A 135,845-nucleotide genomic window follows, 5' to 3' on the forward strand; every position below is an offset into this window, starting at 1 on the left:
CCTTTTCTCTACTGTTACAGATGCTGTTCTTTGACACCTCTTTATACTACTGCACTACTGGTTTCAAACACAAACTTTGTAATTGTTTATCTTGAAGCCTGTAACAGCAATAAACTATAAGAACAGCCCAGATGCCTGTAAAAGCCATTTCATTATTGAGAATGACTTCCAATACAAGTCACAAGCACTGGTTAACAAGAGCATCAACTTTTAGTACTTTACCAGCCTCCATTTTTTTCTCCCCACTGTGGAGTCAGAAAGCTTAAATCCTTCCCAATTTGAACAGAGAGTTTTCACAAAACGGAGTTTTCAAGCAGAATCTGTGACTGGTCATGCTGTTCAAGTGTACACAGGCAAATCTCAAACATCAGCACCCGAGATTGCTTTGAATGTCCTTCCTCTGCAACCTTGAAAATTGCTGAATCATCTTAGGGTTATATGCTCTCACATCTAGACACAAAAATCAACACATAGGATGTACATGCTGCTTTTCAAGTACACAGTAACTGAGATCTGCTTGGAAAGAAAGAAATACATCACTACCTTAAAAAAAGGTTAACCAAGATCTTTGGTTTCACTCTGTTAAGTTCCAATTACCTGTTCTCAGCTTGCCTGGCTTTTGGATAAGACTGCACTTACATACAAATGGCAAAAACATTCTACACGTGGCCACCACAAAGTGTAGTGCCAAGAACTGTGTCGTTACTGAACTGTACCCATTTCTCCTTGACTCAAAAGCCTTTGAAAAGGTTCTACAAAGCAGGTTGGTTCTCAAGCACCAGCCAGCTCCTCACAGTACCCCAATTTCCCTATTTTTTCAACAGCCATCAAGCTCCCGGCCATTTTCCTACTGAAGAGTATGTCTCTTGTTAGAACAAGTCTTTCCTGTGTGATTCATCACACTAGATACTGGCACTGAGATTAAGAAAAGGAGCCAGTCTGAAGTCCAAGACAGAAAAGCAGCAGGTTAAAAAATGAAAAATTTCAAAGAATGCAACCTCATTTCCAAAAGAGGCACAAATTAAGCATACCACAGCTGTGATACATCAGCACTCACCATGCCATGCTTTTCATCTGCCACAAGACTGCTTATTATGCATCAATTTGGAGCAGTACAGGAGTGGCTGGGTGCTAGCATGACATCACTTCTTATTTATACATCTTAATATCCCAAAAGAAAAGATAAGAACACAGGAAATAGATGAGCTGTATGAGGATGCCAGAATTTGCATGGTGGTCCAACTAGAAGCAGTCATTTTCCTAGCCAGGGCAACTTAATAAAAGGATGTCAAAACGTGAGGAGCAGGAAGGAGAGGGACTGAGGACTTCAAGGCAGACAACAAAAATTACAGCCCTTGACAGTTTTATCTTCAGTGACAGAAGACCTGAGAGGGGAGTCTAGCAGAGATTTCTCATTTCTGGGATTCTGAAAATAGAGTAGAAATAATAGAAATATTGAGGCAAGACAGGTTTCAGGAAGTGAGTTGATACTGTGGCAATGTGTCCAATTCTGAACCTTCAATCTCACTCCTAAGAGTTCGTGAAAACAGCAGAGCTCATCACAAGGTTTCTCTGATACCATAAGTAAGCACGAGCCAATTACCAACTTCATCTACCAGCTTCAACTCAAACTTCTCTGTTAATGAGATGGGACACAGCTCTATCAGAGAGCAGACTTCCCTTTAACCAGAAGCTGACAGTAAGTTAGAGAAGACAGCAGTTTATAATCAAATTATTACTTTGGTAGCAATACTTCCACCCCACAACACACAGATCTAGACTTGCCATGTAGGAAATGTGCAGTGATTGAGAGACCCAGCACTGCCCAGACAGCAGCAGCAAGCAGCCTGTCAACAGCTGAATGCATCCAACAAGGCTCTCAACCCTGAACAGGCATTACACACCTTCAGTTCTTGCAACAGCTACACTGTTCCAGCCTGCAGTACTTGCACCTGCTCTATCTCATTAACAGATTTCCTTTAATGTGTCACTGAAATCTGAAAGAAGGCAAGTGCAGCTGGTGTTTGAGTCAGCTGCAGCAAGTTACATCACCAGTTTTGTGTCCATTCTGTACCAAACATGCTTCCTCAACACGAAACACTACAGCCAATCTAAGGAAGATTTCTCTGCCTCTGAAGAATGACCTGAGATTTTACTCCACTTTCTTCTCCTGATCTAGAACTGACCCACCCACTATTGCTAGTAAATAAAGTTTTCATTTAAACACTCAGATTTAAGTTTATTCATACACAGCAAACGTTCCACCTGCATATTAAAAACAAACAGATTAGAAGTAAATGTTTTATTCTTCCAACTAAATTCCAGTACTACAAGGGCAGTAAAACAATGATACACTGAAAAATTGCAGCAATAAACATTTGTTAAAGACTGATAGAATAAATAAAAACTACAAAAATGAGAAATCATATAAACCCATTCTTAACCCCCAAAAAAGTCATGGAATACAGAAATGCCCTCCTTCACTATTTCACAGGCAGTACTGTGGGCTATTTGCTTAAAATTGTCCTGGGATTACATTCTAACTTAACTGTGATTACAGCTCTGTTGTAGTGCACAGTTATGAAAACCACACTAACTTCAGTCAGAAGTGTCATTCTACATTTTTATTTACACAACCAGTGAAGGGCAACTTCTAGAACACCAGCTTTAATCCTTTACTTTTTCAAACTTATTAACATAAGAAGCCAAATCGTAATGATACAGCAAATGAGGCCACTGGTATTATTACAGGTAGCAAAGGTCCACATCCAGGTGGTACTGACATCAGGGAGCACTCCAAAACCAGTTGCTGCATAAGAGTGGTTGCCACTGACAAAAGCTTGAAATAACCTGTGTTCACAGGGGGGAAAAAATATGGCATTGTTGCAAGTCTTTACTGGGACAGCTTGCAACAATAAAACAGGGTGTATAGGGCAGCCCACATATGCAGAAAGTGTGATTCATGAAACATCTGGAAAGAGAGAAAAAAAAAAAGAGTTAAGGACAGCAGTAACAAGTGCAAACCTTCTATGTAGTTTCAAAACTAATCAAAACTAGTTTCAAAACTAAACTCCAGCATGCCATGGGAAACCAGGTCTAGATGTTTTAAACACAAACTGCATTTTCTCTCACACCTCCCTTTCAATCTCAATATTCCATATTCTCAATTTTGAGTATTTTACCTTGGGGCCTAGCAGCTTAACAGCAAGCAGTGGCCATTTAAATTATTGAACACTTGGTAATGCAATGCTGCCACAGGGACAGAAGAAAGAGATACTCACAACTGGCAGGCTGTTCTCCATATCGTCGCATGATCTGATCATGCGTGAACTTCACAAATGCGTCATATTGTTCTGCAAGGATGAAACATTGCAAGCATGAGTATTAAGTTCAAATCAAGCAGAAAAATACTCAGGGCTAATTTTTGCACACAGAAATCATACAAGTTAAATACACGCCAAACTAGCAGTAGTTTTAAATAACTTAATATAGATCATAGCTGCCATTTCTTTTTTTATTCTCCAGAACAATTCAGCCAATGTCCCCTTATTAAAAGACCCTCCCATACAAACTTCTGTAAATGAGAAAGATGGCAGTAAACTCAAAGAGAATTATGCTGCACATAACAAAGACCTCACTATACCTCAGACCTGCTAAGTATCACACCTGTATTTTGAAGAAATGAAGTGTGCCCATTTTACAGATCCATAATGGGGGCAGAGTAGGAAACATGGCATAAAGGTCAGTGCTAGGGTTGGAAACAATTTGTCTGCTCCTACCACTACCAGATGTAAGAAAATTAATTTAATGAAATGGAAACACAAAAGTACAGGAAAGGGATTTGCTACAGAGTTAGAAATTGTATTTGCTGACTGCCAGAAAATCAAAAGCAAACAAGAAAATAAAAGGATGAAATCTAAATTATTAACTTTTGAGCAATTCTAACCACAGAAGTAGCTACTATGGGAGACACATAGTTGACTGTGGACTGCATGAAAACAGTTACTGTGTCATCTGAAATGAAATTTTGATATGAAACATACTTGGCTTTGAACTAAGCACTGTTATCTCCCAGAAAGGTTATTCTTTCTATTCACACATACATACAAATACATTTGCAATATTTTATTCAGTTTTAATACTGCACTCATCAGCAGGATATCACCTTTCAGAATTAGGAAATTGAACAAGGAGAGTAATATCTACCAGATGCCGCTCCTCTCCATTCCCCTTCCTCCCTTGTGGAAAAATACATGTGCAGCAATGTGGGGTGTTCTTAGAAAAGGGCAAGGTCAAAGAAGGCAATCTTCAACCAAAAATGCAGTTAGATTTGTAGTAGTTCCTAGTCCCACAGGTTTGCCCCAATAAAGTTCCCATCCTCTTGCAGGGATGAGCTTCACCTTTGAAGTAAACAGGGTATCAGTAATCAGCAAGCAGTGCAGCAGCAGCCCAAAGTACGGAGCGGACCCGAAGATCTAAGGACATTCATCCCTGACCAAGGGGCCAGTGGTCACGGGGGCCAGCTGCCCTCTGCCCACAGGCAGGACCTGTTTCACTGCAGTTCTGACCAAGGCTTTTCAGCAGCCACGTGAGGACTTCAGCCAAACAACAAAATAACACAGACTGAAGGATCCAGTGCACTGAAACCATTTCAAAAAATAGCACCAACCAGATTTTTCCCTAAAATTATGTATTAAAGGCCAGAATCAAACTTGCAAATATTCTTCTATTAAGGCAGAAGCCAGCACACACAGCTGCTTTGTAACATCATCTTAGTTAGAACTATGGCTTGCAAATTTTTTAGAAATCCAATTACTAAAAATCCCCGATCTTATGACATTCAGATTCAGAAGTTAAGCAATCCAAAGGTAGGAGCAGCCTACAGTTAACTACTTGAGAATTTAAGTGAACACTGCACAAATACTTACATCACTGTTTCATATACATCCTAACTATTTTAAGTCAGGTGGCTAAATGACATGAGCACAAATACAATTGCAATATTACAAAAGGCTGTTTTTCAGAGATTCTTTAAAACCTTTCAAGCTAGTGTTTTGCTAAGGCTCTAGCAAAACCAAGTTTGGGCTAACACAGCGGTTTCAGGTAACAGAGGCAGGAAGAGAAATCAGGGCATTACAATGATCTGAGTTTTCCATTTACCAAACATTTCTTCTGCATGGAAAACAACTCTGCTTGCAAAGAACAAGGAAGAAAGACAGAATAGGCAGTATCTGGCTAACTACCTACATGACAACTCTGATTCAGAAAATACCCAAGATGCAAACATTCAGTTAAGTCACTTGAAAAGAAGCTGAGATTTATTATGGAATTTCCAGTTACATTTCCTTTGACTTCACTTTTGTAACAAAGAGTATCACCTTACTGCACGAAGCTTAGAAAAAGATATAACCATTCTGTCAGCAGACAACCATAGCTGGCCTTCCATGCAGGGAATTTCTAAATTCTTTTGCCAGTCTTTAAATTCTTGTATAATGCTGAAAATGTATTATTGGCTTAATATACGTGATGCAGTAACATGATCTTCCTAATTGCTCTTTTGGTGAGCACCATGGTAAGAACAAGCAAACAACCTAAATCATCTCACTAAACCACAACTTCCGAACAGAATTCAATCCCCTCCCTTTCCCAAAACCAAACCCAACAATGCTCCTTTTGGGACTGAGAGACAGAGCACACATAAGGAATGTGACAGAGGGGCTTCCTTTTTGTAAAGAACTACAAGCTTGTACTCCAAAAGTGTCTGGAACAAATGTAAATCTATCTGGTCTTCAAATGGTTATGAACCCTGCAGAATGAAATGAACTTAAGAAAATACAATAAATGACCCAATTCCTAACATACATAAATTAGAAGAAAAAGTTCAATAGAGTCCAATTCATCAGGCTGAAGCAGGTTAAAAAGATCAACACTGAAATGGAACACCAGGCTCAAAGCAGCAGAAGTATTCATGGCTTTAGTTATAGTTTTAAATAGATGTAGATTTAAGAGGGACATAGAACTATAGCAATTTCTTACACAGAAATGGCAGATCAGCAGGTGCAGAACATGAACAGGATCTCGGGTGCAGAGACAGTACTATCACAGGCAACCCACAAGCCTGGGGACTTTCTGCATATGCATGCCTGGAATGGGTTTTATTCCCACCTGAAGAGACCTGCCAACTTTAATCCTGGTGTGTTTTCAGGTGGGAAGCAGAACAGCTGTAGGTATTCAAAAGCACATCTGCAGAACAGTGTGCTCAGATTTTCAATATCATCACACTAAAAATTAGACTCCAAATCATACTGTGAAAGCACCTACCTCTGAATGCACAAGAATTTAGGTGCTCAAATACTAGCAAGAGGCTTAGAAGGACCTCAAAAACTGAAGAAAGGACATATTTACAATGCTGACATTAGCAAGATCTTTATGTAAAGGTAAGCTGGCATCAGGTGCCAAGAACTTCAGCTGAATTGTAAGATACAAGAATTCAACATGGAGCATCAGAAAAACAGCTGAACTGACTCTCAAGCAGATACCAAACACTGCTGGCAGCAATGTAATGCTAAGTACTGGGAAGAGAAAGGGAAATCTTAGGTACTGTCATCTTGCCAAATTCCAGAAAAAGGAAGTCAGTTCCCAAGCAGGAAAAAAACAAAACAAAAAAAAACAGTCCTTCAAAAAGAGCTCTAAAGGCAGTCTTTCTGAAGGGAAAAAAACCCAAAAAAACAACCTGTCAATTCAGAGAGAATAGCAAGAGAAAGTTCTAACTAAAATGAAATCACTGTCTTCACTGAGTAGTAATAACTAAGAGTTATACTTTCTATCCAAAGCAGCACAGAAGGAAAAAAACCTATCACAGGAAGTAAACATTATTTTTTTCTGTCCTGTATGCAACCATATTCCTTCATCAAATTAGGTCAGAAATAAACATACACTGTAACAAAAATAAGAGAAGTTTTAAGCTTTCGAAATCACTCTGATGTATATTATTGTGAAAAGTAAGATACCTGCAAGTTTTGTGGTCAAAATTTCTTCATACTCTTCACGGATTTTCTCTTCACGTTCTTTCAGCAAACGTTCACAGATCATTCCAACTTGTCTGAGAGTAAACAGGGGCTGTTCTTTTTTCAATGGTGATGATGCTGCAGATGAAGTACCTAAGAGTAAATATTTGGGCATACCAATTTACAGTTACAAGAAGATCAGAACCAGCTTTTCATAATCAGGTTTTTTCACACCTTTTACATTAAAGGAACTTTACAAAACATTTGAAGAAGATTTTCTCTGCTATTTGATCCTCCTAATTACTACTGAAGCAGAACTGGATGCTCAAAAAGGAAGACATCTGCAATGGACAACATGCACAGCCATCAAAACCCCAAGAACATCACACAAACACTGTGAACACCATTTACATGGCAGTTGTCATGTACAAATTTAAGCTTCTATTTTATATAAAAATTATAATATAGTATATTGGTGCTGAGACAGCTGCTTGGCAAAAGCCTGTAACACCATCAGGATGGCCTCCTGAAACAATGCCAGGGTTTTCTCCAACCAATTTTTAAAACACAAAGCTACCATCTTCCAGACCAACACCACTACTGCCAAAAAAAGCAGCAGTAACTAGTAGGAATGTGTCACAGCACAACAGATAACTGGGAGAACTATTTACTCAAATGGAATCTGCCAGAATAACAGAATATAGCAGAATTACACACAATTTATGGCCAAAAAACAACACTAACTGGTGAGAAGGTGCCATAAACCACCAAGTAACTAGAAAAAGTTGTTTACACAAGCAGAGTCTAAGAAAACACAGGAAAATTACACTGAATTATCTGAGTACCTGGCAAAGCTGGTCCAGTGAGGAGAAATGCATGTGGCTGTGCATCAGTAGAACAACAAGGATCTGTCTGCTGGAAGCTATTTTCTAAATGTCTTCTCTTCTGCATGCGTTTGTACTCCTGTTTTATGTTGTACAGAATTTGCTCTAAAAAGAGAAAAAAACCCAAGGGAAAAAAAAAACCTAAAATAATTATCTTTGCATTTCACCATTTCGCTTGACTTCCACTCAAACATCAAATGCTGTAGATAAATAGCAGATGATAAAGGATAGACAGACTCTTAAAACATGACCTGCAACAACGTCTTACCTAAGACATAAAACCATTAAACTAATTAAAAGAACAGTAACTCAGGCTGTTTTCACCAGGAGAACACTAGCATAAAATATTCTTATTTAAGATCAAGTATTGGCAACAGAGTACCACTAACAAAAAAACTAGTATCCTAAAATTTAGGAATGATACAATGTGCATGGATAAAAATTTGGCTATAAAACTTATACTGGTATTAATTATCTTATCTTCATATATTTAATCTTTCACTCCCACACAGCATTTATCACTCATAGAGTTAAGAGTAACAGGACACTCAAGAATAAAACATCCACATGAATTGCCATTCCTCCCTGTAGGCTGTCCTACAGGCAGCACAGTGAAGAGGAACACACAATTTAGACAACATGCATTAAACACCCATTGTTAAAATATCAAAGAGTTGGAAACTGACAGGAAAAATACAAAAGCCTTCCACAGCATTTTCGACAGTCTCAAATTTATCCAAATAAAATACAGTGGATGGATCAACAGTCTCTTTTAAAGGAGTATGGCAGTATGTAGAGCAGCTTTTGACTGCAATGAATGAAGTACAGCAAGTTACTTCAATAATCTCATCTCCCCTGTAGAATCATAAGGGAAAAACTAATCCTTGCAACAGGAACCACCAATCTTGTGTGCCTTCTCTCTGAAATTCCACATACCAAATGGCTCTCAGGTGCATCAGTGGCCTAACTGCAAATCCTCTGGTAATGTAAAATATTCAAGAAAAAAAAAAGGAATTTTCTATTTTTTAAATTCTTCCCATACAGAAATTTCCAAAGAGTCTCATCCTTTATGAGAACTCTTACTTTTAAATGCTCAAATTCTTGAAACATTTGAGCATTTAAAGAAAAAATTACCTGCACAAGTGGCTTCTAGACTTTTTAGCAAGGACAACATTTCAAAACTCAGGTACACATAAATTCATGTGATCATGTCAGAGTTACAAAGGACTCCACTCAGACCCTTCCTCTTTCTGTCACATTCTGCCAATACAATACCATGAAAACTTAAACTGAATTTCATGTTTGCAATCCATATGCTACTGAGGTTCCGTATCTGAACATTTCTAATAAGGAACCATGTGATGCAGGGAACTTCAGCTACCACCTTCTTCAGTCAGTGGCTGAAGCCTCTGCTAGACCAAGTGGAAGCAAACACAGTTCTCAGTTCAGATGTTTCAATACTGTCATAGCTCAATTCCATGAGTCAGTCTAGAGATTTCCAATTTATAAAGAGAGAAAACTGTTTTGAGTCAACAGGAGTGTCAGCAAAGGATTCTTGGATTTTGTCCATTGATTAAGGACTTTATACCTTTTCAGTCCCAAGCCTGCAGCTGCAAAATTTTCAACTCTCTAATGGGAGGTCAGTAACATGGTTCAAAGAAGCAGCAAACGCAGAAGAGAGTAATAAAACAGTAAAAAAAAAACACAGCAGGTAAATTAAGAGAAGAAACCACAAGGAAGTGGTGTGGGGGGATGGAGGATTCATACTTTCTGTAGGACAGGATACAAACATTCCTGTACAGTACCAAAGTACAAAAATCATGTTAAACCAAGATGCAGCCAGGCTTCCAGAATTAAAGAGAATCCCATGCAGAGCTGATCACACATCACTCAGAGAGTGGCCTAACAATATTTATACTCAATGGCATTATGGTGGCAGAACAATACTTCTCCTCAAAATCAAGTGCTGTTGTGGCTCCAGTGATACTGCATAATTCTGAATGGGAACCAAATCAGCTCACATGATCATCTGCCCTAAAGCATGTTTACACTATGAGAAACATGACTGCATGTATTCACACTGCATTTGTATTAACTGAAGAACATAACAGACCATGGCCATCCTTCACTATGACTACTTTGTCCTGGCCATACTTTCTGAACTCCATGTGAACTGCAAAAAAAAACAACAAAAATCAGCCAAATTTCAGGTGTAACAACTTAAATAAAAATATTTTCTACAGTTCTCCTTTCATCTTTTTGCAGAAACATTCTCAAACCACATTAACCACCAAAATCATTAAGGACAAAAAAAGTAAACAGACTGGCCAACTGATGAAACTGCAAGAGTTAAATCAATAATCACATGCCATGTCTCCTCCAGTCCTAACAAAACCTAGAAATTAAACAAGGAATAATTTAGAGAAAATGTGACAATACCAGTTACAATAGGAGGAGCAAAAGCAAGGAGGAGTGTGTGGGGGAACAGGGAGAGGAGGCAGAGAAATCACGTGTGGACTTCAGGAAAACAGTAACAACTAGGACAGAAAATCAAGATTTGTGCACCAAAGATACACGACTCTATTTTAAATTATACTGAATTGTGTACAAGAAGTCTCAATGATATTACAGCAATTTCATCTACTTCTAATTTGGCAACACTTTTAAAATTGCCACCTTCAAATCTTGCTGTGAAAATTAAAAATCTCAAGAAACACTACTGACAGATCTGGGAGATCCCCACCCTGACAAAATCACTTTAACAGTTAGCATTATATGACTGCAGCTGAAGGTACAAAACTAAGCCAAGTTTAAGAGAAAGGACTATTTAAACATGACACTGACTACACTGCAAACTGCAAGGAGGAGAAAACAACCTGAAGTGTTAGCACTGACTGAACACTTCCTAAGCATGCCCATAACCTGGTTTGGTAAATGGTATTCCTCCATTCAGACTAACTTAGAAGACTTAAGGCACAACTGCTCAGCACAGAGAACTGGACTGCACAACATACTTCCCAATTTCCACCACTTACAAAAGAGAGATTAACAGTCAAAAAATGCACGTTTAACATAGCAGCAAACTTTCACTGACATCTCACATGAATTATGAGACCAGGAATGTTTCAAATAAAGCAGCCACATTTTCATACCAGCAAAGACTAAGTACACATTCTTATTAATCTACAGCAGCATAAAATCTCAGACTTAAAACTACTTCACTGTGAACTGAAATGTAAGCCTGCAAACATTTATGACTCATTTTAAATTAAAATCTGAATGCTAAATTAAAATAATCTAATACAGTAAGAAGAACTGCTTAAGTGCACCAAGTTACTTCTCCCATTTACTGTTCTGTTTTGTAATTCCACACAAATGCATTAGCAACATTTTTACAGCATCTCAGCACTTACACGAAGCCATGAAATATTGAGGCAGTGCAAACCAGGCAACTTCTGAACACCTATACAGCAGACATCTAACTGTAAAGAATTTTAAAACTCTGACCCAGTTAAACAAAGCTTTGAATCAGTAGATCCAACCTACTTTTGCTTCCAAAACCTTCCTGCTCTTTCAAGTTCAGTTTTTTAACTTTTCTGGTTTCCAATTAGTTCTGACTGTTCTCTCTGCAGTGCACAACTGACTTAAAATGTGCACTGAACTGGTGTCAAACGCAGCACAGCTTTTTTATGTGCCTCAGTGCAGAGGCCCAAACTGTCCTTTAAAATAATTACATGCATTTCAATTAACAAATTGTTTTATACATAAAAACCTATAATCTGAAAGTACACTTATTAAAGAGAATCTACTATCACCTTCTCTAAGACTATAAAATTTAAGTGAGAACTTGCATCAAGTATATCACAACTTACTAGATTTTTTAAGTAAAAGCTTTCATCCACCTTGAACATACAACTGAAGTTTAAATCAGGTATTGTACATCAGACAATTATTTGATCTGACATCACAAAAGGAATATATTTAATGTGATGAAATACACATCACTGTGGCCTATCCTCAGTTTCTTCATAGTATCAGTCTGCCCCCTGTGCTCAGAGTTTTTTACTGGTTAGAGATGCCTCTGAAGGAGCACAGCTATTTAACAGGAAACACCAGGCAGAGGTGCTGAAAGTGAAAATCAGACTTGAGAATATGGCGTAGCAGCCAGAAAAAGCCACACTGCTAACACACCAAAATGAATTTACTTCTTAAATAGCATTTCAAATTCAACATGACTATGAATCTCTACCAGTTACACAAGAATGTGTTTTATGCCCCTCTTCTCCTTCAGGTTCAAGGCTAAGATCAAGAATGACAAATGAAAGCTGCTATCATCTCAACCACCGAAGGCATCAGGAATTCAGTCAAATATACCCAAATACAATGAAATATATAAACACTCTTTTTTTTTATCCAGAGCTGTGTACTGAGAACATAAAGTTGAGTACACAGGTTCTTTAAATTCTGCATTAAGATCTTTCAGATAGAGATGCCATTTGGAGAACAAAGATTTCCAAATGAAGAGAGGATGAAATATGAACATGGTAAATTAGACTTCAAGTTTGACATCTGAAATATAACTGTCACACTAATGGATTGCAAAGCCAAATATTCATTTCCAAGGAGTGATGTAGTCTTCCTACTTTCTTCAATTCATGATAAGAAGTCAATATTTTTCAAAATTCTGCCATTTAATTACTTCACCCTGACCTGTAATTACCTACAAGTTACATATAAAGGAAACAGCAGTTCAACTTAGAAAGTTTAGAAGGCAAACAATTATTTTCTTCGTTTTAATAACTGCTTATCAACTATGAAGGTGCTGATTGTTTCACCTGAAGGACTTCCTTCTTTGGGCTTTATTTTTAAACTATCTCTCATCACAATTCCTGACTTCTCTCATTTAGCTGAAGAAAAATTCAGCAAAACACACAGGAAGGTGACTCAATGAGCTGAAATCAAAGCAGCAGTCTTCCAGGCCTGAAATGGAACCTTTAGCTCAGGTTTCAGCTGGCAATGTCACCATTCAACGTATGCATTCAAACTTGAACCATGCCTGAGATTTCTTCTAAGTAATCAATCAAATGCTATTCTGATGTCAGTGGCATACATCTTTTGGGATTTCAGCTTCTGTTAAAGCAAAAGTGCTCCACTATCCTAGTTCAAATTAACATATAACATTTCCCAATAGGGCCTTTAACCCTATTCAACACCTAGCTGATGTTACCACATTCCTACTTTGGGTCTCCCCACCAGACTACTGACATACAAAGTTAATTTTAAGATGCCAGATTCCCCTGAAGGCAGCACTGCAGCAGAGCAATGGATAAAGGTATTCCTCAGGGTTTTTTTCTAATTGAACAGGGAACCCTGACAAAGACAAAAATTACAACCCCCCAAATATTCCTCTCTTGCTTTGGTCTCAGATGTCAACCACTCCACTTACGCTTCTCAATTAGGCATATGAAGAGGTTAGTAACAGAATGTATCCTTGTGGAAACCAGGCTCCCCCTCATAGGAGGATGCTCAAAGCCAGAGAGAAAACATTGATAATGGTTGTGTGCTGACACCTCATAGCCACTGGCTATAGCTACAGAAGGCACAGAAGCAGCTTGCCACAGACTGGGACACAGAGCAGGCCACCTCAGGAGATCCAGTTACTCCAGGTTTCAGGCTGACCAAAGTTCTGGTTCTCCCACAAGCTGGATGTTCACATATGCATTAGCTCATTCTGCAAATGTATTATTTCAGGAAGTCCCAGTTCTCCCGATCAAGGGATTGAGGAATGAAAAATACATCAAGCAATGCAAAATGTATTAGACACAGCAATTAGATCTTTCCCTTCACATAAAAAAATTGTCACACTGCATTTATCAGACTTGCCGTTGGGAAAAAAAAAAAAAAAAACAGCTTCAACATTTAATGACATCTACAACTAAGAGTATTTTAACATTTATAGTCACCACAGGCATCTATACAGAAATTTCTCATATAAATTAAATTATGAAGTCCATGCAACCATTATGTGACTTTTTTTAAGGGGTGGGAATGTTTTGCTTTTTAAAATCCTAATGATTTCTGCAATACTGGAGTGCAATGAGAAACTTGGCATTTCACCAAGACAATTTAGCAATAAATACACATGTGGATAAGTTAACAAAACAGAAATCAAGCAGAAAGAGATGCAGCACTACTAATACGTCACATTCCAAAGCCACTGGATCTGTTCATTTAAAAGCCAAACCTATGCTTGGCCATTGCCTGGCCAAGTTTCAGACAGAAGTAGTTCAGTGTGCTCAAGAGGGCAACTCAAAGGTCGTAGGAGGACAGCCCACAGGGAAGACTAGCAGTTCCTCCTATTCAGAAAGGTCAAAGACATTTTCTAGCATTAACTTTGAAAAACTGTGTCAATTACATCAATCTCTTTCCAGACTTTTCTGTGAAGGAAAAAGGACATTCTAAACGCAAACCTATCTACCTTCTGTTTGTCAGGAGTCCCTCATGAGAGGCCTGTTCTCAACAGATCCACCCACTCCAGTTTTTAGTTTGCAGCATTAGTTAGTTGCTGGGGAAGTGTTGAAGCAGATGAATGCTTCAGATGCAGGAAAAACTGCATGTGCTGAAGTCGGTGGACTTTTAAATTATTTCATCCTTTTTGACTGCACACAGGTCTTTCAAGTTAACCTCTGGTTTTGGATGAAGTGTGGAAAAAAAACTTGCGATCTCAGTCTGTCTTCAATGTTTCTATGTACCAGGAATTAGGAGATTTAAATCCCCAAGATCAACATTATTTCTCCCTTCTGTCCCCCCAATTTCTTTCAACTGTATTTCCCACTGTAGCTTCAGTCTCAGAAATGTCCAGACATGCAGGCTTTCAACAACTAACCTGCCTATGAATTAAAAAAATTTAAGTGTAGTTTTTTCTTTTTTTCTCCCCACTCCCAAAGGATCTTTCATCCGGGTAAAACTGCAAGCAATGGTTCCAAAACATCCAACAGAGAAATAATACTGACAATGTTTTCTCCTTTCACCCCTGAATTCATTTACAGCTTTGAAACAGAAAAGCATCCTCTGGACTTCAGAGGAAACCCAACAAGTGTATGCATCACACACAGGCAGCATCCAGACCCAGGTGGAGTTATTCTGATTACACAAAACAGTCTCATTTATAGCTAGAACTTACATGAAACCAAAATTCATCCGTAGTACTCAAGCAGTAGAAAACTATTTAAGAGGAGCCACCCTTTCAAAACTAAACCTAAAGTTTTACTCCAGGCAGGTATTTTCTCCACTGCTTATAGTGAACACAGTTTTAAAAATATCATTCTACATGGAAATGGCGCTATTCAAAAATTAGCAAACATACTCATGGAACATGGCTCAAGCCAGTAAGCACAATTCCACAGAAAGTACAGACTGTAAAGCCACAATTACAGTTTGGCTGCCAAATTCACCGAGAAACTGGAAGTGACCTAACAGCTGTTCAAATAACCACAAAATATTAAAACACTCTTGTGAGAGATAAATTTCATCTTGAATAAGGCTATCCTCTCTCAAACAGACATTGGTTATTTGTCTATGATCACTCTATACAGACAGCTGTTTTCTCATCTGACTACCACACTGTATTCTCAGTTCCCCACGCACCCCTCAATCTACATTCTACCCCCAGATAATTCATTTTTGAAATGAGGAACGATGTGGTAAGAAGTCCTGGTGCTGATATGGTCTCCACTGTGTGAAGGTGATTGATGTAAACTAAACACTACCAGGTCAGAGTATCAGACAGAAGAAAAATGTTTAAGCATGAACTCAAAGTCTAAGCATCAGGTCCTTTATACCCAGAGCAGTGATTTCATATGAACATTAATTTTCATTACACAAAATTCAGACAGACATTTTTTAAGTGCTGGAAATCCAAGGATTACAGTAACAGGCTGAGAAAAGCCCAAGTCAAGTCAAATGAATGCTGGCTGTTAATAAATTTCCCAACACAAAAACTGACACGAAATGGTGACTTGGTAACACTTTTTAAATCGGACTGGAATTCTTTTCACACATACAGTAAGATTTATCTGACCCTAACGCAGACATCTGCATCAGAAATGGTCATGTGAACTCATTTTAGAGTTAATGGAAAGCAATATATGTATCTGCAGCACACTAGGCCTCAACCTAAGTCAGAGCCCTAGAATAAACCATGTGATTCTTCCGAGTGACTACCAGGAAAAATGCAAACTATTAGTTCACAGGTATATTTACAAAATTAGATGAATCACACACAACCTTTCAACAGGCCTATTTAAAATTATGAGCTCTATTTTGCTTAGTGAGGGTCGAAATGAAATACATACAATGTGATAATACCACCAAATTCAACTGAAATTTAAAGCTAAGGAAGCTGACTAACAGATGCATTTATACCAGCACGGTATAAAGATTTTTTTTCTGCAACGGGAAACCACAGAGGGAGCTTTTAAGCAAAACCCATGTAAACGTGAACAACTTATAAATGTTTCACGTTTTGCTTAGGAGTATTCAAGTGCTGTAGGAGACATTTTGATTTACTGTCGTTCACTCTTCATTATACTAAAGGCATTTTTTATACATAAAATATATCCTTGTCTGTACATCAATCACCTTTTCACATGGATTACCACCTGCACCTCTGATTTTCTCAGGAGACAAAGAGGCCTGTATTTGCTCAATTTCAGTAACATTTCAGTTTTTAAGCCCTACAGAATGGTTAGAGTAGAAGCTTAGGTATTACCTCAAATACTGCTCTAGGTTGTCTCTTCTGAAAACTCTATTGATTTGTCTCCTTTCAGCAATACATATTCACTGGCCAGACAATATTTATGTTAAATATTCATAACCTAAGCTCTCCAAACCCCAAAGAAATCAAAAGAAATCACTGCAATACTTATCCTCTAAAAGAATTAAATTAGGTCTGATTTTAAATATCTATTTCAAAGTACACGCAATGCCTCGCTGTACCAGGGAGTGCCATCCATCACAACTCTCATCCCAGACCGCTGACTCATTCAAGATCCTTTCCTAGAGGTTCAAAAAAATATCAAGGCACTGATGCCAAGTTTTACTCTGTATGCCCTCTATATTTCCTCCTTAGCAATTTTTTATTATTCCGTTAAAAGCCCTAAAAAAATGTATTGTACTGTACCGTTTTCCGAACTAAGAATATTGAAACAAGGCACTGTCCTACGTGTAGATACCAATTTGAACATTCAAACTTAGTGCTTGGTAACCTGGAGCCAACTCGTGTTATAAAAGGGAGTACCAAACACAACAGCGGAATGAATTCTGCTGCAACAACTGCAGAGGGCTTTTTTTCCCCCCTGCACACAAAGGACACGGGTACATCCCCACCTCGGCGCTACAGCCGCTCATGGCCGCGAGCTGCGCCGTCCCTGAGCGCACCGCTGGACTGAGCATGGCACGGGCCAACCAATCCTTCGTGCCCAACCAAGATTCCTTCCTTTCTTCTCTCCCTACTCGCTGCTAACAAGAACTCGGTGATTTTTAATTGACAACCATTACACAAGCAGGCCTCGAGCTTTTAGGGCCGCCGGTTGACTCATCTCTCGCACCTTAAGAATGTAAAAGGGTTTCGTTCTTGCCCCGCGTCTCCCAGACGAGAGCAGGAGACCGCCCGATTCCATTTTATCTGCCCTAAAGGCAACTCTCACCCTTGCACACAACCGCTTTAAACGCTCGGGTTTCCTAGGGAACTTTTAAGGATACCACAGAATGGGTTATCCGGGACGACAGCCCGCATTAAGGAGCTGGGAAGCGGGATTACCCCTTTGTGTTATTCGCTTTTGCCTTTTCCCACTGGCGTTTAGCGGGTGATGGATGACAGGCCGGCCTCCCCGCCCTGCCCCCCTCGCCCTCCCCCGACGCCGGAGCAGCGGGAGGAGGTGCGGCCGCCTCGACCCACCGATAATGGCTGCGAGGAAGGGAGCGACTGCGGCCCCTCGCTCCCGACCCCGGCCCCAGCGCGGTCACACCCCTGTGCCCTGCCGCCCCCTGCGTTTCCGCAGCCCTCCCTGCCACATCCAAGCACCCGTGGTACAAGGAGGAAGGAAAAAAGAAAAAAAAAAAAAAAAAAAGGAAAAAAAAAAAAGAAGCCGGCCTTCTCCTTTCCTAGGATCGAGCTTCCCCCCAGGAGCACCTCCATCCCCCACGCCGCTCGGGTCCCTTTCTCCAGTCTCATCTCACCCCCCCGCCTTCACCGACCCCTTTCCTACGGCCACCCGCCCGCATCGGCTCAACCCGCCCCCCCTTCTTCCTCCCCGTGCCTCCTCCTCCTCCCCCTCCTCTCCTGCTGCAAACGGCCATTTCTATTGTGTCTCTCGGTGCCAAGCCGAGCAGGGATCGCCCCGGCCGCTGCCAGCCGCACAGCCCGGCAGAAAATGGCTGGAGGGGGACGCCAGACCCACCCAACCCCCCCTCCTTCCTCCTCCCCGCTTCCCGGCCGCCTTCCCGGCCCCCTCCCGGCCGAAATACCCCCGGGGGGCTGCCGGGCGCAAGGAGCGCCGCGTCCCTCACCTGTGGTGAGCCGGGAGGACACCTCTCCGAAGGGCGAGGGCTCCATGCGCAGGTATTTCTGCGGGGAGGAGGCAGCGGCGGCGAAGGAGGAGGAGGCGGCTGAGGCCGGGGCTGACAATGGCGCACATCGCCTTCGCTTCGGGGACGCCGGGCTCAGCAGCGGGTCGAAATCCAGAGTCCTTTTCAAAGTGGCGCCGCAAGCCATGGCGCGGAGCGGCCAAGGGGGCTCGGAGCGAGGGGCAGCGGTGGAGACAGCAGCAGCCGGCCCTGCCCAGAGGCGTCTTCCCCGCTGTCTGGAGTGGGCTGGGGGGGAGGGAAGGGAAAGGAGGGGGCGGCTGCGTCAGGGCCGCCTCCGCCGCCTCCCCGCCGGCCTCTCTCTAGGGAGCGGCCCCGGCAGCGGCAGCAGCAACCCCGGCTCAGTCCAGCTGGATCTCCGCTCTCCTCGCCCGCTCCGCCCTGCCCGGCCGGGACAAATTCCGCCCGCGGCCGGTGGCGGGACGCGAGCAGTGCCGAGAGACGCGGTGCCGGTCCCAGGTGCGCGGTGCGGGGCGGCCGATGCGGGGCGATGGCGATGGCAGGGCCCGGGCGGCGGCGATGGCGGCGGCGATGGCGCTCCCGGCCGTAACCCCCGCACCAGCAATATGGCGTCAACAACAACGCCGCCGGTTCAAACGCCAGCCCCCCCCCGCCGCAGAGGCTCACGGGACTCGTGGTTTCCCCGCCCATGCCCACGCCACTCAAAGGCAGGGTGGCCACTGGGGAGCTGGGACTACAGCTCCCGGCGTGCACCGCGCCCGCAGGGTAGGCTTCCGGGGTCTGGTTTAAATCCCCCCTGGGAGGGTGCGGGCCGGGTGTGGGTGAGGTGGGATCCTGGGGAAGGGCTGGCGGCTTCCCCTGGGACGCGGGGACACAAAAGGGGGAATGGTCCTGTCCTGCCTCCTGTTAGCGCAGGTGTGGAGCGGGCCGGGCGGCGGATGTGCGTCCGCGTGGCGCTTGTCGGCGTGTGAAATCGGGGGCAAAGTGCGTTTAGTGGCCTCCATGGCGAGGGCAGAGCAGGGAGCGGGCGGCAGGCCGAGGTGGCAGCTGAGGACACGCACGGAAAGGCCTCACGGTGTCGGGAGCCGTGTCACGGCGTCACCGAGTGGTTTCCTTGCAGTTGCATAAAGCACATTCTTGCTTAAGGAGGGTGGTGAGGGAAGAGGCTCAAAGAACTGTAAAGCTGCTGCTGGGAAGAGCTTAGCAGCTCTTTCCTGTGCAGCTTCCTGATTGAAGCAAACTGTGCTACAGGTCACCACAGCGGGAGAGCGAGCAGAGGTTTATAACCCACAAAATATATGTAACTTCTGTTTTCTGTATCTACTTTTGGTAATTTAACCATAAACACAAAGACATGTTGTCTTTGAAAGACAAAATTATGAATATGCTATCATAAAGTTTTAACACTTTGGTGGTTTTTATTGTGTTCTGACGTGTAAGCTAGGCTTCCTCTAATGGCACAAAAAAAACCCCAAAAACATTAGTATCCTTTGGAAGCAGGATTTGCTGTACATATTTGGTGTGTGGCATGTATTGTTAATTAAACCAGTCAGTCAAAACACCAGTCTGATTGTGCTGCTCTGGGGGTAGCTGAGCTTTCGGGGGTGGGGTGACCTAGCAGAGCCTTCCTTCACAACAAATTATTTGTTTTCTGAGACAGATAACTTGTGACAGTGTTGGTGCAATTAGTTGAAGTTTACCTTATGCTTGTCTGAGTTGCCTTGGCCTAAAATTAATCCTACAAAATTGCCAAATGAAACCTCTGCTGTGAGCTGTTCCTCAGAAGGGGAAGTACTTGGAGTGTTTCCTTGGAAATAAGGATGCTGACAAGCCTTGCTAAAACTAAGTTCTGCTTCTCGGCAGCAAGATTCAGGAAATGTACTGATGTTATTACAGTGTTACAATTGTCCTACTATTAGTGTACTGGTATAACTGCTTCTGTGGACACTCTTCTTTGGAATAATGCTGGCTGGTTTTCCATTCCTTTAATTCTTCATTTCCATTCCATTTCCCTAAGCATATAGCTTTCCCTCTGTTTGGGCTCTGGTGTTAAATATTCTTACCAAGCACTTAACCCAGCAAGACTAAGGCAAAATTGCTCTTGCAGGCTTTGAATTAAGGGAACCCCAAGTGTCGCTCAGTGTGTGTATGATGTACCTGTTTAGTTGGAGTGCTCTGTGCCCTGCTCCTGCCATCATTTGTATGCTGAGAAGTGCCTGTGTTTGGGTGTGGTGGTGGGAAAAAAAAGATAAGTTTCAGAGTAACCAGTACTTCCCCACTGAAATTATTATTTTAGATATATATTCTGCATTCAGCAGCAGAAGCAAGGATTTGGTGACATTAACCGTGTGGCACTAGATCCTAAGGACCATTCAGGCACAATTTAATTCAATTAAGACAGTCTGAGGAATCAGGTGAGACTTCATCAAGATAAGCTACTAGAAAGTCAGCTTTTGCCAGCATAGGCAGCACTATAATTGTAAGCAATTGATTAGAACAGTGATTGTCCTAATCAGCAGAGTTATTTGGCTTTTATCTGACCTTTAATTTGTTGAACTAAACTGAAGCAAGTCTGATTTAGGTCAAAATAAGAATTCACATAGCCCTCTGCAGCAAATTAAACCCAGACAAACCAACATTGCTTTGCATGTAGACAAGCCCTAAGGCAGCAAAATGTCCAACAGCAGTGACAAAGTGCTTGATGGTTGTCAGGGAACATGTGTTTTTACTTTCATTGTGGCAGGAAACACCATAGGGTCAAGGCTGCAAACCACTGTTTATATTGTTCTTTCTTCTACTTACTTATTATATAACCAATTTGCAGTGCCCCATTATGTGCTACATGGGGTGCCTTTAAAATTATATATTATAAGCATCTTTTAAAATAAATAGTACCCACAAATTTTATTAATACTGGGAGTGGGAGAGCTGATTCATAACTGGCATTGTGCTGGATTTTATTGAATAGGTACTTCGAGCATGGCACCTGTTAAAAAAGGCAAGTCCTGACTCAAGACTATAGTCTGACCTCTGTACAGCCCTGATTGAGGTGGGAAAGTAACCCCTTCAGTGTATTGCTTTGGGATGGTGATGGAAATATCAATATTAGGCTTTGTGCATTCTCTTTTCTTCCCCTTCCTTCCATTGCTCCATTTCTCCTCTTTTTTTTATGTCTTCCTCTCTTCTATACCTCTATTCTCTTTCTATACCATCTTGACTTTTCTTCCTATTCCTTTTTCTTGAGACATCCTATTATTTTGGTGAAGGATCCACATCACAGGTCCTGTCTTTTCTTCAACACCATCTAACCATATTCTCCCCACTTCACCTGTGGCTCGTTTCTCATTAACCAGTTGTGTTTGCCAACACAGGACCATGGACTGGCTGAATGAGTTTCTAGGGCTCATTCATTTCACCACGAGTGAGCAAAATTCACTTTAAGTGATGTCGTGCCACTTGAATTTGGACATGGGTACCAATGTATTACATACTTATGTATTAGGTACATGCTGTGGTTGCAGATTTTGTGGACAAAATGCAGTGGTGGTTATGTGCCATTATGTCACTGAAGTGTTTGTATGGTGCCAAGTGAGAAGGGATTACTTAAGTTGAAAAAAAAATGGAGGCTAGTACAGGAATTGTAAGGTGGAAAAAACAGCTGAAAGAAAACTGGAATAAATTTCTCAGCCTGCTTTGCTGTATCGGAGCGTAGATGGTGCTGGCCAAAGGGAAAGGATACACAGGAACAGGAATGACAGGCAGAGGTCAGTGAAGTTCAGCTCTGCTTCTTTAGATGCTGACTTATGCTGATAAACTGTACCAAAAATTATGACCTGAACCTCTAGTGTGCACTGACTTTCAATAGGACAAATCTGTTTCTTAGGCCTGAGCTACTAAAGTATTGCCAGCAGAAGTACAGAAGTATATTTTCCAATATAAAAGACATTCAGAACACCTATTTCCTCTAAAATACTGTATATACTTACAAATAATCAGAAAATATAAATTAAAACCAGAATCTGTATAGGAAAAGGTAAATGAGCTGATTATATAAAAGGGGAAAAATAGCCCCAGGAAATTAAAATGTTGTTATTTAAATGTTACTGCCCCTACTAATTGTTGAATTCTATGATTTTTTCCTAAAAGCACAAGGAAAAAGTAATTTCAGGAGATCTATTGTAATGCTGAAGACTATGTTGTGATACAGGAACTGTCAGTTATCTCACCCAAACTGGAAATAAGAGGAAGATTTATAGGGGTCAGAGGAATGAGTTTCCAGAACACTCTCCCAGTAGCACCAGTATGGGTGAAAATAAACCCCAATCTGTAGTTGTGGATTAGGTGGGCTTTAGGTAAGGCTTAGTATTTTCACAAAAAGGAATTCTGTGGTTTTGATGTTTTCAGTGACAGCAGACCAGTAAGAATAACCCAGGAGGTTTTGTAATACACAATGACAACAACAAGGTCAAAGTGGAATTAAACATTTTACAGGTGTGCTGGTTTTGGCTGGGATGGAGTTGATTTTCTTTTCAGTAGCTGATGTGGGATAAGTTTTGGATTTGTGACCAAAACAGTGTTGATAGTACAGGGATATTTTCATTTTTGCTGGGCAGTGCTCGCATAGCATCAAGGTCTTTTCTGCTTCTTATCCCACCAGTGAGAAGGCTGGGGGTGCTCAGGGAACTGGGAGAGGACACAGCCAGGACAGCTGACCCCAACTGCTGAAAGGGGCATTGCACATCAGATGGCATCATGCTCAGCATATAAAGCTGGGGAAGAAGTGGGGGGTGGAAATTCATGGTTGTGCTTTTTGCCTTCCCAAGTCACTGTTGGGTGTGATGGGGCTCTGCTTTCCCGGGGATGTCTGAACACCTGCCTGCCCACGGAAAGCAGTGAATGACTTCTTGCTTTGCATTGCTTGCGTGCACAGCTTTTGCTTTCCCTATTAAAGTGTCTTTATCTCAGAAAACTCTTTTGAGTTTCCTCACTTTTATCTTTTCAATTCTCTCCCCCATCCCACCAGGGGAGTGGCTGTGTGGTGCTTAGTTGCTGGCTGGAGTTAAAATGTGACAACTTGAAAGGGTATGAAGCAGGAATAACCCATTTGAGTCAGTTCACCTATATTCAGAATTATATATTGAAGCTATAAAAAGAAAATCACTAAACTCACTGGTGTATATGCAGGACTTGTGCTAACAGACCTGGATATAGAGTAATTAGGAAGAACTGAGTAAAATTTTACAGCTCTGACTACTGCAATTAGCTCAATGACTTCAGAAAAGCATCAACTAGCAAAGCATGGATCAGTACTCTTTTCTATCTGTTGTTAGTCACAACCTTGTGTAGGATCACCAAAAAAAATCATGGTGTATAAGGAGGGCAGTGTCATAAGGTACTGGAAATGTTACTGCATAACATAAAGAAAGATTGCCTTACATCACCATGTCCTGAATACCCTTACACCCCCAATGTCAAACATTTTTTGCACAAATGTTTTATATCAGTTTTCCTTCTCCCTTTTACTATTGTTAAGAATTCACATTTAAACTTCCTATATAATTTTCCCTGCCTGGATTTTGGACAAATACTGCACCATGTTAGACTCTGCTTTGCTATCGATCTTAAATAAAAATGGTACAGTGCTTTAGCAGAAAGGAAAACTGTACTTTTTATGAAATGAGGGTTTTTTTCCAAAATATTCTCTTACATCTTTGTAAAATAACTTTTCATAATTGATTCTAAGGATAAAGGATTGGTATGCATGGTATTGCATATTAATTGGAGTGTAGAATTGAGTCAACTAAAAATATATAAAGCTGGAATGGTAAAAAAAATTAGAGGCCAAGTATTAATAATGTGAGTAATACTGAACATGTAAATTAAGAGCCATTGAGGTCAAATATGCTGAGCTGTGAACATCTCTCCACTTTTTCAGTGGACTGCAGCCTGGATCCTCTGTGAGCTTACACAGCTGTGTCAGGCTGAGATATGGTAGAGGTCAGTTTTTCTTCTGTGCCAGTATGTTAGTGAACAAGCCAGCATAGGACAGAGTGACTACTAAGCTATCTGTAAACCATCTGCTATTGACTGCCTCAGAACTAGGAGGAGGTATGAGACACTGCTCATTTTGTTCACCTGCAACACATAAGAAATGGGCAGGGACTTTCCCCTGTTGCCTCCTTGGAAATTTTGTGTGGAAGCCAGCTGGAAACTTTACTTTTATTAAGCTCAATTTTCTGCATCAAACAATGAAGGACTGGGGACCTGAGTTAAAACTCCTGTTTTTCCAGATCATCTACTGAGTGTTCAACTCCTCTGTCACTATCTTGCCTGTCTTATCCATCCTTCTGTTCCTTTCAGATAGTACCTGGCTATGTTTTATTCTCAAAAACTTCTTCCTTCTTGCTGCAACTGACCTTCAGGATGCTCCTCAGTCTCCCAAGCAAGGTGCTATGTATGTGTGCTCTGCCATCTATACACACCTATGACTTAACCTACTTCTCCCCCTCTGATCAATCACCCCCCTGTTCCCCTTTGTCAATCCTGTGCAGTACTTCTCATTGAGCATACTTTTTCTATTCATAAAACAAAAGACAGTATCCATCTTCTGCTGGCAAACCCACTCGTTGTCCTTTCACCACCACCACAGCTAATTCTGTCATCCTTCAAGCTGATCTGCTCCTTTTTTCCTCTCGTATAAAAGCTAGTTTTAGGTCATGGTTGCTCTTCTGTGAAGTATTTCCAATGACCTGTTTCCCCACCTCAGACCTTATTTCCAAAATTCTTCCCCAGGCTTAGGTCACCTCTAGCCTGAAGATGCTCATAAATTACCGGCTTTCTAGAACTTTCTCCCAGGGAATCTTTAGTTTCTCCTTTCCACCCACAGTTCAGGGTCTCTCTGTTCACCATTTCAGGAGGTTTTCACTGCCCTCCTCACCCTTTTCCTCACTAACCAGGAGTATCTCATCACCTTTGCACCCCTTCTTGGACGTTCTCAGGTTATTCATCCCTTCGGTTTCAGGCTTCACCTTTGGGGCCTGGCATTCTTCTGCTGATGCATTAATTTGGGGTTTACGTCAATCCCACACGTTCTGGTCCAGTCCAGCTTTCCTCTAATAACTTCCTTCCCTTCTTCAATCCCTCCTCCAGCTTTCCTCAGAGGACTTTCATTCACGCTGCCCTTTTTTCTTTAAGCCTGGAACAACTGCACCCATCCAATTCCACACTGCCTTCATTCAAATCTCCCCATAAAATGTACTTTTGCCAAAACACCTATCCAGTTCAGATTCTTCTCCCAAAATATATCCTGTTCCTCTGTAATAAAAACAGTCCTGTTTCATAACAAAACAAAAAGAACCGAGCAAGAGACTGACTACACAACTAATTTTTGGCAGTTGCTTTCTGCCAAGAGCAACATGCTTGTTCTTATCCAACTCCTTTGGATTGTCCTCCCCGTGTGCCTCCTGTTTGTCCTTTTGTTTTCAGCTTTTGATTCTTTCTTGAGGGCTCCTGGCCTGATCCTGTGCTCACACTGGTGTGATGTGAGGAGCAGCTCCGCTGCAGCAAACAGAGCTTTGCCAAGGCAAAATTTCTGTGGAAGGCGATCATCCCTTTGTTTTAATATTAGCTAATAAAGTCTGTGCACAGCTCCAGCACAGCACTCTGGTTTTAATTAATAAGAATTAGCATATACAGCTACATACACTCTTCTCTTTCCCTCAGCTACTTTGAAGAAAACCTCTTTGTATGTCTTCCTGGTTGCTCTGTGTATTGACATTAAAAAAACCCCAAATGAATAAAACCCCAAACCCAAAGTAGCATCAAACTCCCACGCACACAAAAGGCTTGGCTGCTGCCAGTGGTGGGGAGCGCTGGGAGCAGTCCCCTTCCCTTCCCTTCCCTTCCCTTCCCTTCCCTTCCCTTCCCTTCCCTTCCCTTCCCTTCCCTTCCCTTCCCTTCCCTTCCCTTCCCTTCCCTTCCCTTCCCTTCCCTTCCCTTCCCTTCCCTTCCCTTCCCTTCCCTTCCCTTCCCTTCCCTTCCCTTCCCTTCCCTTCCCTTCCCTTCCCTTCCCTTCCCTTCCCACCGCTGGGGAGGCATCCAATTCCCAGCCCGCCGTCCCTTCCTCCCACTGCAGCGACTTCCCAGTCTTAATTGGAGCCTTTGGGCATTATTGTGTTATTATTATTTAATGAACAACCACATAAAACACTGACATTTAAATAAAAGTAAAGAAAGGAAAGCTCTGACTCCTAGTCTGTTTTGTTTTCCTGTTGGCTGGGGTGGAAGCAGGAGCAGGTTTTCTCTACAATACCATGCTCACAAAACACGTGCTCACATTTAATGTTATAGGAAAGAGAGCCCACTGTGGATGAGCAGGCCAGACCTACTGCAGCTGTCAGTCCCTGTCACAACATAAGGTGTAAATAGAGAGTAATAAACTGAACATTCCTGAATAAGACACTGCTTTTCTTTCCTGAGCTACACTTTGCAAGGGTTTAGCCCCATTTTCTGCATTGTGACCCCCGGCATGTCCTTTCGAGTGGCTATCTGAAACTCACAGCCATAGGGATGCTATTAAAAATAATAAAAGGAAAGGAGTTTTATTTTTGCATTTGATTGCTTGAAGCAGTCCAGTGTGAGAGTTATCATGATAAAAGAAAATGTGGTATCCTTGAAGTGAATGCAGAGGAGCACAACTTGTTCAATAAGGTTTTGAAAGAAAAACAAAGAGCTGAAAGCCAGATCTGACTCCTTTAGAAACAAGTCTAGAATGAGACAGGATTCAAAGTGCTTAAAATACTTTGGTGACAAGCAACAAAGAAGCGTCTGTTACTAGAATTGATTGAATTAAGGAAAGGGAGAGAAAATCTTGAGAACTTTTAAAAAGTGGTTTTAATGTGTGGGGAGTATAAGGACAAAAATTCTCCCGGGCCACAGCTAGAGCCCTGAATCAGCATAGCTCCTTTTCTTGAAGAAAGTGAAAACTAGACAAGGGCAAATACGCACACCCTTATTATCCTTTTTCATTGTGGATCAAAGAGGAGGAATTCAAAGGGCTGCCAGGTCTCCACTTTACTGCAGTGAGTCTAGAGTGTGGGCTCAGTTTATTTCCCTCGAGTTAGGCAATGCTTCTCTGTTACTCTAAATGATCCAGTTCTGAAATGGACTTCTTGCGAGATCTGAATTCTATTTACTGGTTCATGTTTTTAAAGTACCCAGTAGGAATGAAACATTCCAGCTGTTTATAAAAATTATGTACATATGTGCTTTAATTCTAGGGAGTTCACCCCTCATTCTTCCCACCATTTCATTACACATTTGCTTTCCTGTATTATATATTAAAAGCTTAATGCAGTGGCTCACTTGCATTTACATATATGGACTGTAATAATTCTGTGATGTTGCTTGGAACTTCTGTATGAACATGTTGTATAGAGTCAACGTGGGCATGACAAACATATTGCAGATTTTTTGTAGATAAATACAGTCAGTGAATGCAAATATGAGTGAATTTGTGTGCAAGTTTTAATATTTAAGCAGAGCTAATAAGTGCATGACACCTGTAACCACAACTGCCAGTGCAAACAGGGAAACTAGTTTTAAGGCATTTGCACTGTTTTAAAAGTGCTGGACTTTGAAATATTTCAGCTGTAATGGTTGAGAAGTGTTCATCCTCCAGCAGGTATTTAAGTGTATGGACTCTGTTATTAGGAGTACTGAGTTTATTAGCATCTGATATATGAAAGTCCGTGTGAAAACAAGTCCCAGAATGGTGAGGGCTGCCTTATGAAGCAATCTGTGCCTTTTAAAGTCATTATGGAAATCTTACTGAGAAATGCATTAAAAAGTGCTGCTTGATGATCTTAGGGAGATGGGTGTTAGGCATGGAGATTTTTTTGGAAAGCAAAATAGGAACTTATTGGAAGGGTGCTGTATTTCCATGAGTGACTGTATAGCCAGTAGTAGCTCTGATCTAGAAGCAAGGAGCTTGCTTAGGAGAGGCGCTGCAGGGACATAAAATATAAGGAGGAAATGTAATGTGCTTGAATATGGACTATAGTAGTTCTCTAGGGGGTGATGGAGTGACTGCTTTTTGTGAGAATACTGAGGCAAAATATATTAAATTGTTACCAAAGTTGTAGAGAAGTAAGTTCTGTAAAGCTTTCTAGTGCATTTTATCAAAACCATTTTATCAAGGCCAGGTTGGATGGGGTCTAGTGGAGTTGGAACTAAATGACCTTTAAGGTGACTTCTGACCCAAACCATTCTATGATTCTATGAAAGTGTTCACGTCACAAAAAGGAGATACATGTAAGTCTAAGACTTTAATCAACAAAAAGGCAAAATTAACCTCTTTCAGCTCTTTCTTTATTCATGAATACAAATCTTCGCTTGTTTCTGTATTTCATGGAGGTAAAGTTGTCCTTAATTGGCCTGCAAAATGTCTCCTAGAGATGTAGTTCATGTTTAACATGTGAAGGAAATTGTTTTGAATTCACTGGAAGTCCACCAGCTCTTTCTAAATAAAACCATATTAGTGTAGATGTTGAACTGCTACAACAAAAGTTATGTTTCTCAGAAAGAGGAAATTAAATTGTCTTTGTATTTGCATTTCTTTAGAGCTCAGTCACAGTGATTTATTGATGGAAAAACAGAAGGAGACAGTCTTCAAAATGGCCAGTCAGCTGAAGAAGCCAGACTGGGAATATCTGTATCTTCCCATTTGAAAACCTCACCTGTTGCTTGCTCCTACAGAGTATCTGGAAACACTGGTAAAAAACAAATTACACTAGTGCCATTGTATTTTAGCAACTCTTTTTTCTACATAGCATTAGAATGATGTCAGAGGTTGATGACATATTAGGTTGTTCCAGTGAGAACAATTAATTTGGGGGCAAAAACCAGTGAGGACCCTGTCAGACACTGAACAATGTTTTTGGTTTTCATGTACTGATTCATCAGTGTTTATAGGCCTCCAACATGTAAATCACCCTGAGGTAATCTGGAAGGGAAGGATATGAATAAGCCAATTAAATTGGCAAAGAGCCTAAGGAACACCCTGTTTAGGGATAAAATCAAGCCTATCCTAGTGCCAGTAGTTTTGGAGGAAGAAATAGACTTAAAATCCTTGCAGAGTTAAATCTCTTTATAGAGAGAACCAATTAAGAAGACTTTGGTCTTCTTCTTTTGTATGTGTGAGCTTTGGTAACTGAGATAAGGCAGTAAGTGATGTGTTTTCTGCGAGTAACTTTAATTTTGATGACACAGAAGGATGTCATCCAGGTTGCAGAGGGTGTAGGAACTAGTTGCCTCATTTATGGTAATTATTTCATATTCAGTTTTATGATATGAGTATTCAAAGGACTGAATTGCCCTTTATCTTTCCAAGTACCACCTCTTTTCTTTCTTTTTTTTTTTTTTTTTTCCCAAAGGGAGGTACAATTTTCCATCAGGAAGCTTCTCCACCCAACTTAGCAGTTACTAGCATACATTAAGGTGCTCTGTGTCTAAATAATAACAAAAGCAACTACTCTTTTTTTTTGCCATCTGCTAGGTCTGGGCCTTCAGAGGTGTGATGTTTACAGGAAAAAGAGGCAGAGGTGAAGAGGTTTTCACTGAAAGTTGTACTTAGGGAAAAGTATTTCCATTCTCCGTTTACTTCCTTACAGTATAAATGGATTCACTTTGAGTTTTCAAGAGGCTTGCTGTTTGCTGCAAGACTGGCTCTGTTTTGCTGTCATTCCACTCAGGTCTTTGAACTCACACTCAATTCCAGTTAGGAAAATAGATGTCTCTCTAGAAGAGACATATGTATGCCTTCACTGGAGGAAAGGCCCAGGCAGAGCTCAGATGTGACACCAGACACTTTACGTGGGAGTGGATCATTATGACCTCTTCAAGTGCCAGAGAAGCTGTAATTGGCATTTGTACATTATTAAGCACCAGAGAATTTAACTGTAAACAGGAATCCATAGGAAATCAGGAGTCACCAGTTACATTGCTGACAGAGCTACTCATTTAAAAGCAGCTTTTGGACATTTTTCAGATGCCATTAAGAGTGGGGGAGAGGTAACCTCCCTTTTTTCCCTTCCATCATCTTTGTAATTCTAGAATCATGTTCATGGTTGAAAGGAAGTAACTTCCTGAAAACAAAAACAGCCAGAAAGCAACAGAGACATGAGACCACTGGAGACACCACTATCAGTCCTCTGAATGCCTTGGAATTGACAGCATCAGGAGATCCCAGATATAAATGCCCTGATGGACAAAAGACCCAGATAAACATAGCTGTTAAGATGATTTCAGTGTCTCTCACCTAACCTCAGCCTGATAGCTCAGCATCTAGCTCATACCAGTCTTCACACCCTATGGAGACAGAGACACCTTCCAGGAACAACCTGTACCAGGCCAAAGTAGGAAAAAAAGGGATGTGATGTACTCTCTTTGTCTGTCTGTCTGCACTGTGTGCTGAGGAGGGCTAGATGACCATCTGAATGTTTTAGACCGCAGGTGATCAGTGACATGTTTCCCAAGTTAAGTGTTCAGCTCTTGCCATATGTTGCTGGCAGCAGATCAAACTCCTGTTACTAGATGAGGACAACAAATTTTGCACCAGAGGTTAGTTCAAGGATCCCTTTTGTTTTGAACTGGAACTAGAGATTCACTCATCTTCTTGGAGGTGTCCCTGGCTCTTATTCACTTTCAAGCATTCAGGAACTGCTCAGAGCAGTGGAAAGAAACAGAAATAGCTGCTTTCACTTCTCTTGTTGGTGTATGTGCCCTGAAGAAACAGGAAGCAAAGTAAGGTTAAGCTGGGTTTAAAGGAACAAGACAATGTTTGGTAGAGGAAGGGAAAAATGCATAAGCTGGCCATGTCTCTAACTTCAGTGTATATAAACTGTTGCCATGTCCTCAGGAAAACAAGGGATTAGGGAAATAGTCTAAATCTATGCTGCATGAAACACAGAGCACATGACACAAGCCTGAGTCCCTTTATCTCAATAGACAGTGCTCTAGAATTAGTGTGACCTTACTTCTGCCCTTGTTAGTCTGAAATATGTAGCACAGCTGTAGGACGTAGTTCATCATTTATCAAGGGAAAATACAGTTCTGGATGGGAACGTGGAGGTGAAAAGTGTTCTGCACACCATGTTCGCTTTCATGTTGTAACTTGCTGCTTGGAAAAAAACAGAACGCTTTGTCTTCTTGTAGCACTGGTGAACAACTCCTTATCATAACCTTGTAAGAGGTTTCAAGTACATTAATGAATAGGGAGACGATTAGGATGACACATCAAGGTTTTCTGAATACTTTTTTCTTTTCATATGCATCCTCATATTTTTCTTAGTTTTCTTTCCAGAACAAGGTGTTTCTAATTTCTGGTGTGATTGGTAGATAACATGCTTTCACTCTTGGTGGCCCAGCTTGCTGTGAAACTCAAGCTGAGCACTAGGAAAGTGAGTTTACATGAGGGGCTGTCAGACCTAAAGCAGCTCATTTAGCTGGAAGGCCCTGCAATGACCTTTGCAAAGGAGGCCACTATTGCTCTGAGCAGTTACTGTGACAAAACCCAAGGATAAAACCCCATTTAGCCTGACTAAAATGTTTACTGGGAAAGAACTTACATGGGGGATTTAAAGGATCTAATTTGTAGGGTAGAAAGAGGAAGATATCTATGTAGCTGGGGAACAATTGAAAGTCTTACTATAAATCATCATGCCAGGTAGGGTATTTTCTCTTCCTTCAAGTATTTCCCAGGCTGGGAGTCTGCTTTGGCCACAGCTGCTTCTCTTCAATAGTCCATTAGAGTCCTGAGACTGGGTTTGGAGCCAGCTGTGTAGGAAGACTGTAATACTTCTCTCAGCTTGCAGCTGAAGAGTCAAGTGTGTAGCCTGATGTGATTTTTTTTGAGGAGAGGACTCATATTAATTACCCTACATCTAAGGAAATCTAATTTCAGAGCACAAGGACACAGAGGAAAAAAGGATGCCTGATTTTTCCAGGGTTCAAATGATCATATTAGTGCAGAGATTTGTGTCACAGGGAGTGCCTCTGGGCCTTCTTGCCACGAGGGTTGTTAACAGAGGGCAGGAAATCATCTGAGACCAATGACTTCAGTGACAGATGCCAGGGGAGTAGAGGTAGTATCTTTGGCATTAGGCTGAGGAGGCTACAACTGGTGGTGCAATGGCTGAAAGGTTTACCTCTCTCTCATTGCTTCTAGGGGTGTAAATGAGTGGTGACCTTATGGACCAACAGCACAAGTTTCACCACTCTTGCAAAGTTAAAAAACTCTGGTGGTTCCCTCTTGTCTAAAGTGTTTTGCAAAGCCATGTTTGGGGTATGAATGGTATGGACATGTCCAGTTCAGTGAGGTAGGGTTAGTAGAGGGGGCGGGTTGAATTTATATTGTAGTCTTTTTTCTTGATTTGACAGAGCAAAGAGAGAAATCCCAGAAGCCATGTATTTTGAGATTTACTCCAAGTCAGCTACAGAGAGCGAATGCAAAAAGTGGATAAGCTTTTTGAGGTCACCACTCTGACATCATACACTCATAATGTATGGCCCCAGCTGTCTACTTTTCCAACTCAGCCCACTGTTCCTACCCCTGTAACTGGGCAGCCCCAGGGACCCAGTTAACACCTGCTCCTTGCTGTCTGGTGCCCTCTGGTGCTGCAAGCACCTGTCCAGGCTGCATCCCATTGCACCCTCATGCGCTGTGGGAGCCAGCCTGTACCCCAACAGGGACCCATGCTTTTTCCCACTGCAGTCTGGAAGTGGCAAGGGCACTCTATTATGCCTTGGAGCAAGTGGGATAGGCCTGGGAAGTAGGAAAAAGCTTCTCTAGCCCTGTGTCTGTCCTTGAAGGAGGAGAAGTGTGCAGGATCCCTCTGTACACTTGGACTGGTCCCCCTCCAAGCATATCTCCCTTGCTTTCTCCCTTTCCCTTGCTTTAGCCTCTAACTTCTAGCATCCATACTCTTTTATTACTGTTACCTTCACATAGTTGCCTGGTCTCACTGCTGTATCTTCCTCCTCCAAGGTACAGCTTCTCTTCCCCCTGGCTATTCCTACCACATGCTGATCTTGCTCCAGATACCTCATACTGCAGTGCCCATGGCTCAGTAATGATTGGAGTTTACACATGCTCAGTTTTATTGTTCAGAAAACAAGATTACAGTATCTTTGCTGTCATTCTTCTTCCCTTTAATTACTCAGTGCTGATTGATTGATTGATTGATTGATTGATGGTGGCTCTCTGGTTAAACAGTCTCCCAAGCCCAAGCAACAGCCACATGCCTATCCTTGCCACATATTTACCCTGAGCATCCATAACGTATTAATCTCCAGAAATTACTTAGGACCTTTTCTAAATTAGTTTGTACAATTTGGCAGGCTCATTTTGCTGTACTTACTGAAAACTGATTAGAAAACTGATCACAGAAACAGGTAGCAACAACTGGCTCACTCACAGGTCCTTCTCTTGATTTGGTCCAAGTAGTTTTTAGCTTTTCAGGGAATGAGTGGATAACTCAATGATTGCAGCTACACACTGATGGTACTTGCCTGCAAGCCTGCTTCCCCACACCTGATACTTGTGCCCTGTTCAGTTTAGTTTTCCCTTCTAGAGATGGTCAAACGCTGTTCCTGATGGTGTTGTCACAGTGTGGCACAGTCAGTAGCTGTATGGAAAGACCAAGCTTCAGGACATTTGCAATCTGATTACCTAAAATATCACTAGCATGGCCTTTCCTGGCAGAGTCATGACCCGAGGACCATCTGCCTGACAAATTTCAGTTCTCTGCCACAAGGAGCAACTATAGGAAGAAATCCACAGCATTTTCCTGTAGTTTTTGTTTGTTTCTGCCTTTCTTTGTTTCTTTATTTTTGACAAATATCTGTTGGAAACAGCAAAAGTGATTAATCACAAAATAAGATATCTGCCCCAAACTCAACCAAACCAAATCATCAAACCCAACTAGCAGAAAATTAGGTGTTAGCAGGACTAAGCTTGAAACTTGTGAGCTGGAACTGATAAAGGGTTGGCAGAGATGTAGGGAAACAGAAAATGGGACCTTATAAAGAGAAGTTGGGCAACCTTCAAAAAAGTGGTGCTACCAGTCCTGTCAATGAATACTTAGATATGGCCCTTGCAGATTGCAGGTCTTTGATGCAATGCTCACTGGTGAGTCACTTGGAAGATCACTAATTGAAGGCTAGAAACTGGCCTGCTGCGGCCTGCAGCCATTATGAGCTGTGCATTTTTTAAAGAGGTGTTTGTTGCAATACCCTCTATTTTCTGCAAATGGGGTGTGGCTCTCCCATTCCTGGTAAAGTGACTGGTGCAGCTTTTGGTTGGGAAAATATGGGTGCTGTTGCATGACAAGCTGGACTTCCCCTAGGAGGGAAGTCAACTTCTTCCTCTCCAGTACAGCATCTGGGGTGTCACAATTCCCAAAACCACAATGGAACCGCACAGAAATCTGGCAACTTTACCCAGTTTGTAGTTATATGGATCTGCCTCATAAAAACATCTGAATCACATTTCTCACTACCTACCTACCTGCATAAACACAGCCCCATCCTGTTCTTAGGATCTGAGCCTTACATTCTCAGACTATGCCTCCATTTCCTTTTTTCATCAGAAGTCTTGTGACTCTCACTCCTTACATAATTATTTGGGCTTTGGTGAAAACAGCTGTGTTTCAGCCTGCCATCAAAAGTGACACTGTCACTCTTTGTTCATGTTAAATACAGGCACACAAAGTTTATTTGTCTCTGATGCATTAGAGAGCTCATTCTTCACGCAGGATGGGAGGGACACCACACTGAGCCTCGCAGATGACACAGCATGGATGAACAGCCATCCTGCAGCTGGTTCCATGGTGGACAAGACAACCCTTATACCTGATGTCTTTTCACATTTCCACCACTCTGCTTTTCCAGACCACGCACTTTGCCAGTTGAAGACTGCCCAGTCAACTCTGCTGGAAGCCTGGGATCATGGAGAAGGAGACAGACTGTAGCAGTGTGCTGCAAGTATGGGAAGCATGGAATTAGTTTTGTGGAGGCTGCAAGGAGGGAGCAGTCTGGTGAGTATTCACAGACACTGCATCCAGTCTGGTATGGAGAAGCTGAAATGCACTTTCCATGTTTATGGGAACACAGAGGTTGCTGTGCAAGGCCAAGCTGATTAAGTCTGGTATCCTGCTTCAGACAAAAATGAACAGTGGCTGCCAGAGGAGATGCAAGAAATGCTGTAGTAAAACAAAGATTTTGCCACTCAACATGGACATTTCTTGTCATCCTACAATATCTAGGTCACTAGTTAATCATGTCAACAACTAGTCACCAGCATTAGTTGGGAAGGGTGAAGGCTTTACGCTGAACTGTTCCAGTCAATGCCCTACATGATTCCTCTCACTTAGCTGAAACAATAATGAACAAAGAATGATACCCTCCTCATCCTGTTCCTTCTGAAATATGTGATGAACCCCATATTATTAGCAAAGGTGTAGGTTCAAACCTGTCATTATCTCACACAGAGCACAGTAAATGTCGTGACTAAGAGTTAACAGTGTGTCAACAATGATCATCTGTGAGTCTTACTGGGATGCTTGATGTGAACAGAACCAGGTTGTCAGCTGCCTTCTTCAATGAGAGTGCAGCAACTACTCTGAATATCCATCTTCCACCACTGCATACTACAGGTAAAAAATGCAGGTGGATGATATTTTACACACACAGATATGTAACTGATTATATTACAGAGAACTGCAAGAGCATGTAGTTTGTTTTACACTTTTAGAAATTTGAATGAAGAGATCTCATTACCCAGAACCAGCATGCATCTAGCTTGGTGAATACAATTAAAAATGGGTTCTTCAAATCACAATCAGAAGCATTTCAGAAAGAGAGTTCAGCAGCACAAGAAAGGTGTCTTATTCCTAGAAATCTCCACACTCAACTGCTGTCCTGTATCTTTCAGTGATTCAGTAGCATGGCAGTTATAATTGAGAAAAAAAAAAAAGAAAAAAGAAAACCTCTGTTAGTAAACAGGAAGAAGCTGGGAGTAGCACCAAGATGGCTTTGGGCTCTGTGAGTACCAAGGTGTGTGGTCACACCTGATCAGGGCTGTGAGATTGCTGTGAAATTTGGGTAAATGGTCAGGATTGAAGGGGAAAAATCTGAATTACTTGTAACTGTGTTGTGATAAGAAAGGAGGATGCACAAGGAGGATGATAAGCTTGGGAGGCACCTAACAAGACAAAAAGGAGAGAAAACAATGCTTAATTTCTATTTATTTATCTAGTAATTTTCTTACCTCCTCCTTTAGATTGAGTACTTTGTGTCAGAGAAAGCACTGACTGCAGTATTGAAACAGTGTGTTTACATTTTATTAGTGTACACTACAGACATTGTGTGACATGGTTGGAGAGAGGATGGACTATCAAGAGATAGCCAGAAGTCTGGGGGGAGTTTCTTAAGATTTGTGTTCATCTCCTCAAGTCCAACCCAGTCTGCTTTGGGGGGGGGGGGGGAAAAACAAAACACCAACCTTAGACTGTGCTCCATTTATAAAAAAAACTCATTAAATCAGGACAAATACATAAGATCCATGTAGTTCCTGAAGACAGGAATTACTCATAGGATGTTCCTAGGACATCAGATAAAAAATTTAACAAATGGATGTAAAATTTTTATCACAAGTCTGTGTTTAGAAACCCTTGGAACTGCTTGTATTTTCAAAAGTGTGTAATCATGGACAACTTCAGCTGCTATCTTCTTCATGCTTTTATTTTGTGAAGGGGATAGAGCTCAGTTGTTCAGGGTTTGTGCAAGTTTTTCAACTTCCCTGAGTTGGTAACTGTATCCTGACTTAGACTGTCCTGAATGGGAAAGGGACTCACAAGGACCATCAAATGGAATATCCTGATTAGGGAGGGACCTACAAGGATCACTGAAATCTAATTCCTGGCCCTGCATAGGATCACCCCAAAATCACACCATGTGCCCGAGTGTTGTCAGAATGCTTCCTGAACTCTGTCATAGCTGGTGCTGTGATCACTTCCCCAGGGAGCCTGTTCCAATGCCCAGCCACCCTCTGGGTGAAGAACCTTTCCCTGATATGCAACCTAAACCTCCCCGACTCACCTTCCACAGGCCATTCCTCCAGTCCTGTCACTGGTCACCACAGAGAAGAATATCCATGAGAGACCATGAGATGAATCAGCTACTTGTCCTGTCCTTTATTTGAAGTTCTTGAAAATTATCAAATCTCTGCATATTCACAAGCTATCAAAATATAAATAAATGAAAATGAACATTTTCTGCTAAATGCCTTTCCACTCCCACCTCCTGGTTGGAAGTTCCTTTCTATCAGTCAGATTCCTGCACCAATCAGTGTGTGGACACAATACTTCCTGCCTCCTAATGGCTCCCTGGGGAGAGAAAAATATGTCCAAATAATCCTAAACAGAGATTGTGTCTTCACTGATTAAACTTCTTGAGGTAGTTATGTGTCCAACTGGGCTTATGACTGCAAATTATTAGTTTCAAGCATAGTCCCAAGGGCAAAAAAGGCTTCACCTACCAAATTTGGTTAGTTTTCCCAGCCGAAATGTTTGTTGATGACTTGAATGTGTGAATAGGTCTTGCTGATGAGCTATCTTCTCAAACATCTCAGTTATATTTGTCTTATTGCCAACTTCTGTTGACAGGCTTTTGGAGGGAGGAGAGGATGCCATGAATGCAGAAGAGCATCCCCATTAGTTAGGTAATTTTCTTTTTCCTAGCACATGGATCTAAAATAGCCCTGCTGCCTTGTTGCTGTTGCTTGATTTCGTGGGTCAGAATTTAGTTAGCCTTAATTTTCTGACCCTAAATATTTGAAATCTAGAGCTATTCCAGAGAATAATTCTATTTCATAACAGTCTTGCTGTCATGAATATATCTTGATTATCCATATTTCAGCCAGAGTCTGAGCTTTCAGTCCATGTCTGAGCAATCTTGGTAGTAAATAGTTTCTGGTAATCAGTGCATGGAGATTTTTGAAATAAGATCATTTGTAGCAGAGAAACATTAGGAAAGTTGTGAGTCCATCAGGGACCTGATAGCAAGACAGTAATTGTCCTGATTCTTCCATTTTGTAATGTGGAGAGATCCAGGTGTTTGAAAGTCCCAAGTCACAGCAAAGCCTTGGGCAACATGACTGATTTCCCAGTGTGCTCATGGTGATCAGTGCTCTGGACCAGACAGCCCAGGACGTGGCATTTCTCCCTGTCTGTCCTTTGTAGGGCTGCGGGCTTCAGGGAGCTCCTTCCCTACTGCTAGAAGAAACAACTTTATGTTTACTAGGTTCAAAAGAGGACCTTGGCCTCTAGACAGATGTTCTGATATGGGGGATGTCTGGGTGTATGTGGTATGACAGCTGAGCAGAGGCTGTCACTTATGGGCCTGTGTTTGGAAAAGACTCGTAGGAGTGCTGCCAACAAGCAGCTCCTGGGGCCAGCCGTGTCTGTGTGGTGCTCTTGGGTGTACATCCACTCTCTCTTGAGCAAATGAGTGAGTGCCCAGAAAGTCAGATGGATGCTGTGCCCCACACATCACTTCCTAAACATTGCCCTGTCTCTAATCCACAGCTGCTGTGGACTTTCAGCATAATGTCGCTTTGTCTGAATAAGCAGCAACAGCATCTAAAGAAGTAATAGATTTTGAGACAACTGGAGCAATCATTCTTTGATCCCTGGCAAAGCCCAGGGGCTTGATTATTATCCAGTGGAAGGAGCTGAGATAAATGAGTTTTCAGGAGTAGGCAACTCAAAAGAGGTCAGGCTGGAGGAGGATTAGAGTGAAGGGTGAGAGGGTGCGCCCAGCTCCCAGGATAATGAGGTCAGTCATGAGCAAGCCACAGGGTCCTCTCAGAGCCCAGTGCTTTTACAGGGCTCACATGCATTTTCTAGGAGCAGGCAGGAATGCTTCTTTCCACAGACCTCTGTCACCTCCTTGGAAGCTGATCAAACACATTTTAATAAAAACCACCATTTGACTCCTGATGTTTTTATACTGATTAAGAACATTGGCTTGGCTGACTGAACAAGGGAACTCATTGTAGCTCATTCACTTTATGTCGGAAAAGCTTTGATCGGACTGAGTGGGAGTTTAAGGTACTCTATAAAATGAATTTTGGTGATAAGCTTTTAAACTGAATTTGAACCTTGCACAGGCTCCAGAGACAAGGAATAAACAGCTCCATTTATATTCTCTAAAGATACACACCAAGATGTCCCTTTAACCTTTAGTTATATTGCATTGGAGGTCAAACTGTTTCTTAAACTATTTGAAATTATTTGTCCAGATTAGCTGTCCATCCTGAAGATGGAGAGCTTTCAGGATGATTCCCAAGAGCCCTGAAGCCAACTATAATGAATGAGTTTGGTGCTTTACTTGAAGAAAAAAAAGCTGAATGAGTTATGGAGCTGCTAAACAGCCCCAGTTCGTTCACACAGAGTTGAGGATGATGTGCTTATCTTAACATAGTATTCTTAGAATAGCTTATTTCAAGGGCATTCCTGACTGCCATCTTCCCTCCTTCATTACTTGTCAGCCTCTTTAGTTATATATGGAGGTTTAGAAGACACTGGTATCTGACAGAAACCCTGGGGAGCATGTAGGGTTCATCTCCCCTTTCTGCTGAAGCTGGTGACCAAACTTGCAGTGAAAGCAAGCTCAGGTGGTCATCCTGTGAAATCCTCTGGTCTAATACATCTGGGGAGGCTGTAAACACACAGGAGGCAGTCTGAGGAATCAGCTAAGTGGCCAAGTAATTATTTACCACCAGTGGTGCGTTTAGCACTGATCCCAGCACACATCCCATTATGGAGAGTCCAAGGCTGCTGCAAGCCCCAGGAACAAAGGAATTGCACATTGCAGCAGCAACGTGGTCTTGCCCAGAACAGATTTTCTTTAGAGGGTGAGATTGTGATCTGTATGAACAGATGTTTAAATACTGGAGCAGAGGATTTACTCCATTGATACATAAGTTTAACAACAAGAGGACAAGACACTTCTGTTTTCATTTCTTCAGGGTGGAAGGTGGAAATAAAAAACCTGTGGTCTGGTTCTGTAATGTCCTGCATATCTGCGGGCAAGTCACTCCCACTATCATTCTGCTCCTGAAGTCTCTCCACATCTACTCCAAGAGATAATTGCTGAGACACAGCAACACCCTGAGCTTCTGCAGTCATTCCTCCTTCCCATCTTCAAAACAAATGCACTCCATTTATCGTAATAAAAGGAATATTTTATTTTAAACCTAGATTTTGTGCCCTTCATATATGCATATGCCTCTTCTACCCTAATACCCAACTCCAGATAAGTATAGAGGCCTCAGTGGTATCAAAGCTACATTAAATTTCCATGAAATTGGGAGAATTAATTCAAATGTCACTTCTCCTGAGAGAGAAATCTTACCAGATGTCCGAGAAGAAAAGGGATAGAGGGACAGAGAGAAAGACAAGAAACAAGGCTTCATTTTCTCATTCTGTTGCACATAGTCATTTTATTTTGGGTTTTCTGTTTGTTTTCTCATGACCCATCATTCTCTGAACCTTACTTGTGATTTGAATTGTAAATTAGTATATTAGTAATCAAATATTCCTCCTGTGAGCCCTCAGTTGCTCTCTGCATTGTATCTGGAAAGGGCTGACGCTCTCCTGGTGTTGACTCTCCACCCATGCTTGGGGTAGAATTTAAGTAGCAGGGACACAGGACATGCAAAGAGATCAAGTCTGTTAGGAGCTGGAGAAGGCTCATTCATTGACCAGTTTCACTATATGCTAAGGGAATACAATAATACATGTCTAAATTGGAGACAAATTGCAAAAACTAATTTGTGAGCTGGGGTGCCATTCATTGGAGTGAAGATCTTTTGCCTCTCCTGCCTTTGTCTGTATAGAAACAACTATGGAAAAATGCAACACAAACCATCAGCTTCTGCTAGCCTTCTGAAGGCATTATTAATTTCTTCACATGCTCCCATTCAGGAATCATAGACTTCTGAACACTCAGTTTTGAACTGACTAGCTTTACCCTCAGCCTGCTCTATTCATCATGCATTATTTTATTCATCTGCCCTAAAATAACAAGGTTTAATTGGCAATCTGGTTCTGATTTACTAATATCTCCTTGTTCATGGAAGGAGACCTCAGATTCTGTGTACTCATTCTCAATCAACGTCAGCTTGGTATTAACTCAGTGTTATTACATTATTGATTTTATTCATCCCAGGAGCTACATCAATTTATCATGGAATTTACACTTCTTTAACAACCAGCACAAATCAAGACCATTTGTTAGGCTTGCAGTGTAGAGTAGAAGGTTTTTGGAATCTGATCCTCATTTTCCTTTACATTTGTTTAGATTTCCAGTTAATCTGAATTCCTATCTTGCCCCTTTGAACTCCCAAGCAACTGTAAATACTTTTGATAAATTTCCATGTTAAAAACTGTATTGCAACACAGTTTATTAAAAAAAAAAAAAGGAAGGCCAACTGCAAAATACCCAGTGCTTTATGATGTATTGATGTAAACTGGTTCAGGGAAATAAACAGTCAGCTGCTTTAGGTTACACAGTGGCCAATGTAAACAATAAAATCTGTTTGTAACCTCAATCATGCATTTGGTTCTGCTACACAGTATAACCATCTGCAGTTTTAACTCATGTCTTGAAGGTGTGTAGTGAATTGAAAATGTCCTTTCCCATTGCATTTTACTGTCTGATTTATTTGAAACAGATGACGAGATTCTGGGAAAATTAATTGCCTGCTTCTGCATTTGTTCAGTCTTCTCCTCTGGCTGGACTTTGTGATGGCTGGAGAGATACTGAAAGGATGATGTCAGAAGAATGGGAAATGAAAGCTGAAGGGAATTTTAGCAGATGCTTTGAACTGTTGATTTAAAAAAACAGACTTAATGACTACATTAGCTGAAATGCTGATTTTGTATTTGGGTGAAAGGATGTGGGACACCAGAGAAGTCACAGCACTGACTGGTGTTAACCGAGGTACTTTTTAGAGGGCTAAAGCACCTCTACTATCTTCCTTCAGATCCCAGGAAAACCCACTACTGACTGGGTTGTGAGGGACAATTGTAAACTTTGCTAGGCCATATAGTAATTTTATCACTTTGCTGTATATTCATCCTGCTCTTGCATCTGTTATCTAAGTATAGGAAAACTAAAACTTTCATGATGTACTGTTGCTTAGTAGTAGGTGGACAAAGATGAGGCTTTAATTAAAAGTAAAGGACCAGTTCAGCTGCATTTACCTTAAAGCACATGAGTAATCTAGAAGAGGGAAGATTGCAAAATCTGTGTGTCCATGGCATTGCCAACCTTCAGTGTTGCCTAACACTGTTGGGATTACATCATCAGAACAAACTTTCATCAGTTCATCGTGGTTTGCTTATGTCACAGTATTGTGAGCTCAGCAGGGAAGTGATGCTTTCAGGGAAATTTGTCCCTTCCTGAGTATTTCAAACACTGTCAGAAACTCTGTTCTGTATTACTACAGCTTGCCACAAAGTGTCTAGGGGAGAGAAGGCCACTCCACCCAAAAATATCAGATAAAAAATTTAGGAGCTAGAGGATTCATGCAGATTTTCTCTTTGAAGTCACCAAAGCAGGAATTTCTTGGCCTTGTTGCTCAGAAGAATTTCAGGAATATATATTACCAGTAGTTTCCACATCAATATCCTGGTTTGGGTCTCAGCATTTCACATGGTGGAGGAAGGTGAATACCTGGGTACCTGAGTGCTTGTGAGGTTTGAAATAGAGACATGCAAGAGACAGGGAAGAGAAGACCAAGAACTACTTCTGGATTGCCTTGGTAGACAAATCAGGGGTTTATGTTTTTTCTGTGCCCATAGCACCACCAGCTTGCACCTGTGCCAGAAACCTTTGTGCACTGGCTGTTTGCCTAGTGGTAGCTGAGATGCTCAAAGGGTTGTTGTGGGATGTTCATCTCTTCTCAGGCTGAGCAGTGGAGCAGGAACTCTCCTCCAGGTTAGACCTGGGGTTACCAAAACACCACAGAAGGCACAAACCAGAGCAGCTCTGCAGTACTGGAGGCAGCAGGAGGAAGCAGAGCGACTGTGAAAGGCATGATATGCTCCTGCCCTAATGTGCCCTGCAAGTCAGGGGCTGAGCGAGAAGCTGCTGTGCAGCTGTAGCAAAAAGCTCAGCCTCTTTCATAGAGACTGGCCAGTGCATGGGATTTGACAAGAGCTGAGATGGTTACCCCAGCTGCTGCCTCGAGGGGTGTAGAGGGGTTGCAGTTTATCCCAGTTTCTTTGTCACCATCCAGGTGCACAGGTGAGCAGGCTCTGGCCTTTGCCATCCTCTCAGATCAAGCCACAGGAAGCCCTAAGCTCTTTTCTAAACCCATGCTGCAGTTCTGCAGGTGCTGGGCAAGAGTAGGCACGCTCTCAGATTAGCTATCGGATTAGCCACTGGCCTTATGCTGTCTTTTCAGGGCTCCTGGGAGGATGTGATGCAGCACGAGCAGTCAGTGCCTCATCCAGCACCCAGCAGCCTGTACAAGGTTCACCCATCAGTGATTTTAAACAAGCCTGAGTAGCCAGGGCCGATTAACCAAAGCTTTGCAACATGTGGCGTTTGGCTCTAGGTAACCTAGTGCTGGTTTCAGTGTGTTGCTGGATCAAAGGTCTGGCCTGGGGCTTAGCCAGGGTGTTTGGATGGGTTGGTGGTAGTGTTTGGCTGTACTGTGGAGGTTTTGGCATGCTCACCTTTGCAGCCAGTGCTACAGCAGCATGTGGGCTCCAACTGCTTCAGCTACAAATCACTGAGCCCCCTGGGCCAAGCCCTAGGGCTCTGCAGGGGGGTGTGACCTGCAGCAGCTGCACTGTACCACTTTGAACATTGAAATATCTTCACTTCTTGTTCAGACTCCCTTGTTCTCCTCTTGCTGGCTCTGCACAGCTTAGTGCTGTCTCAGGAGTCTGTCTCAGCAAAGGTCACCCAAGTCATGTTTCCACTCACAGGGAACTTTTCTCACCCTACACGGTAACCATGGTGATTTGTTTTCTTTTAAATTCCTTTCCCTTAAGTTCAATGCTATCTTTAGATGTCATCCTGTTTTGACAAATGTCCGTGTAGTTCCTGATACTATCAGGGAACTGTGGCATGACAAGGACTGGCTTAAGTAACAGCTGCATAACTCTGTCAGGAATGAATGATGCAGCCCATTCCCTTTTTGGAAACATTCCCATTTTCAATGATTCTTGCTCTGATGCAGCATCCAGCAGCCGGTCATGGCCTTGCGTGCCCAGGTTTTGATCTTTTCTGCTATTATTATACACAACCTGGTAAACATGAAATCTAAAGATTGAATTTTGTTGTCTTATTATTCAAAGAGAACTTTACATTTTCTGTACTGAAGAAAAGTGAACATATTTTTTATTGTTTCTTACAACACTTTGTATTTAACCACCAATGCTCTGTATATAGTCACTTGTCTCTCTGTAGATGTGTGTTTATCAGGGCTAACTAACACAGTGCATTTGCTCATTTAAATGCCACAGTTTCCCTAATGGTTTTCCCTCAGCAACAGGGAAGTGAGCAGGAGACACACCAATTTCTAAGGTTTCCTGTCTTATATTCCTCAGTTCTTGCTTGTGTGATGCTGTTTTGAGGACCTGTGCAAATGTCCCCGGGAGAGATGTTTTGCCAGCTACACCCTGAGCTTAAGAAGGCCCAGAAGTCTGATCATTCAAGTTCATACTTCAGAGTCATCACATCAAAATATTATTGGAAACCTGACCTAAATTATAGATCATACAGTCTGACATCACCTTCAGCTAAATCACAAGATGACATTTCCATTCTACAATGGACTATATAAACCTCAGCTTAAAATAGGGAACTAAATTATCCCGTCATTACCCAACTGATATAATGCCAGTGTGCATTCAGAGGTGATCTTTAGCACCGCATGTGAACTTTATGTTTCTTTAGTCGACTGCATCATACTTCATGTTGGCAAGAAGCTGTAATGATCCTTCCATCCTTCCATCGACTGAAACATCAGGAAGTTGCAGTGATAATACTGTCAAGAGACAGACTAGGTCTTGATTTAAGAACTACTCTAAATACCACAAAACAAAATCCCTTTTAATAGTTCAATATTACATACTCAAAATGCTTATGCTGTAATGAGTTCCTTAGTATAAACAGCTGGGACCTGTGTTATAGCTGGGTCAAACCTAGCTTTACAAACAGTATTTTGGATCCAAATAGCTAAGAGCCTTGAATGTTGTGCAGCTGGTTGTAGGTAAGAGGTGTAAAGTATCATTAAGTTTGGTCAGTTGTATTTACTTATGAGAAAATACTTGCCTTTGCCTAAGACACAGTGAGGGTTCAGGATGTGTTGGACTTCCTCTCCAAGGATTGCTTGCATCCTTGGAGGCAGCTTTTCTTCTGTTTGGCAATTTTTGGTACATGCCTGAGTCCAGCTCCAGCCCCCAGCCCCCAGCCCTCCTCCTGCCGCTGTTTTGCTGCCTCTCACTCAGCACAGGAGCCCTGCTGCTCTCTGCCTGTGTATCTCCTGGTGCTCCCTTGATGCTAGGCCTGGCTCAGGATCCCAGCCTGGCTCAGGATCCCAGCCTGACCTTCAGCCCCTGGACACCTGTGGAGGCACTTCCCTGTGATTCAGCAAGTAATGCTGAGGCAGCCCAGGCTGGCATGCCTCCGTGCCCATTCCCTGCTTTCATTTCAGGATGTAAGCCTGAAATGTAACCCACATTCCAGGAGACAAGTACTTCTGGTCTGCCCTCAGGTACTGGGCATTAAGCAGAGGTGATTTGGTGGCAGTGCAGCTGAGGCTCCAAAAGTGGTGGCTGTGATGTAGCCATCAACCACCATCTCCTTCAAAATAAGATCAAGTTGCTGAATCCTCACCCAGGTTTTTTGACCCAGGTGGCTTTATGGACTGTCGTGGGGACAGGACATTTTCATGCTTATTATCCCAAATCGTGGTTTCTGTCCCCTGCTCCGTTTGTTGTGTCTATCGTTTTTGTCCTTCCCCCCCACCCTGCCTTGGGGCTGGGCTTTTTGCATGCTTGCTTGGCCGGCTGGCTGCTTGCTTGCTCTTCTAGCTTTGCTTCTCTTTCTTTTTTTCTTGCTTTTTTAGCTCGCTTGTTTTTTCGCCATTTTTTTTTTTTCCCCTCCTTTCCCCGGTTTCTGTTGTTCCCTTCCTTCCCCTTTCCCCCCCCCCCCCCCCCTTTCCCCCCCCCGAAGATATCGGACCGGCACCGGGCAAGGGGCTCTGTCCGGGGTCTGCAAGAGAAGCTTCGTACCCTTCGCAGCGAAGAGAGAAACGGCTCGACCCCTTGGACTGGTGAAACATCTGTTGCCATCTCGGGCTATTTCTCTTGTGCTGGGAGTGTTTTTTTGTTGTTCTTTAATAAACAAGCTTTTTCCACTTCCCCTCTGAAGAAATTCTTCCCGAACCCAGTGGTGGGGAGGGGGGAAGGTGCGGAGGGTTTTGTTTCCTATAAGGGGCTCCTTTGGAGATATTTTCCCTAATTTGTCCTAAACCAGTTCATGGACAGAGAAGCTTGATTTTTTTTGTCACCCTGGGCCATTGCAGCTGTACAGGCTGTTACATCTTCTGATCTGAATCCAACAGGTCTGTTTCCGTGTCTTCCCTCCCTGTTCCTTCCCCTTCTGCTGCCCGTACTCAAGGTGAGGTGCAGGGTTCAGCACCCTGCATGTTGTCTTTGTAGGAAGTCTGTACCAGAAATTCCTTTGCCAGTCCTGCCCCAGCAGCTCATTCCCAGTGCAAAGTCCCAGGCTGATGCCACAGGGGCAACCATTACCAGCCAAGGGCATGGGAAGGGACTCAACCTCCTGGAAAATGCATAGGCAACTCCACCCTTGGCCCGTCTACCCTGCCCAGAATTTAGAGCAGCTTCAGGTGTTTGCTTTTGTTTTGGGTTTAAATATGTACTTAGCTATCTCTCAGAGCTATCTCAGATGCAGGGGTGTGGTGAGGCTGCATAATTTAACCCAGCCTGTGGCATCCCACAGATGGATAGCCTGTCTCCAGAAGGCTCCTTCATTTAGGTTGGTTTAATAGCTGTCCATTTGATTCCCTTATTGCCACTCATTTTTTAGCTAAGGAGACATAGTCTTAAGTTAGCTGGTAATTGAGACAAAGGAAACAAACCCTCCCAGAAACAGAGAAGGCTCCTGCCAAAGAGAGCCAGTCTTTCAGAACACCCCTTCAGTTGTCTTCTCAGGAGGAAGGATGTTCTGGGTGCTCATATGGAGGCTGAGTTCCTACCCAAACTTTCATCACATACACACCCCTTGTCACTTCCAGTCCCCAGGGTCCTGCAAAACCCATCAGCCAGGCACAGTCCCTGCCATGCCAGTCACCTCCTTCACATTATCAGTGGAAATGCCAGGTACCGAACTTGAAGAGCTTCATCCCTACCCCACTGGAATCACTGGAAGAATTAAAGCCTCTGGCTTTCACAGGGTTAGGGTTTCAGCCTAACCAGCACTCTCCAGTTGAACAGCTACAGGCCAAACACACCCACAGGATCCACAGCATATATCTCTAGCAATATGCTCCAATTTCAAAGTATTTGCATGTAATCTTATCAATGAGGATTTTTCCACTAAGCTCTTGCTCTGACATGATGAGGAATGTTTAAAACAGCAAAATGGAAAACACAGTAGGGAGATAAGGGTACCTGAACAAAGAGGGCAACCTTTTCTCTCCTGTTGGTCCCATCACCATGGGTGTTGGCTTCCAGAATTGTCCCACAGTGGTTCTAAGGAGCATGTGTGACAAGTATGGGCAGCAGCATTCTGGTCCTCATGCTTCTTCTTTCTCACTGTACATTGTGTTGTGCTGCTTGTCAGACACCAGCCTATCACATCTGCATGGAGCTTGCATTCAAGTCACTGACTGAGGTATTTTTTTAATCCAGGACCAGGTGGATCTCCAGACCTCCATAAAGGAGGATCCCATTTGGCTCCAGACCTCCATAAAGGGGGATGCCATTCGAGACTGTTACTTGCAGCCAGGAATTTACAAGGTGCAAGGGGAGTGATGTGTTGTCTGTTAGGGACAGAAGGCAAGAGGATAATTACAGTGTTGTCATTGCATAGGGCAACATGCCACTAAAAGTGTGGGTTTAGTCTTCAAGAAGATGGTATTTCCTTCTCTCTCTCTTTTATGCTCTGTCTTTTAATTCTCTGTGAGATAGATAAGTGCTATTACCTGTTTCTCTTGGGCTGAAGTCACAGAGGATGAGAAAAGTGAGAAGGTGAGGTCTAGGGTCTAGCCATCCCCTTCAGTATTGGACTCCTCCTTGGTAAAAGGGAAGAAGATGGGTGCCCTTTCTCAAGTGCAACCAACCTTACCAAGACAATGGCATGATATCCTCATAGGTAAACTTGGGAAGTGGAGACTAGATGAGTGGATGGTGAGGTGGCTTGAGACCCAGCTGAACGAGCAGATCCCAGAGGGTTGTGAGGTGGGAATACACTTCAGGGGCCAGCTGCCCCCAACTAATATATGCCCTGACATGATACTGACTAATGCATCTTTTTCCCCCCAGATACAGCCCTGTCCAAGATGGATTAAACACAGACCACCAGCCATACAGACTTTCCCTTCATTATGTATTCCCCCCCCCCCCCAGAAGCTCTTGATTTGAGATGTATTTCAACTAGTGGCCTTGACTGGAATAGTACCAGATCCCCTGCTGTGTATCTTGGGAATACCCTCATTAATAAGTACCTCCATTTCAGAGTATTGTCTATTTATTTTGGAAGTTTTACCTCCCCTTGTTAAAAAAACAGAGATGAATTGGGATAAATACAGGCAGGAAATGGTTTCCATGGTGACACTAAGAATACATAAGAACAATCTCATCATTCACTTTTATTCCTTAGATACACTTCTAAAAGAAGTTTGAGCTACATTAAAAGACATGTCCTGTTCACAGCACAGCACCCAAGTCAACAGAAATAATCAGCTCTGATTTCACTTTCAGTGAGACGGGAAATAAGTTCCTTTAAAAAACAGGGACGAAAGATCTTAGTTTCCAGGGAATGAAAGCTCAGTCAAAAGAGGAGTTCATTCAGATTCAGTGCTGGTCAAAAAAAGCTGCTTTATGCAACATTCAGCTTTGCTGAAGTGCAACTCACACTAACAGACTTCCAGCATATCTTGCTCAGAGTCAGGTTTTGGTGAAGCCTTGGGTCAGATTGACTGTAAGCAAAATCCAGTCTAGTTGTGTGACAGTACTGGGAAGGAAATCCATAAAAGTCTTTCTGAGAGCTTATTAGTGGAGACAACAAAGCTTGGTGCGTTGTGATTTCTACTCCTGTCACGTTGCACTAATACATTCCCCCCTCCCTCACGATCTGCTTGCGATTTCTGCCAGCCTCCCCACATGCTGTAAGGTGAAGCAGAGACATTTCAGCAACTTGGATGACTTTGCCTTCCATCTGGAATGGTGTGTCCAGCCTCAGAAGCCATGGGAGAGCTCACTAGATACAGTCTCCTCACCCAAGTTGGTCTACAATCTGTTGGAAAGGTCCTGAGGGAAAGCTGTTTGGGAAGCAGGTTTCAGGCTTAGCCCCAACAAATTTCTACCTCCAGAGGAAGCAAGATCTTCCCTTTCTCATCATTGAAGAGGGATCAGATGGGCCAGCAAAGGTCACAGCACACCAAGGGCCTGGTGTTCAACCTGCTTCCCTGTCTCATGTCTCTTCTGGGATTACTGCTTTCTAAACAAACCCATACTGTATGTAAGACCTATTTTCTTGGTTCTCATCTGCCTAAGCAGCATTAGATTTTTCTTCAGTAATGCTGGGGGTTAATCCGTAAGTACAGGTACACATCATTATCCACAAGCTGTTTTTTTACTGAACATAGTAGTGATGCTACAGAAGGAGGACCCATTGCTGATGGCATGTGGAGATGATGACAGGGAACACTTGTGGTCATAAGAGAATCAGTGGTTTAGCTGGGTGTAAACAAACCACATGTGCTCCAAAGTCTAACATGAAGTCACAGATCTTGGAACAGAAGTGGCAGAACACAAGGGCCTGTCTGGTTCATTGGAAAGAATCTGGTCTCATTAGACCCCTGAGAACAAGACTGGTCACTGCTTACCATTGCCTGGATGAGGACAGATACTTGATGGCCGAATGCGTTTTGTTCTAGGTGAATGGAAAAACTGGGTGGAAGCTGAAAGTAAGGAAACTCAGACAAAAATAAGATGCTTTTTTTTTTTTTTGTATTGTGAGTATAATATAATTGGACTTTACTTCAAACAAGGTTGAAGAGTTTTTTTCCTTCTAAGAAACTTAACATTTGTGGTGGTTTTCTTACAGATAGATGACTTCCAGAAGGTCAGGAAAGATAGTCACAGTGGTACCTTTCTGGTGCTAGAGCCTATTGCATGAAGAGCAGAGCAGTGGAGAAGGTAGTCCAAAATCATGGCCAGTGTGGTAGGCTCAGTCTTGGAAGGACTCATGGGAAGAAAGGGGATCTAGGGTACATCCACATCCTTTAGGGGCTCTGATATTTGCAGAAGATTGCCGATACACATTTTCCTTCTCCTCAAGCCTCTTTGGAGACCCCTCAAGAGGGAGAGTGTCTTGTTCTACCACTCCCGGTTTATTTGGTCTTGTCGTGAACTTATCTCCATTGCTGCCTGGTATTACTGGAAGGATTTAATAATCTCTTCTGAGACGGATTAATCGTCTTCCTCTGCAGTACTCAGTGTGGCCCAGCTGATGGTGCCTACAGACAGCACACTGTGGCAGGGGATGCTGCAGGAGCTTTCAAGAGGATGATGGTGTGAGGGACTGAAGTGTTAAAGAGTTAATGACTCGAACAATGGGCAGTTGCAAAAGCAGCGGGGTGCTTTGCTGAGGCCAGGTTTGCATACCCCAGCCGAAGGGGAGAAGAGATTTTTCGTGCGTGTGGTGGCGAAACCTCTGATCTGCATAAGAACAGCCCAGGTGCGGCGGGGTGCGCTCCACCGCCAGAGGATGACCAAGAAAAACCGACCTTTGTTTAGCAGCAAGCTGTCTTTTGAGCCAGATGGGGGGAGGCCGATAAGAATCACATCCTGCAGAGGTGAGATAATGCTTTTTATCATGACAATGTCCTCTCGTACACAAGCGGTTCAGGTGTAAATCTCCCCTGCCGGGAGGTGTAGAGACATTCACATTCCAAATGTGAAAAGGTTTTCATCCCTTCTGATGGGGCATACCTGGCTGGGCTAGGCTGGGTGAGAAACAGCTGCCAGCTCTGAGGGGCACTCAGGAACCATCAAAGACCCCCGAGGCGCCCCAGACCCACTTTTAGGGGGCTCTTCGGAGAGGACTGGTCGCGATCCACAGTGTTTCAACACGGTGTAAAACTCCCCACTCCAGGGGAGGTACCTGGGCGTTCCCACCTGAAGCTGAGCTTTTATTAACCCCTTGAATTTAATGTTCTCTGGGCTTCCCCCATGTCCCCACGGGTCAAGACTGCGACCATCACTTGGACCAATGGACACTGAAATTCCAACAATTGACTGCTGTTGCTTGATCCACTGATCATTCCTGTCCACTACTACTCTTACCCTTTCATTCTTGTTGTTTCTTTTCCTTAAAAATGTTCTCAAGTGATATCTTTATGCGGTGATATTGTTGCATTTTTTTCAGATAGTAACAAAAATAGCTACGTACCTTCTTTCCACTGAAACCAAATTGTTCTAAAATAAACCTGACAAATATACATATATATGAACGCCGGTCATTTAACCCTCATCGGCCCCAAGGGATCTATTAACAAGAACCTCAGTTACCCTTGCCTCCAGGGCTGGGTTGTAAAATGTGGTTACTGGGGAGGTTAGGGATTTGTAAAGAGTCCCAAAACCTGAGTCTGTTTCCCACTGATGTTGTGCCACTCTGGATTAGCTCATAATAGGAAATGATGCTGTAGCCAAAGACAGCCCTAGAAACTAATGTAGTCACTTCCTTATCTCCAAGGGCCTGATTAAACTCAGAAATTATTTCTAAACCTGCTTCTGCATTTTCCTTCTGGAGTATCACTAACTTCAAATTTTAAAAAAATCTGACATGTTGCAATACAGTAATGAGGAAATATGACTTAGGTGTGGGTGGTTTTGTTCTGTAAATGAGTATGCATTGTTTGTTTCAAGATCAAAGTACAACAATTGTATACAGAATTTCTGCTCTGTGGGGTGAGATTTTACCATCGATGGTGCTTGGTGTCTGGGATGGACTTTCCTTATCACACTGCACTTGTTAAACAAGATACTTCTCAAAGATAATATCTTTGTTCAAGAAGGGCTCAGTGCTGGGAGGCCAAATGAACCAGGTTATGGAGAGCGGACTGGATAACCACAGCACTCTCTTTCTGGTTTAAGCTGCAAAAGAGGATTTCCTGACCATGAGGAACGAGACAGTTAAGAGACACAGCCTAGCATTGTGGCCAAGCACTGAAACCCATCTTCTGAGAAAGAGCAACAGGAAGAAAAGAGGAGGACTCCTCAGTGGGGAACTTTGCAAGGCCCATGCTCCATGAAGGGCTTCTCAATGCAGCGTGCAAGCCAGGCAGTGGGCCAGGAGCCAGGGCAGCAGAAGCCATGGGGCATGGCCCAAACTTGCAAGATCCATGGTGACAAAACATGTGGAGCTGCTCTTTTGGGAATGAGAACCCTAAGGGCCTGGCTATGCCCCTGCCTGCCCTGGGTGTGTGGAAGGAGAAGGTATATACACTCTCCTGGGCTAAGATACAGCAGGGTTTGGCTGGAGGATTGCTAGTGCCTCTACACCTGCCCTAGCTCTGCTGCTGCCCAGGATTAACTCTGCAAAACCTTCACTGATTTGAGCAATTGTTTCCTGAGCCCCTCTGTCCTTGTGTCTGTGCTTCTCTGCCATGTCTATCAATTAACCAAAAGCCCCATTCATCCTGTTGCTCATATAATGCTTTAATTATAAAGTAGTTTGCTTCTGATTGGCAATTACTCTGCCTGGGAATGGGCCTCACCAGTGGGTGTCAAGGCTGTCACTCATCTGCCTTGTCCCCTTCTCCATCTGGCTGTTGAAGAAGCATGAGGTCTCCCAGACTTTTCTGTGAGATAAGAGCACTAATTAAGAAGTGGACTGGATTTGCATTCACTGAGGCAGTATCTTTGATTTGTTTCTTTGGCTTTTTTCTCTCCCTTGTGAATAGGAAAGGTCTGATACTCATTGCAATTCCTAAGCTGACCCAATCCCACCGCAGCACCTGGCTCCTCCTGCCAGACGTGCTGTAAAGGAGAGAAATGAGATAGCCATGGCACACAAGAGCCTGCCACTGACTGCTGCTGCTAAAGGCTGTGGGCTACCCTAGGAAAAACAATTCTCAGGAGCACCATCCCAAACCCAGATGCTGGAATCTACGTGAGGTCTGTGGGGTCACCGTGGGGCTCTGCACAGAAGGAAAGCAGGGAGCAGGGCTGGATGAAGGGAGCAGACTGGGCCTTCTTGCTCTGAAATCCCTGAGCTGAAGACTGGGGATAGAAAGGCAAATGTGAAGAAACTAGGAGTCTTTTCTGTATCCTGACTCAACAGTGCAGCTCCTGGGCTCCCAGATGGGTGCAAGAGCCTGGGCACTGTTTGTAGTCCTCCTCCTGGCCTGGGGAAGGCCCCTACACCCTCTTGACCTCATCTGTTCCTGGTCCTGCACTCTTCCCTCCCATGACATCCTACCTGCTGGCATAAACCAGTCCCAGCTCAAAAATACCATAATGAATAGAAGTGTCAAGGTGCAGGGTTGGCCTGATATGGTCAAAGGCAACCTGTCACAAGCAGGAGTCAGCCACTGTTGTGGTGGTCTTCTCATAAACCTTCTGTGGCCAGTGAATCTGGGTTGTGCAGCATGTTCTCCCATGTCAGTTGATCCTTCAAACCCTATCCTAGCCCTTTCCCACATCAGCAAGCATCTAGAGACAAAACCTTCTCCTTTTGCAACTATAAACTCCACAGGGTTATGTTAATACCCTGCACTTTGGTTTTGCTTATTAGAATCAGACCAGTCATCGTCATTCAACAGTGAGTATTGGTAAAGATCAAATATTTTGTGGCACAAAGATTAGGAGCTGAGCACATTTTTCATTAAACTCTCCCTTTCTTCAGCAGCCTGTGGTTTTTTTGAGCTATTTAGATTCAGCCACTAGAGAGCAAACTTCTTCTTTTTATCAAATGGCAATTTATATATTCCTTTAAAAAAGAATTGTACAGTTCTTGAGGCTAAAGCCCATGAAAATTGAAAACAGCTCTAAGTTTACAGAAGAGAAAAGAATCTTGCTTGCTTGCTCTTTCTATCTGTCTTTTTCTCTTCCTCTCTTCACAAGCTGTGGTTTAGGAAGAGAGAATAAACCAGTGTGTTTTGTTGTAGTGAAGGCCTCTGTTAATGACTGCTGAAGATCTCTTCCTTCATGTCAATCACCAGAGGTAATTGTTCATCCTGACATTTGGAAGGCTGTGTGACTAGAATCTCAAAAGGAGGCCTTGGGATGCCAATAGGCAACATGTGTGCAATTGTGCCAGAGTTAGAGAGGAGGGGATCTGCAAACTATCAGGATTATACCCCTTAATATTGGAAGCTGCCTCTTTCTGGATTAGTGCTAAGCACCTGGGCCCCTTAGACCATGTAATTTAAATGCCCTTGAGATGTGAATGCAAACAGAATGGAGAAGTCAAATCTTTCTGGGAGGGAGTCTTGAGCCACTGGTTTTCATTTGTCCCTTGGTCTTTCACAGCTAGGACATGCTCTGCTCTGATGGTGAGGGCAGGTATGGAGATAAGTGGTTTAACAAGAGGCAAGTCCCAGGTATGGACTGGGACTGTGCTGTGTGTCCCAGGCTTGCCAGCCCAAACAGCAGCAGCAGGAGGGAGCGGACCTTTCTGGAAACCACCCTGAAATGGCCCAGAGCAAAAGTGAAGAGAAGCTGGTTCTGTCAAAATCGGGCAAGGCACATCAGCACCTGATGAAAATCAGCCCTTCCCCAGAAAATGGAAGGGATTTTATGAAATACTTAGTGTTGCCATTAATGTGTACACAGTGGGTTATCTCCCTGCCTTTCTTTGTGAACTGACGAGCTGCAGGTGCTTGCTGTTCCCTAATGTTCAATGATTTGTGCCCTTCTGGTGGCTCATAGGCATGGTACTAGGCCCCATGAACTGCCATGGACCTTTAAAAAGTGTCCTTCCTCCACTGGGCTGTGTGTGATATGTGATTTGACTGCTAGGAGGACAAGCCCTACTGTTTAATGTCCTATTGACATTATGAATTGCCCCATGGGGTGATGTGGCCCAGATTTAATCAGTTTAATCCATTGTACCAATGTGGGAGCTGGTGTTTTAGACTGAAATTGCTTTATTAGCCTTGTGCTACATGCATCAAAATGAAGTAGCTATGAAATGAATTAGTTGTACCCCTACCTGCTGTGAGAGACTCTACAAGCCAGATGTTTTTCCAGGTCCCCAGGCATCTTAGGATTTTGCACTCAGTCAGAGCAGCTACAAGAGCCGCAGTTGGAAAATCTCACCAGGTCATTCTGTTGCTATGTAAGTTTTTATATTTCCTGTGAAGCTACTGATCTTGAGACCAACTACATCTTGGGCAAGTGCTCTACAAATGCAGGCAGCAGGTAATAAAAGCCTTTTACTTCTATCTTGGGAACATCAAGGTGTTGGGGAGTTGATGAGTCAGTTTGGAGAATGTGGTACCTCCATCCCCTTTTTTGATGCAACTTAGCTGCAACTATGACTTTAAAAATACATCACTCAGGGGTTTGGATGTGAGCAACTTCTCTGTAAGGTCACAGAGATCACAGAGGTGCACAGTGAGAAGTGAGGACAGAAGCAGTATTGGAGTGTCCCACACTGCCAGGCATCCAGACTGCCTCAAAGGGCTGGGTATTGACCTGCCTGAGCAGTGGCCAGAGCAGGTGTGACACCTCCTCTGACCCTCTACTAATACCTGCTTTGGTCTCCTCTGTAAATAACTAATAACCCTTTGTGGAGTGTGGCTTTGGGCAAGCTTGCTTCACCAGAGAAGCTCCTAGCTGGTGCTCAGGTTAAAAACAGCCACTGGACAAAGCAAACAGCTCTGAGAACACATTGACAGCAGCTGCACAGATCATGCCTTTGCTCTGTGTTTGACAGCCCAGTGCACTGTGAGTATAAATCCAGCCCCTGGCACATTCAAACCTCTTGTACACTCTTACCTGCCTAGCTGGCTTTTAAAACTGTGTCAGAAGCAAAAGCTGATTATCAGCTTAAGCAGTGCTGTTTCTCCTCTTTGGCTGTAAACATTGGCCACAAACAGGGGCAAAAACAGCACTTGGTACTTCCTCTAGAAAAGTACAGCTCTGGATAGGAACTGCTTAGGCACTCAGCATCTGCTTCATTGATAGTACATCAGTAGGTTTAACAGGTTACATTTAAGTGTGCTCTGTGCAGCTTCCATGTAGGGACAAGGATCTCTCTCTTTTTTAAAATATAAAACCATGATGATTTTTATTCTGTGTCTGAAAACCCATTTTCTGTAAATGTTTATGTGTCTACAATTAGATCCCATGAACTCTTAATGGAGTGGTTTGCACACTTTTCCCCAGGAGATGCTAAATATCTGTCATAAGTGATTGTTTTCAAAAAGACTTCATGGTTTTGAGTATCTGCTTGTACTTTCCCTATCCCTTTGGGACAGGCTGCATTGCTATTACTGTGCTGCAGTTGCTGAGGTCTCCATCCACAGCACGTGTTGGTGCTGGCCCACCCTGGCACCTGCCCTTTTTGCCTTGCATGAGTGAGAAACTGTGCAGGGATGGGGAGATGCTTGTCTGGCACCATGGGGGATGGACCACGCTTGTAAGTTGTGGTGAGAGTGCAACTTCCTGAGGACTCTCTGCATGACTTTGATCTATGGCTTTTACTACTCCAAACCCTGAGCTAAAGCACTTGCCTGGATTTCTCTTGGGTTTTTTGGTTTGGAAATCCTTTTTATGAGGAATTTTTAAATGGAAAAATTAAGGACATTTCTTCATAAATCCTATGGAAAATATTTTGCCAAACACTGTGTTGTGCTTAACAGAATTTCATTCTTGGCTTCTGTTCACTCTAAACCACTCTTTTAAACTCCCTCTTTATACATTCCTTCCTTTCATACAAGAAATGTATCAATTTTCATAACTTTTCTCTCTGTCTCTCTGCCTAAAGTTAGACAGCCACTTTCCTTGTCTCTAACCATCTCCACAGTGTTGTGCTTCTCCACTTCTTTCCTTTTTTTTTTTTCCTTTGTGATTCTTTTTGGAAGACATGGCTTGCAGTGAAAGTTTACTGATGCTGGAAGATAGAACAAAATAAAAACTGGACTCTGTCTTGCCTCCTTTACTCTTCACGTTCCGGGAGTGTTCAGTTATTTGTCCTTCAGCCAGACCTGTGAATCTCTTCCAAGGCCTTATCTTTGTTTCTTGCTGTAAAATGAGAATAGCATCTCTGGTTAGAGGAGACTAAAACAACACGCCGCTGCTGTCTGATGTGCTCAGGTCAGTCTAGGGTCTGCTGCAGGGTCCTCTGTGTGGGGATACTCTAATGACATTTGGTGTCATTCCCTCCTTCAGTGGCGTAAGGCTGGTTGTACATGACCTCGGGCCTTGCTTAGCAATTCCCTGGTGTGGTTTTAGGCTTAAGCTGGCAATTAGAGCTGTTCTCCTTTCAGTGCCTCGGCACGCTTGTCATGCAGAGAGCATTGCTGTCTTGGAGCCGTCCCAGACCTAGCCTGGGGGGGGGAGCAAAGCAGGGAAAGGAAACGGAGGGCAGAGGGTGGGGGGGAGAGAACAATCGCCTTTGGCATTATGAAACTTATGCCCTATAAAATATTGCAATTATATTGTTTTCTAAATCCAGTGGGAACCATTGTTTTCCAAGCAATAAATATCCTCCTGCAGTGTTGGCAGCCATAATATGGCAGCTCTGACAACCTGATAGTGAAACTCATTCTGGTAACATGAAACAAGACTGATGTCAGTGACTTTCTATTAGCTAAGCTGAAAGAAACTGTCAAAAAAGGTAAATAAATTGAATGTTCAAATTTGTTTTCCGCTTCCCATTTAATAATATCTTTACAGTAAGTCCAAGACCTTCACTGGCAAGATGTTTTTAATAACATTTTGACAACAGAGCCTTGAAAGATGCAGAAGGAACCACTAATAACTGATAGACCCAACCCAGTATTTTTTGTTAAGAATGATGCTCATTCTTTTTGTACTTCAGACTTTTCAAGGCAAGATGATATAGGCAATCATTCATTCTTTGAACAGCGGCAATATTTTCTTTTCCCATCTCTCAGATGTTCTTGTGTAGGATAAACAACACATTCTATTGGCATTCCTGTTGCAGAAATTCAAATGAATAGCAAATAAATAATAATGAAAAAACCAGAATGATGTGATTAAACTGAGGTTCTAATGCAGCAAATCTTACTCAGCTTTCAGCAGCACTAGAATTAGATGCTTCTTGGTACAAATAGGAATGAATGTGCAGAGCATTTCACGGTTAATGCTGTACCTAAGCTCCATCCATGCACTAATATGCTATAATAATTAAACCACTTTGTTATGGAAACATATTTACAGCTTGATTGGTTGAATAGTAGGATTTCTAAGCTAGGTTTTCACATTTATGGAGAAATGTCCTTGTGCAAACTATCCCTACTTTGATGCAACCTTGGACCTTTAGGTAAATTAGTTGAGTCTGTGTGTACAAACAAGCCCATTAACATGTTAGACCAGATAATGAAATCGCAATACAAATGTACCAGGCTGCCTATGTAGTGGTGTTGACTTGTAGTACTCCTTGGGAAAACCTTTATCACGGTGTAAATGTTGCAAACCCAGGTGGATCTCACATGCCCCATTTTTCTTTTGGGCTGCAAGTTGTACACACTGACATCTCTTGGCCATCATCACTGCAGATCCCAGCCTGGGCTCTGACACCAAAGACAAGGGTAGACCTAAAGGAATGAAATCTTATATTATCTAGTTAAAAGAGATGTATTTTGCTCTCCAAACCATTTTTCTCTAGGCTTGAACACCGAGTGCCATTGTTACCCAGACATTTTTGAAATATATCCATAGTTCTCACACTAAATCTTAGCCAACAGTCTATGTGGTGAAGTAGTTGATCCCAAATTAAACCTTTGGGTTTTCTTCCTCTGTGTCCAACAATTTAGAAGCCACAACTGACTTAAAGATGTGCTTAAATGTGAATAGAGTTTGCAGCAAAACCTTCCCTATTGAAAGAACCTTGCATATACATTTGTAATTATTAGTGCATTACCAGAGATGGTATCATAGACCTAATAAAATGATTTATTTTATTTTCCTGCCAATGCATGTGTGTGTCTTAATTGTGTATCGAAGATACACTTAGAATCCTCTCTGTCATGTAAATATGCTCATTGGCTAGTAAATATTAATGCTGCATTCTGGCTCCAGCTGTGAGAAGATTTTATTGTTGTGTTAGTGGTTTTCATTAACCTCCAAAAGGTTTCACAGCATCTACTCTATTTATTTGAAACATACAGAACTGCTGCAAGCAAGGGCTGCTACAAAGAAAATCATACACTCTCTTTCATTGTTTTTAATTTAGTTTGTGCCTCTTTAATGCTTTGGAGTCACTCTCTATGAAATTCCAGAGACAGGGAAGGAGCTGCCTGGTACTTTTTAGTTCCAGTTTTCAGCAGACAGTGCTGAAGTAAAAAGAACATATGTCACGTCTTCTTATTATTCTCCCTAATTGTCATGGCAATTTACCCACGAGCTGACATGATAGCCATGGAGGGAAATGGAGCAAAACCTTTCACATAACTCTGGGCTCTAGGAAACCATGGAGACATACGGAAAGGGGAGGATTGGTGTCTGCTGGGCTGCGCTGCAGGGGCTCTCCCCCATGAGTTCAGCTGACAAGGTTGGTGGCCTGTTTTGACCTTCCTTCGTCTAGCTGATGGAACAAAATCCTGCTCAGCTGTCCCTGCCATATCCCTTACAGCAGGGCAGAGCACTCTGCGGAGTCACCCGAGCTGCTGGTGCTGAACATCTCCCTGCCTGCTGGACTGGTGTCCCGGGGACTGCTGTCCACCCTCTGCAGGGATCAGGTGCTGTTGTGCCCATACCATTGTGGCTCTTGATGGTGAGAGGCACATTCAGTGGCTCCCAGTTTTCACAATGAGAAGGTTGTCCTGAATTCCCAAATCATAAAGAGTGTGTGAGCTTGTGCTGTGTCACTCCCTCCTGGCTCTGAAGGGGTTTTCTGGAGAAATGAACAGCAATGATGTGATGATAATATCCTTTCCCTCACCCAGGCCACCACAGTCAAAATACTTTGGTAGCGTGAGCTCTGGTCTGTGCAGACAGACAACCTCAGAGAAAAGAGTTTTACAAGAAGGTAAATCTTTGAGCTTGGGTGGTTACTTGCTGGGACAAGCCCAGTTATTCTTGCAGCGATAATATTTCTTTTGCCCTGTGATCTGACTTTAAAACTTGAATTAAATATGCCCAGCAGGCATTGACTTCTGAGCTGAGAAATTGGGCCCTCTCCTCTGTCAGTGAAACATCTGGTACCATTAGCAGTGTCTGCTCCACAGTGAGGTTGACCCAGGTCAGCTGAGCTACACACAGAACATCCATCTTCTCCTGAGACTTCTGTCCATGAGAAATCCAAACCATTGCACCCTGGTGGGTTTGGACGTGGCTACTTTTACTTATGGTGACTATGTTTGGATTTGAACCAGTCCCTTGGAGCTAAATTGCCAGTCCCCAGTGTCAGGTAGTCTTCTCTAACTTGCTGGATGTTCGTTTTCAATCCAAAGGACTTTTTTCTGGGAGCCATTTTTTAAAACTTGGTGCATTGGTGGGGCTGAGCTCTGTTAGGCAGTTCTCACATGGAGGTCACCATCATCTCTGACCTCCTTTACATAAACCTTAATTAAAAACCTGCAATACCTTTGCATGATGAAGAATAAGTCTTGTTTCTATTATTCAGAAATAACCACATTTTCAGCTGATCTTTTAAGTGGTTCCTAATAAAATTGTTAGGACTGGAAAATCTTAAATAATGTTTTTAAATGCAGCCCAGCTTCACAGTAATAAACTCAGCTTTTAACAGCCCTCATTTATAACAATCCCAACAGCAAGAACTAATTTTCCCTCTGATAATGAGGCCTATTAGCAGGACTGTTCACACAGGGCTGACCTGGATTCAACAGTCGTATGATTTTCTTTTGTTATTTTCAAGGCACATTGTGTTTGGCCAGTAAACATACAGCTTTCCCTCTTGTTCTTGTCTCTACTTGTCTCTTTAATGATTGTTTGAAGGTTGCTAAACGGAAAGCACAAAAGTAAAATGCAGCGATGTTCTATGCAAATAGCAGCTTTCTTCATTATTCTGATGCAGCTAATTGCTGAACCCCGCTACAGTGTGTACTTTCACAACGGGAACATTCATCCTGTTCCCACTGGGGTTTGTTATGGAGAGAATACAACATTTCAGAATTTAGTATGGGCAAAGGACATGATTATTTGAATACGCTGACAGCATTTATCATTCCACACAACTGCTTGCTATAGGCTGCAGAGCTGGAAGATGTCTCCTGAAAGCAATGGTGCAACTCTGACTGCTTCCCACAGGGAGCAGGGTGGATGAGCAGTTCCCACCAATTTTCCTGCACCCGAACTTGCAGTGTTGCCTCCTTGCCAGGCTCCACACAGGACCATGGGAGCAGATCTGCCTGTGACCTGCTCATGGCTCCTGAGTGAGGCCGAGTTGGCTTGAGGCTGCAGGACAAAATAGATGCTCCCGGTCCAGGCATCTCGCTGACACCAGGCAGCTCTACTAAACGTGTCCTTCACAGAGCATCCAGCATCTTGCAGGGATGAGCTTTGCACATCTCTACTTTCTGCTGAAAGGGACATCTCATCAAGAAGTTAGATTTGGTCCTATTGCCCTCTTGTGGCTGCCCAAATGAGACCACAACTGTCACTGTCTCACAATTGCACAAGTGGTATCTGCCCATTCAAGCTGACATAACTTTCCTGTAACCTAAAACACAGTATTGGTTCCCTGGGAGCTGCTGTGTAAGGTGAGGTGGAGCACCAGCCAGGAAACTGTGGCATTTCTGAAAGGGACGTGGGGTGCCACTGCAGGAGACCAGACACAAGGGTGCCTCAGGCCAAGCCTTCCTTTCCTCCTTCTCCCTCACTGTCACAGTTGCCTTGTGGCTATTTTTCAGCTGCATGGCAATTGGAAAAATGGTTTGGCAGAGTTCTCCAGGTCTCTCATATCCAAATATGACCATGAAAAATGCTCTGGTAATGCTGGCAAGGCACCCTTTCCTTACTGTCAGACCTGAAATGAAGTCACATGCATTATCAATAAAGCATACAGTGGTGGCACTTCTATTCCTGTAGCACATGATGTGCACCAGGTGGGGAGATCACTGTTGAAGGGTTTCACCAAAAAAAAATGGTTAGGATAATAACTTTAAAAAAGAGAACTAGGAGGAAAGATAGAAAAAACCCAAAAAACCAACCAACCAAATAAAAAAAAAACAAAACCAAAAACCACAAAAACACCAAACAAAAAAAAAAAAACCCCACAAACCAAAAAACCCAACACTGTAACTGCCCCAAAATCTTAATATGTTCATTCATGTGGATGTCCTGGGTTCAACTGCACCTGAGCCACTTTCTTTTTCCTGCTTCTTCTGTCAGTCTGGCAACATGTGAGTAGCCTGCACACCTCGCTGGTCCTGCAGCTGGTGTTTATGCCTACAAATAGGTTGAAAATTTACTCTGAGATACTGAAAGAACCATCAATAAAGTCAAAGCAGGCTTGCATGCAAGTTAAATCTTCTGATAACAAGCGGTAATGTTATTTGGTTTTGGGCAAACAGGGCAATAAAAGCTGAGATGTTAAATGAAAATTTGCTTGCTGTATATTGGCCTCGACGCAGTTTTACTCAACACAGCCTGCACCTAATGGAAAATCTTGGCAAACAGTTAGAGCCAGGACTATAATATACATAAACTAGCTGTGGCTTTCAGTGTGATTTTCCCCAGTGAAAGTAATGCAAGAATAAAAAAGAAAGATTCGGTAATGGTATAATTGTGTCACATAAAGACCACTCCTGGGAAGCCATTTGAAGTTTTAATGTTTTAAAATGAATACTGAATTCACTTATCCTTGATAAAGCATGTGGTTCCTTTTTTCTGCTCCCAGGTGCAGATGTGCTAGTGCATAGAAGGGCCAAAACAAACACCATTTGCAATTCAAGTGCCTTTAGACCCCAGATGAGACTGTCTTGTAACAGCTTCCATGGTATTATGTAGCTGGATTAAAGGTAAGAATTATCCCTCCAGTCTGATGTTTGCCAGTGACTACCAAAGATGTGACTCCAAGGTCTCACTTATGAAAACATCAGCTCTCCTCAAGGCAACAGAGGCACACATTGACATCAAACCACTGACATGACACCAAATCAGACTGGACTCTTGGAACGGGCCATCACATAGTCCTGGTCTCGTCTGAGAAAGTAAGGCATTAAAATAAAATCGTCACCTCAGGGGGTCAAGAAAACCTCTTCCCTCTAGGGCCAGTCACAGTTGTGCTGTCTGTATGTGAAGCCTGGGCTGCCAACAGGGACAGACAACAGGGAGCTGCAAGGTTGAACTTTGCATGCAGCAGATGTTTAGGTAAGTTTATTTCTTTTCCAGGACCGACTTCCCAAGCTTGTCCCTGGGCTAAGCTCCCCTGACGGGCCCTGATGGTCAGCAGCATCCCAGACACACCTCATACTTTCTGGGCTCTTAGTCCTCTTTTTTTTCAACTTGACAAGTAATACAGACATACCATATATTTAGTTTCTGGAGAAATTAACTTTTACCTCCATAGCTCCACCATCCTCTTGCTCTGTTGCCTGTGACTGCAGTTCCCTTGGCTCTAGTGCTGTCTGCATCCAGTCCCATACAGCATATCCATTTTTGACTATTTGAACTCGTCACTCCTTTTCTGAAGCCATAGGATCAGTTAAGTTATTTGAATCACACCTTACAATATTTATTTCCATTTGTTATCAGGGAAGAGGAAGAGAGTTGTTATAAAAATGAGTTGCATTCATTGTCTGTCTCTTGGATTTCTGTTGCTGTGATGACCCCAAGGTGTTAGAAAGTCTCTTTTTCCCCAGCCCCATGACAGAAGAAGAAGTCAAGATTCATTGGTTCTGCTTTTCAAGGTTGTTTATTTTTTCTTATCTATTACATTCTTTCTCTGATTTGCTGAGATCTGTCCTGCAGATCTGGTTGTGGCACACTGACCGCCCTTGGGGTGATGTTAACATTTTATACTAAGAACTGCGTGTACTTTATTTACAATAATTTTCCAATACCTATCACCTATGTTAGACAGTCTGTCTCTAAACCAATCAAGAAGTCACCATCACAGCAGAAGATGGAGGCCAAGAAGGAGAAGGAGGAAGGACAGGACACGCCCAGATTCCTCCATCTTGCCTCTTGAACCCCAATTCTAAAACCCGAAAATTCTACTTGTTCACCCTGTGACAAATTACCTGTCATTCTACTCAAACTCTTGTGGCTTGTAAATCTTCACACAAAGTTGGTAATTTTTTCCATGGGCTCAAATCAAAGGCACAGGTGTCTTTGACTTCATGCCAAGGTCTCTGAGCCCCTTGCCAGGGTCTCGAATCACCCAGGGTGGCCAGAGTAATGTCCTGGGTTCTAACATCTGTCCTCAGCTGAGGATATTTGATATTTCTGTACTGGTACAGCTCAAACATAAATAGTGTTGCCAGAGAATTGCCAGGGTCAGATGAGGCAAGTTGCCATTTGAGAAGTCCCTTGCCAAGTGTTTTTCTTTCTTCACCCAAACATTTCAAATGCAGCAGGAAAAGGTTGAGCTTGTTGCCTTTCTCAAAGACAGATATTTTTCTTTGCCATCAAGAGGAAGAATTGCAGAGGTTTTAACATGAATTTAAGAAAAACACAGGGCTGAATTGTTGAAGTTAAAAATTACCAAAAATATCTGGGCATTTATTTCAAGGGGAAGTTCTGTAATACTGAACTTACTTATAGAAGGATAGTATCAAACTTATAAAAGGGAGTCCAAGACTTCTCCAAGCATGTCTGAAGCATCAAATGAGGTGAAGGGGAAACAACTGGTGGTTTCTGCAGCAGTAGCTGATGCCTCTGTGTGATTTAGTGGCACAGTTTTGAGTCTGAGATCTGCATGACACACAGAGTATTTAATAATGATTCAGAGGCCACCATAGACTCAAAGGTCACTGATAAGTAATCCAAATTCCCAGTATTTTCTAATCCCTGCTCTTAGCAGAGTGGCTGTGTCTTCTTTGGATTTGTACAGCCACTAACACAATGGAATCTTGTTGCTCTCTGTTGCACTTGTTCTTGTTTGTGGCTGGTATTTCTTCAATACTATCCCTGAATAACCACAGAAAATGAAAACACTTGACAAAAAAGTGACCTTTCTTGTGATTTCCACCTGTACATGGGGACTTTCAGCAGTACCTGGCATCCTCTGTGAGTAGAGTTTGATGGGAGTTCTCCTGATAGCTTCGCAAGAGGCAAAGGGAGGCCATTCAGTCAGCCCCAAAGTTTGTAATTTCCATGTTGTACAGGAACTGAAGGACCTGCATTTGACACACAGAGGAACATGTGCTCCCCAGGAGACTCCACCAGGCCCTGGGTCTGTCACTGGCCTTTTATGCAACAGGGAGGGGAGGGGACACTGGGCCACCCCTGCTCCTGTGCTGTCCTCATGCTGCTGACATGCTGGAAAATCAAAAGCATCTCCCTCTGTCTCACATCTAGCTCTGTTTTTCTGCTCCATCATCTGAGGAACAGACTTGTGAGGTGATTGGAGAATGACCCCAGCCTTGTGCTTGTGCAAGTGTGGTGCTGGAGATGGATTTTGTAACCCCAGTGACCTGGGAGCTCAAGAAACCTCTGGGTAGGCCAAGCTGGTACTAATCCATATCAAACTGCCCAAGGCACAGTTACATTCCAGGATGCACTGGCTGAGCCAGCCATATTGCACATGATGCTTCTCCTGGTGCTGCTGCAGAGCCAGCCTGTGTCCCTGTGGCTCCATCCCAAAGAAGGCAAGAGGTGTGCTTTCCTTCTTCACCCTGCCTGGTGGTTGTAGGGGATTCCTACGTTGACCTGTGTTGGCAGCCTTGTGATCCTTGTGTTGTAAGAGGGCTGGGAGTTTTACTGGAAAGGTTAATGTAGGGTATAAGCTCACTTTGGCTGGGTCACTTTGGAATATTAATGAGTGTTAAGGTCAGAATATTAATGTTGTCAGCTGTGCAAGCATGCTGATTGTAATTCATGATGAATGTGCTGAAGTGCCATGGCACTGAAACACTTCTATTTTCTACTGGAAATATTCAATTTTCTGACTATTACTTCATCACGGACTGGGAACTTTGTCATGACTGGGAATGTGCACTGTCCTTCCTTTCTCAGGAAGGGCACACAAGCATTGAAAATCTCTGAATTGTTTGCATTTAGTAGACACAATAAGTTTTCAAATCAAATAACATCTAATTTTTTTTTCTCTAAGAATAAAAATATTGTTTTAGTTAATGTGGCCATGAATAATAGCTTTTTCACAGTTATATTTGCTGCTTCTGTTTAATTTCTCTGAGATGACTAATTGTTTTAAGAGCTGTATTCCCAGAGCAAAACAAACAGACAAACAAACAGCTCCCCTCTGTTTCATTCCCCAAAGCTTAAACCAGCCCAAATAAGGACAAAATAGATTTTGCCATCTGTAACTGTAAGTTTCCTCTTCCACCAGACTTTTGCTTGAAGCAGATAAGGTTTTCTTTGCATTAGCAATTAGGGCACTATCTCTTTTTGCACAGATCTGAATCAGCCATCATCCTAAGCCAAGATCAGAGACATAGGTAGTGAGACTGAATGCAATTTCAACAAAGTAGAAATTCTAGTTCAAGGAGATGTTTATGAATTCAGACTTTCTTTATTAAATTAGAAGGAAAAATTCTCTCAGGATCCAGCAGTCTCCAGTGAAAATGTGTTCAAGTAATTTTGTCGGTCTACAAGTTCTCTTTCCCTTTGGCATTACTATAAGCAAAGCAGACTAACAAAAATACCTTGTTTTATAAGGATGCATAAGTTATTCCATTGGTGTCTGCTTTGGTAGGATGAATACTCATTATTTATGGTACAAAAGTCTGTGTCCCTGAAGGACTTCTCTTTAGTCCACAAAGCCTAGCATTTCCTTCCTTGTGGTGGTGGCTGAGCTTCCTAAACTTGTTTTCTCTCTTTTGCTGTGTTTTCCTGACACTGCAGTTCAGAAAGATGCTATTGCAAGGTGATCAATCTGCAGCAGGTACTGGGGTCCCAGGGAGATGGCAGGTGATTGAGCAGAGCATTTTCCCAGAGCACACACAAGACTTACCAGCCTGCCTGGCATAACCCTCACATACCAATAACCCACAGGTGTAGTGGCGGAAGTGTTGCCACACAGACAAAAGAAGACCCCACTCAAAGTTTCTTCTCTCCGTTGTGTTCCTGCCTAAGAAGTGATGCCATGTAAAAAACCAGTGTCAGTGCATTCAAGTTGTGTGGGATTTATCCCACAGAATTCAATGTTTTTACTTGTAAAATGGTTATCCTGTTGTTGGAGTGGAGCAGGGATATCTGGATCATCAGGCTCAAGCCCCTTGCCTGTGTCGCGAGTTATTGAAGTACCTAGCTCTCTGCTGTGTAAAGAGGGGTCAGGGACAGTGAGACACCCGAATTTTAGACAGACAGACTTAGGGAAATGAGTCCTGACATGGTGATAAACTGCTTTCATGTCAACCACGCTGCTGTTTTGGAATAAAACCTTCAGATTTCTGGGACTTTTATGTACTAGTAAGGAGCAATATTAAGGACTTTGTGGCCCAGTTAAATAATCCACATAATTCTCTTTGTTTTATTCAATTTCCTTCTGGTTTTCCTGATAGCCAGTGACAGAAATTAAGTGCTTTCAGTGTGGAAGTACACTGATGCTGAACCTCATCAGCCTGCTGCAAATACATTGATATTCACGCAGTGACTCCAGAGCTGCATTCCTGAGGAGGGTGAGACTAAAGCCAGCAGATAATTCTTCAAGAGTTGTTTCTGCAGCAGCCCATATAGGGACCCATCTTTGGAGCTGGGACAAGCTAAAAAAAATATGTGCAGAAAGCACTGTTGTGGAAAACTTTGGACCATGCAGTTGGGTTGTGCTGTCTTACTGGGGGAGATCTGTGTGCCCCTTCTTTTTGTGCCCTGGAAGAATCTGGACTTTCTCAAAAGGAAAAAGTATTTCACAGTGGTTCTTCAAGGTGACTTAACAATGTTGGGATGAATTAACTGATGTGAATATTGCTGAAAAATCACTGGCAGTAGGATATTGGCTACTTTCTGAAATGGGCAATGCAACTTCTGTATTCATGGACTTTGGTGCTGCTCCACTGCTCTGCTCATTATGAGTATCCCATTTACACTTCTAGTTAGTTGAATTAGAAGGAGTATGGATCTCTTTCACCATACTCTGGGTAGCTGAACGACCAGAAGAAGGAAAGGTATATGAAGGATGTTGAGGGTTATCAGCAGCTTCCTGAAATTTCTGCATGTAAGAAATGTTGCCGTCTCCAGAGGGGAAAAGTCTCTTGGTTTTCATGAGGGAAACAAGGAACAATACAAGACTTTTCAGACAGGAGCCATGACGAGAGTTTAGCTCTGCTCTACCTGTGGCACAGGGAGCATATAGGACAGTCAAAAACCCCCAAAATCCAGAACAACACAGTGCAGTGATGATGAGACTGATGAGACAGTATGATGTCTGCCACTGGCATAGCCCTGTGTGAAAGCAGAAGTCGCTGCAGGTGCACAGCTGAACCTCAAGGATATTCATCCATTTCTAGCGTGCAGGAGGATGCACTACCCCTGTATCTCAGTAAAGTTGTGTGCAGATTAAAGAACTGTAAAAAGGAAGGTGATTTTTGATAAAAAAGTGATGAACAAGTAGAAGTTTAAAATGATAGACCACATATGATCCTGCAACAGATATTCAGTGTAGGCCAGCCTTAGGTCAGAGATAGCCAGCAGAGAAGCACCATGACTATCCATGCATGAGTGATAACAGAGGCCAACATTTTCACATATGGAAATCTCCAGAAGTACTAAATGAGGAGCCTGGAAAAATCTACAGATTTATGAATATTATTAGCTGTGAACTTTAATTACACTGACATTTAAAATGAACAGAAATGGCACTTTAATTGCACTGTAGCCACACTTTTATTGCATATATTTAAATACATTACAAGAGGTTGAATCTGTACGGTGCTGTATGGGACCAGTTCAGGCAGTTAGACATTAAAAATATGGAAAATTAAGGAGATTTCAGAGCTGTACCTCAGCTAAGAAAAACTGGTTTGGTAGTTCTCTCTCAGTATCACAGACGAGCAAAAAGAAGTCTTCTCCAAACTTTTTCAAGCTCTCCAAGGAATTCTAGGCACTGGATTCTAAAGTCTGCTGGGATGAATCTGCTTGTAGGCTTTAGATAGATTGCCTTCTCTATGATGCTATTTTCAAAACAGCCAGAGGTTTTTCAAGAACAACGTTTCATCATCCTGCCCTTGGTACAGGAAGGGTCTCACACCAGCCTCCAAAGTATCTGAGACAGCCATCCTTGGAAGTAATGGGCTGGATGAGATGGGTGACACTCTCTACCCAGTTTGGAAAGTCTGTGTTCAATTTACAGATCTGAGGATCTGACATTCCCTATCTGTGATGCTGTAGAAGAAACCAGACTCCACCTGCATTTTCAGTTTTTGGTTGAGAATGCTGATATATGGAGGTCTGACACTGTACTTCTTCCTGTTGGTGGAAAGTTGTTAGCAGGAAATTAAAAAAAAAAGTTCTGCTGTTTGATGAACCCTTAGAAAATGTGTTCTGTTAGTGGTTCAGGCACTGAAGAACTTTATTCAATTCTTTAGTTTCTAACTGTCCCTGGGAAATTACTCCATCTCAGTGGTCTCTGCTCAGCTGTGCAGCACTAAGGATTTCAGAATGGAGCTCTCAGCCTCATCTCTTCAGCTGTAAAGCCATACTAGTCCTTTAAACGTAAGCATTATTTGTGATCAGACATACTGACAAGTTGGAATACATAAGACTTGCTTGCTCAAAACTTTCAGAAATGGAAATCACAGGTTTGTGCAGTTTCTGTGATACAGGCTAAGACTTTGAAAGTTTGAAATAGGTTATTGTAGACTCCTCTGGGGACTGCAGCATTTTGTCCCCTCTTCTAAACATGTGTCTGATGCCTTGAATACACAAACCTTAATTCTGTCCTTGTGTGTGACAGCAGTACAAATGTCACTGCTCCTTTCATTGAGTAAGCAGTCATGCTGATAGTGCAGACATTAGGTGCTGATATGCATATATGATATGATGAGCAGGTGGGAAAGTATCTGAAAGAAGTGCATGGGTGGTGTCCTAGAAAAATAAATTGTCAATTTAATTTTAACTTGGGAAATATTTATGTAGGAGACATTCTGACTCTAAAATGTCCCTTCCTTGGATATTTTTTCCTGTTTTGTGATTCACTGCTTACTTGGGCAAGTGTTGTTACGCCCTGCTGTGGTTTTTCTTCAAGGTCCCTTTTCAGTGGGTTAAGTTTGAGAGTCCCCATTTCAAAAACACACTTCCTCATCCCACAGGTGTGAGCCACATTGTTAATTTCCAAAGATGCTTGTGATTTGCATTTTGACATATTAAAACTCATACTTGTCAGATGAACCCATTTTACAAAATTATCCAGACCTCTTTGTATCATTGACCTGTCATTATTTCGTACATGACTTTTTGTACCACCTGTAAATGTTAGTGGCCATGGCTTTAGATTTTCTTACAGATTAAAATACCAGCAAGTATTACACGCTCTAAAGAGATGCTGTAATTGTGCTATAACTCTGTTCTGTGCTCCCTCTGATGACTTGGATGACGCCTATGAACCTGTGAGGAACTGCTAACATGCTGAAAGAAAGGACCAGAAATTTGTGACAATATTCCCAAATGAGAGGCATAGTCTGAAAATAAAGAGGGTCAGTTTCAAGAAGTAAAAATTCAAGGTAGCACACTCAGGTAGAAGTATCCCTGTACAGGAATATCTAATGGAGAATACTTGGTTTTCAGCAAATCTGCAGAAAAGACTGGAGTTTTCCATTAATTGCAGGTTCAACACAAGGCAACTCTGTCTATATGATGAAAAAAGAAAGAGGTAAGTGTTACAGTGGGGAATATAGAAATCTGTTTAGCCTGCAGCACAAATTAAATATTCCTGCTGCTCTGGTTGGCACTGGAAGGGCCTCTGCTGCAGCTCTAAGATTGATTTTGGATGCTGCACTTCAAAGCAAATGGAATCAGCTGGAGGGAACCCATAGAAGAACACCACTGCTGACACATCTCAAAAGCATGGGCTCCACAGGAGGACTGAAGTAACTGGGTCAGCAGAGTGTACAGAATGAAGGATTTATACAGCCTTCAAATTTGTTAAAGGTCTTTTTGAAAAGAAAAACTTCCTTGCCATGTCTGTAGGAAGGAAATGCACAGCTTAACTTGCAGTTACTGGAGGCTTTTATATGTGGGGTTAACAAGCCCTTGTGGGGCTGGAAAATGTATCATTGACTCTTCCTTGGGACAAAGGTGATTTAGATTAACTACCAAGTTCCTCCTGGTCCTCTTTTGCAAGAGTGTAACTATTGACGTACAGGTCTATGGTTGATCTCTTTTGCTATATTTGCCATAAAACTGAGTTTTGGAATCACAAATGCCTTTGAATATTGTCATTGGATCCTGGCTCCATATTTACTATTGCTTTTCAAATCCATCAGTGCATCTAATGTGTGCTACTCTGACTTATGGTCGTGTGGGCTCTGTACCACATGTTATGGTTGGGTGAAAATACAGTAAGTTCCTTTGGTTTTAAGGCCACTATTTTGGTGCCCTGCCAGCACATTTTAGAGATGTACATTTCATTTTTCTCATGCTCTAGCTTTGACCCCAGGCTTCTACTGAGCAAGGTGCTAATGTATGCATGCACCTCTAAACACCTTGAATAAAACCAGTACTTCCTGAACTGTTTTGTGTTATGTACTTTTTTTAGTTGACTTAATTTGCTATATTTACATGGTAAGCTATGTGGTATGTGGGTTTCATGGGACAGAGGCCAAGTTCAGTTCTCTTTTACATGTCTGAGTGTGCTTTTTCAGAGTAGCAATTGCGTGAATGCAAATGACTTGCTCTTGCTACACCATTCTGGGACTTGTGAAATCCTGCGTGCAGATTTCTTTAACTGGAGGCAGGAGATGGGGAAAGTGGGATACCCCAGCTGAAGAAACACCCAGACAGTCTCAGAGCTGAGACGGTTTCTTGGGTTTTCCAGAGCAGCTGCTTCCCAAAGGACTAATTTGCTCTGTAAATGCCTGGCTCAGGAAGCACTGAAGCTATACTGCTTTGGCCACATGTGAAAGGTACCAGTGGCCACCAAATATGACTTGGTATCTGTGTTCCTGTGACATTATTTGCCCAAATCCAAACTGGATCATAGCCTGTAGTTTGCTCCCATACTGACTGTGCTTTACCAGTCATTGTTGCTCCTGAGGTGCAATGGCCAGAAGCATCAGGTAGGACGGGAGCACGTCAGGGGCTCCTGTACCAGTTCCTTACTTATTTGCACCCCTGTGATGTTTGCCAGCTCCTCTGGAGTGAGTTGTTTCAGGTGTGCCTGTTAAATTGGCCGTGACTGACACTTATTGCCAGCACCCAGGGATTCCCTGTCATTCGAGAGCCACTGGGACCTGTCTAATAATCACACTTTTCACATGCATCTTCTTGTCCAAACCTTCCTTCAGCTGCTGTTGTCTAATGTGATCAAAGCCTTTACCCACCATATACTCCCTCTCCACTTCGTGGCTGGTGAGGTCTGATGAATCACCCTCATTATTATTCTGAGCCTGCAGGTCACCCAGACACAACACAGTGCCCACACAATGGTGACAACTGAATTATAACAACTTCTCAGTTTCCTTTGCAGCACATATACAATATTTATGACACTATTAATGCACAGCGCTGTCAAGATTTTTAAAATGAGAGTAACTCACCTGCCCCTGTCACACATTCATGTCTTCCATGTTTCAGAAATGTCAGGAGGATCCTTATCAATTTTTCTGTCTTAATAGTCTTCTGCCATGAAGCCTGAGTCAAAAATGGCAAGGTGTACCACAGCAAATTTTGATGGATCTTTCTGTGGAGACAGCCAGCATAAAATTTTCAGCTGTGTTGCTAAAGCAAGTGACTTAGCCTTGAGGCCATCGGGATGTGTAAGCACTATTTCCCCCTTATCTCCTCATTTAAAGCAGAATTTAACTCCCAAATATCTTCATAGATTCATCCCATAATCTTACAGGGTACTTGTTACTTCTCAAAGCCAATACGTGACACCAAGTTCGCTCTCCTGGATCAGAAGGACCAAATTACGTTGCGGACTTTATGCCAGGTTGGATGTCAGTTGTCTCCACAGGGTCAGGCATAGAGCTGCCATCAACACTGTAGTTTTGTGCTCTGCCTATATTAGCAGAAATAGGACTGATTGCCCTTCACTATGGGTGATCTGAAACATATTTCTCCTGCCAAGGGATGGGAAAACACAGGTGCTTGGAATGAATGTATACAGCAGCTCAACTTTAAGCTCCCTCTCTACCTTGGCTCTGAAGGTAAGAACTTGTACCTACAGTCAGGCACTGTCACAGTAACTCTATGAAAAAATACTTAACTATTTCCAGCCATCATTGCTCTTCCAGCAGAAGTTGCAGTGACCAGAGATTTGCCTGTGGACTTGTATATCCTTTAGTCACTTCTGTATTACCCTTCTTTCACCTTTTTTAGCTGTGGGTTCATACACAACTCTACGAAAGAGCCTGGAGAAAGCTGCAGAGGAAGGGGAGCCAATGTGCAACTGGCCTTCCTCATAATTTCTCTTAAAAACTTGCCTTTATTTTTGTATTTGAAAAGCTGGTTATTACATTTCTCTCATGTCTTTGCACTGACCTGAACAATAATTGAGCTCTATTATAGTCACTAAATAAATCTGGTCTGAGCGACTCCTGTGCTACTGGCAAAGAACATTTCATGGCACAGCCTTTCACCACCCTTCTCAGCCCATTTCTTTTAAAATGGCAAACCTGCATTTAGAAAAAGTAAATTTGCTGTGGCTTTTCTGCGCAGATGGTGATAAGCGTGAGTTAGCATTTGTAAGCTTATAAGCACATATGGTTTTGTACATATCAATTAAGGCAGTTGGCTAATCACTCTAATATCATTACTGATTCATCTGTATTCCTTCAAATAGACATTTATGCTCAGCCTGCTGGTTTTTATACGTATGGACTGGATTGTGCAATTCTCCCTGTCACCATTTGTAGTCAATAACACTTCCTTGGCACCAAAGGGAGGAAAAGGGTACATTTTAGAACTGTGTGGGCAAGTCATTTGGCCCATGCCTTATGTATAAGGCATGCACATAAAATATTTGTGCGTGTGTGGTTTCTTTTTAAAGGATCTGCTAGTCATGCTGTGGGCTGGGTGACAACAGCATCGTGTTTGTGCACATGGGACATACATGCAGATTCATGCATGCACTCATCCTGCTGTTAGAAAACCTGTTGTGCATGGCCAAGCAGCTTGACCCTAACCAGCCTCACCTCACAGCCCTGGTTTGGCTCACCACAGTATTCCAAGGACCTGAGTCTCTGTTTGGACTCTGGGAGGTGTTTGGGATCAAAAAGCCTATGAGAGCTTTTGGAAGGTTTTAGGAATTAGGTTGCTTTTCCAGTGTTTGGGGTGAAGTGGCCAGGGTCATTCCCTGGTACAGGAAACCTGCAGGACTGGAGGGCTGTGTGACCTGCAAGACCATCCACTGACCCCAAAAGATTCATCCCATCTCAGAGCTCATCATCCTGCCAAAAATATGGTGCATGCAGGCTGTAAAATCACCACTCTTGACAAAAAGTTTTACAAAGGGACTTGGGGATTTTTCTGAGCTTTAGATTTAGGCAAAAAGTAGTCTACACTAAAACACACATAAACACTTTATGGATTCCTTCCTTCCTTCCTTCCTTCCTTCCTTCCTTCCTTCCTTCCTTCCTTCCTTCCTTCCTTCCTTCCTTCCTTCCTTCCTTCCTTCCTTCCTTCCTTCCTTCCTTCCTTCCTTCCTTCCTTCCTTCCTTCCTTCCTTCCTTCCTTCCTTCCTTCCTTCCTTCCTTCCTTCCTTCCTTCCTTCCTTCCTTCCTTCCTTCCTTCCTTCCTTCCTTCCTTCCTTCCTTCCTTCCTTCCTTCCTTCCTTCCTTCCTTCCTTCCTTCCTTCCTTCCTTCCTTCCTTCCTTCCTTCCTTCCTTCCTTCCTTCCTTCCTTCCTTCCTTCCTTCCTTCCTTCCTTCCTTCCTTCCTTCCTTCCTTCCTTCCTTCCTTCCTTCCTTCCTTCCTTCCTTCCTTCCTTCCTTCCTTCCTTCCTTCCTTCCTTCCTTCCTTCCTTCCTTCCTTCCTCTTTTCAAAGCTTCATGCCCACTTTTATTTAGCTTTCAAGTGAATGATGTATAAGGCATGCACATAAAATATTTGTGTGTGTGTGGTTTCTTTTTAAAGGATCTGGTAGGTCTCACCAGGGAAGAGGTGGATTCCCCAACAGTGGACACTTAAGATTCAGAGGGACAGTGTGCTGGCCCATCTTGTCTAGAGCATGTCTTTGCCAAGAAAGGTTGAACCGCATGATTCTTGAGGTCCCTTTCAAGCTATCATACCAGTTCAAAGCCAGGAACCCATGCATTTTAGAGAACATAAGATTTTTTGGGAGTGTCTTTATCTTTATCTTTATCTTTATCTTTATCTTTATCTTTATCTTTATCTTTATCTTTATCTTTATCTTTATCTTTATCTTTATCTTTATCTTTAAATGATTTTAAACATTCAACAGTATCTTTAGTAAAGATTTTTTTTTAAGAAACTGTTTTTCTTCAAAAGCTATTTCTGGTATTGGTATTGAGCAACTCACTAGCTAGTAAAAAGACCCGTATGTTTTTAGAAGAAAACAAAACAAAAAAGGACATTAAATGAATGAGATATTCACTCTCCCAACTGTGGTTCCAAGGAAAAATTCTATATTAGCTCCTCACAAGAGTTTATTTACAGATTTTTACAAGCCACAGTGTTAAAGCTGCTATGGACTGGTGGCAGGATTGTATTTTCAGAGCCCTGCCTAGAACCTGGTGATTTCCCCAAAATCCCCTGGCAATTGCATAATGAAAACTGTAGTTTAGCTATTAGCAAAGTGAGGATGAAGCTGACAGTCCTGCAAATGTCCAGCACAGAGCTCTGCTTTTGGGTGGTTGTGAGTGAGTTTGTCTGTAGTGGAATCCTCCTAGAGAGCCAGCAGTGTGACGGATGAACTTCCAGCTCTCCTCATCTCCCTCCCTACTCCATCCTTAGTTAACTGTGCAATTATCTGGACCTTTGCTGGCCTAGAGAGACCTGTGTCCTGTTAGTGTCACACATTCCCAGTTCCCCCTGCTGTTGATTGAAACTGGGGGCACAAAGTGCTCTGGAGGTTGGGTACAGTGAAAGCCTGGGTCAGGTTCCTGTCTGCACATTGGACAGACTTGTCTTGTGTAAAAAACTAGCAAAAGGGTCTTTTCCAATGACATTTTTAAAGGAAGTGAAGGGGAGTTGGGCAAAAGTTTTCAGTAGAAAACACATTTTGAGAAAAAACTTGAAATACTTCAGACCTGCCATTCTCCCCCACTTTGGCTGTGTTGTGTGATCTGACTGCTGAAGTGGACTATGGAGTTTCCATGGGGCTGTCATGAAGCACCTGTCAAAAGAGCTTTTTTGGCTGCTGATTTTGCTGACACTAAAGTACAGAAACATGAGGAAACTGCACTGTGTACAAAATGTTTCTTCCCAATCAAAATACCTTAGTTGTCAATGTGTGAGTATAGTGTACTTGCTCATAATAGTTTTTGCAACACTAAATTGAAATCTGTAGAAAACAGAGAGGGGTGAAATATTTAATAGAAATTTAATTCCAAGGGTTTTTCATCAGAAAATTGATTTAATTTCATCTCAGAGCCAATCTTGCTGTCTTGATTAAATGAGGCAGAGAGAGTATTTGCTGGCTGTACACATGTCTCTGGTCCCTCATTTAGAGGTGTGTTTTTGGAGGGAGGAGATTTCTTGCAAAACATCTTTACAGGCTTTGGTCACCCTAGCTTCTTTGTGATACACAGCTGAGACCAGCTGAAGCTGTTTATTTTCCCTGAGAAGTCCATGCCCCTCCTCACTGAAGTGTTTTTTAAAAATCACAGCCTTGACAGCTCCTCAAGGCCATCCTCTCCTGGTTTTCTCGTATGTAAGCATAGCTACTGAAACATTGGGCACTTCATCCAAGGTAAATGTCTAAGCCTCCTCTGCAAAAGAGCCAAACAGAGATGGGCACCTCTCAGAGAGGTGGTTCACTTGTCCTTCTAGGAGGGGATAATTGGAAGTGCCTCTCTTCATGGCCAAGAGGGAGAGGCTCACTTATAGGGGGATAATGACAAGTGAGATAAAATTGACCTGAATTGGTCTGAATTTTGAGCTCGTGCTTTATTCTCACTATAACCCTCCTTAGACCAAAGGCTGATTGTATTACCTTGGGGGAGGAGGAATTTTTTTCAGACACATGAAAGAGGTCTGGGAAGTGGAAATGCATAATTAGCAATGATAACTTAGCTTCCCTCACCCCCTTAAAAGCTGCATCACCTTCAGTGTATTAGCCAAAATTTTGGCATTGTCAGATATTAAGAGTTCCAATCTTGAAATGTAACATTTTCTTGACAGAGTAATTTGTACAGAGCACTGTACTGAAAAAGAACCTGCTCACTTGAAACTGAATCTCACCCATACTTTGCTTTACTTTGAGTAAAATTAGTCTGCAGGAGAAATCCTGCAGTCAGGGGATGGAGAACAAGAGGGTGCATGACCTCTATTGCAGTTTAATTTTCAAAGGTGCGTGTCTTACAGTTATAAAATGCTTTTTGATGTGCCAGGGAATCCAGTCAGTCCACAGGGTGCCCCTTGTGATTGGGTTCATTGCAGCAACATTTCTCTGCTTCCATTTCCTGTCCATCCCATGGCCCCATGGGACAAGGGCAGGCCAGCAGTGGCTGGAGGCTGGAGAAGCATTTCTCACCTGCCCAGGACTTCTCCCCAACATCTGTAGTCCCAGTGGGAAGGGTCCCTCTCCACCTCCATCCTCCCTGAGGCCAGGCCAGTCCATGAGGAAATGGGGTGCCCAGTGGTCTGCCCTCCACCACTGAATTTTCAGGTAAGATTTATCACATAGGGCAGGTCTGCCCTCCTGAAATCCAGACATTTGAAAGGCCCCAAAACAGCTATGAATTGCCATGAAAACCCTTCAGAGAGATGCTGTATACTGATTTGATGCCATGGATAATGTATATTTCACTTTATGTTTGCTACACCTCAGGCATCCACAGAAAACCCCTGAGCTTTGTCCTCATGGGTACCAATGTGTCCACTGAATCCCTCGATAGAGTACAGTGCTGCCAACTGGAAATATTATACCTAAACTTTAGGAGACCAGGCCATTATCATGCTCTGATTTCAGTGACTTCCTCACTCTCCTCACAGGAAAAACAATTTCTTCTGAGCTGAAACCTGGCTCAGAGGATCTCTCACAGAGACTGAGTTTGACAATATTCACTGCAGACATTTTTGACTTAGAGAAATACAATATAAAATGGAGCTTGGTAGGTTTGGATTCCTTAGGGGATGCTTTTATACACTCATAACCCTTTTGTCTTGGAAAATTAGTTCTTTTGAAGAATTGGATCATGGATGTACATCTTATTTGATTAGAGAAAGAACCAAAGACATTAATAAAAAAACAATGATACTATTATATTTTAATATATTTTAGTAATTTATATTTCATATATGACATTTTATTATTGATTGTTACATTATATGTGTGTTATAGTTTATTATATATTATATTTTCAATAATATATTTAAGTTACTTCTGTTTTGCTTTAGAAAACAGAATTTTTCTGGAAAACAAAAGCTGGGTTTGTGTATTTTGCTGCATTTAAGTTGTGAAAAGTACACTATTTCTGATGACTCTCACTGCCATAAACTATATTGTTCATATAAATAATTTGTCTCAAAATCTGCATTTTCTTTCATAAACATAATGCTTTGAAAATGCATATTTTAAATTTTTGTCTGAAGAAAGGTCAGTCATACAGTGATGTGATTTTACTTTCAGAGATTTTGCTTGGTATGATGACAGACATTCAGTGTAATCTATTGAATGATTTTGGGGCCTAAAGAACTGTTGTGATACTATTTCCTTTAGGTGTTGCCATCCTCAGACTCTTTCATACCCCATCAGTTGTTTCATCTCCTCATAACAGTTGTTTATAAGAAATATGCTGGCTTTCCTTCACATTTCATTGACATTTAAAATATATATATTGAGTTTTAAGAAGTTCCTGCTTCTACTTATCATGGAACCACACATCACAGAATGGCTGGTGTTGCTGATTCTGGGGGTGATCTAGTGCACCTCCTTCCTCCTGCACTAAAGCAGGTTCCCCTGGAGCAGGTTGCACAGGATCACATCCAGGCAGGTTTCAAATATCTCCATGTTTTAGCCAGCTTTGCTCATAACTCATCCACTTCTCTGAGAGACAGCACAAAACTGCAAGGAGAACGGGGGTACAAAGAAAAGAAACTGGCTTTCAAGAAGGCCTTCCACTTCTTCTCCGGGTAATTACACTCCCTGTTGCTTGTAGGTTTTGCAGCTTGACATTTTAATATGTCTCTGTTCACATTTTGTTCACTGTTCAAGGTTTACAACAGATCATGCCACTAGAGCAAATGTTATCTGAGTCTGAGTATCCCCTCTTCTAGTCTTTTCTAGAAATTATATTGTTGCAGTCACTAATCCAACAGACCTTCTCCTTTTTCCTCTTTACCAAACAGGTTTTTTCATAGGTGTAGATATCACAGGAACTGCAGTGCTCTCTGCTGAAAGTCTCCAAATTTATGTAAAAACTTTTGCTTATCAGAAGAATCTGTAGTGACTCTAACAGCTAAAAAAATGGACTGTAATGCCCAAATTGTCTTGACAATATACACTGAATTGTAGTAGACGAGCATTTCTCTCTTCAGCAGCTTAGCACAAGGGTACCAGGCAGCCTCACTGCTCCAGAGAAAGGGGTAACAGATTTCCAGGAATGGGAAATGGATCTTTCCTGCATCCCCCTGTGCCCCTAAAAGCAGCTCCCCATGGCTTCAGTGGCTGTGAAAGTGGCCTCTCAAGTGACATTGTCTCCTTTCTAATAGCTGCAGTGATAGGACAGTGATGTTCAGCCTATGGTCAGAGTTCCCTGACAGGGACTGTGGGGTATTTCAAGGGGTACATTAAAGCCAAACAAGAGGACTACCACTTGCACTTGACTTACACCTGACTTCTGGGCTTTTGCACCTTCCTGGAAACCATGGACATGCCTGTGGTGAATCACATCACAGGCTGAAAAACACTGGCCCACAGCTAGCTGGCAGAGCTCCTCACTTCCCCAGCTTTGTCACCACTTTTTTAATGTTTCTAGCATTCTGGTCTGTTAGTAACATATTTCTTCCTTTGTGAATGGGTAAAAAGTGAACGCTGGGAATAGGGAAAATGAAATCCACCAAAGTATTCTGGACTCTGTGAAATGGAAAGAAATAAGCTAGACACTTTCTGAGGGCTGGAGGTACAGCCCAACTGCTCCTCTTTGCAGGATGAGGTGCCACTGGCTGGCAAGTTTAAGGAATCTCTTGCTCTGGTTTATTCTGAGTTTATGAGTCCTGAAGCATCACTGAATGACCAGCGATTTCACAGTGTCTCCGGAGTTGGTCTGCTCAAACCCTTGAGCACCTGGAGGAGTAAACACCATAGATGCCTGCCCAACTCTGCCCACAGCAGTCCTCTGTAAGGCAGCTTCTACTTATGCTCATGGGGGTTGCACATTTCCTGGGGAAGGCAGGAAGGGGGATATTGTGTGTGAGGAAAAGGCACTTTCCCACTGACACTGTCCGAGGGAAAAGAGCATCAGCCCACTGAAAAGAGCATCAGCCCATTCCTGCCTCAGTGCCTGACCATTCCCATGCAAGGAAGCTGTGACCCTTCAGATTTTGGGAAAGGCTTCCTTCCTGTGGACTTTTTTTGGTTCCTCTCTTGGTTTCCTACGTCTACACCGGTGCTCAAAGAATAGGGACACTGTGCAAAACTTTATGACTACACTTATGGCCATTTCCTTCAAATACTCTAAGCACAAAATTGAATACTGCTCCTGCAGATAGGGGATGAGTGGTACTGCTAAAGTATGGCTGACATCTGAATTTGGCCCAGAGACTTCCAGGAAAATTTTGTCTGCCTACTCCCAGCTACATTTAGCACAAGCCAGTCATTTGTGACTGTAGCTTATAAATACTCTTAACTTCTGGCATACACAATGGGAAATAAAATACATCTTATCTAAAGGCCAAGTGATTATTTATTACAGTCATTATTCATTTCCATTGTCGTTACTAATGAGGCTTTAACACTTGCTGGGCCATTAGCCCAGCTAAGGGTCCTATATTTCTTTAGCATAGCTATCATCTCTTTTATCTGATATGTGATTCCTGGCTGGTACATACACAAAGGGGAAGTGGGTATCAAGAAAAGGAATTCACACTTATTATTATGTCCCACAGTTCATTATAATGCTATAGTTAATGTTTTTTTTCTATTTCCTTCATTGAATTCCATGTAGCCAGGTAAGGATTATTCTGAAATGAAATATTTTTATTAAGCTGATCTGTGCTTTGTCTTCTTACTCTTCAGATAGCATTGCCAAATTAAAAACAATTGCTCCCGTGTTTGTGTTTAATAAATATTTCAGTGCTGCTCAATAAGACTGACACTACTGTGTTAAGGACACTTGGAACCATGTCCCACTGACTCATGGCTCTGTTTCTTCCCTTCAGAAGGTGGCGTGTGAGACTGAATCACACCACTCACGCTGTGTGTACAGAGGGCTGAGCAGGGAGACTGTCAGCATGACAGGCACATCTCTTGTATATCTGATGGAGTGAAAAAGTGAGCAATAATTAATCATCTTCATTCACTGCCTCCAAAACCACCCAGTTGCATCCTGCCTATGAAAGGACAATTGCTGTGAGCTTAGCTTCTCTTCCCCTCTCTGGAAGCTCAAAAGATAAAGGAAATGTCTTTTGCCATGAATATAATGGAAAATGGATCAGCCACAAGCTGGTATACTTTCTCCAGTGGCTGGACTGGTTTTAGCAGCTCTTGCCTACTTTATTCCTAGCCAGGAGCTCATGAAAGTTCCTCCTGAAATTGCCTCCTGAGGTCTGCTGCTTTGTCTGCCTGTGGGACTGCGTGTGGAAAAGGCACAGAGGTGAATCTGGCTAAAAAAACAAACCAACAAAGCAGTGGACTATTCTGCTTCTCTGTAGGCTTGCAAATAATCATTCCAGAAGAAATATGGGAGAGTAGCAGGGTTGGGTGTTGTGGTTGGGTTGAACCTGAAATGCTTGCCAGTTGTTGCAGCCATGCCTGGAGGCATTGATTCCTTCATTCCCTGGTTGTGCAGAACCATTTCTAGCTGACACCCAGCCATCTGTATCTGCTAATACCTTTAACTTATTTTGCACAGCATAAGGGTGCTGGAAGGAGTGTAAAATAGAGGGGGCCAGGCCTTCACTTTCAACCACAGTGCACAGTTAGGCCCTATTAAATTCAGGGATGGGGACCAAGTTAAAATCAAGTAATGGCCAGAACGTGAGTGGGACCAGACAGCAATGGGCCTGGCAACAAGCCTGAAGACAATATAATGAAACATCAAAGAGTTGTCAAGGCCAAGTGCAGACATGACTGTGATCTCCTATCTGTGGTGTCCAGGCCAGTCGTTCATTTCTGCATGCCTTTGAGATACTTCTTCAGCTGTATCCCTGAAGCATCCCTACATCTCAAAAAGAGCCCAGAAAAATATTTGGTGAAGTACCTTGCTGATCCCACAAAACAGGACTCTCACTGAGGCACTTGATACTTGGTGTACCTCTCAGCTGTGCATTGGGAAGCCTCTCGTTGCTGTCATTCCAGGCAAAAGAGAGGAGCACCTGCTTTGACAAGCAGTGCTGGCACAGCTGCACTGAGCTGAACAGCCATCATACACGCAGCTCTCTGTGCTGCTTGATGGTGGGCATGCTCAGAAACCATTCTGTCAATACTAGTGTTCCCCAAGTGCACAGAGGCACTGAGCATGGTGGCAGGTGCCACATCCTTATGCCATCATGCCCCTGTGAAAACCAAAGAACCATTTATAACTGTTTCCAGAGGGAATAGAATTAGGGACACACAATCACAAGAAAGAAAATGACTTAAAGATTATCAAATCCAGTTATCTCCAATCATAGGCAACTACGTCCCTTAAGTGATGTCAGACTCCACCCTGAAATCAGACACGTTTCTTTACCATCTGTTCCACAATTCAGAAACAGTTTAATTAGAAGGGAAGGTCTCTTGCTACTCCGTGATCATTTTGTATCTTTACTTAATCATTTTTCTTATTCTCCCCACAGACTGGAAGTTCAGGTGTCTTGTTGCTGACATTTCCACTCAAAACTTATTTGCGGTGCAATGATACAGGCACGGTTTCTCATCAGCACTTGCAGAAATGGAAGTTTGATTAATCCTTACTTGAAAGTCAGGTCCTGAGGTCTTAGTCCACAAGTTGGCATGTACTAAGGATGGAAGCTTGTTTACCAGCTCTCGGAAATGCCTCTTCACACTGACATTTGCTTAGCGTCTTTGTCACCCTGACTCTGATTTTTTTCCCCTTTCCAGTGAATCATTTATGCGCTTTGCTGCTATCAAAGAAAAGTCTTCATTTTCAGCATGCTGTCAGGAGAAATTCCTTTGAAAAAATCTTACTTAGGCAAGCCTTTCAAATGAAAGAAAAAATGCATACCATCACTTCTTCTTCTGAGTTTTATAAAAAAGGAAGATGTTTTTAAGTAATTTTGTCCATCTCTCTGCTCTCTATTAGTATTATCTCCAAGGTCAATTTAATACTTTTTCATGGTGATCTTTACAATTGGATTCCTCAGGAGGGAAAATTACTCCATAGGCTGTGGTGGGCTGTTCTCTCTCTGCACAGGGTGGTTGACAGTTACGATGTCTCCTGCCTAGGTAATAGCCATTGCATTCTTTATACCTTTTTAGTTTTTGTCATCTAGCAGCTGCCTATTTAACTTCACTAACCTTCCCACAGGACTCTGTGCGTGCTGTGAATAGGCTGCTGTAACCATATGCAAGATTGGAAAGTAACAAAATTGGCCTGGTTTCATTGGATTTTTCACTGCTCTTCTTTGAACTCCCGACTATTTATCAAAATCTATTATTTTCAGAGAAGAAGTGATCTTAGCTAAAGAGCAACTGCATTAAGAGCATCACTCTGCTGGAGCAATTACACATGGTAATTTTCTGTGTGGAGAGGTCATATGAGAGAGAGCAGGTCCATTACCATGAAAGAAAAAATATCCTGTCTTGCAACATAATGTCCTCACTGAAGAAGACCAAAATGGTATTAATCTTTATTTGTCTTTACACTTCATTGTCAGTTATTAAGCCCTGAGCGTTGTCACTGCTTGGTCTCTTGGTACTGCTGCCATTTCACAGATTGCTCCTTTTGGTGGGATGTTTTTATTATGCCTAACTGAGCCTCCCTACATAATTGCATTCTGCCTGTGGCTCAGTTCCACTTGATTAGTGAAGAAGGAAGACTGGAAAGGAGCGTGTGGTCACTGAGAGCTATCCTTACCAGTTTCAGGTGATTGTGTTGTAGGTATAAATACAGGGTACTGAATGGTTCCAGAACTTTTGCCTTTCCATATATATCTTCTAAATATCCTCAACCTACCTGGCAAAGAAATGTTCAATCCCAAAGACCCGTGGCTGTCAGTGTGACTGAAGCCTGGCTATAAAAACCCATGATGTTGGACACTATGACAAAAGCAATGCTGGGCAACAACACTGCCCTCCAAAACACTAAACTTAGAAATTCCTGGGAGTTCATGGACTGAATGCTCCAAAGAAAGGGCAGTACAGGGTGCTCATGGTGAAATGGAGGAGGCAACAGTTTTCAGTGATTGCTGGGCATTTTAGCATGTTCATCCATCATGACTGCAGGTTGAGGGGACATTAGGAATAGGAAGGAAAAAACCCAATGTGATTAATTCTTCCCAAAATACCCAGGGATTCCAGTGGCTCACCAGAGTTCCTCTGAGATGGAGGGTCCTGTGGTATCAACAACCCAAGGCTCGCTGTGGCTTGCAAAAATATTTTTCTGGTATTCATGCTGTGGTCTTGCTGCTTTCTCCAGCACATAAGGAAATCTACTCATAGGAAAAAAAGGAGCATTGCTATGAAATAATTACTCACAGTCATGCTTAAAAAATGCTCTTGACTTGCTATGATATAAAAGGCAAAATATGAATGTGTTTCAGACAATGAACCTTCCCTGTGGAGAAGAGTCTAGGATGCAGAACAAGGTTAACAAAGGTAAAATTTGACTTTGGTGTGTGAGCTCCCCCAGGTTTTTAGCTTGGCTAGTGAGACCAACCACAAAATGTTGTCACTGCTTTGGATCTGGTCTGGTTATTTACAAAAGACCCCATTGGTCTGAATGTTGCTGGTGTGGGTGAAGGTGAGAAGAGTGTTGCTTAGCTGACAGATCATGGCCTTTATCCCTTTCTCATCCTAAAAACTTCTGGTCATGGTAACTCTGTAAACCCTTCTCTGGTGGTTCCTTGCCTTTCTTTGACTGCTTCAGTGACATTTCCCACCCTTCTCATGTACCTCTCTCCTCCTTTGGGCCGGTGGGATGAGGTTTGCGTAGAGGTGATGGGCAGTGCTGCCTCTGCCTACACAGGGTGATCACGGACCAGGCTGAAAACCATGCTATTCATTTGCTCAGTTTTCTCCTGCTTCCTTCATCTGCTTTTTCTACCTTGGTGCTGCAACAGGCTCCTGAACCTTGTCCCTTTGCTCTCTGTTTGCATTTGACCATATGGAGACGCTCCTGCTCACACCACCAGGTCCTGGCTTTGCCTTGCTGGGTATATCAAGCAGCTTTTCAGCTATTTCAGCTCATGCAGGAATATTTCAGCCTCTGCAAAACACTCAAAGCACAGCTCTTGCATCCACCACCTTACCCAGTTGCTGGTAAAACAACAGCTTTTTTTTTGTGGTTCATTTTTACTGCCCTCCTGATAACAAAAGTTATTGTGGCTTAAGCCCAGCCAACAATTGCTCCCAACCCGTCAGTGGGATGGGGAGAAAATGGTAAAACCCATGAGTTAAGAATTGTTTATAATGGAAATAAAGTAAAATGCAATAATAACAACAACAATAATAATAATAATAATAGTAAAGAAAAGGAAAGCAGGAGACAGGAATAAAACCCAAGAAGACCAAGGGATGAACAAGACAATTGCTCACCCCCTGCTGAAAGATATCCAGCCTGTCCCACAGCAGTGATCCATCCCTCCCAGCCAACTTCTTCCAGTTTATACACTGGGCATGATGTTCTGTAGTGTGGAATATCCCTTTGGCCAGTTCAGGTCAGCTGTCCTGGCCGTGCTCCCTCCTGGCTTCTTGTGCCCCTCCTCACTGGCAGAGCAGGAGACACTGGAAAGTCCTTGACTCAGGGTAAGCACTGCTGAGGCACAAATAAAACATCAGTGTGTTACCAACATTGTTCTCATACTGAATCCAAAACACAGCACTGAAGCAGCTGCTAGGAAGAAGCTTGGCTCTATCCCAGCAAAAATCAGGAAAAATGTAAAACTTAGTTGTGTGTATTTGATTAAACTTTGAGGGATGCCACAAGATGATGGCTCCCCACACACCAGAGTGCCTGCAGTGGATTTTTCAGCTTCTGCAGTTTCTTTAATAAACACTCCGTACTGTCAGCCAGCAATTTAATGCTTTGTACTGTAACATCCCCCATTGCCAGTGAAAGCATCTTTTCAGAAAAATCACTCTGTTAATATCTTTCTGACTTACTGAGAACATAAAGTAACTTATGTCATGGTCTTGTCCTGCACATTCCAAGCCTGACCTAAACATGGGAACACAATGTCTGGGCAAATGAAGAAAAAACTTAGTAACACTCAGTAAGCAGTCTCTTTCTTTCCTCCAGCTAAGTGCTTTGACTCTCAGAGGAAGGTCATCAGGATATGCTCCTTTCCTTAGTTCTGGAGATGCTGTTCCACCTTATTGCAAGGCCAGGCAGCAAGAAAGAGAGCAAAATGGGGTTTTTGACTGAGCTCAAGAAATTTGGGAGGACAGAGAACCATGGAAAACAGAGATAGCCTGTTATTAGCCGAAACTTTGTGAACATCTGGCAATCTTCAGAAAGGCAGACCTTCCAAACTGAAAACCAGATCCTGAGGCATTTGGGCCAGCTGATGATGCTTTTTTTAGTCCCATTCCATGAAGATTAAAACAGTTATGGATTGGAAATAGTTTACTTCCTATTACTTTTTAATGATAATGTTTGTAAACTTGTTTGGTTTAAAATGTTATTTCATCTGGTTGATTACATTGTCCTAAGCCTGTGATATCCTAAGGTTTAGCAACCACACCATGTCATCACACTTTTATATCCATAATGAATTTTTGTATGCTAATAAAATACCAGTGCTTCAGCTTCCAGAAACCTCAGAGGCAAATATTTTATTACATCATGAAATTAATTTTTATTGCCCTTCTGTTCTGCGAAGCAGAAACAGAGAGCAATATGAAAAGAAAATCAACCAAAGTGGCCTTTTCAGCAGCTTTGCAGCCAGAATTTCTTTGTTAATCTCCAAGGTGATATGCTCTTCAGATTGACGATCAAAGCTGAGGGGGTAATGACACATTGTACAGACTGAGTCTACTGAAAAACTCTCTCTGGTAAGGAAGCATTAACCATTATGGGACCTCACAGACCATGTTGCTGACTTGCTCAGAATTACAATGGTGTTGCTGCCTCACAGGCTAGTGGGAGACGTAGATGTTAGTGCCTGCTTTTGTGCCTGGTCACAGCAAGAGATGGCCGGATACTGCATTACTTGTTGGAACAGTGGAGTTGGAGCCCTGCTGTAACATCTGCTGCAGTTTTGGGATCTGACTGCTGCAATGTAAAAGCTGAATTATTTCATTTAAAAGAACTGCTTGTGGTTTATCCTCCCTGTTTGCAGGAACACAGGAGGTGTCAGCCAGAGAAGTGCATTCACAGGCACTGGGGCAGTGCTGGCGTTGCATGGTCAGGGTGGTCAGGGGATGCTGTAGCTCCTGGGACACCCAAAAGCTGCAGCCAGCATGTGGCATGGACAGTCGGCTCAGACAACCAGATGAATGCTTCCAGGAGGTGATGTCCCACGGCTGGGGCAGACTGGGAGCTGCCTCACTCCCAGATGTGAGTGTCTGCTGCCAGATGAACTGGCCATTTAGGTAGCTATGTGCCCCTGTTTATGTATCCATTTGCTGTGGCTCCGCAGGCAAAAGGGAACGTGTGTATGCAACATATGAACAATTAAATGTCTTCAGATGCAAATGGGAGCTCTGTGCATCCTGTGCTGTAAACACAGCAATTTGTGTGTGCTCATGCATGTCCTGTCAACGTTTGTTTAATGCTTCAGTTGCACTCACTTTTTCACTTTTAGTTTGTATTTTAATGTGCAGGCACTTGCTGAAGTGTATCCACTTAACGAACATCTGGCCTTGCCAGGTTTTTAAACTGAACACTCATTCTAACAACATCTGATTTCTTAGTCAGCACTGAGAAAATGCAGAGATTCAATAACTTTTCCTTTCCTCCTGTGCAAGGCTGGCTGATGCTCCTTCCCTAGCAGAATCTATTTGGTGTGTCCCACCTGGGGGTTGCAGCAGACAGTCCCAGCCAGCACCTTGCTGTACAGAAGCTCTGTTATGCTTCATAAACCCTGTAGGAGCCCTGAAGCTCATTTGTGGCCTTTGGACATTATGAGCTTCTGAGGTCAATTGACTGAGCGTGGGAAGCCTGACTCTCTTCGATAGAAGGTACTTTTATTTGTTCAGTGCACCTTCAAAGGCTGACCTCAAATTAAGGATTTAGTTAAGGGTTTGGATTAAGCGAAGATCTAATCAGCACAATTATGTGTTATCAGACAAGTAACAGGGTTGACACAGTTTGCTTTGTTGGGTTAGTATTTGAACAGGTTAATGTGGAGTAAAGTGACATTAATGAACAAACACAAGATCCAGTGAAAGTCAATTAGGGAGCCTTCATTAGACAATCAAAATCTCCCTTTCTTTGCTCGGTGTGATGCACCACAACCTGGCCTCCAACTCTTTCTTTGCAGGTTCCTAAAGGACAAAATAACTGAAATTTTCACAGCCTTGTGCTCACCAGCATGAGCTTATGTACCAGAGATGACCTTGATACACTGTCTTCACACACAGAGAGAGGGTAAGTGATAGAAGAGCAAACTTCTGCACCCTGAGCCACTGCTCTCAACAGCAACTCCCAGCTACTCAGAATGGTTCAGCATGCCCATTTCCATGACTGTTTTAGTTTTTTTCTGAGCTAGTGGTTTCCTCTCAAAGAACTCTGGAGGAGGATTTGCTGCTTGTCACCCCAGCATTACTGCCCAGATGGGGGGGACCTAGCTATGAGTGCTCACTACACAAATGGGCATGTGTGGACTTTGAGCTCCAACACCCCCTGAGCCCAGTTTCAATCCCTGCTTCCTGGGAATGCTCACCCAGACTGGTGCAGTCTGGACACACTGCCTTTACTCAAGGCTTTGCTCTGATAAAAGCCTTTCATATGAATATGCAAGGCAGCAAGTACCAAGAGAGGTTGCTGGCCAAATTCATTAAAATCTGTGAGTGACTGTGTCTGGGAACATTCTGGCAGAGCTCATCCAGCTCTCCAACCCATTAATCCTTCAAGCATAGCCATTAGATGTGGTGTTAGGGAGGTACTGATGATTTGTTTTATCACTATTTAACAGTTAGATGAGCTTTGGCAATGTTACACTGATCTAAAGACTCATCATGCAGTTTTAAGGGCCACAGCTGAAGGTCTTCAGCTGGCAACATGGTCTGCCTACCCCCCTGAGGCAGAAAAGACATGTAGGTTTCCCTGCTGCTAGAGATGTCCTCTCTCCTCTTCTCCTGCATTGCTGGAGAGGAAGCCCCTGTCTTGGACTTGCAGTTAGCTGAGAAGATTCTGGACCAAAACAAGCATTATCAGCTGAATTGTCACTATCTGAAGTGTAGCTTAAAGAAAGGATGAAGGAACGAAAACCCTGATCACCTGCAACCCAGGATGGCTACTATGGAAGGATGATAAAGGGGTTTTTATAGACATGCTGTAGAACAGTCCTTGGGGAACTCTGGAGGGGACTGAGCTCTGGGAAATTGATAGACTCTGGGAACAGAAGTCAGTTGCCTTGATAAGATGCGTTAATGGGATTTACAGAATGTGAAATTGGTTAATTTGGTTAATTGTTTTTTCCAGGACGTGAGAGCTTTTTGAGTGTAAGACAGACATTTGTAGTTCACCTGCATCGAAGGCCTTTTCAGCATCAGCAAGGGAGATGAGGAAGACACTTTTGATTCACATACAAGATCAGGGAGTTTAATGAGGATCTGCAGGAAGAAGACATGCATATGTAAATAAGAGAGCAGAGCAAGCAGACCTCTGGGTACTAGAGGTCTGTGCAACTCTTGATAATTTTATCTTTACCTTTTTCACAAGTAGGTCATAGAAAGTTGCTGATGGGGTCAGCTTCCATCTTGGTATAACTCAATATAATTGATTCTAATGGGTTTGTTAGGTCAAAAAAGGTGATTTCCTTTAGGACTTCACCCTAAGAGCAATGTTTCCAAAACCCTGGATAAATGAAAAATGCATACTGAAGTGATTCCTAATACTCAGGATTTTAATGAGACTGCTCTCAACCATTTTTAAAAGATGATGATGAATAAGTGCTCCAATTCCTTCTACTTCTTTTCCCTAGTATAGGAAAGTAAGGGTTCATAGCATTGTAGTTATGAAGTACCAGAAGAGAAGCATAGGAAGGCTAGAAATTTCTAGAGTATGCATTTCTTCAGTATGTAGTTATAAAGTCAGATGGCCTGCAAGGGGAATATATCTCCTGACACCTCAGGTTAGTGCAGCTCCACTTCTAGCATGCAAAGTAATGTAAAGATTTTCCTGAGCCCAAAGTGTAGAACTAACAGGTGAGAGGACACCAATCCTCTCCAGGTGCAGGTATCAGCACTGGACTATTGCCTGTCAAGGGCTTCTGTAGGAATGAGGCATGGATGAGACCAGCTTCTGCAGTTCCCTTCACCATCACTCGCCCAAGGCCAGTTTGGAGCATTTGGGTGGGTGTGAGATGCTCAAAGGGAATGTTCAGTCAGTTCCTCTGTGAAGGGAGGGATAGGGCAAACTACCATGGAAAACATGTTAAGAAGAGATGTCATCCCCCACAGACCAGGACCTCTGCCAAGGAAGAAGGATGCTGGTAGGGTTGTAGGACTAGTGGGAATAAGGACAAGGTTTCTGTAACACCTACTACCACTTTGAAGGAAAGATGAGCTCGTGCCACAAGGTGGGACAACTCTGATGCAAGCCAGATAATCATAAGATTATGATTAGGTCTATAAAGCCCAGATAATAACATGATCGTAATCTTGAGGGGTTCTGGACCCTGTATTGCCTTAAAGAGAAAAGTTGAAGGCCAGCCTGACAATGGAAAAGCATCCTACAAGCACAAAGTGCTACCTCAGCATGACCAACCCCAGAGGTTTAATCAGTGTCACGCAGCAGTCCTCTCAAAGTAGCAAGGGATTATTTTAAAAGCCATTTTCCAAGGAGGTTATGACATTTATTATAGACTGTCTCTCTGTCCATTAGGCTGATCCACAGGTGTTTAAAGAGAGAAGTGAATCTAAAAATAGTACTTGGTTCACAGGCTGCACAGAAATGCAGCTCTGCCTGTGCTCCCTTTGGAGCTAGCAGTCCTCTCCCAGGGCTCTCCCACTGTGCTCAACACCTCCCTGGAAGCAGCAGTGCTGCTCAACTCCTCAGTTTGCTTAAGAATACTAATTACTCCTCACTGCATTATGGAGACCCCTTTCACAGTGACAGCCTCCAAGGTCAGAGCAGCCTTGCAGAAGTTCCCATGTGGTTTCAGCCTGTCTCTGACGGCCCTCATGCCTGGCCACAAATACACAGGTGGACCACAGCCTATCCTCCCATCATCACCTCGCTGCTGAGCTCTGCCTGTGTATGTGCTTACAGCTCTTACTGTCCTCACAAGGTCCTGCTGACACCGGCTTTCCCACCACCCCTTTTCCTTCACCTATTCCAACATACAGAGATTTTCCCTCTAATTCTGCTGTATGAGGCAGCATGAGGAATGGTGTTGATGGAACAAAACTCAAGCTTTTCCTGTTATAGAAGGTCTTAGGTCAATATTCCTGTGAATCTTTCCTTCTCTGAGTATGCAAGCCTATCAACATGAAAATATCTACTTAGGGACACACACTGTTTCCCGCTACAGGAAAGGAGTATACACGGTTGGGGTGCTGAATGTGAAGGGACAGAGGTGACAGCTACACGTCCCCAAGCAGCAGCCACTTTGCAGTCATTTCTCTCCTGTCTTCTCACAGGCATCCCACATCCACAGCAGGAGGTGCACCAGGGGGAAGAGCCACGTGATGAGGAAGAGATGCGTCTGTGCAGGATGGCAAGCTGACGTTTCCAACAATGCTGCCTTGTTGGGATGTGGCAGTCTCCAACTGGGGAAGTGGAGTTGAACCGTGAATAGCAACGCCACGTGCTCCCAGGGCAATTTTTCCAGGTCATTTAATGCTAATAAACAAAAACCCACAGCAGAGTTAAAGGCAGCCCATAGCCTAGCCACAACAGTGAAGGCAGTAAGTTTAGGAACTGGTTTGCTTCCAGAGATGTTAAAGGTTTGGAAAAATTAACTGCAGTATGTTGATGTGAAGATTTATGAGAGGATCAAGAAGATATGAAAATGAAGGAGTCAACAATATCAGAGCATGACATGAGATAGTGAAGTATTTTATTTCCATTGCTTTCAATATTATCTCTTGTGTGTTAGCAGGAAATAATCTGAGCAGAGAGACTGCATAGCAGAGGTACGGAAAATAGATGTGATCATTTTCCACAGACGCAATGAGCACCACTCTAGATATTTTATAACTTGCTAGTGTTTTATGTCATTTCTTCAGACATCTGCACATTAGAGTGACTGAGAACTGCAAATGATGTATAGTTAAGATATCCCCCTATAATTAAGCTGAAATAATGCTGGATTATTCTAGCATAATTATAGGGGGCTATTTTAACTATTAGCTCATTAAAAAGCTATGATGCAAATCTCATTCTGAAAGGGACGAAAAAATGAGGGTATATGAACAAAATGTCAGTAGTCCTCTGCTAAGACCAGATGGAGAGGTATAACTATATTCCATTTATCAGTCAATATATTTAATTATAGCCAGGCTTGGATGGAGCCTACAATGGTGTTTATTATATTTAGTGTTTGCAGATGGATGTGGTGATTCAGAAACACTTGGGAAGGGAATGTGGTACCTATGCAAAAGGGTAGACTTCAGCTGAATTTGGTTTGGGTTTCACATGAAGTCCTGCCACGTTCTCCTCTCCAGATGGGAGCTGTCCTTTTGCCCACCTTGCCCTTCAGGTGTGGCACACAGGATTCCAGAATTGCGTGTGCCAGGCTGTGCAGTGGTGGTTCAGCCCCACGAGGAGGCTGGCCCCAAGGAGCGTGCAGGGGATGGCAGCTACCACAAGCCCCAACAGAGCACAAGGCGCTCGCCTGTGTCTAATCTGCTTGGGGTCAGCGTTGGTCAAGTGCTATGGAGCAGCAATGTTTGGGTAACAAAAGGGAGGCAGTATGCTTGGCTAGTCAGACTTTGGACAAAGGATATCCTGGAAAGAGAGCTGCCTGCCCTCGCGTGCTGTCTTCCAGAGGACAGAAAGTTAATCTCCATTTTGTTAATTCCCTCTCTCCTCTGAAGGACCCCGAGGGGGACAAGGCATCCCGAGGAGCTGGAGAGAGGAGCTATTGCCCTGTTCCCTGGCATTGTTTGAACGCCAGCTCGGCTGTGCTAACCAGTGAAAAGCTGTCCTGGGACAAAATCTGATCCTGCTGTGCTTGTAATAACAAAGGTCTCTTTTGCCTGGCACTGCATATAGGGTGGGATACAGTTGGGGCACAGTTTCAAACATTGAAACTCCATGTTTTGGATTTTCTAAGACCTCCAGGATCATTCCCTCCAGAGAAGGGGATCTATCCCTTGCCTGTCATTAGGGTATCACTTTACAAGGGTCAGGTTTTTCATCCCAGTTCAGCCACTAATATTGACTTGCCCACAGTGATTTGCTTTGCATATATGGTTGGGTGTGCCTGCTCTGCCCAAAGGGGCAACTCATCTCATCTCTGGCATCCGACAGCAAGCGTCAGGGAGAAATAATAGACCAGGGGCTAAATAAGAAAAATGACTTCTCGCCCTCAAGCATTATGACAACAAATGGTGAAGAACATGCCCTCAGGGAACAGCGAAATGAATGAGATGAATGCCTAATGCCCAATAACTACATGTCAAATCAAAGACCAGACTCTTAAAGCACGAAGTTGGCAGAGTCTGGTGGATGCAAGAAGTAGAGAGTCAGCAGGGAAATTTATTGTTGCACAGGATGGCACATTATGTACATCTTTCTGGAGAGCTATTTGTGCTTGTTGTTGGCTTTTGAAGAGTAGGTGAAGAGTGTTAAGACTTTGTTTTATAACAAAAAAAAAAAAAAAAGGAAGGAGAAAAATCAACAAAAAGGCAGGAGTGGCAGCTCAAGTAAAACTGAAGTCCCACCAAAGTCTCTGTGTGGTCTAGAACTCAGCTGTATGTTATAATTTATTTTTTCCCCTCAGCTTGCCCCATAGCTGGCTGCTTAGCTCAGGAACAAGAGTGCAAGTCAAAAAGAACGGGGAGACCCAGTAAGAAGCTGGGGACATAGCACAGACTATTTATGTGCTTGACTGAATAACTCATGGCTAGATGTGATCGGGAAAGGGTGTTCTGGATTTTCACCCAAAAATATATATTTCTTTATTTGATTTGACTAAAGGCTGGATGAAAACTAAGAACTAGGCCACAAGCCCAAGTGACCCAGCAGAAAGCATTCACGTGTGCGTGTTGGATGTGAGCAACTGGAATGGGAGCACACGAAGTGCCCCACTGGTTTATGCTAAACCTGACAGTGCAATGCTGCACGCCGAGACTGCAGAACGAGTGATGTGGTTACAGGAGTGGGCAAGTGGCGTGCTTCCCTGCGCCAAGGTCTGCAAAGAGCTTCAGAGGATGTTGCGGCCCCAGCCCCCGGGGGCACGGCTCTGTGCTGCCCGTGCCCTTGCCGCTGGGAAGATATTGCACGGGAAACTGGGATTGGGGACCTGGAAGCACTGCCGCTGGTGAGATCCGCACCCAGCGCCTCGGGAGCCACTGGGTGGCGTATGAACGCTGGCATACATAAAGGAGCAGGATCCATGGAAAAAAAAAAAAAAAACAAACCGAAAATCACAAGGCAGAAATATACATAGATAATTAAGTGGGCTCTCTTTGGACCGGGACGAGAGCAAGGGAAACCAACCTGGCGTACATTAGGAAAGTGGTTACACGTCGTGCTTCCTTTAACAAATAAAAGTCCAGATGATGAAGTATCAAAGAGTAAAGTTCAGAGGCTGTAAAAGCAATCAGCTAATGAAAAATCACAGCACAGCTTTGTCTTTGCCGTGCAGGGTATGAACAGGGGACCGCAGGGGTAACTGCAATTGCAAAGCCCTTTGGCAAACAGCTGCCCAAGATCATTCCTGGTGCTTAAATACCTGCTGTCAGTGGCCAGTTGTTTGTGCCTTGCTCAGCTGGGCACTGGTGATGCCACAGCCACAGTTCTTTCAGCCGTGCAGGGCCCCCAGGCGCTGATGTGGCAGGAGCACCGCGGGTGCCCCGGCACAGCCCTGCTCAGCCCCGCAGTTTCGAGTTTTCATTTCCAACAGGAGCAGCCACTCCCAGGACATTGCTCACGGGGCTGAGGACAGCTGGCTCACCAGCAGCTGGCTTTGCAAGCCGGCTAAAGCCGGGAGAGTGTTTTCAGCAGGAGTCAGGAGCTAGTAGTACTTCAATTCAGCACCCTCCAGACTCCCCACATTTTCCTCCCCCATCTGGTTGTTCCTGTCTGATCTATAACCCTTGCTGCATTTCATGGACTCCTTTCCCCCTGTTTGTTTAATGTGATTTAAATAAAATAATGTGATTTTAAGAAAATATCCATAGTGTTTGCTCATTGCCTGGAATTACCCCTGCAGAAAAGTAAGTTCTCTCAGCCTCGTAGAGCTGGACCTGTGGATATTGCAACAAGAGACATGCTTGGAGGAGTTATTTGTTTTTGTCCCAGCAGGGTAAGGCCACAGAGTGACAGAGAATAGGAGACACTCCAAGGTGAGGTGAGTGTCTTGTGACACATTTTATCTGGTTTTACCAACTGTCCATACGAATGAACAAGAAGCCCACTTTGAGTGACTTCCTTTTATATCATGCTGGGGCTGGAACAGGAAAGTGGGGGGAACAGCACTAAGATAAATTATACTATTTTCAACTGATTCAGATAAGCATTTGTTCTGAACACAACAGCATCACAATGAATTCTCTTCAGCATCTCTGAGAACCCCATATTACAGACATGAGGCACTGACATGCTTTCTTGCTGTTCAGGCATCACACGAATGGCAAAAGGCAGGAAAGTGCAGTTGTCAGCCAAGCTGGGGCTATGTTTTCCTGCCACGCTCAGTTGTCTGCCTTCCCTCCTTTGTGTGAGGTGGGATCATGAGGTATATCCCAGCTCCCAGCTCTCAGCTGCCACTGACTCATCACTGCCAGCCACCACCAAGTCACTGGCAGGCAGTGGTTGTTCCCTGCCTGCAGATGTCACAGGGGCAAGAAGGGGACTTAGGTTTGCAGAGGAAAGGAGAAGTAGTTAAGCAGAGCAGAGTGATGATATCCTTGAAGCATACTGACTCCCCTTTATCAGCTAAGGGAATAGTTTTTCATCCAGCCTGGAGAAAAGAAGGAAATTGGAGGTGAACAGTCCTCTGCAGTTTGTCCATTCCCCAGTGAACCATGGCCAGGGTGTCCTGCCCAGCTGTGGGAAGTTCATGTCCCAGCTCCATGACTCAGTGTCTCTCTGTGAGAGGCAGATCATTCCCCCAGGGGCCGAAGTCCTTACTGCCTATGACTGGTTTGTGAAACATAAAAGAGAAAAAACATAAAAGAGAAAGTGCTCTGTGGTTTTCATGAGTCTTGATAGAGCAGATTGGTGTGTGGCTGCTCTTCTGCGGGATGCCTGGGAAGAGACCAGGTTACTGGGAGGTAGCTGCCCTTACAGAGCAGTGGATTAACATGCAAGCCCTGATGGAAAAAACAATGTTCCTGCTGTGAGGGGAAAATCTCACATCCCTGGGAAAAGGCTGGGAATACATCCTCACTGATGTTGTCTTCCTTCAGAGGCACAAAGGTGCTGTCTTCTCTGTCCTGCAGATGGGAAGCTGAGGCAGAGAACAAAACTTAATTGATTTTTATCCATGGCAGAGGAAGTCCTCAGTGGAAAGGAGGTAGGGACCTGCATCTGAGGTTAATGCCCTCAGTATCTCCACTACAGGCTCTCATGAAGACTTCAGTGGTTTTGGGCAAAATCACTTGATCTGGATCAGGCTCAGGAAGCGTCATGATGGATTTTGAGTAATAAACGGCAGCAAAATAGGAAAGGAGAAAGTAAAGCCTGGCCTCTGAGGTCCTGAGCAGAGAGACATTTGCACACATCTTTATCTGTGAAGGTTTCCTCAGTATTTAGCAGTGATGTAAACTCTTCCCTCTGAACAGCACCCAAAATGCCAGCTGGCTCCAGCAGACTGCAGGAAGCACACAAGTGAAGTCTAATGAAAGCCCAGGCACAGCATCACAAAAGTGACAGTCACCGCAGTCTCATGTAGGATTGTGAGCTGCTGTTTCCTCCCAGATTAGCAGAAGGCAGTGAGATTTTGGGGGTTTTCTCCAGTGTTGGGGTGTCACTCTTTAGCTAAGCATCCCCTCCAACTGACTGCAGCCTGCCTGTGGTTGCAGGGTCGATCATACTGTATGGATCTTGAGTCAGCCAGAGAAGAAAATGTCATTACTTCTTCCTTTATTTTTTGTTCTTTATTCCTTTCCGGCTAATAGAGTTCTCCCCTCCCCAATTTTTTAATTCCCACAAGATTCTGCAGTCCAGAATACTCTGTCCTTAAAGATAAAATGTACAAATAAGCAGAAATCATTATATAAGTCAGTGAATATTACAGTTAATCATCAGGACTGCCTGGCTGGCCTCCCTCTGCACTGCCCAAGAAAGTGCCGATAAAACTAGATAGATATGTGACTTGATCCTGGTGCCTGAACACATTAGTCAATTTTAATCTTTTTATTATGCAATAATTAAGGCATAAACTCTGCCTTTCGGTCTGAGAGAAAGTTTATAATGCTTGGAAGCACATGGGTATGAAAAATATTTTTTATTGATGTCTTTTCAGACTGTGCTTTGACACAAGATTGTCCATTAGGGCCCCAGTGCTCCTAGAGGAGGCATTCCCACCCAGAACCAGCCCTAGGCTCCTGGCATCTCACAGCTGGGTTTATGGGAGAACAGGGCTGGCCTGGCTGTAGTGCTCACACAAAACTGGATCCTCTCTTCCTTTGCACTGTGAGCACATGGCCCAGTTTTTCCTAGGCATTTGAGTGCCTCTTCCCTCCCATTTAAGGGGGAATGCAAGCATGCTGAAGGTGGCCTGAGGATTAGATATTCTCCAAAGGTCTTAGGGACCAAGAATAGGCATAATTTTAGGTGAAGTAGTGGGAAATCTGAGTGGCTTCACGTGCACCCTTGAAGGCTCTGAGCTGGGCAGCATCCAAGTTTATCTCAATTTCTACACTGCTCTAGAACACCAGCCCTCCACCTCTGACATCTGAGACCCACAGCTCTGGGGCTGTAAAAGGAGATGACAGTGACACCAGGATTTCTATTCACATCTATCACAAAACCTGCAGCACAGCCTCCTATTTAAATAGCAAACTTCTGCCAAAGCACAAATGCCTCCTCCTACGAGAGTCAGTGTGCCCTCAGCTTGCACCTGAGTGACTCACAGCCACGGGCACTTGCCACCTCCCAGGAGGTGCTGAGCAGTGGGTAGCATGACACCAGGAAAACTACGCTGGGGCAACAGAGGTCCGTGGCTGGAGGGTGTTGTAAGAGCTGTGTGCTGGAAATGTGTAATAGCACCTGTTTCACAAGGTCTGGCTGGGATTGATGCTATTAATCCCCTGCTTCCATGGGTACTAAATGCACCCACACAATGAGAAAGTAGCATCTCACTGATCAAAGTCAGCTCTGCTACTTTTGCACCCACTTTGCTATTATTCACACCTCACAGCTGGATCAACATGTGATGCACTGCAGTCCTTCATTTTTCTTGCTCTGGACTGCAAGTATATTTAATGTTTACCTGCTTGGAGAAACAACACATTTTACCCAGTGATAAATCTACTTTTTATTTGTTCAGAAGGCCAGGTTATATTACTAATTCAAAGATGATGAATAGATTAACTATTTGGTGGATCAAAGTACAGCAATATATTTTGGGTGTTTGTTACACTAGGGAGGGTGCATAACAGGTTAGTCCATTGAAGATTTATTTTATTTTAACATTTCTTGATTTCAAAACAATAAAATGCTGCTCATGGGTAAACTTCGTAAACAAAGGAGACTGCCAATGGGCCTGACAACGTTTCCTTGGTAACATTTCTTAGCTTTTACCCCAGTGATTGATATCCAAGGATAGCCATTTGCTTTCTGCAGAGAAGCAGGAGAATATGGCTCAATGATTCTCTTCCTGGCTTCTTAAAGCAGAGAGAAGAGAAGCAATCCTCTACAGCTGATGTGGCTTTACTTATTATTAAAAAAAAAAAAAAAATGGAAAAAGGAAAAAGAAAAACCAACCAACCAACCAACCAACCAACCAACCAAAATAAACCCCAACAAAAATTACCTAGAAAAAAAAAACCTAGGCAAATTGCACTTGGAACCTGATCCAAAAGGACCACTGTACTTGACAGAAAAACTCTGACTTCAAAGGTCTTCAGACCAGATCTCTGAAGTGTGTTTAAGACTGACCTTAATCTGAATACAGATATGAATTTCTCTGCTGTGCTCCTTGCTTTCTTTGATTAAAAACCTTTTGTGCAAAGTTTCCTTTTTCTGTTTGTGCTTCCAGCCCTACCATTTGTGGGGAGGGTTCAAAGCCACCTACCCTGAGAAATGGGCAGCCATGAGAGGCTGGGTCCTAATTTGCTTTTACAGTAAGATATTCCCAAATTTAACGCAACAAAGGAAAACTGGATTTTCAAGCCCAGTCAGAACTTGTCAAAAAGTGGGTTTAGGTGTGTGAGTGAGATGTAAAACACCAAAATGGTGCCACTGATGCAAAGCCCTTTGCAGTCACACAAGTGACACCACTCCTGCAGTGATTGTGACTGCCAACAAAGATGCCCGGCTGCCAGAGGTCCAGAGGTACTGCCAGATTCAGTCAATGACAACTCCACATCAAACACCACAGTGAGCATCGAATTACTCCTGAAGACACAGGAAACACACTCATGGCACTCCACTGTGGCTAGGGCTGAGCAGATGATGAGAACTTGGGTGACTTTGCAGCTCCTTAACACAACCCAAGGATCCAGAGAGAGATCTGGGAGGGCAATGATGCTCAGGGGCAAGGATGTTTTGGCTCCATTTGCTTCTCCTTGGCCTCATTTTCTTCTCCTTGCCGTGTCCCCAACACAGTTCCATTTGCAGGGGGCTTGAAGGTTTATGTCTCTGCATTATTTGTCATGTCCTTCCCAGGTTCTTCTTCCTTGCTAAGCATTTTCCCCTTTTTTAGAGTTTGAAATGAAGGTAGTTGAAGCTCTGTCCCTTAAAAGAGGCGCTGCCAGCCTCAGCAGGGCAGCAGCAATATGCTTGCTCCACGGGGATATGGGAAGAAATGGGGTATGGCTGTCTGGACACCTCAGAAATCATTGCAGCTAGACAGGTTCCTGTAAGAATACATTAGGGTTTTGGATGGCTGGGTATCTAAGAGGTTCATCCTTCCTTTCTTTCTTGCAATTTATCCTGTGTGCTTCTATACTCAAATTTTAGCTCGCTCCAAACTTCCCCCAACCAAATGCCCCTTTCCACTCGCGCCTCCTAAACCTTTCACAATACACGCAGCCCTTCTCCATCTTTTCTTTCCCTCTGCTATAGGAGCCCTCACTCCTTTGTGGCCCTCTAAATGCCACCATCGACCGTGAGGCTCTTGGTTGACAGCAGGAGACAAGCAGAGGCTGGTGTGGCCAGCTAATGGCCTGTTCCCTCAGCTCAGGCAGCGGCTCTCACAGAGGATGTGGCCCCTTGCTGCTTGCACGGCTGCTGCGGCCAGAGGCGTGAGCGGCAGCTGGGAGGCTGAGGGAATGACTGATGGACGCCTGAAGGACAAGCAGTGGGATCACAGCATGCCTCACTTCTGTCAGGGAAGGGGCTAAATCGATGAACACACAACAAATCAATTCTGTTGGGGTTTTTTTTTTGGTAATGTGATCTTTTCCATTAGGATGCTCACCAATGCTCCATTAATAGCTCATTCAACTGCCAGTGCTGCGTGGTACCCAAGGCCTGAGGAAATGCAAAATTTAAAAAAAAGGATAGTAATTGATCCAGAGAATTGTATAATCATATGATACAAGTGGCAGGTTTTATTTTTGTAAGCTGAGTACCTTATTTCCTGAAGCCTGAGATGCATTCACACACTATAGAAGCATTATATTACTTATAAAATTATCCAGTCCTTTTTATAATCCAGCATCAGTACAGCCTGTCCCAAATAACTCTTTTTAAGATGCACTCCACAGGCATATTGTGTACCTAATTATTTCTCTTTGTTTTTCTCCACTATTTATTTCATCTGATGTCTCCCTCTTTCCAGTGACAAATTGTCTGTACTTGGAGACATAAATAAAGCCGATTAATCCTTTAAGGACACCCTCATGTCCCAGCTTAAGCACTCCTGTTGCTCTTTCTCTTTCCTGAATAAAATACATTTCAGTGGAGGGCTTTTGAGGGCTCAGGGTACAAGACTGTGCCATGCAGGAAGGAAGGGGGAATCTGTGGACCCCCTTCTTCCCTTGTGCAGGAGAGAAGCAGATGAGGGGCTCCACACTGTAGGAAGTAAGGAATGCACAGGATAACAGGGGTTTGTACACAGACTCCCACTCCAGGGAGACGGGCTTCTTTCTCCTCAGACAGAGGATTTTTCCTGAGATCTGGGGGGAGAATGACTTGGTGAGCTGAGCTGGGACATGCTGCTGGGCATCCAGCCTCGTCCTGCCTGCTGACATCCAGCATCCCGTCCAGCACAAGGGCAAGAATTGTCACTGGGGTGACATGCACAGGAGCTTTGGCATTGTCCCCTTCCTGTTTCCCTGAAGGGATCACCGAGCACAGAGGCTGGATCTCCAAAGTGGGGCTTTGTGGTAATCTGACAACTCTGAACATTGGGAAGCCCAGGGCCCTGGAGAGGGCAAAACAAAAAGAAATGCAGTGGAAATCACTGTCTCCCCTTCCTGGCCAGCAAATCTTTCCTGGGGCTGATGATGGCCAGGAATTTTTAGGAGACTCATGGGTCTCTCCTCTGCAGGTCAAGTCTATATCTACCTACCTCCACCCTCCCTGAGACTCACCCATGCTCTGCACCCTCACAGGACTCAGTCCCTGGTGGTCTTGCCAGCTTCTACGGACAGTTCTCTCTCATGTGCCTGCTCTCACCTCTCACTTCAGCTACAACAACCAGAAAAACAATCTGGGCAGCCTCATGCTCTGCCACCAGACACACTTTTCAGCATAAGAGCATAATATATACACAGTCAAATGCAAACAAATGCATTGCAAAATCTACATCACCTGCTGGAAATGGTGTCAATCTGCTTACAGCACCAAACTTTGCTCAATGCTACAGAAAGGCAGGAGGTTGCTGAAAAGCTGCAGATCCAGGCAAGCATCCTTTTATCATTTGTTCCATGTTTCACGGCTTTACCTGCTCTCATACAGGTGGAAGGCATCTGGAAAAGTTAGCCTCTTGGAACAAAGAACCATCTTCTGAGAAGATGTTGAATATAACTGGCTTGCTCCAAGACTAGCTAGAACTGACATGGTTTTGTCCCAGAGTTTTATAAATTACTGCTGCTTCTGGTTTTTACAGGAATGGGCAGCCACTATCCTGAGAAAACAACTCAGTCTTCAGTGACCTGGTCCCAAATGTTGTATGGCAGAGAAGAACCACCTTGAGTAAAGGCAGTATGCCAGGAAGGAGACTCCCTATTGCATTTGGAGTGTTTCTGAGGGCTTTACTGGCCTGGAAGGTGGCGTCAGGACTTTCTAGCCTAAGCAGAAGGTTAGGCTGTCTTTTGAGAGAGAGGAAAGGCAGCCACTATTCATATCTGGGAAAAAGGATATGTGCTCTCAGCCTTGTGTATACAGCCTGGATTAGTGAAGTAAGTCTTCTGTAAATCATCCCTTCCTTGCAGCTCTGTTTTCCTCCAAACAATGGAAACAAGAAACTGGAAACATGCTGATATGATAAGCAGGGGGATGAGGACAGGCAAGGTCAGAGGTACTCTTATTACTGTCTTCCTGGATGTAGACATCCATTCTTCACTTCTCTAAAAGCCAAGCAAGGACTCAGTTTAAAGAACTGTCTTGGCTGTGTCAGACCCTTGTCCTTTCTACCTGGATGCATGTGGCATGTAACTAAGGAAACTAAACACACTGCAGATGCCTTGGTTTGAAATGTCTCTGCCGAGAGCTGGTTGAAACACAGGACTTCCATTCTGCAAGAAATCCTGACATTTGCAAAAGTTTGGTTCAACAGAAAAAATGAGTCATTTTCCCCCTGAAAAGGAAAATCTGTGGGGAGGGGAAAAAAAGAGAAAAATAATTGCTTGGAAAAATCAAACCATTCCTATGTTTTTTTTTTTATTTTTCTCCCAGTGCAGAACAGAGGAACAGCTGCCTCTGTCTCCTGAGTATCCCTGCAGCCATGAGCTGAGCAGATTCAAATCCCGGTGAGCTTTTGCCTGTGCCAGAGCTCCTGTGGCTTTGGGCTTCCCATGGCAGAGCTCAGCCAGCTGGGTCTGGGAGAGACTCTCCTCACAGCAGCATCACCTCGAGCTGACAGGGGAACCAACCCTGCTGCAGCTGACCTGGTTCTGCCACCTGATTTCAGATTTATCTATCTCCCTCTCGGGTTTGAGACCAAAGTTTGTTGGCAAGAAAATTCATTGCTAGACTTTCCTGACATGTTGTGTGTCACACAGTCACTCCTATGGCTGCTACCTAAAAAACCCCCAAGTATTATTTATCTGAAGGGAGGAAATAAACCCCACCAATGCAAAATGTCACATGTTTGTGTCAGAGCCTTGAGCCTAAATCCTCATCTGTCGGAAAGGGCCGTGGTGATGGTACTCATGAATGCTGAAAGGCATTGTACTGAGATGCTAGAAAAAACAACCTGTTAAGATGACTGGCTCAGTGCTCTGCCCAAAATGGCAACATTTGAACACAAAATACCCTCAAAGATGATTAAGCCAGGGAAGTGTAATGATATGTGAAACCAATTTTTATTAATACCAGACTGAAACGCGGTCTTGTACAAGGAAGAGAAATCTCCATGCTCCTAGTAATGGGGATCAGAGCCTTAATGATCATTACATTACTAAAACTGTACACTAATACCACAGCAGGTCATGGGGCTAAGAGCATATGCTCCTTTCTTTGTATTACAGGCTTTTATGTCTTCATTTACTCCACCAATTCTCTCATTATTTCCTCCTCATCTGCTATTCACAGGCATAATTTCTTCAGCTGACATTCCCCTCCTCTCTCGCTAAGAAACAATCGATATTACATCATCTGCCTCGCTGCAGTGCCTCATACGCCACAAGACACATTGGAGCAGGATCCTCTGGGACTTGTTTTCCAGCCCTGCTCCATCTGAATCAGTAAGAAAAGGAGGATGCTGTGCAAAGCCCTGAGGTATGGCTGGAGCAGAACTCGGGCAGCACAGTGGCTGCTGCTTCAACCTCACTGCCTGCCTGTGAGAAATCCATATGCTGCCATTTGTTCTTGTAGCCTGCCTTAATAAGCCACTAATGAGGAAAACAGTGTAACAAATTAATTGAGTCCACCCATGAATTAAAAAGGTTGATGATGTTACTGAGGATTTGCCCCAAGGTAACAAAGCAGAATCTTTACTTATTTGTCCCCCAGAAAAAAAAAAAATCTGATGAACACGTATTAGTCCTTATAACCTCAGTGAAAGAGTAGCAAAACGTGCCCATCTCCACTCAGAAAATGTGTATCATTGGGGTGGCATGACCATTCTCACAGCTCACTCTCTTGGCTGTGTCACCATAAATTGCTGGGTGATTAAAGCCAGCTCATTTCTTACAGTGCTGTTTGGCTTTGAGATGCTGTCTTCTGCTCTTACATGTGCTGCTGTCTTGTAACAGGGTCATATGAAACAGAGACCTTGTATCATTTCAAAACATATTGTCAGTTGGTTCAGGAGGGAGAACTCTGCATTTTTTTTTCCTTATGTGTGTTTTTTATTTTCATTTTATTTCCTGATTCAATACTGCCTCTCTTCCCTTGCTGTATCTAGCTAGCATTTGCTACTCCTGGGCTGTCTGCAAAGGAAAGCTATCAAACTCTGAAATTTAATAAAAGCCTCTTAAGTGATTTGGGACTGCGTAGGAGAAAGAGAGATCTTTAAAAGCAAACATTACTGCTAGGATGTACATGTAGCTTAATAGGATTTTCTCCTTTGAAAAGAATATGAGCTCTTAATAAGAATCTTCTGTGAATCTGATTTCTTAATAAGACAATCTGAGATTAAGGGAGAATGTGAAATTTTTTTTTTATTTTGGTATACATCGAAACACATTTAGTGTGTTTTCAGTGAAAGCTGCGTGAAAAGATATCCCACATCTTAACAACATTGAGCTGGGATTGTAATTTTTTTAGCAATTTATTTCTGAACACCATTTCCTCATCCTCTCTGCTGTTTTGTCTGAAATTTGCTTTTGCCTTTACCCAGTCTCTCAAAATTTCTTTTATCATCCTTCACCCTTTTTATTTTTTTTTTTGAATTCTCTCAGGCCAGGCTGCTTCTTTCTGCAGGATGACTGAGAGGAGTGTGAAAATGAGTCGCCCAAGTCTTACTCACAGTTTCCTCTCTGTTTGCCCTGCATTACTGGGACAGACCAAAGCTGTACAGATGAAAAGAAGCCCAAAAGCTGCTCTGAGTAAGCTCCTGTTTAGGATTCTTTAGTGCCATACTTTTTTTTTTTCCTAAAACAGGATGCTCTAAACCAGCAGCCCCTGTAAAAGATAAGCAATGTAATTATAGCAACAAGATAAAAGCAGAAATGGCTCTCAGACAAAACCTCTTACGATTAGATCAGAAGTGATGTGAAAGGACACCCACGGAGGAAAAAGGAATTTGGCATTGATAACATGAGGTACTACCAGACAGACCTCAGAATATCATTTCCTTTCTTTTTTTTTTTTTTTTCCCCAAAAATAAAAAGCCCAGAAGCTTATATCAAAAGGGCTCATGGGTCTGTATGGCAGGTGTTTCTTCCCCTTTTTAGGTCCTCCTTGAATCCAGACCTGATCATGTTCTGATATTGTGTAGATGAAGTATAAGAGAATAGTGGAAAATGACATATTTTAAAATACAATTACTGCAGCTTGTCAAAACTAGAAAGAATGGCAAGGAACATCAGAAGGGTCTTGACACAGCAAGATAACTGGGCAACTTATGGCAAACGAAATGGAGTGTAAAATCTCCAGGAGGCAGCACAGAATGGAAGAAATAATTGACTGTAGTCACTCTGAGGAAAGAATATATTGGAATCATCAAGGGAAATGAAATGAAAGTGGCTGGTGAGTGCTGGTCCAAAAAGTAGTTGGAGAGTTGCTAAATGGTAAATGGAAAGTGTTACTGGATAAGGCTGACACAATGATGTAAATAAATCATATGAATGACCTTTAGATGTGCTCATATATGTGGTCTCTGCAAATAATGTAGCAGGAAATAGAAGAAAGTTCAAGAAGGCTGGAGAAAATGGACACGTTTCCAAAGAGACTGAAAACATCAAAAATCACTGGTCCTAGAGTGAATATAACAGTGAGAGAAAAGAGAGAAGAGGCCTAGGAGGCCTCAAATTTATTTGTCCTCAAGCCTAAATACACTAAAAGGGAGCACTCGGAGAAGTTAAAACTAAGTTGAAAAACACCCCTAAGTCATCATGCAGCTCATCTTGAGAAACCATCTGCCTCATGGGTATCCCGGGGTGCTCTTGCTGAGAGCCGTGTGGCCCACGTGCCAGTGTCAGTGAGGAAGCTGCAGTGCTGGGCCTCAGAGCTGCCGCCTCAGCGGTGTGACAGCAGCCATCCCACCTGTGTGACAGCAGCCATCCCACCTGTGTGACAGCAGCCATCCCAGCCGTGTGACAGCAGCCATCCCAGCCGTGTGACATTAGCCACCCCAGCCGTGTGACAGCAGCCATCCCAGCCGTGTGACAGCGGCCATCCCAGCCGTGTGACAGCGGCCATCCCAGCCATGCATGCCCGCAGGCACAGCGTTTGTCCTGCTGCCATCCAAGGCTCAGCCCTGGGCCTCTCCTGGAGCACCAGGGCAGCCTGGACCTGCAGGAGCAGCTCAGCACGCTGCAGGTTCCCCCTGGATGCACAAGCGCATGGGCCACGAACCCTTTGGCTGCTAGAGCCTGAAGGGCAGTCAGCCCGTGAGTGCTGTGAGCTCTCTTTCAGTGGGGTGCAGCCCCTGGCCTGGGAGCTGGATGTCCCAATGCCTCTGAGGTGGCTTAGGTGCAGGTGACACCACTGAAGCCGCATTGTGAGGCAGCCAGCAAGTCTTGGCGCTGGGTGAATGCAGCAGAACTGATTACTTCTCCAACAGCTGCCAGCAGTGTCACATGGGAAGTAAATTTTGTAGCTCATTTTTTTGTTGAGCAAACTAAACCAATGGCACAAGTCTGCAGCAGGGACAAGCCAGGCTGTGGCCTCCTCAGATCAGAGTGGATGCAGGAGTGCAGTAAGGTGGAGACACTCCATCCTCTGGTGTTTGGGGAGCTCTGGCACCGGTTAGTTCTTAAAACCAAAATCAGTGCCTCTTTTTCTCAGTCTGCATTTCAAGATAAAGGAAAGGAAAGGAAAGGAAAGGAAAGGAAAGGAAAGGAAAGGAAAGGAAAGGAAAGGAAAGGAAAGGAAAGGAAAGGAAAGGAAAGGAAAGGAAAGGAAAGGAAAGGAAAGGAAAGGAAAGGAAAGGAAAGGAAAGGAAAGGAAAGGAAAGGAAAGGAAAGGAAAGGAAAGGAAAGGAAAGGAAAGGAAAGGAAAGGAAAGGAAAGGAAAGGAAAGGAAAGGAAAGGAAAGGAAAGGAAAGGAAAGGAAAGGAAAGGAAAGGAAAGGAAAGGAAAGGAAAGGAAAGGAAAGGAAAGGAAAGGAAAGGAGAAAGGAAGGAGGAGAAAAGAAGGGGAGATGAGGGAAGAAAAAACCGAAGGAGAAAGGAAGGGAGGAGAGGAGAGGAGAGGAGAGGAGAGGAGAGGAGAGGAGAGGAGAGGAGAGGAGAGGAGAGGAGAGGAGAGGAGAGGAGAGGAGAGGAGAGGAGAGGAGAGGAGAGGAGAGGAGAGGAGAGGAGAGGAGAGGAGAGGAGAGGAGAGGAGAGGAGAGGAGAGGAGAGGAGAGGAGAGGAGAGGAGAGGAGAGGAGAGGAGAGGAAAAAGAGAAAGCTTATGTCCTAGTCTTCACTATGAAAAATAGAAATGGAGCAAGGGGATGCTTCAGTGTCAGCACAGGGCTTGGGAGAAGCAGGTTGTTTTCCCAAACTTCCAGCAATATCTAAGACGTACGCCAGTTCCTACCAGGAATTTTGTGAAGACCACAAACTGCATTTTAAGGTATGATCCTGATCCTCTTTGACATGAGTATGCCCATGCCACCAAGCTAGGTATTTTTCTTTGTACTGGCCCCCAGTCTCCCAGTCACACAGTTTTCACAGCAAGGGAGGCAGAATAACCTCGGTTGGGTTCCACTCTCCCTTTCAAGTTCAATAGAGATGGGAGCTACACTTGTAACCCTGGGATGCCCCAGCAGCCCTGGAGCACAGTCTGTTCTGTTGAAGTTTGGGATGGGATGGCACTTGCACTGTGGCACATGCTGGATGCTGCCTGCTGCAGTTGCACTCAATTTCCTCCAAGCAGCCAAATCCTCACAGTGTGGCCCAGCCAGCACAGGGAGAACTGCACAGGGTGGGCAGGGCACTGTGTGCTCCAGCCACTGCCACCGAGGGCACCCTCTGCTCCTGGGCACCCACCTGCAGCACAGAGGTGCTGCTGGAGCTCTCAGAGCTGCATCAGTGCACAGGGCACGACAGAGAGAAAGGCTCTGAGACACCAGATGTTGAAACCCAGCTCCTGGGTGAGGATCAAGGCTAGGGAGAGGTACCACACTGATGGGCAGCATGCAGAAGTGCCACCCCAGACACACATCCCAAGACATGCACCATACCATGGTAAGGTAATGCTGTGGAAAGAAGGGGGAGGACAAAATCTGTGCCACCTGCTGCTTAGCAGATCTGCCATCTTGCACTTTTCTAACCAATTTTGCTGTCTGCCTCCCTCTTGATAACTCACCTCCCTGCCTGTCTTTTCTGTCACAGATATTCAACTCCCTGATGCAATTAACCTGCTGGTCTCTATTTCACAGGTTTCAGAAGCATTTAAGGTTTAGAGTAGTTGCCTTAATATTAGTGAAAACATTTCCAAAAGTGAGAACTATTCAAGTGAAGAAGAGTTTACCTATAATTTGCAGCAATTTTTCGCATTTCAATTCTGGACTGTGCAGCTTTTTGAGCCAAAAAGATTTAGATGCTTTATATGCAAGATTGTTGCATTTTCCTAAAGCAATGAATGATTCATTCCAGTCGTGACTGAGAAGCCTAGGACTTGCCTACAGTTGGAAATTTATCAAAATAGTTATTCTGGAAGAAGTCTTGGGGTAGTGGCTCTTCTTCTGGAATTAAGATGCCCACACAGTGTTGGATAACACCGTTGTCATTCTGGAAGAGCTGTTCTGCTACATTTGCAAGTGCTGACCCTGGTGTCAGAGACTGTCAAGTAGGTTATCCTTGCTGTGGGATTTAAGACGAGGAGGTAAGAAAGGGTTTGTTTTGGTGTCTGAGACCTTTTCTGCAAGTGTGTTTCTGAGAGACCCATAAAACTAAATGGGTGGGAACAACATAGCAGATTATTAGCACCAATGTTCTCCACCAAACTGGAGGCGTAGAAGTGCAGTAGAACTTATTTTATGACCTAATTTCTAGTTTAAGTTTCTCGTCAGAGATTGCCTGGGACATAAGGACACATTGCTATATTTTAGTAATATTTCTTCCTAGTTTCATGTTGCAGTTGCTAGCAGAGAAAAAGTTTGGAAAGAAGTAGCCCTTGCTACTTCTCAGAACCCTCATTTCACCATATTCCCAGCCAAATGGATACAGTGCATGGTCAGAATACCAAGAGGCCAATGTGCTGCTTCTCTGGGAATGTGAAATCTGGCAAGTCCCTCAGATGCTTTATTTTTCCATAGTGCTACTGAGGGACAGAGTCCAAACCTAGCCAGGCTTGTGTTCCCTGCACGTGTAAGGTCCACTTGTGCTGATGTGAATCTAGAGGTCTGCTGCCCAGCTGCACCCTGTACTACTTGATTGTCAGGAACACCAGATTCCTCATGGGAACTTCCATTGGGCTAGATGAGAGCTGCACACACAAAATGATGCTCCAGGAAAAAATCAGTGCAATAACCCCAAACACAAGGGTACTGACTCGAATCCCCTGCCTCCCAGCCATGTGTAAGGCTCCTGGTGTTACATGTGCTAAAACAGGAGGCACTAAATTCAGTGGGAAGTAGTTTTGACTAAATTTTTGTGTTTGAAGCCCGTGTGTGTGTAACAGTAATTTGTGGTTTTGTTAATGCCCAAAGATGCAGCTGCCAGGCAGCTTCTGCTGTTAAAAGAGGTCTTGCCCCTGGTATGGATCTTACCCTGTGGAAGAAAAGCCTTCAACACAATGAAGAAAAGGAGGTTCAGAATTCCTGGTATTTCTACATTAAAAATTACAATAATTAATAAAGAAAAATAAAGAATTTAGGTCCTCAAAACACATAAATAAAAGAATCAAAGTGCCAGAAAGCACAATTGCTACCTTTTACAGCCCCTTGCGTTGCCTTCTAAAAGTCAATAGTGGCCAGCAGTGCCATGGCCAAACCAAATCTCCAAGGGAGCTCCATTTCCATTTGGTGTACACACTGGAGCTGACACTGAGTGGAGAAGGAATGAGAAAGAAATAAACCACTTTATTACCTGTGCCATAGTCTTTATTGTTGGTTTTTAAAAACATCCCCATGGCCTAATATATGCCATAAAACATAACATAAACAAATATAAACAGCAATGCACAAGCAGAATTTAAGACCACCCACAAACAGTTCATTTTCAGGCATTGTAAACTGGCAAGAACACATTAAATTCTATGCATATTGCTAGAAAAATATAACTGGGAAGGGTGCCTAGAACATCTCACATGTTTCTGCCCCAAGACAAATGTATTCTGGGCAAAGATTACCAAAGTAATGACTAAGGATTACATCCAGGCTTGGAAGAACTGTTATCTATCCTCCAGGGTGGCAACGGGGAAAGGAAATCTCTGTGAAGAGAGAAGGGGGTGCTCTGACGTTTTCTGCTCCAAAGGTATCACATGAGAGACATGAAGATCGGAAAAAGCCTCCAAGCATAAACTCAAAGGATCATAGAATATGGTGAGTCAGAAAGTCCCATCAGGATCTTTAAGTCCATTTCCTGGCCTTGCACACAGCACCCTGAGAATCACACCAAGTTCCTGAAACCATTGTTCAAATACTTCTTGAACTCTGTCAGGCTTGGTGCTGTGACCATTGTCCATTTCTCTGATTACTTAAGGTCTCTCTTGCAGGGTCTCTCCACTCTCAAAGAGGTTGACAGCTCCTCCTAATTTAATTTTGGAGGCAAACTTACCTAGTATTTCTTCAAATCCTGTGTCCAAGTTATTAATGAAGATGTTGAAGAGAGCTGGGCCAAGGGTGCTGCCCTGCAGAACCCCACCAGTGTCTGGTTGCCAGTCTGATGTCAGTCCATTCCCCATAACCCTCTGTGCCTGACCTGTGAGCCTCTTGCTCCCCACCATATGGTTGGTTATCCACTTGTGTGCTGGCCGTTTTGTCCAGAAGGATCCTGTGAGAGACATTATCAAGCTCTTTGCTGAAATCCAAAAGATTACTTCAACTGGCTTTCTTAGATCAGCTAGGTAAGCTATCCTGTCATAGAATGAAATCAGGTTTGACAAGCAGGACTTTTCCTTCATGACATTTTGCTGGCTGTGGCTAATGACTGCATTGTCCTCCAGGTGTTTTTCTACACCTCCCACAAAAATTTTTCCATGATTTTAACAGGTACTGAAGTGAGACTGATAGGCATGCAGTTTCCAGGGTCCTCCTTCTTTCCCTTCTTGAAAATTGGGACAACATTTTTCCACTTTCAGTCACCTAGGACCTCTGCAGATTCCTGAGACTGTTCAAAAATCATAAAGAGATGCTTTGGGATGACATCAGCTAGTGCTTTAAGGATTCTTGGATGAATCCCATCAGGCCCCATAGACTTGTAGGTGTCCAGCTGGAACAGCAGATCCTTCACATTTTCAGGGGACCATTTTTGCAGTCATGGTCCTCCAGCTCAGGACACTAAGACCCCCTCGGTCTGCCATCTAAGTTGAGAACAGAGGAAAAAATACTTAAACACATCTGCTGTGTCCCTGTCCCTGTTTGTGAAGAGACCGTCCTCATCTTGATGTTATTTTTACGCTGCCTATTGCCATTAACATAGTTGAAAAATATATTTATTAATATGGGCCTGTTCCATAGAGTTCTATCCAGGTTTTTAGGAATCTTCTGACTTGGGTTGTAGCAGCTGTGTAGATGCTCCCAGCTGCAAGCTAAAATCTCCTGTAAGGACAAGGGCAGTTGACTTGGAATGTCCCTCAGTTCTGCAAAGAGTAATTCATTGGTGTCATCATCCTGGCTAACAGGGCTGTAGTCAGTTCCCACGATGACATCCACATTACTTGTTTGTCCCTCAATTCTTACCCAGACATTCTCAATTGTGCCATTGTCAACTGTGAGCTCCATACATTCTAACCCTTCTATTACACACAATGCCACCCTGCCCATCTCTTCTGAAGCCCTGCAACCATCCAACAGGGCACTCCAGACACAGGACTCACCCCACCAGGTGTCACTTATACCAGTGATGTCAAATCTCAGGGACTCAGCCAAAGCCTCAACCTCTTCTCTTTGTTCCTCATGCCAGGTGCATTAGCAGAAAAATTTCAGGTGTGGTACATTGTGTAGCCGACACTCCATGTGGCATCCTATTAGTGCTTGTTTCCTTAAGTTCTGTGCATGGCACACCACGCCACTGCTCATCACTGGCAAGCCTGGTTTTGTCCCTTTTTGTCCAAGCTAGTTCAAAGCTCCATCAAAGAGCGCCATTAGTTCCTGTGCTAGAACTCTTCACGCCCTCTGAGAAAGGTGCAAGCTTGTGACTCCAGACCTCATGGGGGGAATTCTGTGAGGCAGAGAGCGGGGCTGGGAGTTGGATTGGCTCCATCTTTCTCTGGGCACCCACAGCAGCACTGCTATTGCAATACACGCAAGGCTTGTACAAAGCATGCCATGATATTCAATGCAATAATGGCAGCAGGAAGACTCTGTACCTGCAACCCAGAAGCTCAAGTGAAACCAAAATTCTGCCTTTCCCAGAGACTGCAATTCCAGATGCTGAGCACTGTCTGCTGCTTCATAGCAGCTCAAAGTAGCCCTGATATTCTGGGCTGTTGCCTTTTCTGCAAAGTGTAATTACATTCTGTCCCCTTTGTCCCATGAGGGCTGACAGCACAGCTGTAGCATTTAAAATACAGAGCTGAGCCTGGCCTGCAAACCAGGGCCTCATGCAGTTCTGGAGTAATCAGGGAAAACTGTGTCCATTTTAATGAGGCATTGTTGAGGACTTCTCATGCATGGAAACACAAAGCTTGACTCTATGTTCATATGGCTGGTTTATTATTTTATGATATATATTATATTAAAATATTAGAAAAAAAACTATACTAAAAGAACAGAGAGAAAATATCATCAGAAGGCTTGAAAGAACAGGAATAGAATAGAATGAATAACAAAATCTTGTGACTGCTCACAGCCTCAACACAGGTGGCTATGACTGGTCATCAAGTGAAAACAATTCACATGGATTAATGGAAGATGCACCTGTTGCATTCCACAGCAGCAGATAGTTAATTGTTTACATTTCTTTGTAAAGGCTCCTCAGGAGGGGAAAAATCCTAGCAAAGGATTTCTCATAAAATATCATGGTGACAAGACATCACAGTTAGATCCATTTGTGGGGTTCCTTAACAGCCACACTGCAGAGAGCACTTTTAGTCCTGCTCTGTTGTGGGGTCCTGGGAGTGTCTACTGCATGTTATGAGGAAAACATGCCTTCCCAACAGATGAAGGCTGGGAGGGTCCTATTTTCGAGATATGTTTCAGCTGACTTGACTGTAAGTCAGATACAAGCATGATGAGAGAAAATTCCTGACAGAAAACAAGATGCAATTCACCTGTAAATTGTAAAAATTGAGTTCAACTGTTATGCAAGTGTTCATTCCAGGAGCTGAGTATTGGAGATAGTATTTTCCTAATCACCACTATTCTCTGTGTACTCTCCGTCAGAGCATTGCATTCCCTGGAAAACTGATGCTGGCTTGTGACTAGGCAGTCCCTTGTTACCTCCTTGTCCTCCTGCCTGAAGGAAGGAAAGGAGAAAGGTGCCCCAAGGATGCCTTTTCCTTTCTGGAAAATGGTAGCTTGCAAATGCAAATGATTTTTTTTTAAACCCTTCAGGAGACTCCAAGTAGAAAATATTTTAAAAAGCAGCCTAATACAGCCTTGCCTGCAGAGGTTAGGAGTGAGACATATACAGGCTGATGCAGGTTTTTAGCAACAATCATGGATCCATCAGGTCTCAGGAGAAGATCATGAGGTCTGGAGGACATCCCTGGCAGCACATTGAGAAAAACCAGCCGTGGCTTACCAGCAGTGTGGGATGGAGAATTAAAAGGAGTTGAAGGTGCTCTGAAGGATGGCCCATGACATCAGCACCAAAAGACTGGTCAGCTAACACAGTGAGAGGGCATAGGGTAAGTGTGAATGGAGGGGATTGGCCAGATCCTGGGTGCTGCCTGGGGATGCCGTGGGGTGCATTCTGGCCCACAGAGGCACAGCACTGGGGGCTTACCCCACTTTCAAGTGGCAGGCTGGTGGAGAGAAGCATCACTGCTCTTTGCCAGGAGCAAGATTAAATGGCCACAACCTGTTGCAAAGCACTTGGCCCTGGGAGTTATTATTTACCTCCAATGCACGCTTTTATTTGCATTTTCTGCAGAGCCAGCTTGTCAATATGCAGGAAGAATATTTTCTTGTGGTTTGCAGCTGGTATACCTGGAGGTTTAACTGCAACTTGTTTTGGCAATCCAATAACAAAATACTGAACCTTTTATGTTTGTTATGTTAACAAGTTGTGATGTTTGTTTTAGTTTAAGGCTTATATTTTCTATAGTTCAGCATGAAGCTCGCTGCACTTTATGAATAATTTTAAAAAAGCCATCAGCTCTCAGTTCTCTGTTTATGTATTTCTCTTTCAATCATTTGTTAAAGTGCTATTAGAAAATAGAAAGTTGCATAAAAGAACTTGGATCTCTTTACTGTAAATGTGCTGAATGGGATTGCCAACTCAATGAACCTTTAAAACATATTTATTAACCCATTTACCTTTCTGAAATTTATGTGTACTTTATATGCAAGCTTAATTTTCATATTAAGACTGTTATCTGGAAGGGCATAAACTCTCCCTTTAAGAGGGAGAGAGTAACAGATACAACTGTATTAAATGGTAGCAGATGTTATTTTTCTCAAAGAAATAAAGTTAAATAAATTGCAGAGAAACTTGAAGAAAGAATTGGGGAACTGAACCTATGCTTCTGGTAGAAAAATATTTGTGGCACTTGTGTTCTGAAACATGGTCTATTATAAAATAATTTAAAACTCCATTTTTTGTAGTAAGGACACCATTTTTAATAAGAATACACTTACTGGTGATGTACCCAACAGACTGAAGAACAGTTGAAAGCAAAGTCATTTCCCCAAACTGCAGAGAGTCCTGCTTGAATCTCAGAGGCCATTTGCTGTCAGATGACTTACAAGAATTTTTAAATCTATCTTTGACATTTCAAGGGAAAAATATGATTGCCCCAAGCACCCAGCCATAGCTTTATCAGCAGCCTGAAGACTGCATTTCCTTAGTAGAACTTTTTTCACTGAACAACTAATATATCTTCCAATGGTATCTGCACAGATACAACCTGTGGTGGCTTTGTTGAGATGTCACATCTGCTCAGGTGAATATTCATCAGGCTTCAATTTTTCTCTGCTTGTCTGGTCTCAAACTGCAACGATTGCTTTTTTTAATGTCTGAAATGTGTTTTCACAATGTTGCGTGCAACCTAGAAGAGTGGCAGCTCTTTGTGCAGTCAGCTCTTCCCTCTCCCATCCCATGGCTGCCAAGAATCTCAAATACAACTGCACCTCCAGTGCAACAAGAAACAAAGAACAACATGGTCTGCAGGTCATATAAGAGTGGAGCAAGGGCAGCAAGTCAAAACAGTGAAGGTATAGGTGGAATTTTTTTTTTTTTTTTTTTTTTTTTTTGCTTTCCACTATTTCTCCTATAATTTTACCTGCCATCCAGCCTGACAAGAAGGAAAAAGCAGAAGAGTTGTGTGGTCAAGGAAAAGCAAAAGCATATAGAGGAGTTCTCTCAATTCACAAGAGATCTAATAACCCACCTTTACAGCAAAAAGGGTAAAGATCCCATCATCCAGGGATCCAGATCCCTGATAACGGGATCCAGATCCCTGATAGTGGGCTGCTTCTGCTCTGTGCCCTGGCCCTTGCTGCCTGGCACATCTCTGTTTATTCACTTTAAAAGTCTCATCACCCTAAGCAGAGGCAGAGTGCACTCCAGGAGTATCCTCTCTGTTACTGCTAAACCCGACTGATGAGAAATTCAGCCCTTCTCACCCAAGATCCCTTCCTATCTTCTTATCCTTACAGGCACATCCAGTCTGTAAGCTCAGCCATGTCAGCTTAGCAGTTTCTTCTTAACATCAGCACTTGTCAGGGAAATAGAAACTGCAGATTTCCCAGTGCCTAACACAGAAAGGATCCTCTGGTCCCTCACTGAGGTCCCTCAGAGGAGTCTCAAGCTAGCTCCATGGTCGCCACCAATGGACTTTTCTGCTGGGACTGAGTAAATCATTGAGAGCTCCCTATAGGGGGAAAGCAGCCAAAACCCTGCTAATCAAGCATCCAGTAAATTCAGCTCCCAGCCTTCTTGTCTCAGCTGCTCAGGAATAGAGGACTACAAGGAGCATCACTTAGGTCCCATTAGGGGCACAGCTGGCAGGAAATATCTTATTGGCTCTGATGATCTGAGAGTGCAATGGATCAGCTCAGGACGCTTCAGGCCTTTGGAGCACAGAAAGCCCTGGATAACTCTGTTTATTGTGTAGTGACAGCAAATCTATACAAAAGGGAAAGAAGTTAGGGATGCAGTTTCTGTTTCAGAAAAGTGATATACTTAACAACTTTGTGCAGAAATATGTGGGGTAGCGTGAAATTGTGAATTGCCATTTATTTTTCCAAAATATTTTGAACACAGACCATCAGAACAGCTTTGCAGTTAAGCAGAAGTTTAAAAGCATTTTATTATGTGTGATAATAAAGATATCTCTTTAGCATCCTCTCATGTATTCAGAAGAGATAGCCTCAGCCTTGACTCTCCTTCCAGCAGCACATCCTTCCCTAATGGCATATTCTCTTTGTTCACATTTTAGAACTGAAGTGCTTAGCTGCAGAGACCACTAGAAGCAGCCTCAATCACAAGAAGAAAGCAATAAACAGGCTCAAGGATTTGGAAGGAGAGAAAGAGGCCAAAAGGAAAAAAAATCTTTTAGTATAGTTGAAAATAGGTTTACTGCTTTCTTCTCCTTGAAACTAGATTATCACACTTCAGATGCATTTTCAGACTGATTTCTCATGGTGTTTTTCAGTTTTCTGGCCAGGAAATATGCCTCAGCTTCAAGGTAAAGTCTTGGAGGCAATATGTATCTCATGCAATACAAGGTAATCTATTTTGTTCTCTGGTTACTGCAACTCAGGTTTGTTAAAGGGGAGGAAAAACAGTATCCTCAACTAAACCTGGATGCCCAGTATCTGATTTTCATAAGCTTGTCTGTCCCACAAGAGCTCAGCTCAAAAGACCTCCTCCAGCAAAGTCTAGCTTTAAATATGTGTGTGGTCTCAGTGAGTTCAGCAAAAGTCCCACAAGCTTCAGTAGCAAGTTGAATTGAGTTGTAGGATTAAGTCCTTCATGTGCTTACTGTGTTACATAAAGCAGTGCCACTACATGCTGCTGAAAGTTATCAATTGCACTGTTTTCAAGCAGAGACCTGAGGAACAAGACCTGGCCAGACCTGTCATGGAGCAGCACAGTGGTCTCCAAGTCAGAGGTGCCCCACAGACTCATCAGACTTTTCCAGCTGTGGGTTGTTCTGCACATGCATAACAATGAATTAGTTCTTAGCTCTAAAAAATACAGTGTTCTTACCAAAACAAAACAAAAACAAAAAAAACCCAAAACAAAACAAAAAAAAACCCCCAACCAAACAAAAAACCCCCAAAAAACAAAAAACAACCGACCAAACAAAAAAACCCAAACCAAAAAACCCACAAAACAAAAAACAACTCCTCAGGATTTCTGGAAGTTTATCAAAGCCTGCAGGACTGTTGGAGTGCAAGGGTCTGGTGGTCACATTGTGTGGCTTTGCTGATGTTCCCTAGGTGGTGTGATGAGAGCTGGCTTCATGCTAGAGGGTGAACTCAGCATGGAAATTATGGCAATCTAATCTGTATCTTCATGGAAATTCATGAAGGGGTTGCCCTGAGCTGAGCTCCTGCCTTGCTGCCTTCCCCACAGGCTTCTCCTGCTACAGGCAGAGCTGGGCAGGCTGAGTGGAGGAGGCAGTAACCCATGGAGCAATATCCACTGCCAGCCCACATCTCGTGGAGCAGGAGCAGGGAGCCCTTCTATACTGGCTTCCCTGGAGGCCCTGTCCCAACCTGACCCTTTCTCCTTCCTCTCCTAAGAGGTGCAACCTACCAGTCCCCAGGAGGAGATGGTGTTCATCAAAGGTGTGGGAGATGGGAAAAGCAGTGCCCTTTTGCTCTCTGAGCACTTCAAATTCCTTTCAGCACCTCTTCACTACAATGGTCCCTCTGAAACACCTTGCACACATGTGCCTTTCCCTTTTCCACAATCTCTCTGACCCCTTTTTGCCCAAGCTTCACCACAGAGAGTCCACTGGCTCTCTTTCAGGTCTTCTACTACCCTTCCCATTATTCCTAGTCTTCTGTTTCATTTTAGCACTGACATCACACTGTATTTTATTACTCTGTGAAGGGCTGTGTCTGGTTAGGTAAAATCAGTTATTTGCACTGCCTGAGAAGAAATACTCTGCAAAAAATTACTTCTTTGTGATTTTCAACCCAGGTGATTCTGCACTGAGTTTAGGGCTCAGTGCTCAGTGCGGTTCTCAGTCAAAGGCAATTTTTGCTTCAGACTGCAAAGTGAAAATTCAGTACAGCCTCCATGTGAACCTATAAATCAGCCCAGGTTTAGAGAGGAGCCTTATGGACCACTAAATCCACGAGGCTGCTGATCTAGATAAATGTATAATTTTATAGCACTTTCAAACAAGATGAGGTTTGTCTGTTTTGCCTGTGATCCTCTTACTCAGCTTCAGCAGTAACATAAAGTCCCAAACTCATGAAAGCTGTCGCTGAAGGAGTGGCCTTTTGCCAGCTTATACAATCTGAGATGAGCTCTGTCCAGTACATATAATAGCAATTAGAGTGTGGGGTGCACTGTGCATCTGACAAACTGAGCCATGGCATAATCCATAAACTTAATTACCTATCACAGCCTGCCCACAGAGTATACAATTTTAATTCAATTATAACTCACAAAAAAATGATACATAGCAGAGCAGATATATTTATCACTGAGGTCTAAATCAGCTGTGCATGTCAAGGCTGACACTTAAAAATGAAGACGTTTATAGTTTCTGGAGCTCAAAGAAACCCACATAAAAAAGCACATTCTTCTCAAAATAACTAAAAATGATGTGTCACTGATGGAGGATTCTTTGCCCAGAAAATGAGTCCAGTAAGCAGCACATTGCCTCCCCAGAGCCTTGAGCATAAAAATTAGAGAGGGGAGGAATCACAGGATCATCTCCAATGAAGCAGCCAACAGATTCCTCTCTGCCTCCACTGCCCTGGCATCCAAGATGCAGTAAGTCAGGAAGATGCCTACTGGTCCAGTGGGGACAGAAACCCAGCCTGCCTAGCACAACATTAAAACCAAGAAAACTTGATCACAGCTGTACCAAGTGAAAAAACTTTCCACATGTGTTCTCGTATGAGAGTTTCTGAGTTTCAACATCAGGGGCCTCATGCATCTGTAAATCTTCCCCTGCAGATAAGACAGTTTCAACAACTGCCCCAGTTTTAAATTTTAGTATAGCCTTTTCTGTGAAGTGTGATTTAGGCAGTCCTTTTGCTTTCCCTGTCTTTCATCAACATCAGGAAGAGCTTTTGTTGCTTTCCACATGACTCTGTGTGTGAGTAGAGGGGTTGGGGTAGGTCCTCTTGTTCCAAATATGTCTTTCCTATGACAAACACATCAGGATGTTTCACCCTGAGGAGTTAAAAATGACTAGCTGGCAAGAAGCATAAAGCTAATATCAGAAAATTTAATCAGGACCAACAGCCAGGGGATTTGCTGCACAATTTAAAATCAATGGGGTGTCCTGGTCACCAAAGCAAATCCTTTGGTATTGTAGGCACCATGTCCCATAATCATATTCACAAATGTATTCATGACCTATTCATACCTTTTTGTTCTTGTGCAAGTGCTGTCCTTCAGCACAACAGCTGTTTTCCTTCCCTGGTGTCTACCCCCAATATGTTTATAGGCAGCAATCAGATCCTTTGTTTTGCCAGATTAACAAGGCAAGTTCCTCCTCCTCCTTCTAAGCGAGGCTGCCTGTTTCCTGTAGAGTGTTCCTGTGTCTGTTTCAATTGATTTTGTCTTTTGTGGATGTGGGATACCAGGTTGGCATGGATGGATTGAGGTCTGCCTTCTACACTAGCGTGGATCTTTCCCTTTCTCTTCTGTGAATTATCTGGTGCCTGAATTACTTTGACTGTTTAGGTTTTTTTGCAACAGAGGTTGGTGGCTACATTCACCATTAAGTCCAGTTTGACATAAGTCAGCCCATGCCATATCTCCAGACACTCTCCATCCCAGTCTCTGCTTAGATCCTTCCAGAAACTGTTTGTCCGAGATTTAGTCTTGCAAGGATGAGCTAATTCCCGAATTAAAAGTGTCACCTTGCTTCTTTCTTCACCCTTAGGCAAATCTTATTTCAAAATCCGTTTTGGATCTCTGGCGTGGAATTGGATATCATTTGCTGGTCTCAGTTTTTGCTGTCCAGTGCCAGTGACTGCAATGTTAGAGGCACGTGAATCTCCAGCTGCCCTGGAAGGAGCCATGGCTGCCTCACAGCGGAGAGAATCCAGCAGGGCCTCTCTGACTGGCATTGTCTTTTGCTCCTAGTGTCTTAAACCACAGCCAATCTTCATCCATGTTCCACTCCCACAGGCTTGGTAAGACTCATGCAACCATATTCCTGTGTCTCTCCCTGTGGAAAACTGCCTTTTCTACATGGGACACATGTGTCTTGTTCCTTCCTGGCCCCACTTTTGATTTGGCTGTGGGAACAGAGGAAGTTGAGCAGCTGTTTCAGCTGGAGGTCCCTGGGTAGGACTTCTGAGAAACTCTGTCCAATGTGCCAGGAGACAGGACAGCCAAAGGGCCCTGAGAAAACAAAGCTGAGAGAGGCTTGTTCCCCACAATCTCCACCTCGTTGGGATAGAGGTGGCAAACACCTGCCCTGTCAACTCACTGTGTAATTCAATTTATTTGCCTTTATAAATTCACCTCCATCAAGAGAAAGCACTGTACTCCTGCTATGTATCAGCTGTGAATGAGGTTATGAAGATAGTTTGTAGAATTAAAATAAACCATTAGGGCAAGATATAATTTTCTCCTTCCTCATACAGTTAATTCTGAGATGTAAAGAGGTACGAAGATTACAGATTGTCTTATCTTTACTTGGATGAAGCCCTCAGCAGCACTAGGCATCATGGCTGTTGCAAGAAAATGGCATACCTTTCTTTCTTTTGAAAATCTCAATATTCTGTGATTCTGTGAAACCCGCTGCTTCTGCAGAATCTGAGCAGTCATTACACAAAAAAAAAAAAAAAAAAAAGGAAAAAAGAAAGAGAAAAAAGAATTTACAGGCTTTTTGATTACAAATTAACCCCCAAATGTGAGCAGAGTGTAACTGATGCTGTGCAGGCTTCCTGCAGCTCTGGCAGCCTGAAACAATGGCTTGGACTTGTACAAAATCCACTGCACTTGTCAAGGCACCAGCAGCACTGTCAGGAATGCTCAGTGATAACCCTGAGCCTGCCACTGTTACAGTTTCACATTATCAGGAGGAGTGTGAGTTGAAAAGGAGCCAGAGTCCTGTGGCAGAGAGGGAGTCCTTGCAGGGAAGGGAGGGCAAAGGGAAGGAGACTGGGATAGGTGTTTGAAGGACATTGCCATCTCCTCTCTTTCCTGGCTCCCTTGGGGATCTCTCTGTGGAGGGGGTCTCCTGTGTGGTTTTACCTGGTCACTGGAGGGAATCCAGGGCTAACAAAAAATTACTCTGTGGGAGTCTTGTTACTCTGCTTGCTCCCACTTCCCATTTCGCTGGCACTAGAGAGACATGCTTACACCTCCAAGGTTAGGACAAAGACTCTTATTTACAGAATAACCTGCAGACAGGATTCCAAAGATGATCTGAAAGTGCACCTGGGGGCTCAGACTGAGGGCCCTGCCCATTCTCTGTTCTCAGAACAAATGTGCTGGGTGCAGACTAAAATCTGGAGATAGTCATGGTCCCATTTAGGTACTCTAGGAAGAGTTAAAGACAGAGCAAACAGGGGAGCACAGAGAACGGTTTTACATTGCCATTTCTTTCTTTTGTTCAGCTTTCACATGTGGCAAGTAGTAAGGAAGGAGATGAAATCAGGGGGAAGATCTCACTGATGAGAGTTGAAGCATGTGTGTGTAAGTCCTTCCTGGCACCACATGCTTTCCTAAGAGAGGTACAAGGAAAGGAAATGAAAGGTGCAAGAAGTACTTTGAGCAATCTTCAGGAATTGGAGGAAAGTTGGGAAAAGGGATATGATTACTCTTATGTTTGGAAAGATTTTGTGCTTGGACAGTAGCAGAAAGACTTTTAAATAGAGAATTAGAGAAGATCACAGTCTAGGAAATGCATTTTGGTCAGAAGGATTTTGCATAGCAGGTTATATGGGAGAGAGGCTGAAGAATAAAAAGCAGTGATGTGGGGCTTGGGATGGCTACTTAGTGATGCTCTGAAACCAGAAGTGGTTGGAGGTGTCTCTCAGCTGACTTTGGGCATGAAGATTCAAAATATGTCCAATTTCAGAAAAATAAATGTGTTGAATGTGTGATGGGAGTGAGAAGAGTCAGATCTACCCAGGGGCTACCAATCTGTCAGCAGATGAAATGGCTGGGAGACAATAGGCAGGTTTAAAAGAAATTATGTGAAGCCACCTGCAAATAAAACTAACCTGACACTTCTGCTCCCAGATACAGTGATATATTCATGATGATTATGGTGGATGAGCAATGAATGTTCAGTTTTTATATTTTCTTTCTTGACATCTATTCTGATTTGCAAATGATAGACCAACACTCTACTGATTAGAGGATTATATGACTAACTTTCAGCAGGCAAAGAGAAATCTGTCTTTTTTCTGCTTGAGATGGAAGAAAAGTCATCAGCACTGAAGATTTGGCATCAGGGCTCTGGTTTATTTTCAGCTGAGTATTGAGAATTCTGTGCAATCTCGGCACAGTCCATCACATTCAGATTTTTTCATGATAGACTTAGCAAGTTTTATGCCACTGATGGAATGGAGGAGAATGCGAGAATTATTAATGTCAGCAGGATTATGTAGTGCCTGTTTCCTACCTTCCGGGAATAACAGGAAACGTTGCTGACGCGCAGTACAATTTTATTTATTTTTCACTACTCAGCCTGTTTCCAAATTTCATGAATCTCACTTGCTAAGGCTGAGATGAGAGGCAGGATGATCTAGGGAGTGAAGGGGAGGAATCTGTGCACAGATATTCTGTGTAAGATGTACCTCACTGAGATGTCTTGTGTGAGTCCTCATCCCAGATGGGACTAGCCCCTGCTGCTCCCTTTGGTATATCTGCATCACATTCTAGAAGGATACGAATAATTTGGAAATCCTCTGAAAGGTCCTGAGGATAGTTTTACCTCTGCCCTGGCCTCTGCATGGCCATTACATATTCAATAGTCACTAGTTTTCCTTTTACTTTTCCATAAAATTACTCTTAATATCATTTTGGGTATCACAGCTGTGCTGTGGGGCTAAGCGCAATAATATTGGGATTACATGCTGGGGTCACATGGCATAAACACTCCTGGATTTGCCATGGGCATAGGACTGTCAGACAGAAAAGTCCCTGCTCCTGGGTAGCACCTACAGTCCCAAGAGCATGGTGTGAAAGAACTGGGAACAAGTGAAAGTGTCCATGTGGGAATGTAAGACGGGGACTGGGGGGCAGAGCAGAAGGGGGAGCTGTCATCCTTCCCAGTTCTTCTGATAAATCAGCGCCAAATATTCAACTCCTTCACAAACCCAGTGTGGTGATCAGGGTTTGTGCCGTTCCTGGAGAACTAAATGTTCCAGGTAAGTGCTATTATTAGGTGTCCTGTGAGCAGAGGAGCAGAACAAGCAAGCAGCCAGCTTTGTAACCTACGGATACAGGAAGGACAGAAATGAGAGAGACTGAGAAAAGGCAATGCTCTTTCTGCAAATGCAGAAGCTGCCCTGACAAATACAAGCATATAAGGCACTGGGTAGCAGCAAGGTTTGAGCTTCAGCTTAAGTGATCTGACTTGTGGATCTGCAGAGAGCAGCACAGCAGAAATAGAAATGCCTTGAGATGCCACAGAGCTGTGTCTTTTCCACTTGGTGAGAGAGTCACACCTAGGAAATCAGAAAAGATGCACAGGCAGCAGCAAACAGGGAGAAATTATTTGCTGTTTCTTGTACCACAGGGCTGGTGCTTCCCCTGAAACAAGCAGGCAGTGATCTAATTCTCACTGTGCGTGTGTGGTTTTTTTTCATCCCGTGCATCACTAATGCCTTGAACAGACTTTAAAGACCATCATATTTAATATGTGATGATCCAGGTATAATCTGCTGTGGAAGCACATGAGGCAGTTTCTTGGAGCCTGTTTCAGCCTTTGTTCTCTCTGAGTTTGCTCTGTTTTATATTTGTGTTTATCCCAAGTGTGTCAGCAGAAGAACAGATGAGGATGGTGAGGCAGAGCAAGCAATTCTGCTGAGCCTTTGGGACTGGTGCTCATGCTGTGCTTTGGAGCAGTTCATCTGATGTCCTATACTCATTTCAGAGGCTGGCAGAGCTGAACCTAACCCAGAGCCAGCTCCTCCCCTGCTGCCTGTCCATCCTCAGCCTGCACGTGTCACTGCTGAGAAACTGGCCTCTGGCTGAACCATTTGGGGTCAGACTGAGTAAAGTTACTTGAGAAAAATCTGACCAAGTTAAGGTTCTAGAAATGTCTCTCTCTCATGCAGTAGAAAGCTCAGTTCTAAGTTTGGTCCTGAATTTGGACTTAAGTTTGGCCCTGAGTGATCCCTAGATATCCTCCAGACACTGAGCTGGCTGACAGAGAGCACAGCTCCCGTGTAAGCTGCGGGTTAATGGAAAACTACAGTTCGGCCCTGGAGGCAGACAGCCTGGCAGGTGTGCTGCCAACAGGGACAGCACAAAAGGACCTGGAGAAATTAAAGAAATGATTCCCTTCCCCCAGCAAGCCTTACAGCAGCTGCTGGCTGCTCAGCTGCTGACCAGGCAGCAGGCAGCAAGCCTGCATGGGCTGGGGGTGAGGAGTGGAGGCTCCAGGGATGGCTCACATGGCTCAGGAGCAGGGAGTCCAGCATGCAGGGCTGCTGTGGCTTGCATGTGAAAACAGTACTGGGGAGTGTAAGGCTGCTGTGTGACTTATGAGCTCACCTGCTGGCCTGACACTGCTGCTGACTGCCTGGCGGGTGCCAACCTCAGGGAAACTGGCCTTGCCACCTCCCCATGCTGGGGTCAGGGGGTACCCCAAAGAGCAGCTGTAGGAGCAGAGAGCAAAGTAAAAATAGCCCCTTGCCATCTGTAACCTCAAAGTGTAATTCTCCCTGGTCCCCAGGCTGAGGGCTGTGCACACACAGACCAAAAGCAGAGTCCCTGCACTGAAAAACAGAGATCCCCATGTTCTTCCTGCTCTCACAAAGCTTCCCTGGTGACTGACTAAGCCTAATGGCACGAGCAATAATTGCTACTGCTTAATCAGGATGACTTTAGAAAAAATTCTGTCTAATGAGAATCCATTTTGCATGTAGCAGGTAATTAAAGCATGCTTGAACAGAAAGAAAGCGATATGAGCCTCTGAACATGGCTTTCTGGAGAGACAGTGCAAAACAAAGGCAAAGGTGTATATTGTGCCAGATGTTTCCACTAGAACCTGGAAGAGTGAAAAATGAGCCCCTTCAGAGCACATGGCCCTGCACCTCCCTGAGATGGTGATGTCTGTGTGAGAGTGCTCACGTGAGTGTGTGCAGCCACAGCAGAGAACTACACCAGAGATCAGCAGGTGAGCTCACGCCTCACTTGGCATGGAGCAGCAAAAGGCAGTGCAGTGACCAGAAAAACCTGCAGCCCACCATTTACATACTCCAAGGATCCCTGCGTGAGTCTGAGAGGGATGAAACAACTGTGAATTGAGGGATTATCGCACATACAGGACAGAACAGAGGGGAAAAATAAAAGCCATTTCCAGTTTTATTATCCTTAAAATCCTATTCATTGTTATGCTTTCCTATGCCTTCACAGTTGTTTGGGATGTTTTTTTTTTGGTGTTTTTTTTTGGTTTTTTTTTGTTTTTGTTTTTCTGGTTTTTTTTTTGTTTGTTTGTTTTTTTTGTTTTTTTTTTTGTTTTGTTTGTTTGTTTTTTTTTTCATTTTCTCCCAAATGTAGTGTGTGAGATTGGTCAAGAAATGTTTTGACTTTTGGAGAAGAAGTCAAACAGCCTCCAGCAGAGGACTCCAATCCTTTTGTGCACAACACAGCACCTCTGAAGACAAAAAAAAATAGAAAAAAAATAGAATAAATGCTCTTCTTCACCAGCATCAACAGCGGAAGCTACTGACAAAGGAAGGAAAAACTTCAGGGAAGGCAGTGGCACAAATGATACATACAAAAATATTCTGATTCCTTGCCCTCTCTGATAGTGTCCTTCTAAGCCTTCCATATCTCTGGAAACAACATTTTAAACCCACAAAAATAGACATGGAAATGAGGAATGGCTGAAATAATGTCAATCCTCTCAGCTCACACTCCTCAACAATCCCAGAAGCTTCCACCCCAGAGAAGCAAATATCTCTTCAAGGCAGCTCACACCATCTCTCTTAGATGTTTGTAGCTCAGGGAGATGGCCAAGGTGACCAAGACCTTTGAAAGTGACACCTTGTCTCTACCAAGATGACAAGGCAACAAGAATGACCAGTTTAGATTACACACCAGGAGAGGGACTGATCTTGCTGAACTTTAAAAGCCTGTACCATAATGATAACAGTCTGGATTCTCTTTATAGTTGATGCAGAAAAAGCCATTTCTACATGTGATTCTCTGGATCTCTTTTAGACATATTTTTTAGGATGAGATGTGCTTACGCATCAGAAGTGCCTGTTTCTCTCCGTTGCCTATAAAGGAGTCAGCATGACTCGCTCAGCTGTTGACGTTTGCACTGTAGGAATCTAAATTTGGGCAGATGAATACCATTTCCAACTTTCAGTCTGCTGAAGTTAGGTAACATGAATTCTACTGTGGGCAAGTGCTAAATATTTGAATAGATGCTATTTTTTAATTCACCCTCTCCTTGCAAGACGACAACATCAGTAGGGTTATCTGTGGGAAGAGGAAACAGCGTGTGTCATTAAAACCAGAAGACATCCAAATTCTGTGCTTTTTTTCTGGCACAGATTACCATGTGAGCTGCAGCAGATTTCTTAATCCCTCTCCTTTTTAAGCTTTACCACTATTCAATTTTCAAATGTTAGTTTACAATTTAATTCCTGAATGTGCAGACAATACTTTTTAGCACTTCACTGTTCTTGTTTTAACTCATAACTTTTTTATGTGAAATATTATTTTGTGTCCAGATTCACTATATTTTCAGTGTTTTGCCTTTCCTGCCCTCCTCTGGGAAGAGCTATGCATTTCTTTCATAAATCTGAACTCTTAAGCCTGAAGAATGGCACTAGTATTTAATATCAGAACATCACTCGTTCACATCTGCTGGCTCTGAAAGAACCATTTCATATTTTGTCTCCTTTCTAATTTTCATACTTTTCTTGAGTCTTCAGTTCTTCGATGATGTATAGGGTAGTATGTTCTGTTCCAGAAGAAGACTTGGGAACAAATGCCTGCCAGAGAAAAGGCTTTTATAATCTATTGTGTGGGGGCCATTGTGCTAGTTTGACACCTATTTCTGCTTGGCTCACAGTTTCATCTAGGAAAGATTCCTTCGCTTTGAAAACTTGGGAGAGAACCATGGAGGACAACTATTTCCACAGATAGAAACACTTCCTCCTCACCCTGCATGACAAAAATGTGACAAAAATTGTTGATTCTAAACACTGATCAAAAATTTGATGAATGAGGCTTTAAATCCACCAGAAAAAAAAAAAAAAGCTTGTTGCAAAATTCAGATCATTCTGTCTAAGAGTTTATAAATTTCAAACAGGGGCAAACATCATTGCAAGCAGCAGCAAGATGTTCACCATTTCTGAACAAAGGAGCAGGGAAGCACTAGCAGTTCCTCAAGGAGTTCAGAACTCGCAGTGCAGCCCAAGGAGCAGCAGTGGCTGTCGCACAGCTGGGAAGGAACGTGAAGGGAATGCACTGAGGTGTTTTGCTGAGGCCATAGCTGAATGGCTGGAGAGCAACTGAAGAGCTCAGGACAGCCTTTGAATGAACAGAAGTATTTTTCTAAAGAATGCACATGAAAGCCACAAACATGGAGAAAGTGTAGAACATGCACCCACAAGGACTAAATTTAAAAGATGTGCTTAGCAGGGAACACATGCATAGCATATGGATGCAGCTGATGGAAGAGTTGTTGGACTCTGTTCAAGATACCACTCACATAGCAGATGAACCATAAATTTAAGCTACACATGTCACATCCTTACCACTAAGGTTCCCTTTAGTCATGTGTGAATGCAGCTTAGCTGTTGGATCCTGGCTTGTGAGCTAACTTAGTCTCTGAGCAGTAACAGTGGTGGGCAGGATTCAGAATGCAGAGGGATCCTCAGCTGCTTGTTACCTTTGGTGAGTTATTAGCCTGCAGGCTTTTTGCAGCCCTCACCTTGGCATTTGTTAGTCCTGGCACTCACTGCCTAATGATGTCCCATGCTGTCCTTCAGCTCCTCAGCTGCTTGCTGACTGACAGGCCAGCTTCTTTAACATTTGCCTTGATACATTTTTGGGTATTAAATTAAGCTCCTTGAGCTGATTAAAATCCTTCCAAGATTATGTCGTTGCCAAGTCTCCTATGCACACGCACAAAGACAATCATAAATAATAAAACCTGTTCTGGATTTCTCCAATAAGGGTGCTAGCATCTAAATCTCTGCCCTCTGGCCAATTTTCTGTATTACTGAGCCAATTCATGTTTCCGAGAGGCACATAAGAGTGCCAGGTTATTACTCTTCAGCAATTACTTTATGCTTTCAAAATAATTTAATCCAAAAACCAGTATACTGATGAAACTGGTAGAAAAGGTAAATATTTACGGAACAAAAATCAGACCTTCTCCCACTTCCATGCAGCACTGGAGTTGTAAGAGATTCCTTGCAGCTGCTTGCAAGCAATTAAAGTTTTAGATTTGCACAATGCTTTTGGAACCTAATTTTATAAGCAGCTGCCGACAGCCCATTAATTTGAATCCATAATGCCCTCTGAGTTAGACTAGTGCTAAAGAAAGCATTAGTTTCCATTCCAAAATGGGCTTTATCACATACTCCTGGTGCCCCTTTTGCATATCTGTTTGACTCAAGGCAATACCAGCATAGTATTTAAATGCCAGTTATATTTTGGTAATATCCACAATATTTTACTGGGGAGAGGAGAACTGAATGACCTTAAACCTTGTTAGAATGAGAAAGAAAAACAGGCTTAAGCATTACTTGGAAGGATTTTTTAGGGAAGTCTTGCATATCTCTTGGTAGGGAGGCTTTTTAACATTATGACTAACATGCAGATTTTGTAGATGTACAAAACCATAACTAATTTCTTTTTTTTCTAATGGATCTAAATTAAATTTTAAAAAATCAAACATGCTCCTCTTTCTTAAAAGTCAGATTTCAGCAGAATACTGATATTTGCCACCAATGACTCCATATTTTGGTTGCAGCTGGTGATACCACTCTGTGATGGCAGTTTCTTTCAGATTTGAGGCTGTATGGTAGAAACACAGATGCAGAGACATCTGTGATATGATTTAAAGGATAACCTGCTGTTGATGATGCTGTATCTGGTGCAGGATTTGGAGGTTTCTTTGGTGGCAGGTTCTGTTGCTGATCTTACTGTTAATGACTTGTGGCAAAGGAGTAATGAAGAGAAATGGCATGAATGTGAAAGTAAGCTGGAATACAAAACATAGGAAAAGAAACTCTCACTGAGCCAACTAGCAATGGCAGTGTTTTGGGTTTTTTTAAAAGATATTATGCAGAGGTGAATATTAGTACCTCTGAGAATATGGAGCTTTTCCCAAAATCCAAAATGCGACACTGGAAAAAGACAGATCTTTTAGGTAGAATGGTGGTCTGAGGGGCAGAAAAGGCTGGAACCATCCTGAAAAACATGGCATGGTCAGTGGCATAATTTATTAATAGAAATAGAAATGGTGAAGTTAAGAAATGAAAGACCTTAAATGCAGAAGTGAGAAATTTTGACCAAATCATGATGAGCAGTGTGTTGTAGTCAGAGATAAGTCTGAAAGATGACCTGAACAGGAAATGTTTTAAATTACTTTCACGGAGCTAGAACTGCAAAAACAAAAGGAAAAGTATTATAAAGATGGAAAGGCTAAAATCTAGAGGTGATGTGGGAAGACTGAACCAAAGATAACACATGGAACAAAAGGAAATGTCTTCAAGTTGCCTAGGGGAGTTTTAGACTGTATATTAAGGAAATATTATTCACAGAAAGGGTTGCCAACCACTGGAGCAGGCTGCCCAGTGAGGTGGCTGAGCCAGTGTCCCCAGAGGTATTTAAAAGACATGTAGACATTTTAGGGAAACTGTTTACTGGTGGACTTGGCACTGCTGGGCTAATGTTTGGATTAAATGACCTAAAAGGTCTTTTCCAACCTATATGATTCTATGATTTGTGATACTGGAAACATTTGGGAAGAAGGCAGATATTCATGTAGAAGAAACATATCAGTTTAGCAATTGTGAGTTTAAGATTACAGCTATGCAATAAATAAATCCGAAAGAATATTAAAGGTGTGGTTTTCATCAGATGTCTGTATTTGCAAAGTACTCCTGAAATTTCTTATCCCAAAGTAGCTCAAGGTGTGCAAGATTTGAGACAGTAAGAGATGGGCCAGAAAGTTAGGTTCTTGTTGGACCCATGCAAACCACTTGAAGTACAAGGGGTGCACAACAAAATGAAGGAAAGCTGAAAACCAGTAAAGGATTGTGTTGCAAAACCCTCAGAGTGAACAGGACTTTAAGAACACATGGCAGTGAAGTTTGAAAGTGAGGGGCAGAAGATGTAGTAATATGTTAAGGTGTTGTATTATTCTGCCTCTAGCTGGTCACAAAGATTGTTCATGCATCATATGCACAGAAAGTATGTACCTCACTAAAATTTACTTTAAATTAAATTTGACCAAGATGTACCTATATAATATTCATGATGTTTCCATTTGTCTGGAACTTGCAAGCCCTTAAAAAGAAGAAAACATCTTGTATTAAATTTTCCAAGCAGCCAAAATGCTGCTGCTCTTTTTTTCTTTTTTTTCACCCTGTGGTTTGAATTTAAATTTATGTTTCTAAATTTACATATTCAAAAACTTAATCTGAAACCTGTTTGGAATTTTGATGTCTCTTTTTATCACATTTCGTTTAATGCAGCTACTTCTCAAATTGAGGCATCACCCCTGCAGCTACTGGACGTCAAAGGACAAAAAAAAAATTGCTTGAAAGAAAAACTGAAGCCACATTTCTATTCTGCATTTGAGCTGCTGACATTTTCTAGATAACACCAAGAGATGTCAGAATACTGGCTGTTAAAACAGTCTATGTTTGGAGCCTATTAAGCTAAGTCTGAGAGTGAAGGGAAATGTGCAGTCTTCTGGTGGGACTGACATATACCATTGCTTACTATATTTCAATTTTATAGGGGAAAGGAGTTTTTCCCTACATTTTTTTCCTCCCCAACAGTAACACTTAAAATCTGGCAGGTCACCGAGCACCTGTAATTTCACTCTAATTCCTCTGTATATTCAAAAGTTACCTAATACAGGCCTTGCCCTTCTGATAAGGAAAGCCTGGCAGGAAGTCCCAGTAGAAGCCTCTTACTCTCTTATTACTGTCAGAGGCGACCACTAGCCTGTTTTCTCCACTTGACACCAGAAATTCTGCCTCTTTAATGCTCTCCCATTATGTTGCTCAAGGGGTCCAAACTGTCTGTTCATGTTATTAGAGATGTAGCTCCACCAAACTCTATAGTTACACTGGTGTAAAGGCATCTGGAAGCAGAAGTGGGGCTCTGAGTGTGTTGTTCAATCTCTTGTATGCCATGTAATGCCACCAGAATGATTTGGCCTTGCCTCCTAAGCACTCACTCATCTTCTCATGCAGTGGCAAGTGTCGGGAGGAAATTGGTTCCTGCCAGCTGAATTCTCTCCTGGAGCTCCTTGGCATGCACAGGAAGTCTGTCAGAACACCCCTCCAGAGATCACATTCCTCTTCCCCAGTCCTTCTCCAGCCCCTCTGTCCCATGCCCAGAAAGGGATGTGTCAGCACAGACCTCTTCCCCATCCACTGCACATGGCAATGAGCCTGCAACATGCTAAGAAAAAGCAAGAAGAGTCGAAGAGACCATGCCTGCAAACAGCTATTTACTTCCAGAGCCAAGCTGCTTTTCTACAAAGCCAGTCTATCACGCTCTGCCACACTGACAGCTTTGGAAAGGCTGCAAAGGGCTGGGCAGGGTGCATATGGCCAGGGAGGGTGCAGAGGGCTGGGCAGAGCTGCGCCTGGACTGACAGGTCCAGATGGATTCCTTCCAGACCTGTCTGGGATGTCTCTGCCTGCCTGCTAATCTTCATCTTAGTTTAACAGACAGCTGGTGGCACTTAATCAGAGACACCATTCGTGTAGGCCCTGCACACTAATGAGACTCCTGAACTGTGCTGTGTTGGATAATGCAGATCTATCAGTTGCTTCCTTCGGTTGTTCCCAGAGCCTTTTGTGTCCACCAGTTTATAGATTATCCTAAATATTGTTTCTGACTTCAAAGACAGGTAAAAGCATTTGAACATCCATCACATCTGAGCAAGAACTATTACAGAGCAGCTTGTCCTCCTGCATAGCAACTGGCCAGAGATTTTCTACTGAAGCTCCTGCCTTAGCATACACTATGATTAGCATTGATATTCCCACTTACCTGCATTTGCCTGCCCTTCCTCAACAGCACTGCTGTTGCCTGCCTCAAAAGCAGTAAGGGTGTGTCTGCCTGACTGGGGTTGCTACAGGACCACATAGACCCTTTGCCAAGCTGTGGAGAACTTAGAGGAAGCAATTTGAGCAAGCAGAGATGCATCAAGAAATGAACATCTGTCTTGAAGGCTGAATCCAAGCACAAACAGCCCAAGAAGCTGAAGTCCTTTGTACATGCCCATGTTAACAACATATGAACTAATTTGAAGATCCTTTCACCAAATTTAGTTTTCTGCTGATGCTTTTCAGGAACTAATTCATCCTTTCCTCAGTTTGGATCTTTGTGTTGTGACTTGTATTGATGAAGGGTACAAGTGGTGGGGGTAGATGATGTCTTTACCAGCACCAACCCAGTCCCTGGGAAGATCTGAGAGTATTTTAAGAGGCTGAAGCCT

General features: G+C 43.2%; 1 protein-coding gene and 5 long non-coding RNA genes across 11 annotated transcripts; 4 read left to right on the forward strand and 2 right to left on the reverse strand.

Moving 5' to 3' along the window:
* Nucleotides 1-2,287: 2,287 nt before the first annotated feature.
* Nucleotides 2,288-18,667, reverse strand: AKIRIN2 (akirin 2). 2 transcript variants are annotated; one of them, XM_064412625.1, is made up of 5 exons: nucleotides 18,461-18,667; nucleotides 7,853-7,996; nucleotides 7,011-7,145; nucleotides 3,282-3,353; nucleotides 2,288-2,971 (listed from the first exon to the last, which is right to left on the reverse strand). In XM_064412625.1, the coding sequence occupies exons 1-5, from the start codon at nucleotides 18,663-18,665 to the stop codon at nucleotides 2,961-2,963; spliced, it is 567 nt and encodes a 188-aa protein (XP_064268695.1). In that variant the 5' UTR covers nucleotides 18,666-18,667; the 3' UTR covers nucleotides 2,288-2,960. The 2 variants fall into 2 exon arrangements, with proteins under 2 accessions (XP_064268695.1, XP_064268694.1); XM_064412624.1 differs by having other exon boundaries at nucleotides 7,011-7,160.
* A 673-nt stretch (nucleotides 18,668-19,340) lies between these two features.
* On the forward strand, nucleotides 19,341-101,760 carry LOC135296368 (uncharacterized). 3 transcript variants are annotated; one of them, XR_010358429.1, is made up of 5 exons: nucleotides 28,787-28,807; nucleotides 29,117-29,268; nucleotides 35,444-35,589; nucleotides 90,255-90,361; nucleotides 93,580-101,760. It is a non-coding gene; the product is annotated as an uncharacterized LOC135296368 (long non-coding RNA). The 3 variants fall into 3 exon arrangements; XR_010358431.1 differs by lacking the exons at nucleotides 28,787-28,807; nucleotides 29,117-29,268 and adding an exon at nucleotides 19,341-19,411; XR_010358430.1 differs by lacking the exons at nucleotides 28,787-28,807; nucleotides 29,117-29,268 and adding an exon at nucleotides 30,442-30,565.
* LOC135296371 (uncharacterized) lies at nucleotides 36,164-40,787 on the forward strand. Its single transcript, XR_010358435.1, has 3 exons — nucleotides 36,164-36,207; nucleotides 38,218-38,273; nucleotides 40,584-40,787. It is a non-coding gene; the product is annotated as an uncharacterized LOC135296371 (long non-coding RNA).
* Nucleotides 64,026-69,102, forward strand: LOC135296370 (uncharacterized). The gene is made up of 3 exons (XR_010358434.1): nucleotides 64,026-64,196; nucleotides 64,255-64,356; nucleotides 68,673-69,102. It is a non-coding gene; the product is annotated as an uncharacterized LOC135296370 (long non-coding RNA).
* On the reverse strand, nucleotides 70,011-87,683 carry LOC135296369 (uncharacterized). 2 transcript variants are annotated; one of them, XR_010358433.1, is made up of 4 exons: nucleotides 87,367-87,683; nucleotides 86,139-86,261; nucleotides 73,863-74,005; nucleotides 70,011-70,813 (listed from the first exon to the last, which is right to left on the reverse strand). It is a non-coding gene; the product is annotated as an uncharacterized LOC135296369 (long non-coding RNA). The 2 variants fall into 2 exon arrangements; XR_010358432.1 differs by having other exon boundaries at nucleotides 70,013-71,954; nucleotides 87,367-87,681.
* An 11,302-nt stretch (nucleotides 101,761-113,062) lies between the features above and the next one.
* Nucleotides 113,063-119,970, forward strand: LOC135296372 (uncharacterized). Of its 2 annotated transcripts, none has more exons than XR_010358437.1 (3): nucleotides 113,063-114,624; nucleotides 116,312-116,489; nucleotides 117,704-117,970. It is a non-coding gene; the product is annotated as an uncharacterized LOC135296372 (long non-coding RNA). The 2 variants fall into 2 exon arrangements; XR_010358436.1 differs by lacking the exon at nucleotides 117,704-117,970 and adding an exon at nucleotides 119,244-119,970 and having other exon boundaries at nucleotides 113,070-114,624.
* The last annotated feature ends 15,875 nt before the right edge of the window (nucleotides 119,971-135,845 follow it).

This window comes from Passer domesticus, chromosome 3, assembly GCF_036417665.1.
Source record: "Passer domesticus isolate bPasDom1 chromosome 3, bPasDom1.hap1, whole genome shotgun sequence".
NCBI classification, from domain to species: domain Eukaryota; kingdom Metazoa; phylum Chordata; class Aves; order Passeriformes; family Passeridae; genus Passer; species Passer domesticus.

Coding starts and splice junctions, on each gene's coding strand:
- AKIRIN2 (XM_064412624.1), bottom strand. CDS start 18,665: ATGGCTTGCGGCGCCACTTTGAAAAGGACTCTGGATTTCGACCCGCTG. Junction 7,997..18,460: donor GTCCTCCCGGCTCACCACAG/GTGAGGGACGCG, acceptor TTCTCTTTTTAG/AGCAAATTCTGTACAACATA. Junction 3,354..7,010: donor TTTGACCACAAAACTTGCAG/GTATCTTACTTT, acceptor TCATCCTTGCAG/AACAATATGACGCATTTGTG.